Source organism: Schistocerca nitens, chromosome 1 (genome assembly GCF_023898315.1).
Source record: "Schistocerca nitens isolate TAMUIC-IGC-003100 chromosome 1, iqSchNite1.1, whole genome shotgun sequence".
NCBI classification, from domain to species: domain Eukaryota; kingdom Metazoa; phylum Arthropoda; class Insecta; order Orthoptera; family Acrididae; genus Schistocerca; species Schistocerca nitens.
The window spans coordinates 890136100-890280278 of record NC_064614.1 but is presented as its reverse complement, the minus strand read 5'-3'; the positions used below and the strand labels follow the sequence as shown (position 1 = coordinate 890280278).

General features: G+C 41.3%; 1 protein-coding gene across 3 annotated transcripts; it reads left to right on the top strand.

Moving 5' to 3' along the window:
* Positions 1-63966: 63966 nt before the first annotated feature.
* Positions 63967-136111, top strand: LOC126191784 (phosphoserine phosphatase). Of its 3 annotated transcripts, XM_049932551.1 has the most exons (7): positions 63967-64171; positions 64324-64438; positions 69844-69992; positions 85005-85139; positions 90435-90580; positions 112164-112325; positions 135864-136111. In XM_049932551.1, exons 2-7 carry the CDS (start codon positions 64376-64378, stop codon positions 135956-135958), a joined length of 750 nt encoding a protein of 249 aa, XP_049788508.1. In that variant the 5' UTR covers positions 63967-64171; positions 64324-64375; the 3' UTR covers positions 135959-136111. The 3 variants fall into 3 exon arrangements, with proteins under 3 accessions (XP_049788508.1, XP_049788509.1, XP_049788511.1); XM_049932552.1 differs by lacking the exon at positions 64324-64438 and having other exon boundaries at positions 63968-64171; XM_049932554.1 differs by lacking the exons at positions 63967-64171; positions 64324-64438 and adding an exon at positions 64741-64764.
* Positions 136112-144179: the final 8068 nt, after the last annotated feature.

The following is a 144179-nucleotide window of genomic DNA, read 5'->3' as shown; positions in this document are numbered from 1 at the left end:
TGATGTCTTGCATGGTGATGGGAGTGTTGATGTCGGAGGGGGGTAGCCGATCCAAGTACTGGAAGCTAGGGGCGAGCGGGGGGACCGAGGTGTCAGTGCGGTCAAGGACAGTGGGGAAGAGGGAGTAATCAAAATGGGGATCGTCAGGAATGGAGAAGACCTCGGATAGGTGGGAAGCAAAATGGTTAGCCTTACTGAGGTTGTCAGGAAAAGGGCGATCGTCATGGAGGATGGGGTAATGCGGGGTGGGATGGCTACCAGTAAGGCGGTGGAAGGCTGACCAGTACTTGGAGGAGTTGACAGGGAGGGTGGAGTTGAGGCGTGTGCATGTCTGACGCCAGTCCCGGCGTTTATTTGCTGTAAGGAGGTTCCGGATATGTCGCTGTAATTGCCGGTGGCGGGTGAGGGTATCCCGGTCACGAGTGCGGAGGAAGGAGCGGTAGAGCCTGCGGGATTCACGCAGAAGAAGGACGGCCTGCGGAGGAAGCGTAGGGCGGTGAGGGTGGATGAGTTTGGTAGGGACATGAGCCTCCACAGCGTCAGTGATGGTCTTCTGGAGGAAGGAAGAGGCATGGGTGATGTCATCAGGGTGGTGGAAAGTGAGGGGGTGGCTGTCGACCTGTAAGGCAATGGATTCCCGGTAGGCATCCCAATTGGCACGGTGGTAGTCATGGACAGACTTTGGAGGGGCAGGGGGGCGGGTGGCTGCAGTGGCAGGACGGGTAGAGGAGATGGTGAGAAGGACAGGGAGATGGTCACTACCGACGGGATCGAGGACATCAACGGCAATGCGACCAAGGAGGTTGGGGGAAGCGATGATAACATCGGGGGTGGAGTTACTTTCAGGACGGGTGTGCTGTGGGAGAGGAACAAGGTCACCATGGAGGGTGGCAAGGAACTGATGCCACCGCCGAAGGGGGGCAGGGTCACGGCTGTGGATGTTGAGGTCAGCGGCGATCACATAGGTGGAGAAGGTACGGTCAACATGGGAAATGAAGTCAAAGGGGAGAGGAGCGGCGGGGCGAATATAGATAGTGGCACAGGTGACGGTGAGGGAGGGAAAAAAGAGGCTGAGGAGAAGGTGTTCGGTTGGGTCATTGAGGAGGGGTTGTGGCCGGACAGGGAGATGCCGGAGGTGGCCGATAGCGACCCCGCCTCGAGCTAGGGGAAGGGGATTGTCAGTGCGGTGAAGGAGATAAGGGGAGATGCGGACCACATGGTGGGGTCGGAGGAAGGTTTCATTAAGGATGAAGGAGTCAACCTGGTGCTGGGAGAGGGTATGCATGAAGAGGTATTTGTTTGCAAGGAGGGAGCGAATGTTGAGGTAGAGGAGACGATACTGGTGACGAGCCATGAGAGTGGGTGCGGGAAGGGGAGAGGGGCTTAAACGAGGGTGTCTAGACGGGTGAAGGTAAAGTGGGCCTGGTTGTGGGAGTATGTGGCGTAGGTGTTTAAGTGGAAAACAGAGCGGGCAGCGAGGGAAATCTGCTGGAGTGTGTGGGGGCGCTGGAAGGGGTGGATGTTCTGCAGGACGACGGTGAGGAACCGGATGATGTCTTCTGCCGTAGGGGGAGGGCGGAGGGAATTGTTAGGGTGGATAGGTGGGTCAATGGGGCGAAGGGGGACAGTGAGTTCAGGGTTGGTGGGAGGGGGCTTGGCTTTGCATTTGGAGGAATAGGTGGGGTGAGGTTCATTGCAGGTGTTGCAGGATGGGGGGGAGGCGAGGTTGGGACACTGTTTGAGGAAGTGGGAGGCTTTACAATGGGGGCAGGTGGGTGGGTTCTTGCAGTTCTGGGTGAGGTGGTCATTGTACAGAAGACAACGCTGGCAGCGGTAAGATTGAGGAGGGGAACGGGACGGGTCAACAGGGTGGCGGCGGTTGAAAATCAGGGCTCCCTGCGTGAGGAGGTGGTCGATGGAGGAGGCGGACTCTGTAAAGATACGCATGAGGAAAGTAGGGCCAGAGGAGTTGTAAATACGGCGGGCAGAGCGGATTTCCAGGGAGGGGTGGGCATTCAGTTCTGCCAACACCTCAGCCTCCGTGACCACAGGGCTGAGTTTTGTGATGACGGCAGTGAGGGTCGGCGGACGACGAGGCGGTTGGGGTTGGCGAGGAGAGGAGGATGTAAGGAATGGGGTGAGGGATGCGTGGGGCCCAAAGGTGATGCGGGGAAGGCGCCGGAGGAGGTCAGTATGGAAGGATGGAGAGGGAGACTTGATGAGAACAGAGTCTCTGCGAGGGATAAGTTGGGTGATGGGTGCACTGGGGATGTACTTCCGGATTTCAAGGGTGAGGGTGCGGGCATCCAGGAATTTCGGATCAGGGTTTGCTAGGACAAAGGTATACAGGGAGGGGGCTGGAGAGGAGGGAGGTGGGGTGGTATCCATAGTGGGGTCAGTGGGAGGTGGGGGAGGCGGGGCGGGCAGTGGCCTTTTGGAGGAAGGAGTAGAGGAGAGGTCGCCACTGGGCCGTTTGGAAGATTTTTTGGCGGGTGTTGCCTGGGAGGAGGGATGAGGGACTGGATGGATGGGGAGGTGGTGGGAGGCAGGGCCCTCCTGTGAGGCAGGAGCACCGGATGAGAGGGTAGGGCGCTCTGTGGCGGCGACTGTGGCGCGGCGGGCGGAGACTCCGGTAGGGGAAGCAGCGGTAGTCGGAGGGGGTAGAGGGGGGAAGTCGTCTCGGCGGGCGACAGGAGTGGGAGGGGGGTTGGGAGCAGGGGCAGAGGCAGTAGCGGGAGAAGTAGCAGGGGCAGTAACAGGGGTAGGAGCAGGAGTGACGTACAGGTGGGGATACATCGATGGAGAGGAGATAGATGGGGAGGAGACTGTGAGTAGGGGAGGTGCATGAGACGGGTGAATCCCAGAGGAAGCACTCCATGACGTTACAGTGGGGGCAGGTGAAGGAGAGGTGTAGATGATGGTGGTAGTTGGGGCGTCCATGATCGCAGGCGGCAGCGAACACCGAGAGACGGCGGCAGAAGAAGCGGCGAGCACCAAGAGACGGCGGCAGAAGAAGCGGCGAGCACCAAGAGACGGCGACAGCGGCTGAAGAAGCGGCGACCAGGCGGCGGCGCGGCGACCAGGCGGCGGCGGCAGAAGAGGAAGCGGCGAGCACCGACAGACGGCGACCAAGCGGCGGCGGCGGCGGCGGCGGCAAGCACCGGGCGGCGGCGAACAGACGACGGCGGCGGCGGCGGCGAGCACCGACAGACGGCGACCAAGCGGCGGCGGCGGCGAGCACCGGGCGGCGGCGGCGGCGGCGGCGGCGGCGGCGGCGGCGGCGGCGGCGGCGGCGGGCAGCAGTGACGGCGTGCAGACGGGCAACAACGCGACAAGCACGAGTGGGGCTCTTCCACGTCGAAGGTACACCCTGAGAGTAGCCCAGGCAGTGCGAGTCCTCGATGAGGAAGTGAGGGAATCCAACCCTCGAATGCATAGTCAGCTGCTTGTTATCCCTTATATACAACGCCTCAGTCATAGTCGCTACGAGAACACGTATAATGGCCGCTATTTCAACTATCTCAACACATTGACGCACATGTTTTCAGTTTGTTTTAATAACATTACTAATTTCGCTTTTTAAAAGATGCTTCTTTCTTTTTTTGTTCTGTAATTTACAGAACTTATGGACGCCTACTGAACATAATTTTACGACAGTCGACATCTCGTAGGCGTTGACACAAAGTAATACAAACCGGTTATCACTTTACGTAATTATGTTTAATGTAGGTCAACAATTCTATTGCTATTTGAATAAGTGCTGGTTATCGTGCATAGTCTATGTTTAATTTCTCTAAAGTACGATGTACATTTTGGTATAAGTGACACTGTTACTTGTCCTTCCTCATGTTGGTTTCTCGATGATTGATGTATACTACTTGTTCGCACCTTACATTTGCACGGCATTTTAATTGTTAAGTAACGGCAGTTTCGTACTGTGATTATTTTTTTTTATATATTTGACTCCTTGGTATTAACGTTATTATTTTTTTATATATTGACTCCTTGGTATTAACGTTTGTTACATAAATTACGAACGTTGTACTTTTGACTTCCCACGCCAGATAGTGGGTGTTACGTTTTTTAAGTAAGACCTGTGTTGCGCCTCTTTTTATGTTGTTCATTTATTATTCTTTGGCATTATCTTTTGCTTTTTGCATGTTCTGCACTCTAACAACTTATCATCGATCTATTTTATGTTTTTATAGTTTATAAAAAACAATATGCCAATGTATTTTAGATATTTTCCTGCGTCTGCTATGTGTTGTACGTACATTTTAAATTTGAATTACTACACCATTCACAAAAGTACAAGAGTTATTTAGTGTTAATAATTCGCAAAACCAATAATACTATGTCTTCACGTGACACATGTCACATAGAGGGCGTGTCAAGCCCCGTCACACCGAGGTCTGCTGAACAAGTGCAGGTAAACAGCGACCTCAGTCTATGTGATCGCCGTAAGCTTAGTGACAACAGTGCATCCCAATTTAAGTTATACAATATAGGTTTGTTTCTAACAAGTGTTATGTTCATATGCAGATGTAATTGTGATTTTCTATGTTGTACGCTCTGATCGTAATGTGGAAAAAATTTTTTAACTTCTAGCACTGAAGATGGTCACTCAGTGACAGAAAATCGATTTTGCAATAGTAAAAAATATACGACCAATGCTGTCTCTTTTTTTCAAGTAAACATTTTAATGTAATATTACGCTCATTAGACGTATGGCACAGACACGGGTTGGGCAAGAATGGCATAAGAAATCAGGAAGTCGTTAGTTTTACGAACTTAAAAAAAAAAAAAAAATCTGAATAGGTACGTGACGATATGATGTGTCTCACATAAGACGATAGGTCGCCTCCTATTAACACCTCAGAGGCTGCGTTTCAATTTGCACATCTGTTTTGAGAGTTTCATGGTCGTAGATAAGGCAGGTAGAACCTCACTTCGTTGATGGGATTCTGGGAAAACGCAGTCTAAAAAGGATCCCATCTTATAGTGTTGCTCAAGTTTCTGGAACCCATACCAAATAGGACTAACAGCATGGGCGCCGACTTTCCAGATTTTCTGTGAGTACATATCGATGGCAAAACGAGGTATGTGTGTTCAGGGCAGTCTTTATGTTTTTTTACAATGATTGCCTTTTATTTGTTTGTTGCTAATATATTACGGGAACTGCCAGAACGCACATTCTCGGGTCCCTTATTTGTGGACTGAACATGGCTGTCAGTACGTCCAGTGTCAATAATATTCATGTGCGATGACGACGACAAAGATATCACAAATTTACTCATAGCTACTAGCAAATGTACAGTTCGAATTCGGAAGTACATTAAAGAAGCAATACTCAATATTGTGTTTAAGCTTTCCACACACGTCCAGTTATCGCGCCATGTTTGAAAATTGCGAAAATCTTTGCCCACGTTCGAGCTTTTGCTCCACGTATCCGGGCAGTAGACACTCTTCTTTGTCCTATTACCACGGTAACATCCCTTTTTCTGAAAATGGGAACTTCCTGGTCTACAGTCTACGCTCCTACGTTCTTCCAAGCTATTGTGTCTTGGAGGACAAGCAGAACGATAACAATACAGATTAGAAAACAACTTCGCTGAAATCATAAACCACAACGCTCATTTCTGATCGAAACAAAAGGCGAAAAAAATTATCTCCAGTGTTGAGGTAGTAGGTCACAGTCGCTTTCATTGTGTTTCTGTTTATTCTTTGTTAGTGCTCAACATCGGCAAGTAGTTATTTTGAAACAGTTGTTGACAAATGGAGTGGGCTTACTGTACTGTAGTATTTGCAGAAAAACATCAGAGCAAGCCGAAAAGATGTGATTCTGTTCACAATATATTGCACGGACTGATTTTCACCTGGCCAGAGACAGGCAAGGGAGTGGGAGTGTGTTGCATTGTTACCTCTGCACACTTTAGAAATTTTTAATTACGTTTTAAACGTTAGAAATTTTAACTTCCATCTCAGAGTTTTAAGTGCTTATTATTTGTTGATAATGGTACACGAGAAATGTTTATTTTATTTTATATTTATCAAACTAAAAATCTGGTGGATGCGCCGCACCCACATGATTATCTATGGGGGTGCTCGGGCCCATAAGCACTCACTTATTCGGTATGCATACTAACAGAGAATATTGAACATATACGCAGAAGGGCGAAACGAATTGACTCACGGCGAAGTGTCACGGAATTATTAAAAAACCCGAATTGTCACACGCTTGGAGATACTCGCCAAGTATTTCGCGAAAGCTTACGTACAAAGTTCCGAGAACAGGTATTAAGCAAAGAATCCAGAAATGTTCCTCAGTAATCTTTGTATCCCTCTGGAAGGGACCGCGTAGATTAATAACAGGGCGTTTCAGCAGCCATTCTTCCAGCGCTAAATGTGCGATTGGAATTCCAGTATGCGATGGTATGCGATGCCATGCTAAGTATCCTCTGCGCTGCACTGCGCACTGGTTTTGCAGAGTATGTGTGTAGGTGTGTATGTAGACGAACATCGAATTAATGCCTCACTGCCCGTATTAATCCAACTTGTCACCCAGAGACTTCTTTTTTTGCTCTTATATCAAACAAATACGCACACTCAGCGATTTCCATCACTTCAAGAAACTGTTGAATCCTTGTTTTTGAAGTACCAACATCAAAGTGAAAAAGATATTTCCAGACTTGGTTCGTCAAAAATGTTTCATTAATAAAGCAGAATATTTTTAGAATCAATAATACTATTTCTACAAAAAATGTTTTCTTTTCCTTTTAAGGATTGTTGATGGTGACCAACAGCAGCCAGTCACAAATTGGTTTTAGAGTACTTTGGTAAAAAAGTAGTGTTACCAGTTTCAAATTGATACAATTTATCATCAGATATCGACGCATGAAATGTTAATTTTGATGAAACCATGAAAGCCGTCTGATGAAGAATCACGTCTTTACTGACAAAATTGCATTTTTACATTGATTTTCTAAAATCTTAAAGCTGCTATGTCTGATCAGCTAGAAGCAGTACGCGAAATAAGTTTTCGAAACCCGAATTTAGGAGCCACCATGTAAGTGTAGATTCGGAAAGCCACTGTCTACTGGAGCAGAGATATCGACGGAGCGTAGGGTGCTGCTTGGCTCCCTGATATAAAACAAGGATTGTTATTTTTCGCACAATGCTGTTTTATGTATTTATTGCAGTTTGCACTAAGACTGTCACTTTGGTATTACGCGTAGTAATAGCACTGCTGCCACAGGTGCAAATCGAAATACGTACGTCAACGGAAGAACAGTTACTTTTCATAGTTAAGTACCATACATGCCTAATTTTGCTAGCATATTAGCAAGAAGCGAGCACTTCCTTTGTTTAAAAATTGTAGACCTAATTTATGTGACTGCAGGGTCATCTGTTCACGAGACAAGTAAGCTACTAGATTAATTTTGCAGTGTGCGTGTGTGTTGCCTGTTAGTGGCACAGTGTTCGCCTGCAGATGATATTTGTTTATGACATCTGAGTCTTCTCTCCGGACTATACAGATTTACAAGCCGTTGTACTTATTTTTAAAGCATTCACAATAGAAAATTAAGCCATTGTGCTTATTTTTAAAGAATTCACAATAGGAAATTGTACTGTAGTACTTAGGGCGTGTACAATGATTGTGTGAGATTGATATTTTAGTTTCCCTAAGGGTGAATGAAAATTAAAAATGATACCAGAAAGCAAAAAGGGAAGACTGTTGTTTCCAAAAATATCACAAAGTGTGAGAAATTGCTATTCTGCTGAAAGTCATAGGTCCAAATTCTGTTTTTTGGGGAACTTCCAACTTAACGTACTTACAAGGGGAGGCCGCCAATTGTGAAATTCAGATTCGATTCATACTGCGCATAATAAAAGCTCATGGCCAGAGGTGTAATGTGGCAAAGCACCAAGATGCACTTCTCAGCCGTTGTCGAGAAAATCGACAGTTAAAAGAAACCGTTGCGGTGAAATACTCTCAACGATAAATAATTATCTACAGTGTCGTGGCGCAGCGGTAAGCGCTCGGGTTTGTAATCCGAAGGTCGCCGGATCGAATCTCGCGCCATGCAACATTTTTTTTTATTATTAGTTTTTTGTAATTCAAATATATATATATATATATATTAATGAATTGCTTACGCCTGTTGGTGAAGGCGGATCGCTCTCCAATTGTACCGCCTCCATTTTTCCGTTTGTTTAACATGGTGTACCAAAGCTCTCACGTCCGCACTGATTTTCGACGATGTTATAAGTTGCGCTAGGGACCGCATCTACGTTCTTTCGAAGGTAGCAGGCAACTACGCTGTTATGCGGCGGCTCGTTTCGGCCCATTCAACATCTGTCCTTCAAGTGTAACGAGCGAGTAACGGAGTTTATATTTCATACCTGCCACAGCAAATTTGTGTTCGTGGGGTTTCTATTCTAATTCGAACGTTTGACTTACGCTATACATATTCGTTTCGGAATATCGTTTCTACGTCTTCCGTTGACTATACGTGGTTAACATTATGAAGACAATTAATAACATTTGTGAAATACAACTTTGTTTGCGGAAAACATAATGATGTTCGAAGTCGCTAGTTTTCCCACGACAAACGACTTTCAACAACTTATTATATGCATAATTGTTGCAACTGATTGCCGGGAATTATATATATATATATATATATATATATATATATATATATATATATATATATATATATATGTGTGTGTGTGTGTGTGTGTGTTTTTGTGTGTGTGTGTGTGTGTATACACACATTTTAATTACAAAAAACAAATACTAAAAAAAAGAAAGTTGTATGGGGCGAGACTCGATCCGGCGACCTTCGGATTACGAACCCGAGCGCTTACCGCTGCACCACGACGCTGTAGATAATTATTTATCGTTGAGAGTATTTCACCGCAACGGTTTATTTTAACTGTCGATTTTCTCGGCTGAGAAGTGCATCTTGGTGCTTTGCCACATTATACCTCTGGCCATGAGCTTTTATTATGCGCAGTATGAATTGAATCTGAATTTCACAGTTGGCGGCTTCCCCTTGTTAGTTATGTACCTGCCAATTCATGAGAAACGGTACTTTTAGTGCTATTTTAAGAACTGTGCAGTAACCTGTCTGTCGAGATCTGAAGATGATTACCGAAACAGACTATCGAGAATAAAAGTTGTTATTAGCTATTTGGCGAAGTTTATATACTGTATTTTATCATCACAGGTAGCCCCGTGCAGCTCAAAATGAGTAAACAAAGGATACCGTACCACGCAACGCACTAAGGGAAACACACAACTTTCTCACATTACGGAAGAAAATTTAAAAGATCCGCTCTCGCGTCCTCTTCAACAAGAAGTGTCTCAGCTAAACGATCAAGTTCCACTCACTGCTGAGAAAGAACGATCAAGATCCATTTTCTACGTAGAGCTTTTTCCTCCTCCTTTTATGTTACAACTTACAAAGCTATAACTTCATGTTGCTGCCTTTCCAGTAATACATCACAGTCGCACAGACATTGCAAATGGAATTGTTTAGTAAATAGGCTAATATTAAATTACGCCACGTTGTGCATCCGACATAAGCCGGAAAATGAGTTTTCTCGGTAAGATGAGCAGTAGCACTCATGTGCTAAGTTATCGAGATTGTCCATAAAGTTGTTTCTTACATGAAATGAAGGCATCACATATAGCGGAGAATGATGAAGAAACGTCCAGTCTCGTGCAGAATACAAGGAAAACAACATTGTTGGGGCGTTTTTCTGATTCTTCAAAAAGATTACAGGTCACGAGTCACGTTACGGGTAATGATAAGTCATTACACCTGTGATGTTTTCAGAATGTTCCATTTATGCGAAAGAATGGACTAATGAAGGAACTCAATCAGATGGCTTCCTATGATGCACAAATCTCACTGACTGGACTTATCCGTGTGAATCCTGTGATGCGCAGAAGACCAAAGAAAAGTCCAGATGAATCTGCATATCATGATGTTTCCTTTGCCTACAAGGTGTGTATTAATAAATCTGAACAAATATAAGATTTTCAATTATGTCAACCAGAATTCTTGGCATTGCATGGCAACACCAACAGTAGTCTTATTACTCTTAAAAAGTTATTGGCTACTACAGGGAAAGCACATGTGGAGACCAGAGGAAAACTTAGCACTAGACGATATGTATTTATAGAAGAAACCATATACAGTCCATACACAGTCATGGAAAGACTGCCAATGAAATTATAGCATTCATGATACCAAACGGTTATATTTATTAGAGGAACTCAGTGTTCGAAAGCTATACATGATATATTCAGAGAAAAATTCTTCACATTGTGTGTCATAAAAATAAATTGACTGATTTATGTAACTAACTACAAAGCAAGTTTTGGTACACAAGCAGTGACACATGTTCAGCCAGAGACAAATTTAGCCGCCTATTCTAAACGATTTACAGATGAACAACAAGGAATATGCAACACAGAGGAATCTTTGAATAAGCTGAAACAGCAACTAGTCACTTAAAGTGAACGATAGAAGAGGAAAAGAGACAAGCTTTACAATACTAAAAATATTTGAAGTCCAGAAGCTCTGTTATTAAGAAAGTAATCTGTCTGGGTTACCAGAAGAATCTCCTGCTTCCTAATAATTCAGAAAATGAAGCATTTCATAGCCCCAGCAAGAACAGTGACACATCTCAAAAATGAGCTGCTTGAGACAGGCTGACTTAAATAATTCTGTAAACTTATACTGAAATAGTACAAGCGTTCTTTAAATTTCAGTAAGTAATGTACCAGTAAATTCCATTATTATCTACACATCACTATCATTGTCACGTATTTCTGTTCTCATCAAATATGAGGTGTTATCTAGTAATTATGGATGAATTCTTTTAGTTGTGTCATTTTTCTTGATTTTCTAACAACTATTTTGCTTTTGTTATGACTCTTCAAGTGATAATTTTGCCACTTTTCCACCCCAAATAATGCATATTTCCTTATGTACTGTAATATGATATGAGATTCGATCCTCCATCAGACAAAATTAATATTTAAGTAAAATAAAAAATGTAAATGAAGCTGAAGTTGTTGTACTGAAAAAAATAAATAAAATGTAATTCGTGAAAATAAACACAACTTAATAAGAAACATCAATTTCAGGAACCTAGTTTGCGAAAACATAGAATCTTAAATCGTTTTATGTAATGTAGGAATGGTTTTCGATGAGAGAAGGTATTCAATATGAACTTCCTTTATACCAGAAATGTCTGTATTTTTTTCTTCTATCTTGTAGTGTATTACATTTTGTAATATTTACAACAGCAGTAATCGTCAATACAGTGTAATGTAAAATACAGACACTATATAAATGTTGATATTGTAATAATCAATTATGTTAACAATTACATTCAACATCCCTTCTGCATGAAAAGTTTCACAACTCAGAATATGCCACTATTTGTGAATGACGTGTACACACGTGTCAGTAGAAACACTGAAGTGACACTGTTATTGCCATGGTGCATCATGTAGTATTCATATTCATACAACTTTTATTTATCCTGTACATAATACATTGTCTGCAGAAAAGCAAGTCAAAAATGAAGATGAGACGATGCCTGGTAAAAATGATTATGACAGTGATATAAAGATACAAATGTTCATATAATACATACATGATGTCAAGAAATAGAAAAGTATATCAGTGGATATATTGTGAAAAATTTCCCAGTTCTCCAATATTTGTAGATAAGTTTACATTATTAAGGGAAAGAAACAAATAAACAAATAACAAGGCAATCCAAAAGTACCATACACATTTAAATATTCATTACCAAAGTAAAACAGTAAAGGTGAGACAGTTCTGTATTAAACTGTTCTGGTTAATATACAAAGTACAGAACATGGACAGAACAAGTAATGTGGAAATTCAAAAGTACACATTTAAAAAATCAACTAACATGGGAAGAGATAAATGTCATATGCATTCTTAAAATTCATTACTAAAGTAAGACAGTAAAGGAGACACACTTCTGTATTGAGATGTTCAGCCTTACAAACAAACTACAGAAAATGGATAGAACAAATGACATGGAAATTCAAAAATATACATTACAAAGGAGAAAACTCACTTCTGTATTACAAAGTTTAGGTTTGCACACAAATACGTAGAGCTTGGACAGAAAAAACAACAATTTAAACAGAGTTACATTGCATACAAGGCGATGAACTTTTAAGGAGAAATTAGAATTTTGTGTCAAGAAATGCAGTAATGTAACAAACGCAATGATTTAACAAAATTTGTTTTATTTTTGTTCTCATTTCCTTCAGGATATTAATTGTCTTGATCTCTGATGGGAGATGGCTATAAATTTTTATGCCCATATATTTAACACTATCAGCATATGATTTGGTAGTGTGTGCTGTAGGTTTTTTTTTTTTCTGCTGCCATGTATTTGGCAACCTAGATTACTGTGTACAGTTCCTAAATGTTGAGCTACAAAACAAAACAGTTCCATTATATAAAGGCATGGCATTGGCAGGATTTTTAATGTTTTAAACCATTGTTCACAGTGTTCAGTTCACTTTTATGATGCCATTATTCTGACCACTTGTTTTTGTAATTTGAATATAGTATTAGATTTAGAACTATTTCCCCAGAAAATTAGGCCATACCTCACAACGGATTCAAACAGAGCATATGTGCTTCAAAGTGTCAATGTTGGCTGAATCTTTGGTTGATCTGAGTAGGTAGCACATTTTGCTGAGCTTCTTTGCAACTATCTCTACATGCAGTTTTCAGTTTAATGTGTTAGTGACGGTTAGTCCATGGATTTTGGTGTCCTACACATTGACAATTTCATCTTTGCCAATATATGTGTCTGCTTTCAAAGGGGGAACATTCTGTGTTATGTAAAATTCATGCTTACAGTTTCGTGAGTGTTTATTATCAGTTTGTTTGCCTCAAACGAATAATTTTTGTGCCAGGTAGTTTCACTGACTGTTTCTTGAAGAACATCTTCTCTGTTGGAAATTAAAATATTTGTATACTCAGCATCCAAAAAAAAGCATTTTAGGGATGTTTCTGTGAGGTCAATGACGAACAATGTGAAAAGGACTAGGGCAATAACAGACCCTTATGGGACACCACAAGTTATATTTAGGCTATCTGACCTAAAATAGGTAGAATCCTTTGGGTTTTTGATTTTTACATATTGTCTCCTTTCACTTAGATAACTGTGACCCAGCTGTGGATCACCCCTGATTCTAAATTTCTCAAGTTTTGCGAGAAGCAGCTTATGGTTGACCATATCGAATGTTTTGGACTGGTCAAGGAATAGACTAACAACCTACAACAAAACTGAAACATCTACCGTGAAGTAGACAAATTGCGTGATAGACATGTAACGTTTCTGGTGCTCGCTGGGCCACTTCAAACGTATTTTTTAGTGACAAAAACTAAAAATTGCCATTTTTTGGCTTGTGTCAATTTTCTTGTCAGGGTGCAATATCACCGCAGGCTGCTACCATTTTATTCGTTTAATATTCATTTTCTTTCTTCTAAGAAATGCAACTTTTACCAGAGGAGATTGTAGTGATGTTGATGAACAAAAATCGGATACACAAATGTTGAGTACGAAAACCGACATCTCATAGGAATCGTTTGGCAATATCCAATGCACTAGTAAGGGAGTTATCTGCTGAGGACGAAATTTCGGTCGAAAATCATTTTTGAACGATTAAACTCAATTTTGAAATATTAGTATGTATGTAAGATGCCATTCCAGCTCGCCTCAAATAAAAGCAACACTGAAACATCTGGCAACCAGCGTCTGAAGAACAATGTTTTTCAATTCTTATGTTATTTATAGTAAACTGAAGGTACATATGAATGTAAGCTTTTGTTTCAACATTTCAGCTTTTTTTAATTTTCTGGGTTAGTCAAGATTCTGATAGGTCACTGGTGCTGTAAATATACGTTTGTTTTACCGGTGCAGTACCTATTAATTTTGGAAACAAACTTTGTACTGCTATATAGAACAGTCATTACTCAGTGATAACACCAATATGAGCAGTGTTATACTTGCATGGGATTTTAATGAAGGTCAAGAGCAGTTGTAAATCTCTGAAGTGGGATTGATAAAACAGCTTTCAACTTTCGTGACGTATGCTTAAGTTGGCATGGCAGTGTGCAAGTAGGGTGTTTCCACATGTAGGCCGACTTATGCAAGCAGTGGTGGTGATGTGATGTACATGTAACAAATTCATGCCTGTGGAATCTGGCTTTATACATATGATGAAACAGCTTTACACATTCAATATTAGCAAGAAGCAAGCACTTCATTTGTTTAAAAATTGTAGACCTAATTTATGTGACTGCAGGGTCATCTGTTCACGAGACAAGTAAGCTACTAGATTAATTTTCAACACTTTTCAACAAAGGACCTGATGAAATGTGTTCGTGTTGGGGACATTTCTGTTTGGAAATTTTGCTTGGCTGTGTGTGAACTCTGTGTATTCGGTTATTCTTGTTCTGGACAGGAAAAAACTCCTGAAGATAATGTTTTGGGACTGCTAAGATGGCGGACGTCGGCTTCAAGTTTTTGACGTCATGAAAACTCCCCTTATTTTTACTTCAGTGGATGTGTGAGTTCGTGTTATCTAGGCTTAGCAACGACAGCAATGTTTTCCAATCACTCTCGAAAATATTGGGAAATATAGACCAATTATTAACAGTTCGACTCTGTGTTGTCTGCCTTCACAATTGAGTGATCAGCATAGATAGTTGCCATGCTAAGGACCTGTGTTGGATTCCCAGTACTGACAAGAATTTTTCATTTGTGGGGAGCTGGTACTGAGAGTACTCAATCTCAAGATCCCAACCGAGAAGCTGCTTGAGTGAGAAGTAGCGGCTCCAAGATATGGCAAGTCGGCAATACGGTCGGGAGAGTGGGGTGTTGACTACATGCCCTTCCATATTAAATCCGCATGACGCCGCGTGGCAGAGGACGACAAGGTGGCTGGTCGATATATCTTCTGCCTCCAAGGCCTGGACGAGGAGCTCGCAAAGAAGTCTCTGTACTGTCTGACATGAAAAACGTCTTGGCAAAGCATCTAACGATACGTAAGTTCTGTGTGGGTGCAGGAGCTGTGCTCAGAGATCGGTTGTGCTGCACACAGCTGCTGGCATTGCTTTCACTGGGTGCTTCATGATGGGATTTTGCGTACCTATTATCAAGTGTTCTTATTGGATCTGCTGTAAATTTTCTGGGCATTTAAGTTCTGAATCTAACTTCCTTTTGATCGATCAGTCCGTGGTTGTACTGCTGATTCAGTTTCCAACAAACACAATATTTCGACGATCAGACATGTCGCCACTGACAAACTGAGCGAATGAGTGCGTGTGGTTGACTAATATCCCCTGCCTCCGTCCGTGGTCACGCAGACGCAAGCGTCGGCGTCTGTGATAGCGCTGATGTAAGTTCGCTGTCCGTCCTAGTTCCCTGATCGTTTCGTTTGTTGAGAGTCTTCTTAATTAAACTTGCTGCTGGTTCCCAAGCCTTGCAAAAATTATAGGCTCAATCTCGGTTGATGAGATCGTAAATTGTTTAGTTTGCATGCTTTGTCTCTCTGCAAGCAAGAATTCATAGAACTCAGCTGCCAGTGATTTCAGTATTTCCAATTTTGAGAATTTGGTGAATTAGTAAAGTTAATAGCGAACTGCCATAGTGGCCATTTCAAACTTAATAGGTTTGTTTATTACGCTGCTATGTGGGATTGTAAGTGACTGCTCTTTTTATTTTATCATCTGAGTCTTAACAGTAGGAATTTACAGTTTTTAGTCACTATTTGTTTTAACCAATATCTCAGGAAAACAATGTTGTTGTTGTGGTCTTCAGTCCTGAGACTGGTTTGATGCAGCTCTCCATGCTACTCTATCCTGTGCAAGCTTCTTCATCTCCCAGTACCTACTGCAACCTACATCCTTCTGAATCTGCTTAGTGTATTCATCTCTTGGTCTCCCTCTACGATTTTTACCCTCCACGCTGCCCTCCAATGCTAAATTTGTGATCCCTTGATGCCTCAAAACATGTCCTACCAACCGATCCCTTCTTCTAGTCAAGTTGTGCCACAAACTTCTCTTCTCCCCAATCCTATTCAATACCTCCTCATTAGTTACGTGATCTACCCACCTTAACTTCAGCATTCTTCTGCAGCACCACATTTCGAAAGCTTCTATTCTCTTCTTGTCCAAACTGGTTATCGTCCATGTTTCACTTCCATACATGGCTACACTCCATACAAATACTTTCAGAAACGACTTCCTGACACTTAAATCTATACTCGATGCTAACAAATTTCTCTTCTTCAGAAAGGATTTCCTTGCCATTGCCAGTCTACATTTTATGTCTTCTCTACTTCGACCATCATCAGTTATTTTACTCCCTAAATAGCAAAACTCCTTTACTACTTTAAGTGTCTCATTTCCTAATCTAATTCCCTCAGCATCACCCGATTTAATTTTACTACATTCCATTATCCTCGTTTTGCTTTTGTTGATGTTCATCTTATATCCTCCTTTCAAGACACTGTCCATTCCGTTCAACTGCTCTTCCAAGTCCTTTGCTGTCTCTGACAGAATTACAATGTCATCGGCGAACCTCAAATTTTTTACTTCTTCTCCATGAATTTTAATACCTACTCCGAATTTTTCTTTTGTTTCCTTTACTGCTTGCTCAAAATACAAATTGAATAACATCGGGGAGAGGCTACAACCCTGTCTCACTCCTTTCCCAACCACTGCTTCCCTTTCATATCCCTCGAATGTTATAACTGCCATCTGGTTTCTGTACAAATTGTAAATAGCCTTTCGCTCCCTGTATTTTAGCCCTACCACCTTCAGAATTTGAAAGAGAGTATTCCAGTTAACGTTGTCAAAAGCTTTCTCTAAGTCTACAAACGCTAGAAACGTAGGTTTGCCTTTTCTTAATCTTTCTTCTAAGATAAGTCGTAAGGTTAGTATTGCCTCACGTGTTCCAACATTTCTACGGAATCCAAACTGATCTTCCCCGAGGTCCGCAAGGAAATATATCTTCGCTGCCTCTGTGATCTACTTCTTTTCTGCACATTCATAATGGTTGGCTGCATTAACCATGATGTCTTCTCACAGTGCTGCTGCATCCATCATGCTCTTTTTTTCTTCTGATGTCTCTCTGGGTGGTCCTGAAGCTGAGGATAGGTATGCTGGACGTACTGGAAAAAATGCTTGGCATGTCTTGTACACGTAAAACATAGTAATGAGTAGTTTGTGACTGTAAATTCAGCCTTGGAAAGAGCCATTTCTGGCTCATGTATGAAGCAACAAACACAGTGTAATCAATTCGAATATAACAGGCGGAGACTCTATGATTCATCCACATATTAACTACATTTTTTTCTGAATTGACGTTAAAATGAAACACACAAATTCATACAATCTCTTACAACTGTCTTTTATCTTAGGATATCCTGAAGGCTTGCTTTGTCTGAACATGATCACAGTGACTTTACCATTAGAATGGAGATTTCGTCACTACTGAGTCAACTTTGAGTGAACAACCCCCACCCCCCTCCCACCTCCATCCACCACTGCTCTACCAACCTTGCTTCCCACTTCACAGGCCCTAAGCGGCTATCAATAACACTGGACAATAATGCTGTGCAACACATTGATGGTAGGCTCCAGACAGAGAATCGATATTGTGCAATATTACTGTCAAATATCAAATGTGCAAACTTGGTGGACAGAGATGCCAGCTGTTATTTGGCTCTTGATCTGGTTTTGCCCTCATGTAAGGAAAAGTGAAAGTGTAAATGGAAGGAGTTGTACAAGAAGAGAAAGATGGATGCACAGAAATTTACGAAGAGACTTGAGGATACTGTAAGCGAGCCAAATGAACATCGGAACTATCCATGAATAGATGCTTGCTCATTTGATGTAATTTTGAAATTATACCTATTGTCATTATATCTTTGTAATTTTTATTTATTTGGATCCAGTCTTTAAAATAAGAAGTTACATATTTTTGTTTAAATTACACTTAAACATTTCTTGTACTCACAAGAAGTTCATGTCATCGAAGTATCAAAATGCTGCGTTTAGTAGACCATCAGCACCAGCTCTGCTTTTTGATGCACTCATAGTTCTTTCTTATAATTTTTTCATGATCAGTTTAATTTCTGTACTAACTGAAACATATCTGCTTGCATGTACATTTCCTGATATTTCCACAACAAGCGATCATATTAATCTGTTTTCTTTTGTTGATTACTATAGTCGTTTCATTTAATATACTTAAGGCTGGGAAACCCCTACAGACTTCCAACCATTTCCAAATGAATTTGCATTCTGCTGATTTGAAAGCCATTTCTACTTCACAACACAACAAATAAGTCAAAATAAACAGTTTACCACATGATATACAGTATTAGCCACGGACTATGCAACCCAAGCAGTTTGCTCAATGAAAATTTAATTTCAGTTTATCCATCAATATATTGTACAACCTTCAATCTTATCTCCAGATGGTCAATAATACTGCACAGTTTGAAATACCACACAATGTTATTGACAGTCTAGGGGCTGCTTTATTCCCATAAAGCTCAATGCAAGCACGAAACTCAATAGCAGTCGACAAATGTGCTCGACAAGTATATGCCATTTTGATGTCATTTCCCCAGTAAGCCCACAGAAGGCAATGCAAGTATCTGATAACACGGGCTCAAAATATCAGTATTTAAACCGAAACAAGCTTGTTTTGCCCACCATCTAACAATTTTATGAATAGTGATTAACAATATCAAAGATTCCACAGTAATGGAGGCAGTCAATACACCACACGAAAGAGACACCTTTTGTGAACAAATGGAGTAATTTAAAAAGACTCAGGACCTCACACCATGATGGTAGAAGGTGGCTGTGATTGGAGCAGACACTACACAGTGATCACTTAGTGTTTATGAAGTCATAGGAACGTAATTCACCACAGAAACCTCCTCCAATGTCTCAAGTTGGGTTTGCAACTGAGTAGGTCCACACTTAATTGAATTCAAGCAGAGTCCATGGTAAAGGAAGTATATAAATAAAGCATCATACATGATGAGTGCTTTTCATAAGGATTTTTATAAGTCAATGAATAACTTATTTTCTGAAACTTAATGGAAAGTATTAGGAAACATCATGATATTAAATTAGTCAGTTGTTGTAAGGCTTTTCAGAGCAAGACAGTTGGCCACCAATGGGGTACTGTCTTCTGTCGTGAACTTGAGGCCATGGAGATGGTAAGGGCTCCAACACAGTTCACAAAAGAGGTCTGTTTTGGTAAGAGCATTTTGGAGTTATCAAACTCAACATGTGCCATCTTCATTATGAGTTCGCTGAAAGCAACTCTGAAGACCCAAAGCTGCTTTATATGGCTACTACCACCTTCATTTATTGGGTGAAGAGTTGTAATCCATGTTATTTGCTAAGACACTACCCCAATGAAGCCAATAACCCTTATGCTGCAAAGTCAGCAATCAGTGAGGTTATTGGCTTGATGAAAGGGTGAGGCAAACGGTTCCCAAACTGTGGAGTTTGGTCTACAACGGAAATGTATGCATAGAGTACAGTGACAGGTGCCATCCTAAGCTGGACTAAAGGTTTATGGCCTGTGGCGCCACATAGACTCTTATGGCTGAAAATTAACTGGCACGTATGTATGATGGTGCATATGATATCATGCTGCAGTTGAAGATTGGGCTGTTGCATCATACTGATAAGTGGGTCATTTGCAAGGACAGAATTGAAACCTTGCTGTACTTGCACCTGCACTATTCACTGATTCGATAGAGCGAATAAGATAGTGGATGTATCCATTGTTGTAAAGAGCGAATATATATATATATATATATATATATATATATATATATATATATATATATGTATATATGTGTGTGTGTGTATGTGTGTGTGTGTGTGTGTCTGTGTCTGTGTACATTGGAATAATGTGACTGCTGCATCATAGTGTAGATGCAGTTATTGCACATTTTTCTGTGCTTGAATTGCACACTACTTGTGTTTGAATTGTATACTGTGTATGTTATTAGATTTTTTGCACACTATGTGTGTTTGAATTGCATACAGTCCACACACAAATTATTATGGTTTTTTAAGCTAAGTGAATTATTAACTTAGTTTTTGCACACTATATGAGTGAATTGTTAACTAGTTTACCACACTGTGTGTGAATTAACTGCCTGATTCATTAACATTTTTATATATTAGTCGTTTTTCTGCTGATTTAGTGCAAAGTCTTACTGCCTAATTTCCAGTTTGGAGTCTCCATTCCAAACACCTGAACTTCTGAGTTTCATCTCATAGCAGTAAAATACATAAAACATATTGCAACTAGTAAAAATATTATTATATGTTTTAATAGAATGTGTTTCACTATGGTGTCATGATAGGTGCGACAATATTGTTTGTTATATCAGCTTTATCTAAGCACTAAGAACAAAATGTTGTTTATATACTTATGCTCCATACTATGTTTTTTTTAATTAATGCATTAACATGTGTCAGATCTTTCACGTCCCTTGTGCTTCATGCATCACTGTTCCCAAATAACAAATATGGAAAGCAAAAAATGGCATTGTAAACATCACATCTGCTGATCCAACTCTTTTCATACACTTTCATATTAAATTTCCTTATATATTCGCTTTTTTACCATTAGGTATAGCCTTTTGACTTACAAAACTAGTAATTGTATCAAAATTGTATGTATTAATTTTACTTATATAAATTAACTGTGTAAATATATTCACATTCCATAATTAACATTTTAACACTTTGAGGAATATAATAAAACGAAAAAAAAAGAGATGGTTGCATTGAGTACCGGACCTGAGGCAATGAACTGCCAGTCGATGGACCTGACCACTGCACCACAGAATCCATGTGTCATATGGTGCTCAAAAATTTCTCATACTCTACTTTAGACACTCATGCAAAAAACACGAAGTATTCTAAGAATTTGAAAGGGAAGCTACCTGTTTCTACTGACGCAGTTTGAGACAAGTTGGAGATCGTATCCCAAGCTCTTCTCTTATTAGATTCAAACTTGGAGGGGGTCTACTTAAAGATTTAACTCTCACTTGCTCCTCCAACTGTCAACTGTAAAACGTCCTCCTTAGCAGATCACCTACAGAATTCGACACATTGCTTCCACATTACTTTACATACACTTTCAAAGTAAAATACTGACCTTGTGCTATGAGCAACAGTGCTACGTCAGTGCATACACAATCGAAAACGAACAGCTACATCTCTTCTCTGAGTTGACCATAGTGCAGCTGCGGCTGACCATCATTTGAGCACTCAACGTTGCTTTCCAGTTATCGTGGAGAGAGCGCTGCAAATCACGTTTTTATCTGTTTTATTTGCGTACCAGCAGGCATTCGAAGAGAAATGGCGTAATTCTAGTGCGATTTCCGGCTCGCATTCGAAGATAATTGGCAAATTTTTTTAGCGTGATATCTACATGTGCTGTAGCATATTAGCAGACGACTACCAACCACCACTGCTGTATGCTGACGATCAACACATGTCGAAATACTTAGTAACGAATTATTCTGTTGGAAGAGAAGCATTCTGCCTGGCAACCTCTGTGAGGCTTCACCAAACATTTCCATAATTCCTATACATGTAAGAGCACAACTCAATGAGATCATTCAACACTCACTGGATGGTGTAGCTAGCATACATCAATTTTCTGTCTTTAGATTCCTGAAAACTAATACACTAAGTGTCATCAATCGTATTATTTGTTTTCATTATTCTTGGGAAGTTCCCATCACATATTCTGTGCTCATGCAGTAACACTGCTAGTGTCTGAGCAACATCGCCATTGGACACTGCGATTCTCTACCTTGAGTTCATGCATAACTGATGCAATTCATAGTATGATAACACAACTTTCGTGCCGCTAAACCACGGATTTTAAAAAATTAAAACTACGTTGAACTGCTGATCTGAAGACATTCGATCTGAAGACATGGCTTCAACAATGCATTTATGATCACTGGCATTCAGCTTTTCCATTGTACAGAATAAGAAAACATTTATTGGTTCACAATGAAAAATAGCAGCTTGACGACTGGTGCATACATTGACGATAGTGGAAACACAAAGTCTGAAAACAGTTCAGCATGCTTCTTTCCTGTTTGGACCACACTTGATTTCTCCTCTACTGTATCACGAGTTATGTCCGTTATATCAACGTATAAAACTGGTGTGCTGAGGGAGAATCAAAAGAAAACTGTAAGTATTTGTGAAAACAGATATACACAATGAATAAACATTGTGAGAAATAGCTAAAACTTACATTCAACTGTGCATCTGATTGGATGAACTTCAGATGCACTGTGACAATGATGATCAACGTTTTACTGGAATGCACAGAGCAAGTTTGGTAGCTTTTGGTGGATGAACAGCTGAGTCTTATAGACACCAGCTGCTTAAACATTATGCATAGTGACCAATGATAGGAGTACTTCACAAAAGTGAGCGTGATATCAGAGGGATAGTTGAAGTAGGTCATAGGAAAGAGCCTGACTATCTTAAATTTCAAGCCATGTGTACCCACGTATCTTACTCCATTCTGTACTACTGTCATCTTTTTGAGCTCTTTGTAGGGGTTCATTTTGTCCTAGTGTGAAAGATCTCAGTTATAGATCTGTGCCTGTAAATAAATCGCTGCAAATCTGATGTATCCACGTGACACAGTTTCAGACTATTGCTGAGCTACCATCTCTCGGTCTAGGAAAGAACCTCTAACTGTAAGCAGCTACTGTCCCACAAAGGATACTTCAGTTCAGGACACTAACTCACAGTGCAGGTAATTTTGCTGTAGTTCGTGCTCGCTTTTAGCCATAACAAGGGCTAACAAAGTGTAAGAATTAGAAAGAAAGATCCAACTGGTCTAGACAATGGCTCTTTAAGCGAAAGAAGTTTTCACATAGCGTATTCATTTAGTTTGTGAGAAACATACTAACCCAAAGACTGGTGATCTCATTTGAAAAAGGACGTGGAGATATAGATATCTATTGACGATCGTAATTCTTTATGTAACATGTAAAATATTTATAAAGGGACTATTTGCACATGAACAGACGATAGCGACATTGCGATTCCTGACAACAGGAAGAGGTTACAAGGATTTAGAATTTTCGACAGCAGTGTCCAAACAAGTAACGACTGACACAGTACCTAATACATGTGAAGCTATATACAGTCTCCTGAAGAAGGATATGATGAAGTCAAGTTAAGTATCTCAGTTATGTAAGATATCACATTGACAACCTACAGATAACAATGTCACATTTTAGACATGGGGTTTCTTTTACTTTCCTTCAGAGTATCTGGGGATTTTCAATTCCCTGCCTGAAGTCTACCAGCAACCTGCAAACTGTAGACAGAAAATTAAATCCATGCTATGTGCTAAAAATTAAGAAGTTGTGTTTAATGTCAAAATGTGGGCTAAGTGGCTAACATTAATCAGGGCTAAAAATAGGGCTACCTTGTGGTCACTTTGGAAGTAGTGCAAATAATCGCCACAAAAAAGTGAATCTTTGTGCCATCAGTTCTGAAGTAAAGTCTGGGATAAGTGCCAGAAGCCCAAAGCTGCCATATGAGCATGGCTGTGAGTTTGAGTTTATGATTCCATGGCATAGCAAGCAGGAACTGTTCATTTATTAACAAACTGTGTGTTTAGTGCTGCATAATACTGTTTTATTTAACTCAGGTGGTAAAAAAACACTGTAAAAGAGTAGAAGGGACTGTTTTTCAACTCAAGAAAAAGCTTAGAGCTGCAGGAAAACTGTAGAACAACAACTAGAACATGACAGTGCACGAAAAACAACCTCCACATGCTGAGGTAGGTTCAAATACTTCATTAACGTAAGTTGTTGTTTATTAGTAGCTTAAAGTAATATTCCTTCAACTTCTGTCTGGAGTTTTTTGGCTCATGTTTGTTTAATGCTTTTTCTGACATTTCGATAGAAAAAGTTGCTGGCTTTGTAAAAGCTTCAACTGTGAACTGGATACCACAGATCTGCTGAACCACCTAAGCAATTCTCCATTTGAGCAACTGCCTGTTGATTTCTGAATTAGTTTCTTTGGCTCAGGTTCGTTCCATGATTTTTTTGACACTTTGTCAGCACGAGTGTCTGGCACTGTCAAAGCTTCACCCTCCATTGCTGGTGCTGGACTGGAGTCGAGATCACGACCCCATATTGTATGTGTGTGGTGCACAGATGTCTAAGCTCTTCTCCGGCGTCATTACCACTGCGGTTCTTCTCTTGCTACCTGCAACAGGAGTTCTCTGCATCATGGGAATCCAGCATATTTTTTTTCTTGTTGATGCTATTGTCTTTTTGTGTATTTCTATACCTTCTCTGAACAAGTGGGTGTGATAGCTCTCCATACAGCAAGAACTTCCATGTTGGTGAATTTTACTCTGTGGCCAGTCACTCAACAGCCAATTTTTTTACCTGTCCCAACGTGCAAAGTCGTTTATGATGGATGATCCTGGTGCTGATAGATCATTCATTACAACCTAGACTTTGCACATGTATATGATACGTAGTGTATTCCCAACATTGCACGTGGATCCCTTTTCTCCTTTGCCGATGTGATACACTCTTTGAATTTTTTTGTTGAGGAATAAAACCAAAGAGAGGAGACATAAGCTGATGATGTACAGCATATGTTTGAACACATTGAAAGTTTCCCCAAGACGAGTGTGAATGTGTTCAAAAAATTGAGTTAAAAGGGAAATAATAAAAGGATAGGCAGTGCCACTATTAGAACTGGAAGTGAGATACAAAAATGAGAAAAAGGAAGATTTAAAAAAGTTTATTCCATACCTGAAAGAAGAAAATAAACTTTTTATGAAGAGTTAGTTCAGTATCAGCATTTTATTTTTAAACAAATATTGTGCATTATTTCTCTTTTTTATATAGTGCCTCCAAGAAAACATTAACTCTGATTTTTAATTTCGATAAAACAAGTAATAAATACTCCTATTTTTTCCAAACTAAGCCTCAATCTGATTTGCTGACCACACTTTAAATGAAAAACATACACAAATTTGTATCATATTATTATAACATTGTAGACACCCTTAGCCTTTTTAGCCTTCTTTCTATTCATTTGAATTTTGAACATATAACAGTTTTGCAGAAGAGAGTGTGGCACACATATCTACTTCTATTTTTTTGAGGGAAAATATTATTTTCATTAAGGTAAAAGTTCAATGGTGAATAAAAACTTTGATAAGTCTTTACAGAATAATGTAAGACACCAGTTAACGTGAAAATTTTGGAAATAAGTTCAAATTATTGTTTTAAGAAGTTCTTTTTTTTGCTTTTTACTCAATATTTTCATTTTGGCACTTTAAGTGGATTTTATAGTCAATCTACCAGAATATAAAAGTCGATATTGAACTCTCCATAGGGATCCATAGTCCACATGGAAAGTTTTTATTTTAATACTCTAGTTGTCGCTTGTACAGTTTACTTCAACACACTGTTTTTATGGTGCCATTTTCACATATTCCATCAGGACGTAAAAGTGTTGACTCACCTGTGTAAGAGAACGAATCACCCTGAAGACATTGCTGCAAGATGTTTATTACCGATGGAACACAAAATGCTGACTGCATTCATATATAGAATACCTACTTTTTTAAATTGTAGCTATACTACACAAAAGATTATGACAAAGAACACTTTTAAATAAAAGTATACTGGCAATACCCGATGCTTGTCAACATGATGGGAGAGAGAACTTAACATTTTGTTTAAATATGCAATGACTTTTTTAAATTACAGTTTCTGTTTTTGCCACACTGTCAGTAGTTCTTATTTTCTGTATTAAGCAATTACAATCAGCTACCTTCTTATCTTGGTCACTGTACTCTTTATCCCAAATTTTCACAAACGAAAGTGACCCCTGTATATCCCAATGAGTTCAGCAGTGAATTCTGTAAAGCTCATATATATGTCAAGCATTTTCGAATTCACCACGTATGCAAAGGTGAAAAGCACTTCAGTTCTATAAACAGCTGATTCAAACACTTCTAGCACGCCAGATTTCCCTGATCTCCTGTCCACATGCTCTGCATTAACTGCAAAGAGATTATTTCAGCCCACAGATTTGAGCAGTTATGCTCAAAGTTCTAAATCCAGCAGGTTTGTGCATGTTTCATATCTGCAAATGTCCTGTTCAGACATTATGATCTGACAGCAGAGATCGATATATGCTAACTTTTGTGCAGACTTATCAATGTGTGTGGGCCTGATCTTATATTCATATTTTGTAATATTGGCGATGACAGAAGTAAGTAATGAATATGACTGAGAAGTAGCATTCGAAATACCATTTTTAAAAAGTATTTGCAGAATTTTTAGAGTTAAATCGAAATATAAGTATGCCTTATAATATAGACAAGAATAAGTTCCATATTTTCATATGCATATTTTATTTGTGCATCTCAAACATATTTCACATGTTCATGCAAACCAACTTAAATGGTGTATAATACACAAGAAAATTATTTCATTATACATATTTTTATAAGAGAACTGTAGTGATTTTAGGAGCTCATTTAAGAAACTATTAACAACAGCATGGTTGTCTTTTTTACACTTCCATTCATTTGTATCTACTTTTCATATATTGATAGGATATTCTCTATGTACTGTATGTACTAGATGTATGTGGCACTGTTTTTTCCTGTTAATAGGCTGCATTCAAATATTTCACTGTATGTAGCCTACACTGTTTCACTCTTCAGAAGTTCTTTTTCACATGGCTTAGGACCAACTGCAGAATCATGGGTGAGAGTAGAGTAGAGTGGGGTGTTAGGCTGTGGATGGAGGGAAAGTGGGTGGTGGGGACTGTGTGTGTGTTTCTAATATTTTATGTGGTAACCTGTGAATTACTTAGAATATTGTTCTTCTATTATTGCTTTTTTAATCACTGAGCATATTAACATTTTTATTTATGGCCTTCTGCATGAAGTACTCTTCCTGTAGAGTAAACATTCCCTTTCCTTTTTTATTATGATGTAGGTCTGCCATGACTCATTGTAGTCTGAGGTAGTGGAGATTTTCTTTTATTAGATGTTCTGCATATGAGGAGTGGGTAAATTCTCTCTTCAATACCATTAAATGTTCTTCGTACCTGATTTTAAAATTCCTTGCAGCCATCACAATATATTTTAGAGTTGCAGGCATTACATGTTAATTCATATAATTACTGGACTATTGTGCTTATCTTTCTCCTCTATCAACGTTTATAATTTGTTTTGTATTGTTCTGTTTCTCTTGTAGGATATATTTATTACATGTTTTTTGAAGATGTTACTAATCTTGTGCATAAGTTGGTTGTGCTATATAATGATGTGCCATTTTGTGTGCATGTTGAGGGATAAATTTTCAGGTGTGAATGTGTATTGTGTGTTACTGATATACATTAGTGTATCTGCATAGTTTTTCTTTTTTTGCTGTCTTATGTTTGAATTTACTTTTTAATGGTGATCATGTGCATTGTTTTGTACTATACTGACGATGATTTTTAGATTTTCTTGATAGTTTTTTCTGCTTAGAGGTTTTCTGCTCAATATGTATACCAAATGCCTAATGGTTGCAATTTTTCGAGAATGTGGGTGATTGGATCTCTTGTGTATTACCAGTATCATGCCTGTAGCTGTTTCCATTCTGGAAATGTTGAAGCTGTGTATATTGTTAGATTTTGGGATTTTTAAGTCATGGTAGTGTATTGTTTCTTCTGTTTATACTGCCATAGAGCCAGTTGTACAAACTCCAGTTAAAGCTGGTTAAGCACTATTCTCGAAATAGAGTGTGAAACTTGTTGTACCAATTCAGAACAATGCCTAAACACAGTATAAACTTGGGACAACTTAACCAGCGCTTTCAGGAGGGTTTAATGAGTTTATTTGGAGAATACGTTTTGACGCAGGCAGGAATAATTATAGAATCAGACAGTGATGATGAGATTTTGGTGGAATTGTTTGTTTGGATGAAAAAGGAGAAGAAAGTTAGACACTGTACTAATTATTTTGAAGAATATCATGTTTCCAAATTTATACTTAGCTGTCATCTGCCAAAGGTAGCCATACTTCATCTTTAAGATCTTGTAATCAAGGAACAGGAGCATATGACTGACAGGTGAGACCATCTCTGTGTTTCCTAACAATTTTGTAGTAACATGCTGTTGATATCAGTACCTTGTGTATGACATAATGTGGTGTTATTTAAATAAACTAGGTGCATAAAATGAATATTCGTGCCAGAATAGTCTCTTTTACATGGTGTTTGTTACATTAGCTGCATTACAAGAAAGTACTATTTGTTTTCCTTACCAGATAGTGTCAAAATATACTTAATCAACCCAAATAACCACACCAATCTTGAGCGCTATTTGTATAACACTTTTTGCCATGTTACATAACAACATTACGAAATTTCAAGTAGGAAGAAGTTTTACATAACACTGGTATCCTGAATTCACCCGGCCACATTACACCCATAGCAGAAAATAATGTTCAGAGAATCTGCCATGGGAAGCATCATGTTTGTCAGCACCATAGCAGTGTCAGAACAGCTTTACATCTTTTAGTAAAAATATTAGGACCACATACCGCATAAATATGTAACATGTATACTAGTCCTGCTAACTCAAGCTAAGATAGTAACATTAATGAATATGTCAATATCTTTCCTTTTCTTTTCTTTCTTTTTCAAACGAAGTAATGATGCTTCCTATGCTGTAGAATACATCTGTTGTGTTTCTAAATTCATTGTATTGTCTACATAAGCACATCCATATTTTTCATAAAATAATTATCTGCATGTTGTAAGAGTTTATTACTTGTCATTCAGAAAACAGGAATATTTAGTTATTGAAACTACATCATTTTAAAATTTGAAAATACTGACTGACAAGCTATGACTTTAATTTTCTCTTGATGTGCCACACAAATTATCACATGTAATCCTTTTCTTTTTTCGCAAATGACACTGTTCAACCAATTAACTATCTTCTTCTGACACTCAGATATTTTGCCTCTGTCAATTTCCTTCCCTGCATTGGACACATTATTGGAAGTGACAACAGGACAGAAAACGGGATTATTGAAACGATCTATATGAAAATGGGCAACAATTTGCAAGAGACATTTTTGTTAATTATTTTAGTTCTCTTTTCCAATTAAGTCAAAATAAAATAAACAAAAGTATTTGGAATAATATATTTTTATTCTGAAAAGATTTGTTTCAGTTTTCTTTTCTAATCCTAATTTTAAAATACTGCTCTTGTTCTACGTATCTCTGGTTCTCATCATGCAATTTCTATGTAGCACCATGTGCAACTCTGCTAATTCTTGCACATCTGAGAATAGGTATTTTTATTCTGAAAACAAAATTGACAGTTTTAAGCTAAGATAATTGTGCAAAACAAGGAAAAACACAGCTTAGGTGTTACATTTCCAGTCATTTCCTCTCCTTCCCACACTACATATAGCTGCTATAGATAATTGTATACATGCAGTAGTTACTGTTCTTCAAACATTTAGGTGAGTTACAAAAACATAGGTCTATTTCCACAATGGCGAAGCAGAAAGGATAACGGTTATTCATTGTTAATGTTGTCAATTTATTCTACATACATCCCTACAGTATAATTTTTAATTACCATTACACAGAAATGTGATTCGTATATGACAAAGAAGTGCTAAAGTTGATGCACAAATAACGTCCAATAATTCTGCAAATGGACCTACTGTAGAAAACCCAGTGGTGTTGTAATGAATTGATCATTGTAAGACAAAAGTACACTAGAAAGGTCTATTACGTGCTTACTTAAAGTTCATCATTTACCATACAGATACATTTGATAAAATGTTATCCTACCTAGAAATGTTCCATCTGCTTCTAACGGACTGTGGCATTCTGTTGTTGATAAATTGTGTTTTTAGTGACCAAAACATGGAACTCATATTCCATGTATGGGCCACAACCAGTGTGTAGCCTCTGCTACCTTATCTGTGCATAATACACACATCAAAAAAAGTTTTGCATCACCTTGGTTATGAGAGTTCCAGAACCTGTACAGAAAATTGGAATACAGATCAACATAAACATCATTTCCTCTCTTTTTATTGCTCATGAAAACCACACATTGGCCTGCCGGAATGGCCGTGCAGTTCTAGGCGCTACAGTCTGGAACCGCGCGACCGCTATGTCGCAGGTTCGAATCCTGCCTCGGGCATGAGTGTGTGTGATGTCCTTAGGTTAGTTAGGTTTAAGTAGTTCAACGTTATAGGGGACTGATGACATCAGAAGTTAAGTCCCATAGTGCTCAGAGCCAAAACCACACATTGCATGTTGTACCACCATACAACAAGACCTTCAGAGGTGGTGGTCCAGACTGCTGTACGCACTGGTACCTCTAATACCCAGTAGCACATCTTCTTGCATTGATGCATGCCTGTATTTGTGTGCAGCATACTATCCACAAGTTCATCAAAGATTGTCCCACTTCTCAACGGCGATTCAGCGTAGATCCCTCAGAGTGGTTGGTGGATCACGTCATCCATAAACAGCCCTTTTCAATCTATCCCAGGCATGTTCGATAAGGTTCATGTCTGGCGGATATGTTGGCCACTCTATTCGAGCGATGTCGTTATCCTGAAGGAAGTCATTCACAAGATGTGCACAATGGGGGCATCAATTGTCGCCCGTGAAGATGAATGCCTCGCCAATGTGCTGCCGATATGCTTGCACTATCAGTCGGAGTATGGCATTCACTTATCGTACAGCCTTTACGGCGCCTTCCATGACCACCAGCGGCGTACGTCGGTCCCAGAACACCAGGGAACCTCCACCTTGCTGCACTCGCTGGACAGTGTGTCTAAGGCGTTAAGCCTGACCAGGTAGCCTCCAAACACGTCTACCATTGTCTGGTTGAAGGCATATGCGACACTCATTGGTGAAGAAAATGTGATGCCATTCCTGAGCGGTCCATTCGGGATGTTGTTGTACCCATCTGTACCGCGCTGCATGGTGTCGTGGTTGCGAAGATGGACCTCGTCATGGACGTTAGGAGTGAAGATGCGCATCATGCAACCTATTGCGCACAGGTTGAGTCGTAACACGACGTCCTGTGGTTGCACGAAAAGCATTATTCAACGTGGTGGCGTTGTTGTCAGGGTTCGTCCGAGCCATAATCCGTGGGTAGCGGTCATCCAGTGCAGTAGTAGCCCTTGGTCGGCCTGAGCGGGACATGCCATCGACAGTTCCTGTCTCTCTGTATCTCCTCCATGTCCGAACTACATCGCTTTGGTTCACTCCGAGACACCTGGATACTTCCCTTGTCGTGAGCCCTTCCTGACACAAAGTAACGATGCGGACGCGATCGTACAGCGGTATTGACCGTCTAGGCATGGTTTAACTACAAACAACACGAGCCGTGTACCTCTTTCATGGTGGAATAACTGAAAATGATCGGCTGTCGGACCCCCTCTGTTTAACAGGCGCTGCTCATGCATGGTTGTTTACATCTTTGGGCGGGTTTAGTGGCATCTCTTAACAGTCAGAGGGACTGTGACTGTGATACAATATCCACAGTCAATGTCTTTCTTCAGGAGTTCTCGAAACCGGGTGAAGCAAAACTTTTTTTTGATGTGTGTATCTGTGTGTTTGCTTCTTTAATTGATGTAAATACTTTAGAATTAATGGAGATCACTCACTGAAAAACAGAAGCGTTGAGTTGTCAATAGGCGCACACAAAAGAAAGAAAGCATGCTAACTTTCGCATTTTATCCTTTGTAGGTAAGAGTAAAATAAATTACAGACATTGACGCAAGCGTATGTCTATACATGGTGCAAGCTAGACTGACAGTTCCAATCCTCTTTTGTGGCTGGTGAACTGGTTGTGGTGGGGGTAATGTTGAGTGTGGTGTATTCTGTCTCTCCTTTTGTTTGATTTTAATTTTACAGAATTATACAGAATTAATTACAGTAGAGTCCGGTTACTCCGAACTAATTGGGACCCGATCTTGTTCGGAATACCAATTTGTTCGGATTAGCCGGAATTAGAGTTTCTAGAATGAAGTATACCAAGCAGAGAAGTATGTACACCATGGTAACAAATGGCTCACTCTCACTCCCCGCCGTTGTTGTGCATTGTTAAGACCTTTATAGTGTCTGAGCTCTATAGACTGCCAGTTGGCTCGGAAAGTGCTCGGTTACGTTAGTTATCAATCGCTGGCACGCGTAACAGTTGTATTCGTTCAGTTGTAGTGGTGTACTGAATGCTTTGAAGTAGATAGACAATGGTGAGAATGTATCTAAACTGGCAACGCGACTGGGTGTTGGCAAAGCAACCATTTGTGATTGGAAGAAGAACCGAGTGAAGCTTCAACGCCGGCCGGGGTGGCCGAGCGGTTCTAGGAGCTACATCTGGAATAGCGTGACTGCTACGGTCGCAGATTTGATTCCTGCCTCGGGCATGGATGTGTGTGATGTCCTTATGTTAGTTAGGTTTAAGTAGTTCTAAGTTCTAGGACTGATGACCTCAAAAGTTAAGTCCCATAGTGCTCATAGCCATTTGAACCATTTTAGAAGCTTCAACAGTCCTGTGCAACGTCTTCGGGAAAAACACTCGAAATTCGGCAGGCTGTGAAACAGTCCCAATACGGTAAAGTGGCGGAAGCTCTGTTCCTCTGGTTTACGCGGGAAAGAGAAAGGAGAACTCCTCTGAGTGGAGAACTGGTTCAGGCGAACGCTGTTTACATGAAAAAGTTAATGAATGGTGAAGAGTCTTTTAGTGCCAGTACAGTTTGGTTGGACAGATTCAAAAAACGTCATGGAATCCGTCAGCTAACAATTACTGGAGGGAAGCTTTCTTCTGACCGTGATGCAGCGAAGGAATACTTGGGTGAGGTTGAAAAAAATGATAAGAGGGGGAAAGTATTCTCCCCAACAAGTTTATAACGCTGACGAGACTGGCCTTAATTTTAGGGCATTGGCAACAAAAAGCCTGGCATCAAAAGAAGAAGATCACGCTCCTGTTTTTAAAATGTGCAAATATCGTGACTTTACTAGCATGCAGCAACGCTGCTGGAAATCACAAACTGCCTTTTATGCTGTCAGCATATCTGCTAGGCCCAGAGCTTTTCAAAATTGCAACATGAAGTTGCTGCCCATATATTATCGCATCCATAAAAAAAAGCATGGATGGATGGTAAACTGTTCAAAGAATGGTTTCACGGCCAGTTTGTTCCCTCTATTTGACGATTTTCTAGGGAAAATAATTTGTCTTCCCGTGCAATCATTTTGACTGATAACGTCCCATCTGACCTCAGCACTGAGGAATTATGTGATGGAGAAATTGTGGTGAAGTTATTGCCACCGAATGTTACACCGCTGCTACAGCTGATGGTTCAGGGTGTACTGCAAAGATTAAAACTGATTTACAGAAAACAATTTTTAAGAATGCTGATCCAAGATGATAGGATTCCTTTAGTGGACAAAATAAAAAACACCAATGTGAAGGATTTTGTTTATTGTGCCGCTGAGGCATGGCAGAATATTTCAGAAAATACTCTAAGAAAATCGTGGAAAACTGTGGACATCTCTTGAATTTCAGGGCATCCTAGTTGAAAATGAAGAGGAAAATCTACTGCAAATGATACAGACAATCCTTGGATGTGAATAAGCTAGTGAAGATGACGTAGATGAGTGGATGGCAGCGGATGAGGCATTTGTGGAGAACCTTACTGACGCTGATTTAGTTGCTGCTGTGACTCAAGACCAGGAAGAAGTGGATTGCTGTGACGGAAGTGACAATGAGCCTGCAAGCGACAAAAGAGAGCTGGTGACACACAGTGACGCAGCAGAAGCCCTTGTCCTCGCGCTTCGTTATTTGGAGTAACAGCCCACTGTTACACCTGCTGATTTGATGTTTATGAGACGATGGTGCAAATATGTGTCATATAACAGACTGTCTTTATTACGCCAAAAAACAATGAGTTTTTATCATCTAAAAAGTAGAGATAAAATATCCACTGTATTTTATTAAGTTTGATAGCTTTTCTCTCATTGTTATGCATTGTTTAAACCTACTGTTTTCTTGCCAATTTTTCAAATATATGTTTACTGTACTGTGTAAATTAAAATAGTGTGTATGTACAGCAGTTTATCGCACTATTTTCCATTCTTAGTCTAACATTTTTCATATTCGGATTAACCGAACGTTCGGATTACCGCGGTTCGGATTAGTGGGACTGCTGTATTTGCATTCTCTGGTCTGACTAAGTAAATAAATGGTAAATTAATTTGTAACTGTTCACTATTCTTTGCTACATTATATCACATGATTATGGTTATTAAAACATTTGTCAACAGTTTCAAACTCCTTATATATTATATCGCTACACCTGAAAAATATGCAGTGGATTTCTTTGGCACAATAAAATGTTTTTTGCCAAGCTGCTCTTAGAACATGAGACATAAAAGGTAATTATTTAAATTTTTTATAGTCAGATCAGACCCAATCCTCCAGGAAGCTTACCAAAATTAATTATTTGCTTTGAAATTTTACATGAAATTCAGAGTACAGTCTTTGTTCACCTTTGCCAATGTCTAGCTAAAAATTCACAATGAAATGAAATATTGTCCTCCGTGTCTGCTAATTTTGCTGAAAACAAAATGGATTAATGTAATTTCCTGTTTTTACTTTTCTTTTTCAAGCGCTGTAGCCGGGCTACTGGAATATTTAATTTTTATGCTCGTAGCGGCGGCAGCTTCCGCCAACCGTCGTTCTGCTCTATGTCAAGAAAAAGCTAAATTTGCTGAAAAAGTAGGTATTATTTCTGGAAAAGCTATCTACAAAATAAATGGCACACTTTGTCATATATGATTATATTCTAAAACATAAGTTTCTTACAATACACATCTTTTTACAGAATCTTGCTCCTAATGGCAGCTATACATTTCAACAGACAAAACATGACTACTATAGGCAAAGACACAGCGCTACGTGCGTTTGCACTCGTCGGCAAGTCAGGAAGAACAGATAGATTATTGCCTTAATTCGGTTATATACATAAAACACAATGAAGTTTTATCATCTTAGCTTCAACGCCCAATTAATTGCATGTGGCAGTCTCTTTTTCTGCTGGCCGCCCGATCACTTTTACGTCTTTGCCTATACATTTAACAAAGAAAAAAATGTACATGATGTTAAGTTCAATTTATCATCATTTCATGTATTGTTTATCCAGGAGACATTTTAACGCCCTCTGGCTTTGTAGTAAGACACATGTAAATGTTTGTTACTATGAAGCCACTAACAATCTATGTAACGTTGTCTGTGAATGGAAACTGTTGCATACTTTGTCCCATGCTTTATTCTGAAATGTACAAACATCTCTCACTGCTCAGACAACAAATACTTGACACTGTAACAAATTTCATAACTAGATCGTTATGTTATTCATACAAGTAATTTACAAGTTCAGTTAAATGTTTTGTTCTAATCTTTTCATATCATGCAACTGCTTTCAGTTTTCACGTTTTCTTCTACACTCTGGAACTCATTTAAAGCATTGAATAATCTCAGACTATTCGGTAAAGTTAATAATTTTGAGATTTGGAACGCTTATTACTCGCATTAAACAAGGCATTTCTATAGACAACGATTAAATAAATATTAATGACATTCGCAAAAATACTCACTATGCTCTACTGTTATTGAAAACTTAACTAGATGGGATCTCTATCCCAGTAGTGATTAAACAGGGAATAAAATGGAGTTGTACAATATGTACTCTAAATAAAATCATTCACAGCTCATTCCTTGGTTAGCTATCCTTGGATTTATTCCGAGGCTGTACTACTTGCCCATAGTTTACTGCATGCTGTGGTATAAGTTAATTATCTGCCTGTGTGAAATGTTTATACATTCTTGTGGTTTGGATAAGGGGCATGTGATATTGTCTCAATGTCATAGTGTGCTTCATTACGATATTTGTTAATTTTTTAGAGACAGGGCTTTCCATAGGAAGGTCTCTGTTTATAAATAGAACGAATTATTAAAGTAAAAGTAATATTGCTTTGCGAGTAATTTTTCCTGTCTATTTAATAAAAAATTAGAAACTTTAAACTCATCAAAACATGCAGTGAGACACACATCAAATACATCAGCAAGAAGCTTAACACAATATGCTGTTGGACAAAGATGCTTGCTAGAAGTACAATAAAAGAAATATTAACAAGTGTGTATTATACCCTAGTGGAATCACTGCTGTATTTTTAGGGGAAATTCACCAACAAGCAAAAGCTGCAAATCCCTTTTTAAAGCACTCCAGATACTACCACAACCATGCCTGTACATTCTTGAGATAATTACATACACAAAGAAAATTTCTGAAACTAAAAACCACTTAGTATGTACAAATCAAGCAGTCCACACACATGACACCAGGTAGAAGTCAGATTTCCACACCAAACATACAGGCACAACTGTCATGCAAAATGGACCACAGCAAACTGGTAAAAAAATGTATAATAAACTTCCCCACCAAATCAAGGAAATAAAATAAATACAAAAATTCAAAGTGGCTTTGAAAACATATTTGCAAGACGGGTGCTATTAAATTGTAAATGAATAACTATTAACCTAAATTTAATTTTTTTTCTTTTGATAAATGAATATCTATTCACATAAATCTGAATTATTTCCATTTGTGTGTTACATATCTGAAAATGTTTTTGTTATCTAATGTTCTACAAATTAGGTTGTACTATTATATTAATGTACTGTATTTAAACGATTTACTATGCTGTAACATGTTCTTAAATTATTTATATCATTGAATCAATTTTACTGTTATGTAACATGTATTTAAAATTGTGTACTAATGTACAAAGTAATCTGGCTTCTGGTTGCTTAACATATAAAAAAATGAAAAAGTAGGATTGAAATGTACATATCTCTCAAATAAAGGATAACAGTTTTGTAGTTGATAGGGTATGAGTGACTTTTATTTTTTTGTTTTAATTCTAAGGAATTTCTTATACTTCTATAGTTCTCTGATTTGAAATGTTCAGTTAAGTTTTTGTGAGGGAGCTTTGCAATGTGATATGTTGGAGAAATTTTTAAACTGATAACTGATCTCATCAGTATATTGTCTGTATGTGTTTTGGGCTGGCTTCTGAACATGGGTGCAGCTGGAATTTATTGCACCAAGTTTTGTTTCTGTGTCTTTATGACTTCGTTTCTGATGTCTCATAATGCATTTCTCAGTTTCATTTGGAATCTTTTAATTGGGTCAGCTTTTAGTTCCCCAAAATTGGTGAACTGTAATAGTTCTTTTGTTTTATTCATATATTATTATTTATTTATGAGCACTGCTGCTATTTTTGTCTGCTTTTGTAGCTGTCACCCTGCATTCATGAAGCATTTTTTATTGACTTTATTGTATGTGATTTTCTGTTGTGTTTCTTCGTGTGCTATTAATTGTCTTGTTTTCGATGAATCAATTTTCTTGTTTTGCTGTCAGTTCCCCAATTAATGCTCCATTTACACCATTGTTTCAGATTTTCCAACTTGTGCCACAATCCACTCTGCATTATGATGTCCTTAACATCTGCATTTGTTAATGAATTCGTATTAATATTATATTTAAGACCTTAGCAATAGAAGTTTTACATGACTGTTATGTGGCTTATGTATCTGTGCAAGGGTGCCAGCTGTTAGATTTCATGGCAGTCAAGTAGTTAGTGTTCGAGCTTCAGAAGACGAATGTCTATAAGGCGACAGTTCGAATATGGCTCAAACTTAATTATTAATGGATTTTTTCATCACTGATCATATTAGTTAATTTATATGACATATGAGAGATAATACAACGAAAAAACACATGTATTTGCACAAGTTTCCCCATTAAATTTCAATTTATGTTTTCCATATCTGTAGACAAATACTGTCTTGATGTGATGTCGACAGCACATCCAACCAGTAATAGTACATTAATCTAGTGGATTAGAACATTGTGACTTACTATAGTACCAATTGTGAATAACATCATTCTCATCGTTATTTATCGAGGTTTGACTTGGGCTTTCCAAGCCTGTCCCTCATCCTTGATAATTTAGTTACAAATAGTAAATAGTCAAATACATGTCGGTTTTTCTCTTACATTACCTCTCGAATGTCATATAAATTAAATAAAATGACTAGCAATGAAAAAAATGTAGATGAAAAGATAACTCTTGCCAGGAATAGAACTGTCGTCTCGTCCACAAACCTTCTGTGAAGTGTAAATGCTGACCATTTGACTATAGTGACTGCTTGTAGCTGGCACCTTCACATAGATACATCATTTGCATAAAGATGAGTAAAACTTCTCTTGCGATTTTCTCTGAATACTGCTCACACATTATATTTTTTTAATGGCATAGCAAAGGTGTACAAAGTTTGAAGTAAATCTGAGATCTCAACGTTGTGACCTCCCCTTTTTACTTGTATGCCAGTCACATTCATTATTCTTGGATATATTGTGTGGTCCGAATATCTTGATTATGTGGATGTGTTTGTGAGTTCCCTTGTACTTGTTTTTTCATGAGTACATTTAAATTCCTCTTTGGTATATTCTGCTGTTCTGTTGATACTTTTGTAGCTATATGCTCTATTTCATCTGTCAGGTGTACAGGATTATAGGACTGTTTACGTAAATTGCTATCTGCAGTTGCAAGCTGTACAGTTTTTCGTTTAGTTCATTTTTGTGTACCAAACATGTTTCACCTGCCACTTTCAGTTTCATAATTTATTCTGTTTTCAAAAGGAAGGTATCCCAAATGGAACGTCCAGTCGCATGTACGTAACAAATATTCCTATACATCACAATAAAAACAGAATTTTTACAGAAATAATAGAAATAAAAAATATGAAGTATTATTTTGGCAAATATATGTAAACGATGTCATATACCTCATACATAAACCACAAGAGCATATAAAAGTTTACGCAGGCGACTATATCACATACGCCACAATATTTACTTCATATGGAAGTAACAATACACCACCTCGACATCAAAATAACTAAATCTAACAACAGTCACAGCTTTGATATTTTCAGAAGGCAAACAACAACAGACAGGGTACTGCTAATACCTGAAAGATCAAATGTCAAAAAATGCCAACCATCAGTCATATGATGTACAGTCTATGCAGAACATTTCTAAGCAGAAAGAACTATCACGAAGAGCTAAACATGATCACCAAAGTAGTACAAAATAGTGGATACAACTGCAGAACAGTACATAAACTACACACTACCGTTAAAAGGAAAATACAAACATAAGACAGCAAAATTTAAAAAATTCCAGATACACCAACATCAGTAATACAGAATATGTACTCCCACCAGAAAACGTAGGCCTCAACACAAACACAAAATGGCATACCATAAAATGCTACAACCAACTCACACACAAAGTTACTAACATGCTCAGAAAACATAAAATAAATATATCTTTCAAGACAAATAGAACAGTGCAAAACGAATTGTTAACTCGACAGAAGTGAAAGGGAAGACAACAGTTAAGGAATATATGAATTAAATTTAATAGCTACAACTGTAAACATGTTGAATGGCTGCAATAAATTTTAAAATCAGATACAAAGAACATATTATGGCCCTAAAGAATGACTTCACCCTCTCCACATAGGCAGAACGTCTATTAAAAGGAAGTTATCACAACACTAGGCTACAAACAAACATGGCAGTCTAACACCATAACAACAAAACAAACGGAATATTCACTCTACAGGAAGAATATTTCATGCAGAAGGTGATAAATGAAAATGGTAATACACTCGGTGACCAAAAGAGCAATAGAAGAAGAGTATTCTAAGTAATTCACAGTCTACCATATAAAATTTCACACACACACACACATACACACTCACACACATACATGCACACACACACACACACACAAACCCACACACATACCCCCCTCCCCACCCACCACACACACACACACACACATACACACACACACACACACACACACACACACACGCACACACCGGTGGCCCGCCACCCACCGTCTCTCCATCCCCACCCTAATATCCCATTCTACTCTCATCTTCTATATCTACGTGGCTACTCTGCAAATCACATATAAATGTCTGGGAGGGTGGTTCATTGAACCATCTTCACACTAATTCTCTATTATTCCACTTAAAACAGTGTGCAAGTGACACGAATACTTAAATTCTTCTGTGCGAGCTTGATGTCCCTTATTTTAATATGATGATCGTTTCCAGTTATGAAGGTCGGCGACAACTAAATATTTTCGCATTCGGAGGAGAAAGTTGGTAATTGAAATTTCATGAGAAGATCCCTTCACAACAAGAAACGCCTTTGATTTATTGATTTACACCCCAATCCTGTATCAAGTCAATAGTAGAGCAACCAGGACGTCGCCCCATAGTAGGTCGCCCCAAGAGCGGAGTCACTCCAAGTACCATTATCCAATATGGCGGCCGTGACGCAAGTACGTGACATCAGGTGATGACGCGATTGACGTCAACTCATTATGTGAGTACCATTATCCAAGATGGCGAGCTTTTGGTGGGAAGTTAGCTCAATTGCGCTACCTCTATTAAACTAAGAAAATGGCGGGAAAGAAAGAGCTACCTCCATTAACCTAAGTCACTTCTTCCTAGGAACTGCACATGAGTCTTTATTTAAACAATTAGAGGCAATACCACCATCAAGTATGTTCACCATCCTCTTCGAATTTTGCTATAAGAGCTTACTCCTGTAGCTGAGGCAAGTTAGAATGGTATTGCAATTCAATTCGAATAAAATTTGTTTAAATATATTATTACATCATTAGTTTCGTGTTACCGCCACAAGAGGCTGAGATATCAGTTGTCAGTATTACATGCACTCATTAATGTTTGAACATATGAAGAGTACGGTCATGATTTCCACAAGAGGCAAGTGACCTAGTTCACTGCTGCTACAGCGCTTCACGATATGCCACATTGTCGTCCGACGGTATGTGTGTGTAGCGCTGATAATAACGAACGACAGTCAACTAGCCTACTTTCACACCTGCTGACATCTGCTGAACACGAACATTCTCACTTTCTCTAAGAACACTCTCGCCTGCTAGCCACACACGCCTGCATCATCTGAAGTCAAGCAGGGCCATCATGCGCCGAACGTCCCCAAAACAGGAACCAAACAGGTGTTCTTAACAGCTCCTTCAATCGATACGCTTAATAACATTGAGAAAACATTTCCAAGCATTGAAAGACTATTAAACACGTACTACAACTCTCAAGAGTTCCAAACATGTAACACTTCACTACAAAAGTGGCTGAGATATCGATAGCTGTATTACATGCACTGGACATAAGTCTTTATTTAAACAATTAGACCCACTACCGCCATCAAATGTGTTTGCCATCCTCTTGGAAAATGTGCATGAATTTTCCTGAGGGAGGTTAGTGTCGGCCCCCACGAGAGGTTGCTCATTCATATAGGCAAAAAAAGGTGTTCACTGCACTTCCAAATACCTACTTTCAGCTACTTTTCAAGGTCATCGAACCACATTTCCTAAATACATCGAATTACGGATCTAACCTAGTTTATTACGCTGATACAAAACACTCACCATGCCAGCGGTCTGGAGGGGAGGAAAATTGGTAAGAAAAACGGAATCAGCCAGTTCTGGGCTGCTGGAGAGAGGGGGAAGTGTACTTTATTTATTTTTTTTTTGAACAATTTATGTAGCTACGCATTTCACCTAATTTATTTATTACGCCGATGCAAAACACTCACCCTAACGTGCTGAGTCACTCTATATAGTTGACCGACCTAGAAACTACTCCTAGACCATAATACATTACACTGATGTGTAGAGATGCAAACATCTCGTAAATTACGAGGTCGCGCAATGGCTAACACACTGGACTCGCATTCGAGAGGATGACGGTTCAATACGGAGTCCGGCCGTCCTGATGTAGGTTTTCAGTGATTTCCCTAAATCGCTCCAGCCAAATGCTGGGATGGTTCCTTTGAAAGGGCACCGCCGACTTCCTTCCTCGTCCTTCCCTAGTCCGATGAGACCGATGACCTCGGTTTCTGGTCTCCTCCCTCAAACAACCCAACTCCTAAACTATCGATATAATCCAGTACATTCCATGCAGACGTGCAAATTACTCGTAGGTCACCGAAATAATGGATGCAAACACGCTCACAACGCTTAATCACCCGAAAATAATTCAACGCACAAACAGTCAAATGGTTCAAATGGTTCTGAGCACTACGGGGTTCACATCTTAGGTCATCAGTCCCCTAGAACTTATAACTACTTAAATCTAACTAACCTAAGGACATCACACACATCCATGCCCGAGGCAGGATTCGAACCTGCGACCGTAGCGGTCGCGCGGTTCCAGACTGAAGCGTCTAGGACCGCAGGCCGGCCAGCCCCACAAACAATCACTGCAAGTAAAAAGCCCAGCTTATCAACCAATCTTACCCTGATTCGACCGGATGGAAAGGTTAAGTGCACCACCTAACACAGTTAAACTCTCCACATGCGCCAGACTAACCCAAACATCCATCCTAATTACATAATTAATCACAAAGATCGATCCTATTTACACAACTATATGCATAGCATTGCATAAGGACGACTTAAAATCGCAAAAACTAACTATACCATTCACCTTATCCTGCTTTAATTACACAACTATATGCATAGCACTGCACAAGGACGGCAATACTCGGCAAAAACTGACAAATCTTGTTATCCTGTTTGAGAAAAAAATTATACCACTAGATACCAGCGACAGAAACTCTCAAACTCTACCCTACACCTACAAGCTGGGGGATAAACGTTCAACCCACTAGATCCTGCTGTTGGACAGAGATGAGTTTAAAAAAGTCTTTTAGCTCTAAGCATATACCATCTATCCCTGTTTGATGTCAGAGTTCACTACACACGCCTACTAAAAAATCACCCAAACTGAAGCCAGTGGGAGATCCTCGTCCTAACAGACTGCCTTCTCATCCATATACAATGACAAACTACGAGACCGAGCTACTATGCTAACAGTCTCGCAGCACCTGCCTCACCGAAATGCCTCGCCGCTGAAGTCCCGCTTTCCCTCCAAATGCATCCTGTTCCTCTAAAAGTGTACTGACCCTAATGGCTACGAATCATTGCTGTCACAGCCTCACAACGCCTCGCGTTCACAGACTTTTGTTTTTACGTCACGTAGTACGCTCGAGCAGGGCCGGACGAGAGCCACCGTTCAGCATTCGATTATTATTTATTTAACATCAACTTCGCTCCTATAATAAGCAAAACATTTCCGATCACAATAAATGTCCTATTTCTCACGAAAATAGACAAAGTCCAGTTTTATGAGCAAAAATCTATATAGTTTATCACCTTCGATTTAGGAACTTATCACCTCTGTGAACAAATTTACGTCTTAACCGATGTTTCCACTCACGAATACAGATTTCTGTCATTTAGCAGATTACAAATCACGCCCTCTAATTTACAAAGTCAAATAATGTCTTTCTCTTATCTACACAACTGACAAACGTGTCTTCCACCTGCTAGATGCACACACCACCACCGATCTCCTCTCAACTAAATAAAGAAGTCAAATAAGAAGAAGCACTCCAACGAAGAATTTACGTGATAACGGAATAATGACCCGGCACAAACATACATCCATATTCATTCTTGTCAAATTCCCTCTTGATCTCGAAAGCTGTCCAATACATGCTAAGTATTAGTTCGCCGTTCCGTCGTCTATACGACTACACGGTTAAGTCACATACATTCCCACATTGCAACAGCCCTCTCCATTCGGATGACCTCTCACTGTTAGCAGGAAACTCGAATCATTCCCACCACAGGCCCCGCATAGACAGAATCATCCTACCAAATCGAACACATATACAGGGTGTTACAAAAAGGTGCGGCCAAACTTTCAGGAAACATTCCTCACACACAAAGAAAGAAAATATGTTATGTGGACATGTGTCCGGAAACGCTTACTTTCCATGTTAGAGCTCATTTTATTACTTCTCTTCAAATCACATTAATCATGGAATGGAAACACACAGCAACAGAACGTACCAGCGTGACTTCAAACACTTTGTTACAGGAAATGTTCAAAATGTCCTCCGTTAGCGAGGATACATGCATCCACCCTCTGTCACATGGAATCCCTGACGCGCTGATGCAGCCCTGGAGAATGGCGTATTGTATCACAGCCGTCCACAATATGAGCACGAAGAGTCTCTACATTTGGTACCGGGGTTGCGTAGACAAGAGCTTTCAAATGCCCCCATAAATGGAAGTCAAGAGGGTTGAGGTCAGGAGAGCGTGGAGGCCATGGAATTGGTCCGCCTCTACCAATCCATCGGTCACCGAAACTGTTGTTGAGAAGCATACAAACACTTCGACTGAAATGTGCAGGAGCTCCATCGTGCATGAACCACATGTTGTGTCGTACTTGTAAAGGGTTATGTTCTAGCAGCTCGGGTAGAGTATCCCGTATGAAATCATGATAACGTGCTCCATTGAGCGTAGGTGGAAGAACATGGGGCTCAATCAAGACATCACCAACAATGCCTGCCCAAACGTTCACAGAAAATCTGTGTTGATGACGTGATTGCACAATTGCGTGCGGATTCTCGTCATCCCACACATGTTGATTGTGAAAATTTACAATTTGATCACGTTGGAATGAAGCCTCATCCGTAAAGAGAACATTTGCACTGAAATGAGGATTGACACATTGTTGGATGAACCATTCGCAGAAGTGTACCCGTGGAGGCCAATCAGCTGCTGATAGTGCCTGCACACGCTGTACATGGTACGGAAACAACTGGTTCTCCCGTAGCACTCTCCATACAGTGACGTGGTCAACGTTACCTTGTACAGCAGTAACTCTGACGCTGACATTAGGGTTATCGTCAACTGCACGAAGACTTGCCTCGTCCATTGTAGGTGTCCTCGTCGATCTAGGTCTTCCCCAGTCGCGAGTCATAGGCTGGAATGTTCTGTGCTCTCTAAGACGCCGATCAATTACTTCGATCGTCTTCCTGTCGGGACACCTTCGTTCTGGAAATCTGTCTCGATACAAACGTACCGTACCACGGCTATTGCCCCGTGCTAATCCATATATCAAATGGGCATCTGCCAACTCCGCATTTGAAAACATTGCACTGACTGCAAAACCACGTTCGTGATGAACACTAACCTGTTGACGCTACGTACTGATGGGCTTGATGCTAGTACTGTAGAGCAATGAGTCGCATGTCAACACAAGCACCGAAGTCAACATTGTTGTTGTTGTGGTTTTCAGTCCTGAGACTGGTTTGATGCAGCTCTCCATGCTACTCTATCCTGTGCAAGCTTCTTCATCTCCCAGTACCTACTGCAACCTACATCCTTCTGAATCTGCTTAGTGTATTCATCTCTTGGTCTCCCTCTACGATTTTTACCCTCCACGCTGCCCTCCAATGCTAAATTTGTGATCCCTTGATGCCTCAAAACATGTCCTACCAACCGATCCCTTCTTCTAGTCAAGTTGTGCCACAAACTTCTCTTCTCCCCAATCCTATTCAATACCTCCTCATTAGTTACGTGATCTACCCACCTTATCTTCAGCATTCTTCTGTAGCACCACATTTCGAAAGCTTCTATTCTCTTCTTCTCCAAACTGGTTATCGTCCATGTTTCACTTCCATACATGGCTACACTCCATACAAATACTTTCAGAAACGACTTCCTGACACTTAAATCTATACTCGATGTTAACAAATTTCTCTTCTTCAGAAACGATTTCCTTGCCATTGCCAGTCTACATTTTATATTCTCTCTACTTCGACCATCATCAGTTATTTTACTCCCTAAATAGCAAAACTCCTTTACTACTTTAAGTGTCTCATTTCCTAATCTAATCCCCTCAGCATCACCCAATTTAATTTGACTACATTCCATTATCCTCGTTTTGCTTTTGTTGATGTTCATCTTATATCCTCCTTTCAAGACACTGTCCATTCCGTTCAACTGCTCTTCCAAGTCCTTTGCTGTCTCTGACAGAATTACAATGTCATCGGAGAACCTCAAAGTTTTTACTTCTTCTCCATGAATTTTAATACCTACTCCAAATTTTTCTTTTGTTTCCTTTACTGCTTGCTCAATATACAGATTGAATAACATCGGGGTGAGGCTACAACCCTGTCTCACTCCTTTCCCAACCACTACTTCCCTTTCATGCCCTCGACTCTTATAACTGCCATCTGGTTTCTGTACAAATTGTAAATAGCCTTTCGCTCCCTGTATTCTACCCCTGCCACCTTTAGAATTTGAAAGAGAGTATTCCAGTTAACGTTGTCAAAAGCTTTCTCTAAGTCTACAAATGCTAGAAACGTAGGTTTGCCTTTTCTTAATCTTTCTTCTAAGATAAGTCGTAAGGTTAGTATTGCCTCACGTGTTCCAACATTTCTACAGAATCCAAACTGATCTTCCCCGAGGTCCGCTTCTACCAGTTTTTCCATTCGTCTGTAAAAAATTCGCGTTAGGATTTTGCAGCTGTGACTTATTAAACTGACAGTTCGGTAATTTTCACATCTGTCAACACCTGCTTTCTTTGGTATTGGAATTATTATATTCTTCTTGAAGTCTGTGGGTATTTCGCCTGTCTCATACATCTTGCTCACCAGATGGTAGAGTTTTGTCATGACTGGCTCTCCCAAGGCCATCAGTAGTTCTAATGGAATGTTGTCTACTCCCGGGGCCTTGTTTCGACTCAGGTCTTTCAGTGCTCTGTCAAACTCTTCACGCAGTATCTTATCTCCCATTTCATCTTCATCTACATCCTGTTCCATTTCCATAATATTGTCCTCAAGTACATCGCCCTTGTATAAACCCTCTATATACTCCTTCCACCTTTCTGCCTTCCCTTCTTTGCTTAGAACTGGGTTTCCATCTGAGCTCTTGATATTCATACAAGTGGTTTTCTTCTCTCCAAAGGTCTCTTTAATTTTCCTGTAGGCAGTATCTATCTTACCCCTAGTGAGACAAGCCTCTACATCCTTACATTTGTCCTCTAGCCATCCCTGCTTAGCCATTTTGCACTTCCTGTCGATCTCATTTTTGAGACGTTTGTATTCCCTTTTGCCTGCTTCATTTAATGCATTTTTATATTTTCTCCTTTCATCAATTAAATTCAATATTTCTTCTGTTACCCAAGGATTTCTATTAGCCCTCGTCTTTTTACCTACTTGATCCTCTGCTGCCTTCACTACTTCATCCCTCAGAGCTACCCATTCTTCTTCTACTGTATTTCTTTCCCCCATTCCTGTCAATTGTTCCCTTATGCTCTCCCTGAAACTCTCTACAACCTCTGGTTTTTTCAGTTTATCCAGGTCCCATCTCCTTAAGTTCCCACCTTTTTGCAGTTTCTTCAGTTTCAATCTGCAGTTCATAACCAATAGATTGTGGTCAGAATCCACATCTGCCCCTGGAAATGTCTTACAATTTAAAACCTGGTTCCTAAATCTCTGTCTTACCATTATATAATCTATCTGAAACCTGTCAGTATCTCCAGGATTCTTCCAGGTATACAACCTTCTTTTATGATTCTTGAACCAAGTGTTAGCTATGATTAAGTTATGCTCTGTGCAAAATTTTACAAGGCGGCTTCCTCTTTCATTTCTTCCCCCCAATCCATATTCACCTACTATGTTTCCTTCTCTCCCTTTTCTTACTGACGAATTCCAGTCACCCATGACTATTAAATTTTCGTCTCCCTTCACTACCTGAATAATTTCTTTTATCTCGTCATACATTTCATCTATTTCTTCATCATCTGCAGAGCTAGTTGGCATATAAACTTGTACTACTGTAGTAGGCATTGGCTTTGTGTCTATCTTGGCCACAATAATGCGTTCACTATGCTGTTTGTAGTAGCTAACCCGCACTCCTATTTTTTTATTCATTATTGAACCTACTCCTGCATTACCCCTATTTGATTTTGTATTTATAACCCTGTAATCACCTGACCAAAAGTCTTGTTCCTCCTGCCACCGAACTTCACTAATTCCCACTATATCTAACTTTAACCTATTCATTTCCCTTTTTAAATTTTCTAACCTACCTGCCCGATTAAGGGATCTGACATTCCACGCTCCGATCCGTAGAATGACAGTTTTCTTTCTCCTGATAACGACGTCCTCTTGAGTAGTCCCTGCCCGGAGACCCGAATGGGGGACTATTTTACCTCCGGAATATTTTACCCAAGAGGACGCCATCATCATTTAATCATACAGTAAAGCTGCATTTCCTCGGGAAAAATTACGGCTGTAGTTTCCCCTTGCTTTCAGCCGTTCGCAGTACCAGCACAGCAAGGCCGTATTGGTTAATGTCACAAGGCCAGATCAGTCAATCATCCAGACTGTTGCCCCTGCAACTACTGAAAAGGCTGCTGCCCCTCTTCAGGAACCACATGTTTGTCTGGCCTCTCAACAGATACCCCTCCGTTGTGGTAGCACCTACGGTACGGCCATCTGTATCGCTGAGGCACGCAAGCCTCCCCACCAACGGCAAGGTCCATGGTTCATTGGGGAATTCCTTCAATTGGGCCAACTGGCGGTGAACCGAGGAAGTACAGTACATACTGACGAAACTGAAATGTGCTCTAACATGGAAATTAAGCGTTTCCGGACACATGTCCACATAACATCTTTTCTTTATTTGTGTGTGAGGAATGTTTCCTGAAAGTTTGGCAGTACCTTTTTGTAACACCCTGTATATTTGATCGCTATACTTACAATTGAATGACATTCAACAATGAGCGAAGTATTCGAAATACGCCCTGCTTAAGGCTCTGGAAATAGAAATATCTGTACCATTTTTATCACTTGACATACTCTTCCCTTTGATATCACAGTATTCCATGTCAAATCCAAGCCTTCCTTACCACTCAACATAGTCATCTCCTTTACACATCTCAGAACACAAACACATACTTTATAAACCAGATGCTCCCAATTTATAAAATTGTTCTGTTAAGGAAAGTGTTATGAAACTGGTATTTTCAGCCCCCTTTTATGCCAGTTCTATCCATCTTGGCAGGGTTCTTGGGTAGTGGTACTCGTGTCATCAGCTGATGTGAATCCCGTCACCGTGCGAGATCTAGTTTTCTGTGAGAGGCCATGTTAATGTCAATTTAGAACCTGACACAGACCTTGAAGTCGTGCTGGGTAAAAATAAGTAAAATTTTTGACAGTGTGCAAAATGTGTTAGAGCAGAAAAATTAATGTTTCAAACGACAAGACAGGGTCACAGGGCGCGTCTCTTGCGACTTATAGTAAAGTCCTTGGGATATGATCACTGTCCTTCGGTACAGGTGATGAAACTTTAAACTGAGGTGTGCAGTTGCCCAAAATGTGTATTTTTTATAGGATCGTCACATGTGTTCGATGCCTACAAGCATGCAGTATTTTGTTTTCGATATATGGTAGGAGAGAGATGTGGTGAAAATCTTATCGAGTTGTCTATCGGATGAAGTTAGTGGAGCTTTTATAGTTAGTAATATGTCTCTGTTGGTCGGTACAGAATAACGAAGATAGATGTGAATGGACACGGATCTGTAGTAGTTGTATGTAGTTTCGGGGCACACAGCATTATGGTAGAAAAAAATCATTGTCCTTCTAGCAGTTCCAGTTTCCATCGAATGGTCAAAACACAATCCTGTTGAAGTAACGCAGCTTAGCCTGTTTATACATGGGTTGCAGAAGGTGGTAGATATATATTCCCCCGACTCCTACTCAGTTGCGATTTGAATTGGAACGATCAGATTCGTAAAGCGGGAGAAATGGAAGCAGTTGCATGGGGACTAACTAAAATGAGGTTGGAATTTTACTGTAGCAGATCGGCTCGAAAAAGGTGAGTCGTTTCGAGGTATGAGAGTGCTAGAAATATGATTCATTAGTGGCTGTAGTAAAGGACTTCTCCATAGGATCCTACGCAGGTATGTGCTTGAATGCGAGGACTTGATTCAAAATCGGATACTGCATTTTTAGCGGTTAGTGTAGCACTAGAGATCTGAAAAGCTAGTGTAGATATCTTACGACATCATCCACTGGTGATCCTTCTCAATCAATCATCGCCTATAGCCCAGTCGATATATCACGGAACCTCTGACATGGCATAGAGAGAGAAAGCTATCTAGCCAAGGTGGCTTGAGGAGGTTGAAAACACAGGTTTCGTAACACGTTCCTTAGCCGAATAATTTTCTAAATTGGGAGCATCAGGTTTATGAAGTATGTGTTCGTGTTCCGAAATGTGTAAAGGAGATGACTATGTCGAGTGGTAAGGAAGGCTTGGATTTGACGTGGAATACTGTGATAGCAAAGGGAAGAGTATGTCAAGTCATAAGAATGGTGCAGATATTTCTGTTTCCAGAGCCTTCAGCAGGGTGTATTTCGGTGTAAATTGTTCGGTCGAGTGCTTCTTCGCATTTGACTTCTTTATTTAGTTGAGAGGAGATCGATTGTGGTGTGTGCATCTAGCAGATGGAAGACACGTTTGCTGGTAGTCTAGATATGAGAAAGACGTTATTTGACTTTGTAAATTATAGGGCGTGATTTGGAATGTGCTAAATCACAGAAATATGTATTCGTGAGCGGAAATATCAGTGTAGACGTAAATTTGTTCACAGGGGTGATAAGTTCCTAAGTCGAAGGTGATAAACTGGACTTTGTCTTATTTCGTGAGAAATAGGACATTTATTGTGATCGGAAACGTTTTGCTTTATTATAGGAGCGAAGTTGATGTTACATAAATAATAATCGAATGCTGAACGGTGGCTCTCGTCCGGCCCTGCCCGAGCGTACTACGTGACGTAAAAACAAAAGTCTGTGAACGCGAGGCATTGTGGGGCTGTGACAGCAATGCTTCGTAGCCGTTAGGGTCAGTACACTTTTAGAGGAACAGGATGCATTTGGAGGGAAAGCGGGACTTCAGCGGCGAGGCATTTCGGTGAGGCAGGTGCTGCGAGACTGTTAGCATAGTAGCTCGGTCTCGTAGTTTGTCATTGTATATGGATGAGAAGGCAGTCTGTTAGGACGAGGATCTCCCACTGGCTTCAGTTTGGGTGATTTTTTAGTAGGCGTGTGTAGTGAACTCTGACATCAAACAGGGATAGATGGTATATGCTTAGAGCTAAAAGACTTTTTTAGACTCATCTCTGTCCAACAGCAGGATCTAGTGGGTTGAACGTAGGTGTAGGGTAGAGTTTGAGAGTTTCTGTCGCTGGTATCGAGTGGTATAATTTTTTTCTCAAACAGGATAACACGAGTTGTCAGTTTTTGCCGAGTATTGCCATTCTTGTGCAGTGCTATGCATATAGTTGTGTAATTAAAGCAGGATAAGGTGAATGGTGTAGTTAGTTTTTGCGATTTTAAGTCGTCCTTATGCAATGCTATGCATATAGTTGTGTAAATAGGATCGATCTTTGTGATTAATTATGTAATTAGGATGGATGTTTGGGTTAGAGAGTTTAAATGTGTTAGGTGGTGCACTTAACCTTTCCATCCAGTCGAATCAGGGTAAGTTGGGTTTTTTACTTGCACTGACTATTTGTGCGTTGAATTATTTTCGGGTGATTAAGCGTTGTGAGTGTGTTTGCATGTATTATTTCGGTGATCCACGAGTAATTTGCACGTCTGCGTGGAATGTACTGGATTATTTCGGTAATTTAGGAGCTGGGTTGTTTGAGGGGGATGAGACCAGAAAGCGAGCCATCGGTCTCATTGGATTAGCGAAGAACGGGGTCGGCGGTGCCCTTCCAAGGAACCATCCAAGCATTTGCCTAGAGCGATTTAGGGAAATCACGGAAAACCTAAATCAGGATGTGGCCGAACTTGGGATTGAACCGTCGTCCTCCCGAATGCGAGTCCAGTGTCCTAGCCGCTGCACGACTTTGTAATTTACAAGTTGTTTGTGGCTCTGCGTGTTATTATTATTTAGGAGTAGTTTCGAGGTCTGTAAACTGTATATTGTAACTCTAAGCACGTTAGGGTGAATGTTTTGTATCAGCGTAATAAATAAACTAGGTGAAATCCATAACTAAATAAATTGTTCAAAAAAATAAATAAAGTACACTACCTCAGCAGCCCATAATAAGCTGATTCCTTTTTTCACACCAATTTTACTCCCTCCAGACCGCAGGCAGAGTTAATGTTTTGTATCAGCGTAATAAATAAACTAGATGACATACGTCCCTTGATGTACGTAGGAAATGTGGACGTGAGTGGTTGGATGACCTTGAAAAATAGTTGAAACTAGGTAGTTGAAAGCGTAGCGTGCCCCTTTTCTTACCTATATAAAGCTTTGTGGGATTTCAGCCTCGCATGAGGTTTGCATAGGTGGTTCTGAGTGTTAGAGAAAAGGGGATGTTTGTGTGTCCGGCATACGACGGCGGGTCTGAAAGTAATTACTCGGATGTCGTTCTTATTATCAACGAACGACATACACATACAGCCGGACGACAACGTTACATATCACGAATCGTTGTAGTAGCGGTGAAGTAGGTTAATTCTTCGGACGGATGCATTTTGCTTCTTGTGTAAAGCATTTATTTGCAGGACCATATTATTCCTCTTCAAATGTTGGAGCATTAATGCTCGGTTGAATGAGTGTATTAATAGAACTATTGATATCTCAGTCTCTTGTGATGGTAACTCGAAACTAATGATGCATATAATAAATTTAAACAAATTATATTCGAATTGAATGAGCAGCGTGTAGTGGAGTCAACACAATACTAACTCGCCTCAGCTGCAGGAGTAAGCTCTTAGAGCAAAATTAACGTCCATTTTACAAGAGGATGACGAACACGCTTGATGGTGGTAATGCCTCTAATTGTTTAAATAAAGACTTATGTCCAGAGCTGAATGAGTTCATATAATACACCGACAACCGATATCTCACGTTTTGTGGTGCTAACACGACACTAACACTGTAGGTAGATAATAAATTTAAACAAATTTATGCAAATTTGAAGAAATTTAACAAATTTAAACAAATTTATAAAGATTACATTCGAATTGAATGAGCAGTCTCTAGTGTGGGCAACACCATACTTGTTCACCTCAGCTGCAGGTGTAAGCTCTTAGAGCAAAATTAATGCCCGATTTTTGTAAGAGGATGGCGTACACACTTGATGGTGGTACTGCCTGTAATTGTTTAAAGACAGACTTACGTTTAGTTCCTAGGATGAGGTGAGTTAGGTTAGTGGAGGTAGCCCAAGTGCTTTTCTTTTCCGCCATTTTCTTAGGTTAGTAGATGTAGACCAAGTGCCCTTCCTCTTTCCCTGGCAAAATTCAAACTTCCAGCCAGTTCATAGGAAGAGGTGACTAAGGTTAGTGGAGGTAGTTCAAGTGCCCTTTCTTTCCTGCCATTTTCTTGGGTTAGTAGAGTAAGCCTTAGAGCAAAATGCGTGAACATTTTCCAAGAGGATGGCGAACACACTTCATGGTGGTACTGCCTCTAATTGTTAAAATAAAGACTTATGTCCAGAGCTGAATGAGTGCACGTAATACAGCTATCGAATCTCAGTGTCTCGTGGCAGTAACGCGACACTAATGCTGTAGGTAGATAATAAATTTAAACAAATTTAAGCAAATTTAAAGAAATTTATAAAAATTATATTCGAATTGAACAATACCATACTAACTTGCCTCAGCTGGAGGAGTAAGCTCTTAGAGCAAAATTCGAAGAGGATTTCGAACACACTTGGTGGTGGTACTGCCTCTAATTGTTTAAACAAAGACTTATATCCAGTTCCTAGGAAGAGGTGACTTAGGTTAGTTCTTCCCTGCCATTTTCTTAGGTTAGCAGAGGTAGTGCAATTGAGCTAACTTCCCTCCAAAATTCAAACTTGCCACCAGGGGGGCGTGGCACTTTCTAGGTTAGTAGAGGTAGTGCAATTGAGCTATCTTCCCTCCTCCAAAAGCCGCCATCTTGGATAATGGTACTCGCGTCATCAGCTGACGCCAGTCGCGGTATCAGCTGACTTCATGTGATGTCACTTACTTGCGTCACGGCCGCCATCTTGGATAACGGTACTTTGGAGTGAGGGCGGCCCTTATGGTGACCTACTTTTGGGCCATACATATTCTGCTCCATTATTCATGCCCACGACACTCTCTCCCCTATGTCTCGATTATACAAAATGTGCTGCCCTTCTTTGAACTTTCTTATTGTACTCAGTTAATTCTGTCTGGAAAGGATTCCACACCACATAGCAGTACTTCGTAAGAGATGCGCAATTGTGGTGCAGGCAATCTCTTTACCAAGTCTGTTGCACATCAGAAAAATCATGAAACAAACGTTGCCCGAAGAACCCTAGACAGAAGACAAAGGAAGTTTGTCAAAAAGTGGCTACGAAAGTCATAATAATTTTGTATTACGCCTTTATGGGGAGGAGATTTGCAGACCAATCATGGAAGAAGAGAGGCGCTATTGATGTCCTCTCCCGCCTTACTATTGCGGTGCTGGGATGAAGGTGCTACACTCAAGTTCTTGAAATGTAAGCGCCTATTCACCACCGCCCAAGCACATCATATCTACGACAGAATGGAATGGGCTGTTCTTCTTGAGCAAATTCATACAACACAGAGAGACTTGGCAAGAACAGATGGGGAACAACTGGACATTTTCTATCAATTACGTAGCAGAATGCATCGAGACAACTAGGACAAGATCGACAGTATCACCCACGGTAGCATGCAGAACGAACTCGAGCGTTGCACTGAGCGACAGAAGTAATCCAGGACCTATTAGATCCGACGACATACCGAAAAATAAGGGCAGCTCCGACGCAGCGTATCACACGGAATACGAATCAGTTAATCAGGGCGTCTTTTCTGCTGACGGACTTACAGAGGAACCTGCGCAACGCAGAAGCCTTGCTACCTCAGCTGTATGGCTTACCTAAGATCCATAAGAATAACGTTCCACTAAGACCGACTGTTAGCGCTCCTGGCTCACCGACGCATAAACTGGCAAACCATTTAGCCTCTCTGCTTCAACCTCACGTGGGGAAGACTGACACATACGCAAAGGAGTCAAGACATTTCATTGGGAAGCTGAAGAACCTAAAACTTGCACCAAACGACATCCTGGTCAGCTTTGAAGTTGTTTCTTTCTCTTCAAAAGTGCCACTCACGGACTGTCTGGAGCACATCGGTTCCATCTTCCCGCAAGACATCACAAAGCTCTTTCATGCATGTCTCGCCACAAGCTATTAACGTGGAATGGCAACTTCTACAAACAGCTGGAAGGCGTCGGCCAGTGGTGGCCGATTTATCCATGGAACACTTCGAATCACAAGAATTGGACTTGGCACTTTGTAAACCTAAGGTGTGGTACAGATACGTCGATGATACCTTCGTTGTGTGGAGCCATGGTGAAGAACAGCTCAGTGACTTCCTAAGACTCTTGAATCATGGAAGTAGAAAAGGACAAAAAACTACTATTTCTGGATATGCTGATCACAACTGATGGTGAAAACTTGGGACACAGCGTGTATCGAAAACCGACACACACGGACCGATACCTGCACAACCTATCAAATCACCACCCGAGCCAGAAAAAAGGCATGATTAATACGCTCGTAACGCAGGCAAAACGAATATGTGAGCCACAGCATCTCAGACGGTAAATACAACACTTGGAAAGTCTTCTGAGGAGCAATGGATACTTCACAAGTGATATTAGAGGTACAACAGAGCCAAACACTCGGTGAAGTGACTAACAAGAAAAAGAAATGTCGGGTATGGTCTTTCTGCCATACAGTCCCAGAGCGATGGACAGCATCGGCCGTGCATTGCGCAAACACGACGTAAAGAGTATTTACAAACCGACAAAGAAGGTCAAAGAGTTTCTCAGATCGGCAAAGGAGAACAGGAACCCACTTGCAATGCTGGGAATATACCGTATGTCATGTCATGCAGAAAAGTTTATGTTGGAAAGACTCGATGATCAGTCAACTCTAGGATCACAGAACATAAACGACATTGCAGGTTGGGCCAGGTGGAGAAATCGGCTATGGAAGAGCACGCATTGTGTGAGACCGACCGTGCAGTAAAATTCTGGCTGTAGAGGAGACTATCACACCAGCTTGTTCAGAGAAGCTTTAGAAATGCAGAAAACACAAGAATAGTTTCAACAAGAAAGAGGAAATCCTCAAGATAAACGGATCCTGGCTTCTTGTGCTGCAGCGAACGACTGTCGCACCAGAAATGATCGCGAAGAAGCCCATGGACGTTGGGACAGCAGGTACATATAGTCTGCTCCGAGAGCTCGGCTCCAGTCCACCACCAGCAATGGAGGGTGAAACTTTCGCAATGACAGCCACTCATTCTGGCCAAACGTCAGAAAAATCATCAAACGAGAGTCGGATGAAGAATGAAGACAGAAGCCAACAGGCAGTTTGTCAACAAGTGGCCACGAAAACATTAACAATTTTGTAATGGTTTCGTGTAATGAAAGAACAAAAAAGTAATTAGGATTATCTCTGAAATTTAATTATGGAAATAAAAGAAAGACAGTCTTTCAAAAGTTCATTTGTCAAATATTTGATGTTAACCCAAAACCCATTAGACTTTGGGTTAATAGAAGTGATAGTAATATTAGCGACAGCAACAGAATTGGATGAATTGGATGATCAACAAAATTCACACTAAATACAAACCAGACATACGGGAAAGAAAAAAATTTGTGTCAGTACTCGGACAGTTGCCAAATGCCTGAATTTCTCAGATGACTGCCAACAAAGATTGCAGACCACTGTCAAGACAACTGTCAAAGACTTCATTCGTACACAGTTCTTGGGAAAAAATACTTATATTTAACGAAAAAAAAAAACCATACTGTGAGGAAAAAATCTAGTTGATTGGCTGGCATTTTGAGAAAGATGGTTTCTGCGATGCCAATCCTGAAGAATTTTTTATTTGTAGACGAGTCTTCATGAGAGCTTTATCCAAAGCACAAGAAAAACTGTCTAAATTCAAACAGATGAACCACAGAAAATTTCCCGAGTCCACAGGCAAACGCAAGGATTTAAGATAATGGTTACTCGTGGTATCTAAGGTTATGGAAAATCAGAATTGCACATTTTATACTCAAAAAGGACCATCAATTGTGATTATCATTGGCAAAGGATTATTGCTGTCCGCACTCAAATTCAGACAATGCTGCTCTTGCAGAAGATGGGGCAACAGCTCACACAACTAAACAAACTACAGCATTTCTGAAGAGAATGCTCCCTGTAGTTTGCAATGAACGACCTGGAATCAGTCCAGACCTAAACTCTACAGACGACCTGATTGCAGGATGCAGTCTTCAGATAACCTTGTCCATACAACAGAGAGCAGATTATGTCACGTATTCAGGAAGAATGTAACTCTGTCACCCCTGAAAAAATAGCAGCACTGGTGGAGAGTTTTGGCAGATGACTTGAAGAATGCCTTCTTAACCAGTGATGCAATGCATATTACTGAAAGAGAGAACATTCTTTCAAATGTAGGAAACTGTTCTTGCAAAAGAAAATTGTATGTGATAAGGATATTTTTAAAGAACTTAATGGAGAAACTTTCTGTCCTCCCTGTATACACATCTAGTACATACAGAAGATCACATCAATACATGAAAAGGGCATACAAAGACTGTAAATGTAGAAAACACATCTGTGTAGTTGTAAATAGCTAGACAATTAAATGAGCTGCTAAGAATCGCTACATATCTCTTATCAAAATATGTATGTAATTAAATAATGTTCTTGTGTATTATACACCAACGAAGAGCCCTAGTGTTAATAAGCAAAACCTGTTTGAGGTGATCAAATAGAACATTCAATTGCAAAAAATGGAATTTTTTCTTATCTATATGATAAGGCTTAGTTACATTTGGATTTAATTCTAGAAAATCCAACAGATATTTTTTAAAATGATATTTCGAATGCTAACTCATCATGCAGAAATTCGTGAATGATATTTGTTAATTACTTTTGCTGTTGCAAATAATCCTCCTGTGTTTGAAAATTTTAAAAAACAGGAATATAAACTCCAGTCAACATGTAACAATCAATCTGTGCAAATGTCAAAATGTCAGTGCACATCACATCTGTGCAGTTAGATCATCATGTGTAGAGAAGAGAATTGCAGAATTTAAGTAACAACTGATGAGAAAGATCTGCAAATATTAACAGTACCAAAAACAGTTGTTGCAACATGTTTCTGTATTATAAAAATGAGTTCTTATATGATGTGTTTCCTACAAAATGGTTCTATAAATCTTTGGAATATACTAAATTCTCCATTTTTAAATACCTATAGCAGTAAATATGTGTACTGCAAATATAGTTGAACTAAGGTGCTTCATTAATTCTAAGCAGTGAATATTCCAATTAAGTTTGTGTAATATCTGTAGTCTCAAAACTTAGTACTTGTACTTTCTACTGCTTGAATCCTGTTGTTTGTTAACACCATTTTACACCATGTGAAGTACTATGAGAAGTTCTCAATTGTGTGTACTAAATCGCATCAAAATTGATTGACAGTCTATTTGTCTTGAATCAACTTTAATGTTGTTGATTTATTTATCAGCTGCCTTTTCAGTGAGGGACTTCATACATAGATCTACAAAGAGACAAAATTTTTATCTCATTAAACCTCCAATGAAATATTATTTATGTACATCACAAATAACAGAGGCCACAAAATAGAATTTGTGGTATACCATTACTGTTTGCCTCAAATTCTGAGTGACTGTTATTATGTAATCGTTATGAGATTGATACACTCTGCTGTCTGTCATTCAGGTAACATAAAAACCATAAACCTGTTGTTAATTTCGTAATACTGTACCTTTTCATGGATTTTTCACACTTTACAAAATTGGATGTCTTAGCCATTCACAAAATATTCCATGTGGTTGATTTAGAGTATCATCTGTCAAGACTGTTAATTGATAACTTTTTTTATATCCATACAGTTTGCTAATGAGTATGCTTTTGGTACCATGTGTTTATAAATTCTAGTGTACCTGAGTACGTGATGTACACTGAGGTGACAAAAGCCATGGGATAGCAATATGCACATTTACAGATGACCCTAGTATCACATACAAAAGGTGTAAAAGGGTAGGTATCGCCTTCATGGAGCTGTTATATATACTCAGGTAATTCATGTGAAAAGATTTCCAAGGTGATTATGGCCACACAATGGGAATTAACAGACTTCAAACGCGGAAAGGTAGTTGGAGCTAGACAGATGGGGCATTCCATTTCGGCAGTCGTTAGGGAATTCAATATTCCGAAATCCACAGTATCAAATGTGTGCCAAGAATATCAAATTTCAGGCATTACCTCTCCCACCACAGACAACACAATGGCCAGCAGCCTTCACTTAACGACTGAGAGCAGTGGCGTCTGCATGGAGAGGTCAGTACAAACAGACAAGCAACACTGCTTGAAATAGCTACATAAATTAATGTTGAACGTAAGATGAACGTAACCGCTGGGATAGTGCAGTGAAATTAGTCCTTATAGTCAACGGTACCAAGTACCTTTGCTAACAGTAAGGTATCGTCCGCAGTGCCTCACCTAGGCTTGTGATCACATCAGTTGGAACTTAGATGACTGTAAAACTGTGACCTGGTCAGATGAATCCCAATTTCAGTTGGTAAGAGCCGATTTCAGTCGCAGACACCACAAATCCATGGGACTAAGTTATCAACAAGGCACTGAGCAAAATGGTGTCACCTGTGTTTACATGGAATGGACTGGGTCCTCTGGTCCAGCTGAACGGATCAGTGACTGTAAATGGTTATTTTCGGCTAGCTGGAGACTGTTTGCAGCCATTTGTGGACTACATGTTCCCAAATGAACATGGAACTTTTATTTATGGCAATACACCATGTCACGTGGTGTATTGCCATAAATGAAAGCCAATAGTTCACAGTTTGTTTGAAGAACGTTCTGGATAATTCGAGTGGATGATTTGGCCACTCAGATCAGCTTAACATACATAGGACGTAATTGAGAGGTCAGTTTGCGCACAAAATACTATACTGCAACAGTATCGGAATTTTGGACAGCTATAGAGGTACCATGGCTTAGAATTTCTGCACGGGACTTCCAACAACTTGTTGAGTCCATAACATGTCAAATTGGTGCACTATGCTGGCAAAAGGAGATCAACACGGTATTAGGAGACTTGCCATGACTTTTGCCCCCTCAGAGTATACTGGTAATAACGAAAAGGGTTGGTGATTCCGTTTTGTCTCTTTTTTTGCGAATTGACTTAACAACATGTTTAAGTCTGTTTGGTAACGCCACAATCGAAAGATTCATAATGTTCATAACTCAGTACATTACTAAATTCTGATGACAGACATTTCATTACTTTATTAGTGATTTATTTCATCATAATCATTTGTACATCTATTTTTGAGAGAATTGATTAGACTGAAAACGTTTGCAGGATACAAAAGACTCAGTTGAATTTTATCAAATTTGTTTTGGAAGGCTCTTCATAAAGAACTGTAGGCAATGTACTAATGAAGTGTTCCTACCTAAATTTTCTGATACTAAAAGAAAAAATATTATTAACAATGTCAGGAATTTTGCTGCCCTATTTTATCAATTCATTATGAACTTTAAACAAATGTGTTCTTTTTTCTGGCACATTTTTAGTACATTCAAAATAATTCTTATCTTTGTTCTGGAACAGTTTATCTATTCTTAAAAATTCATTTATTTTTATGCTCTAATGGATTTGTTTCGGAATTTACAGAACAGTTTTTAGCGGCATATGTGTCTGTTGATGCTACGTACAGACTTCTGTAAGTGTTTCACGATAATATGATTCCATTTTTTATAGTTTAGATTATTTAACCTGCTTCTACCATTTAATTTCTTACAAAAACAAAGTTCAATCTATGACCATGTTACAGAATAAATTTTATTTTTCATCAACACAAAAGATGCTGTGTACATCTTTCCACACTGTATTTCACATGTTCTTAAATGCCTAAGTTTCTTTTGGATTTATTTTTCTTGTAGTTTTCCACTTCTTTTTATATACACTCCTGGAAATTGAAATAAGAACACCGTGAATTCATTGTCCCAGGAAGGGGAAACTTTATTGACACATTCCTGGGGTCAGATACATCACATGATCACACTGACAGAACCACAGGCACATAGACACAGGCAACAGAGCATGCACAATGTTGGCACTAGTACAGTGTATATCCACCTTTCGCAGCAATGCAGGCTGCTATTCTCCCATGGAGACGATCGTAGAGATGCTGGATGTAGTCCTGTGGAACGGCTTGCCATGCCATTTCCACCTGGCGCCTCAGTTGGACCAGCGTTCGTGCTGGACGTGCAGACCGCGTGAGACGACGCTTCATCCAGTCCCAAACATGCTCAATGGGGGACAGATCCGGAGATCTTGCTGGCCAGGGTAGTTGACTTACACCTTCTAGAGCACGTTGGGAGGCACGGGATACATGCGGACGTGCATTGTCCTGTTGGAACAGCAAGTTCCCTTGCCGGTCTAGGAATGGTAGAACGATGGGTTCGATGACGGTTTGGATGTACCGTGCACTATTCAGTGTCCCCTCGACGATCACCAGTGGTGTACGGCCAGTGTAGGAGATCGCTCCCCACACCATGATGCCGGATGTTGGCCCTGTGTGCCTCGGTCGTATGCAGTCCTGATTGTGGCGCTCACCTGCACGGCGCCAAACACGCATACGACCATCATTGGCACCAAGGCAGAAGCGACTCTCATCGCTGAAGACGACACGTCTCCATTTGTCCCTCCATTCACGCCTGTCGCGACACCACTGGAGGCGGGCTGCACGATGTTGGGGCGTGAGCGGAAGACGGCCTAACGGTGTGCGGGACCGTAGCCCAGCTTCATGGAGACGGTTGCGAATGGTCCTCGCCGATACCCCAGGAGCAACAATGTCCCTAATTTGCTGGGAAGTGGCGGTGCGGTCCCCTACGGCACTGCGTAGGATCCTACGGTCTTGGCGTGCATCCGTGCGTCGCTGCGGTCCGGTCCCAGGTCGACGGGCACGTGCACCTTCCGCCGACCACTGGCGACAACATCGATGTACTGTGGAGACCTCACGCCCCACGTGTTGAGCAATTCGGCGGTACGTCCACCCGGCCTCCCGCATGCCCACTATACGCCCTCGCTCAAAGTCCGTCAACTGCACATACGGTTCACGTCCACGCTGTCGCGGCATGCTACCAGTGTTAAAGACTGCGATGTAGCTCCGTATGCCACGGCAAACTGGCTGACACTGACGGCGGCGGTGCACAAATGCTGCGCAGCTAGCGCCATTCGACGGCCAACACCGCGGTTCCTGGTGTGTCCGCTGTGCCGTGCGTGTGATCATTGCTTGTACAGGCCTCTCGCAGTGTCCGGAGCAAGTATGGTGGGTCTGACACACCGGTGTCAATGTGTTCTTTTTTCCATTTCCAGGAGTGTATATTATGCACTAGACATTAAATGTCTGAGCGACCGTGAACTATGGCAATTTCACTATTGCTTTGCTGCCTCGATACATCTGTAAAATTGTTGTCAATGGCAGTGTTGCAGGACCCCATAACTGTTGTTGCAAATTGTGTGAGGGGAGCGAGATTGCATGAAATGCCAAGGATCTATGGAACAGAAAGTATGTCTAATCCATACATTTAAAGTAAAGTCTCCACTTAATGTTACAGTGTTCTGCTTGGAAGCTACAAATTGCTTCAAAAGGATTTCAAAATTACCAGATAGAGCCCTGTTACTGAACATTTCTTCACTATCTCGAAAATATTTTAGATTTTTCGATATTCAGCACAATTTTTATGACTTTTGGAAGCAATAGGATAATTAACACAGCCTAGTTATGGCCACAAGTTTGAAGATTACGGTCATTATAGATTGGAATAACTTTTGTATGCATATTTACTGCATGTGTGAACATCTACGCTAAAAAAAGGGATCAATATTTTAACTTTTTCCTTATTTAATCCTTAAAAAACTGTACTGAATTGTATCACAGTTTTGGTTTCTGAAGCATTTCACAAAAAGTATTTGGCCCACAATTATGTTGTGAAAGTGCTCGTTCTAATGTCTAGCTCATTTTAAGGCCTGACTGAATCCCTTACTATCAAAGTGATGAACAAGAATAATGAGTTTATAAAGTGGAAATTATTAAGAGTTTCATATCTGCCACCATGTCCACCGCTGCTGTGCGTTTTCAATTCATCACTGCTGGTCATTTTCGCCGTGAAAGACGAATTTTGATTACTAGCACATGTGTATTACTCTGGACAGGAAAGCTGGAAATGGCCCCAGAGAAAATATTTCTACTCTATGAATTGTACCATACAATCCGACTGTGGGCAGAGTATGTGAAGCTTTCGTGAAGTTTATCATTACGACGAAGCCCTAATACCATGATATATTTGAGGAGTCAGGAGAGGAATCGTGCTTTCGGTGTAAGGTGTCTGAATAGTGAATAATTCAAAAGTCAAATAACATATTTTTACATAGAAGCTTGTTGACGCCTTGCATCAAGTTTACACAATTTTCGTGTATCTCGATTTTCATAGCAAATGTCGATCTCTTCACGTCGTCTGTCGGTTGGCAGCGCTTGTTGTTTTGTTGCTGTTTTGTCCCTGTTTGCGAGGTTGGTATATCTGTTGGCAGCACTGTATTTAAGTTGCGGCATGAATGCGGACCAGCTGGAAAATGCTAAGCCTGTTATCAGGTTATTGGGAAATACACAGTTTAGTTGATGTTCGTTAAGGGGGGTGCCGTAGCCCATGCGGGGTCAAGGCATTCAGTTTCGTCCTTGCAGCAACAGCAGCTGACACTTCGAAAAAGCACGTAGATCAAAGAGAAGTAATTTAAAGGTACAAAGAATTAATAGAATATACAGTAAAAAGTTTGTGACAGTTGTGTATAGATAGTCGAAAAGTACGTTCAAATAGTTATGAACACTTTCGCAGACGAACGGTAGTTTATGAGCTTACGCAATGTGTTCCAAAATCTTGTCATGTTATAGTCTCAGCGTCTTCACACCTAAACATAGATTTAACTTTGCGTGCCTCAGAGCAATGGGGAGCTACAGTGACCGGACTGAGCGCAAGCCGAGACCACCCGGAGCCGAAGACTTTTTGGTAGGGCATATTACTTGCATGTGATGTTGCGGGGGAAAAAATAGTATCTTCTATCAAACATACAATGACACTGTTGGAAATAGTGTAATGGAATTTCTGGTAATTAATCGTGAGAACTGATAATCGTGTGACAAAATCTGCTGTCATTCAAATATTCCAAGACATAAGTAGAAACTTTGTTGCATTTAGTTTCTTGTGAACTCTGTGTTATTTCAAGGAATTGTCATCTTGCAATTCACAATGTGTGTGATAAAAGCATCAGTCATTTCACTGCTCAAGATCATAAGGAATGGCCATTTCCTCTGATCACATCATTGCAGCCGAAAGTATGTTTATGTTTAGTAATAATTTTTTTTTCCACCTGTTGTCTGCTCAGCACTAATTTATATGCCCATGAGGTTCCAACAACTTTTATATTCTTATGGAGTTGGTAATGTAAATAAGTGAAGACAGTGTTTCCTATAGGCTATTTGTACCTGTTACAAATATTGTTCCATAGTATATCAATCAGGGTAATAGTTACTTTCCAAACATAACATTAAGAGAACAAATCTTGCTCTTTTCATGTAACTTTTTTATGTTGGTTCAAGGAAAGTAAAAATATTTATGTTAATATTTCACATTGACACAAGTGTTGTACTTTAGTCGATGTGTTTTTACTACCTGATAGCTTGTAATGTCTTGGCTACATAGCTTGTGCTTGCATGGTGTGTGGAACAATGCACAGCCTTGTACCGCCACATGTATTTGGTTTCAGGCTGATGGGAATGTCTCATCCCACCATGCTTGACAATGGCAGAGTATTGAATCTGCAATTGCAGTAAATATTTTTGACAGCCATAAGTCGAATGACTTTATTCAGTAACATCAACAGCTTTCCCATTTTTCATAGGCCAAACATCTAGTAAAAATGTGAAAATTGTAATCAGAGAAATAAAAAATGCAGCACAACCTGAGAAGAAACAAACATACCTGTGAAAAATGTAATCACCAGTGCTGTATCTCGCATGTGTAAGATACAGAAGGAACATTTGTGGTTAGTTCATAAACACACAAATCTATTCTAAATTAAAATGTGGAATTATGCTTGTAAACAGAGTAGTTTAACGATCCAATAATATGAGTTAAAATCAAGAGATGGTAACAAATGCATGTATTAAAAGTAATAAAATATATCTGATAATGATTAAATAGGTATCTACTGATTAAGGATATGGTTTCTGTGGTGCAATAATCTTTCTGTCTTCATTCCCTATCAGGCTGGATCAGCTGTGTTGGTTGTTCCAAAAGATTATGGTCTTCCATTTGTTTTAATATTATCATCATTTTGCTGTTTTATATTTATACGGCGGGTGTATTGGTTGCTTTGTTGATTGATAGAGTAGTAATTTAGTCCATTTCAGCTTTTGTAAATTTTTGTTGTTGTGAAAAGTGCATTAGGATTGAGATTCTGTGTCAAACTGTAATATGTTAAAGGTTTTTTTTTTTTAACTGCACAAAGACCGAGGGTGCAGGGGAGGTAGCATTTATACTCTATTTTCAAATAAAAATTTTTATGTCCTACATAATCAAAATTGTGGTGAAGTTTTGGAAAATATCAACAGGATAATATTTCTTGTATAACTGTGTAAATTTGGTAAATGCGCCTCTTCCTGTATACAAGCTAAACTCCAGCAGTGATAGTTACTAATTATTGAACCTATATTCTGCTTAAAGCTATTTTCTGAAGAATGGGGAAAATGAAAGCAGACTGCAAAGGGGAGGATTAGAAGTAGTGAGATGAGTTTGTAATTAGATCTCATTTGCTTAATTTTTATTCATGGAAAAAAAATGTACAATTCAATGTCACGAATTGCAGCCTATGCCTTGAACCACTGATAATTGCCCAGTTTAATGGGGGAGTTCAAAAATAAAATCTGTATGGGATTTAGAAACTTTGATGTATGCAAATTCATAGCCAAAAGACTTAAAAATATATCACTAAAAGGTATTTACATATTTTTGTTGATTTTTCATAAATCAGATGATTCTTACAGGTGCTTACAGGTGCAGGGCTCTCTGCACATAAGGCACATTTACTTGATTGTATGATTTCTCTCTTTGCAAGCAAGAATTCATTCAACTTGGTTGCCAATCATTTCAGTATTTCTTGTTTTGAGGATTTTGTGAATTAGTTAATAGGTGTCGTAGTGCCCAGCTCAACCTTAATTGGTTTGTTTCTTATGCTGCTATGTAGGGTTGTAAGTGACTGCTCTTTTCAGTTTATCGTGTTACACTTCATCTGAGTCTTGACACTACAAACTTGCAGTACTTGGGCATTGTTTGTTTCAACCCATACCTTAGGAAAGAAAATACAGCTTTGTTGCCTCTGTCTGTCAACTTTTTGTATACTTTTCCACTTTTTATGATTTTTTTGTAGTATTGGCACAGTATGTTTTACTTTAGTAGTGCCTCCATTCTATTGTCATTTGTGTCCAATTACTATGGAAGAAGAGAAGGATGCCAGACTATGTGAAAAACAGCCAAAAATTCAGGAATGAAGTCGACAACAGAAAGCTTTTCAAATTACAGAAAACCAAGAATTAATACTGGAAAGCTGCCTTACAATGACAGCCTGCACAAAAAAAAAAAAATGCATTGGTATTTTCTGGAAAACATTGAAGGCAAGATAAAGAAAATGCATGGTCTTGTCTAACCAAAGGAACACTAAATAAGGAAACTGACGGATTGGTTTTTAGTTGAACATAAACATACCATCAGAAGTAACACCATCAAAGCCAGAATCAAGATATCAACAGGAGACCCAATGTGCTGACTTTGCAAAGAAGTTGAAACAATTGACTGTCTTGAGTGGTCGCAGAAAGATCACTTGGACTGATTACAAGTGGAAAAACAAAGCAGTGGTGTGACTAATCCATTGTAACTTATGTCATAGTTATCATTTGCTGGTGGGACCATAAGCCAGAAAAGTTATCGACAACGAACTTCCCAAATTTTTCTGGGCCTCGAGAAAGATCAAATGGTGGAACGCAATACACCAGGCATCATAACTGTGCAGTAAAAGAAAGTGTGTATCATTGACGTTCCCATCCCAGGGGATAGTACAATCGAAATGAAACAACTTAAAGAAAACTTGCCAGGTACAAGGACTTGAAAACTGAACTATAGCAACTCTGGTGTAAACCAGTGAAAGTGGTTCTCAGTACACTGAGAGCAGTGCCAAAAGATCTTAGCACTAGAGAACCATTTGCATTGATAAAATATCAATCTGACAACTACAAAAAGCCACTTTATTGGGTTTCCATGAATTATCCCCCAGAACATCACACAGTCCCAGGCATTGTCTAGCATAGTGATCTCATTTGCTGTGTTTGCAGTTAAAGATAATAATAGCAGTACTAATAATTATAATTAAGTCTTACTTGCAGATATACCAATGACACTAAATCAGTTGTACACGATAAGTATATGCAGACTATAAACTTTATATGAATTGAGTAGTTATCAAAATGTTAACATTGGTGTCTTTATTTGAAAATTGTCACTTTTATCTGCTTTCAAAACTAAGGTGAACCACTAGCATGACCATCAATGTCAAAAACAAAACAAAAATGTAGATAAACTTACAGTCTTGCAGAAGCCTTCTTAAATATCAATTCCCAATATATTTACTTCTTAACAGTTTTTGCTGCTGATAATAAAAATCAGTTTCACCTGAGATGTCATTTACCCATACACAATACAAGACGCAAAATGTAGTTTTCATGTATAAACTCTTCTACAGTTCATAATAGTTATGTACTTTGTTGGGAAGCACTACTAAATTAAAAGAAAATTAAACACTTATGTCATTAGCTACTGTGTGTACAAATTATCTGCGATTGAAATGTTGTTAGCTAAATGGGAAGTAGCAGTGTTCATTCTATAGATACATGGCAAGTGGTAATGTACTATAAATAGGACTCAGAATTTGTAGTTGTAAGTACACATTTTCTCTGAAAAATGGCGCTAATGAAATAAATATTAAGCTACTAATAGCAGATAAACAGCAACTGTGTTGTAAAACTGAGGAGGCACCAGCTTTTTCCAAAGTAGCAGCGCTCTTTCTAATTTACTCTGTCAAATTTAGATGGTATAATCTTCAATAGCACAAAGCAATACAGCATATTGTTAATTCAATATAAATATTAAGTTCCCTGTCTGTTGTTAATGTATACATAGACACATTCCACATCCTTTAAGGTCCTCCTTTTTGACAAGATGCAGGGAACATGACGAACCACTAAATAAAGTGTATTGCTGCCTAAGGGCTTATGTGTATCCTGAAACCTTTCTCTTGGACTGGTCCTCAACAACCTGTCTCTACTACCTCCCCTCCCCTACACACACACACACACACACACACACACACACACACACACACACACACACGGCTAAAATTGGGGATATGTCATGAATTTTATTTGAGCATACATTTTAAGAGTAGATAATAAACAAGAATTCAATGCAAATGATTTTCTAACATCCCCCATGTTTGCAGACGACATGGTGCACAAATTTAGACCTGTGGCTGATTTTGGTTGGTCACCACAGAACACACATAATATAACATAAAAGGTAAAGTTAAATAACAAAATCATGTGTAATGTATTTCCTAACCTAAACATAATATAGGTATGTATTTCAATAAAATGAAAGAAAAACTCATTGAGGATGCCACAGCTAATGTGAATCATGTTTGAGTGTTAAAAAACATTATTTTGTGTACTTGCAAAAAGGCGGACCTATCCTCAGTTCATTATTACAGTCGTGGATGCTACAGATATTCTTCATAACCATCCAAGATTCCAAACCTATCACTTGGTTACAATTCGTTGATAACATATTTGATCTAATTTCAAGGCCACTCGTTGTGCCCCCACCCCTTCAGAACTTCTCTTGGGCTTTATTAGTAGGAACCTTCCTACGTCATGTGATTACCCCATGGAAACAACTTTCCATATTAAACCTGTCTAAATCATCAGTACTTCCACTTTAACAGCTGCCACCTGTTCACAGCTACATTACCTTGGTCCCAATCATAGTTCTTAGCTGCTGCTGAAATGTCAAATATTTTTAAACATTGTACAAAATTTTGCTTGAAGACAGATGATTTGGGTCACAATCTCATGTTCTGATCTGTCGGGGGCTGTGTTTGTGATACGAGATAAGCTACAGCTTGTTAGAATATTATAGATAGGCCTAAATTCTTTGAAAACAATAGCTCACCTAAAACTGTGTACCTCTTCACTTTATTTCTTGCCTTTTAGGAAGTGGCATCTGATAATTTAATTTGAAAAGTGTTTGCTTATGAAGGTCCCTGGAGACCAGAGTGGGTTTAAAAGCAGTTTTGTCCCCCCTTCCAGGTGAAGAACATGGCAACTAAAGATGAGGTGATTAATATGTGGAAAGTGGCAGATGCAGTTTGTTTCGATGTTGACTCAACAGTGATTAGAGAAGAAGCCATAGATGAACTAGCTACATTTTGTGGGAAAGGTGAAGAAGTTGCAAAATTGTAAGTTGTACCTACAATTTTCATCATAGCTGTTGAATCAATTTAAGTAAACATAGTGTACATTTTGTCTTCCAATGTTTAATTTCTAACATATATTTCATTACTTGAATAAATTAAGCCTTTCACAGTTTGTGAACAGTGTCATCAAATGTTGTTTTGTGTTGCAGCATTTGCTGTAGTTTGTTTCTTACCTATTACCATGAATTTTACTTTTTGTGGTTTTACAGCAAAGCAAATTATGATCTAGTAGCTATAATGAATATGAGTGTATTGTAATGACCATTGCTGATTACGCTGAATATTGTTGGCTGGGGTGTGAATAAAAGTGATAAAAGCAAAAAAAAATGTGACCCTTGGAATTAACATTAGTTATCCTTCTCAGTTTTGTTCGTTGTAAACTTGACAGCACAAAAGGCGGCAATGGAAAATCACATTAAGAGTCGGTCCTGCACTGACAAGAATGCCTTTTTCCGATTTATGTTGACAACATGCAGAAGAAGAATTATTACTTGAAATATTACACAAAAAAGTGCTGTCTACGTTCTAGATCTATTCTGACAAGACACAGTTATTTTCTGCAAAAAGATGTCGTAGGCTTCCCATGTACAGGGGTAACAGTTCAGATCCATGTTAACATGCAAAAGCTATAAATCAGTTAGGCGAATTTGATAAAAGTAATGGTAACATTTGCTGTTAGCTCAAATTCCACCATAATCTAGAAGAAATTATCTAGAAGAATTATATTTACCAATGACGATGTTTTGGGTTAAAATCTTACATATACTCTTTATTTTCATGTGGATAATTAAAATTAATTAATAAAACTGAGGATCAACTGTACTTTGTGCAATAATTACAGAATAACATCACACTATAGGTAAGAATAATAAATATGTAAGTATATATAATCATAATCTACATTATTTCTTACTATAAATTCTTCTAGATAAGGATGTTGCCGGGAGGAAAATTTGGTGAAGTGGAGCCTCTTAGTAAGATGCGGTTGGGCTCCCTGTTGATCAAAGCTTCTTCTGCCACCCAATCCACAGCTCTTCATGCCTGTGATCGTCTCGGCAACGTCCCAGTGTCTCTCACTCCTCACCAATCTCTGAATATGATCCAGGGCATCATTTTTCATAGGGACCTCATCCTGCAAACTGATGAGGAACTCCGAGCTAATTTGGAGAGGCATGGCATTCTTTTTTTTTTTTTACGTGTGCCGAAGGGTTGTAAAGACAACCACACCGATACTGGCGTCTTCATTCTGGCTTTCAAGGGGGATAACCTCCAAGAGAAGGTCTGTATGGTGACTGTGGCCACCCAGTCCATGAGGGATGCCCTTGTGTTCCGCCACCTGTGTGTGTGTGTCAACTGTGCTGACCGCCACTCAGTCACTGGATTGCCCGGCTTACAAGAGACAAAAGAAGATACAAGAATTAAAGTCCCTGGACCGCATGTCTTACCCTGAGGTTTGCCAAAAGTATGAGAGACTCCATCTGGTGTCACTATCTTCAACTTCTGCCACTGATACTTCCTTTCCTCCTCCTCTTCCCTCGTCCTTACTCCAGCCCCACCCCACTCTCCCTTCCACCTCCTCTGCAGTTCCCACGACCTCCCGTCAGGGAGTCGCTCCCTAGAAGAAGTGCCCCCCTTCTTCGGCATCTGCCGGTAATCAGGCTCCCTCCCAGGAACCCTCTCCCCGACGTTGCTCAGGCCAGAAGACTCTCGCCACCACTCGGCCATGTTGCGCACCATCTGTGCGCCCCAAGGTCGCCCACTCTCTTTCGGTCCCCGATCTTGCAGACACCTGTACTCCCCGTGTGTCCTGTCCTCCCTCACCTCAGAAAGAGGAGGAGAAGAAGAAACATAAATCCCACTACAAGGCGTCCCCGGTGCCCTCAGAGGTGCCAACTCCCCTCTCACGACCTGAGTCTGACATCTTATTTATGGATGTCACCCCATCCTTGTCAGTGACAACTACTGACAAAGTGACCTGACCTCCTCCTCGGCTCCTTCGGCCTACCTTGTACTCATGCCAAACAATCATCCTGTGGAACTGCAAAGGGTACTATCGTCACCTACTGGAAATGCAACGTCTTGTCTCCTCTCATTCTGCCTTTTGTCTTGTTCTCCAAGAAACGCATTTCCGTGATGACCACTCTCCAACTTTCTGTGGTTATCGGGCATTCTGCCGGAACCATGCTGGCCCTGGGATAGCTTCTGGTGGGGTCAGCACTTTGATTCGCTTCGATGTCCTTAGTGACTGGATCCCCCTATGTACCACCTTGGAAGTGATAGCGGTTAGAGTGCAAAGGATTCCGGCAATCATCCTTTGCAATGTCTACCTCCCTCCAGGTCGATCACTTGCTTATGTTGCACTGTCTACCTTAATCCAGCAACTACCACCCCTGTTTCTCCTCCTTGGGGATTTCAATGCCCACCATCTACTCTGGGGGAGTGTCACTTCAATGGGTCGGGGTATCCTAATCGACAAACTTATCACACACTTTGATTTGTCTCCCCTCAACGATGGGTCTCCTAACCACTTCAGTGCCACTCATGGCACCTTCCCTGCTATTGATCTCACGATCTCCTCCCCTGCCCTCGTGGCTTCCCTACCTTGGTCATCCCATGATGACCTTTGTGTCAGTGACCACTTTCCAGTGACATTGTCGTTCCCCTGCTGTTGCCAGGCAGACAGGCCTCCACGTTGAGCATTCCGTAGGGCCAGTTGGCCTTTATACTTGTCTGCTGTCCGCTTTGACACCTGCCTCTCGAATTCCATTGATGTAATTATGCAAGGCATCTCTGCCGCTCTTCTTCATGCTGCTGGCTCTTCTGTCCCCCTATCCACAGGGCTCCCTCATTGGCCGGTACAGTGGTGGACCAAGGACATCACAGTTGTAGTCGCCGTCCAGGACCGCCAACGGGTACGGCAGTGATTTAAGCGACACCCCTTCCAGATCAACCTCCTCCTTTTTAAGCGTCTCCGAGCTAAGGGTTCTTGCCTTATTAAGAGGAGTAAAAAGGAATGCTGGGAGCGCTATGTTTCCTCCCTGGGGACATATGCCTCTTTATCGCAGGTTTGGTCAAAGCTCCGTAGCATTCTGGGCTGCCAGCAACAGTGAACTGTCCAGGGTCTGAACCTCCAAGGAGCTCTGTGCACTGATCCATTTGTCCTTGTGGAACACCTTGTGACACACTTTGTGATGGCATTGTCGTCCGCTTCCTACCCTCCTACCTTTCTCCAGCAGAAACACAGAGTTGAACAGACCCCCCTCCATTTCATCCCGCACAACGTTGAGCCCCATAATGCACCTTTCGCTGAATGGGAATTGGTGCAAGCTCTTCATGAGACACAGCCACAGGGCCAGATTCCATTCACAATCATATGATTCAACACCTGAACATTTGCCAGAGGCAACAGCTCCTCAGGGTCTTCAATCACATCTGGCTCATGGGTGCTTTTCTGTCACAATAGCGAGACATTATAGTTATCCCCGTCCTTAAGCCCTCTAAAAACCCAATGTTTCTAGACAGCTACTGCCCCATTAGCCTTATGACTGTGCTTTGTAAACTGCTCAAAAGGATGGTCAACTCCAGATTATGTTGGGTGCTGAAATCTTGGGGCCTTTTGTCACCTTATCAGTGCGGCTTCCAGGCAGGGCAATCTCCAACTGACCATTTATTTCAATTGGAATCAGCCATTCGACAGGTTTTTACTCACCGCCAGCACCTTGTCGTAGTTATATGACATGGCTTGGCACCATTACATTTTAGTGACCCTCCATGACCAAGGCTTCCGTGGTCCGCTGCCGATTTTCATCCATGAGTTTTTATCTTACCGGCTCTTCCGGGTTTGAGTTGGCACTTCACTCAGCACCCCTCAGATTCAGGGGAATGGTATCCCACAGGGTTGTGTGCTAAGTGTCACACTCTTCCTCATTGCCATAAATGGGCTTGTGACCTCTGCTGGGCCTCTGGTTACCCCAACGTTGTACACGCAGCTCCCACTTGGCAGCATCTGCTGAGCGCCAGCTCCAATGTGCCATCCAACGGGCTTCTGCATGGGTCACCGCCCATGGCTTCCAGTTTTCCCCCTCAAAAATGTGGGTTATGCATTTTTGTCGTTGACCCACAGTACACCCTGATCTGGCTATTGGTGCCTTTTGCACTAGCCCTATTGATAGTCTCCTCACAGATGCGGGCATTCCCCTCTACACATCCGACGGAGCCAACTCCTTGTTTTTTATGCAGTCACCATTCGCCAATTCCTTGACCATTCCATGTACCCTGTGCTCTTTGCCAATGAGGGATGCCCTTGGGTGGGATTGCCGGTTGGCGTGTATCTCACTGCCCTCTGCCAAGATCTCCATCTGCACTCACTGGCATTCGGGAGGACGACAGTTCAATTCCGCGTCTGGCCATCCTGATTAGGTTTACCGTGATTTCCCTAAATCACTCCAGGCATTTGCCGGGATGGTTCCTTTGAAAGGGCACGGCCGACTTCCTTCCCTAATCCGATGAGACCGATGACCTTGCTGTCTGGTCTCCTTCCCCAAACAACCCAACCTCCTGCACTCACTGGACTGCACCCTGTGTCTTTCCTCCCATACCCCCCCCCCCCCCTTGGATAGTGCCTAGATCACGGATTAGGACCGATCTTTTCCAGGGTCCTAAGGTCTCTGTTGCTCCTATGGTTTACCGGCATCTTGTATGTGCCATCCTCGCAGAGTTCCGCGGTGCCACCATCTTTTACACTGATGGTTCTAAGACTACTGATAAGGTGGATACGCTTTCACATCTCCTATCGGCTTTGAGCACCATTTGTTGCCAGGATCATGTAGTGTATTTACAACAGAGCTTCTAGCCATTCACACGGCCCTACTTTTTGTTTCTCAGGCCTCCCTCCATAATGTTTTAATTTGTTCAGACTCCACGAGCAGCCTGCGGGCAATCAATTGATGCTACTCTCATCACCCCTGGTCTCCCCAGGGGATCCACAACTCTTTTGTGGATACGTGCGTAGCGAGCACGGGACCCCGAGCTGATGTGGCCTTCCTTCCTTTCCGGGCTGCATACCTTCCCTTTCCGCATCCTTCCCCATTCCCCATCTTCGCCACCCCCCCCCCCCCTTCACCTCTGGCTCTTTCTTTCCCTTTCTCTGGGGTTATGGTTTGTGCCTCCGTCCGGAGACGGACGCTTGTACATATACTACATTCTTCGCCTTCATTCCTTGCTTGTAAGTCTTCATCCTTCCTTTGTCCTTCTCTTTTCCTTCCCTCTTCCCTCTACCTTCTCCGCTGCGGCGTTTGAGACCTCTCTTCTTTCCTTTCCCTTTCTCTTTCTTCCTCCCTGTGCGTGTCTGAAGGCCAACCCACGCACTTCCATGCGTAGCCGGTGACGGGGTAACGCGTAATTCCCCGCCCCGGGTAGACAGGTAGGACACGTACGTACCCCCTGGTAACGGCCAGGCCCAGGGAGGGGTGATTACCCGAGCTGATACCTTCCGAAAGTGCCGATTGGTCCCTCCGTCCGTTTGTCGGGAGGTGTGACCTGAGGTGTGAACAATCACCTAAGGCGGGAGTGCCCTCAGAGAGGGCCCCCACAAGGGAGGAGCGCGCCATCGGAGACGCCGGTAATCATGGGGGATTCTTCCGCAATGGTTTCCTCACCTTCCGCTATGTCTGCTCACAAACGTAAGTTCACTGAGTCTCAACCACAGTCAGTTCTTCCATCGTTGCCACAGTTCCTTGTTGTTTCTCGGTCTGACGAAGGTCACGACTTCTCCACGGTCAACCCTTTCATTATTCAGAAAGGTGTCGACGCAATTGCAGGTCCTGTAAAGTCTTGTTCCAGATTACGGAATGGCACCCTGTTGTTAGAAACAGTCAGTGCCCTCCAGGCACAAAAATTGCTGCGTACCTCACTACTACACACCTTCCCTGTCCGGGTGGAACCGCACCGTACCTTAAATTCCTCGCGTGGAGTCGTTTATACGCGCTCCCTCGATGGACTGTCTGACGAAGAAATTCAGAACTACCTGTCTGACCAGGGCGTAACGGCTGTTCATAGGGTTATGAAAAGGGTTGACATGAACATCATTCCAACCCGCACTGTCTTCTTGACATTTGACAAAGTTCAACTACCATCGAAAATCAAAGCCGGCTATGAGATAATTTCCGTTCGCCCTTACGTCCCGAACCCTACGCGTTGCTATCGGTGCCAGCGGTTCAATCACACCAGCCAGTCCTGTTCCAATCCGGCCAAATGTGTTACGTGTGGCAGGGATGCCCATGAGGGTGCTTGTCCACCTCCATCCCCTCGCTGCATCAACTGTATGGGTGACCACGCCGCTTCCTCTCGAGATTGTCCCATTTTTAAGGACGAAAAGCTCATCCAGGAAATTTGAGTAAAGGAAAAGGTGTCGACCTTTGCTGCTCGAAAATTATTCGCCAGTCGACAGCCCACCGTGCCTCAGAAAGGAAAATACAGCACTGTCCTTGCTTCTCCTCGGCCAACGAAGGAGGCGGCCACGCAGACTTGCGACCTCACCTTTAGTGCCACGGTCGTCAGATCGGCCAGCGCAAAGATCGCCCGTTCAACCTCACCACTTTCGCCTGCCCACTCTCTGGTTCACCCTTCGTCGAGTTCTGCTAAATCTTGAGCCCAAAAGTCAGACACCAAGACTTCGAAAAAAGAGCATACTCGTGAAGAGTTTTTACGTACGGCAACTTCCCAACCATCGGTTCCTCCTTCCTCTAAACATCATACTTCCAAGAAGGCTACAAAGAAACCCAGTTCCTCTCCTTCTCCGCCAAGGCGTGTCCCATCTACAGCACCACCTGGCGGAAGTCGCCCTCGGCCGTCTTCTGTGTCGCCGAGGCGCACTGCTGGCGGCCGATCAACCAGCCGGTCGCTGGTGGCAGGAGCTGCTCCTGACCAACCTATGGATCAGGATCTTCTGCCTTCGGCTGAATGCCATTCCGTGCTGTCGGTCGCAAGCTCAGAGCAGTCGTTGAGTTGACAGCGACCTTGGTCACATTCCTCCATTTCCAGTTCACCCTATGTCCATTATCCACTGGAATATCCGCGGTATTCGAGCCAATCGGGATGAATTGTCGATCCTCTTAAAATACTACTCGCCGGTCATCTTTTGTCTTCAGGAAACAAAGCTGCGTCCCCATGACCGCTTTGTTCTCCCTCATTTTCAGTCCGTCCGATATGATCTCCCCTCTGTTGAAGGCACTCCAGCACATGGAGGACTCATGATTCTTCTCCATGAAACTGTCCATTATCACCCAATCCATTTAAACACTTCCTTCCAAGCTGTCGCCGTCCGTCTTTCCCTTTCCGGATACACGTTCTCTCTTTGTACTGTATACATTCCATCGTCCACACCAATGGCACGAGCTGATCTCCTTCATCTTCTTGGTCAGCTTCCACCCCCATATTTGCTGGTTGGGGACTTCAATGCCCACCACCCGCTTTGGGGATCTCCACATCCTTGTCCACGTGGCTCACTATTGCTAGACGTCTTCCACCAAGCAGATCTAGTTTGCCTCAACTCTGGGGTCCCTACATTTTTGTCTGCCTCCACGGCAAATTTATCTCATTTGGACCTTGCGGTCGGTACTGTTCCACTAGCTCGGCGCTTCGAATGGTTCGCCCTTGATGATACACACTCGAGTGACCACTTTCCATGTGTCCTTCGACTGCAGCCTCAACAGCCATATATGCGCCCGCGACGCTGGAAGTTTGCTCAAGCCGATTGGACACTTTTTTCGTCTCTAGCGACATTCGATGACCGTCACTTTCCCAGCGTCGACGATGAGGTCACACATATTACCGACGTTATTCTTACAGCTGCGGAGCATTCAATACCACGCACCTCCGAATTGCCCCGGCGCCCCCCAGTTCCTTGGTGGAACGAGGCATGCCGTGATGCACTACGTGAGCGGCGACGTGCTCTTCGCGTTTTCCGCCACCATCCTACTTTGGCCAACTGTATCAGCTATAAGCAGCTCCGAGCGCGATGCCGTCGTGTCATCCGCGATAGCAAGAAGGCAAGCTGGAAATTCTTTATTAGCTCATTTAACACCTTCACTCCCTCCTCGGAAGTTTGGAGTCGGCTTCGACGGTTCTCAGGCGCGCCTGGTTTCTCCCCGGTCTCTGGGCTCACTGTCGCGCATGACACATTAGTGGACCCCGTCGCAATTTCTAACTCGTTGGGTCAGCACTTTGCCGAGATTTCGAGCTCTTCAAATTACCCGCCAGCGTTTCTCCCGAAGAAACGTGCAGCGGAAGTGCGACCTCTTGCTTTCTCCTCTCAAAATCGCGAAAGCTACAATACTGTTTTCTCCTTGCGGGAACTCCAACATGCACTCTCTCCTTCTCGCTCCTCCGCCCCAGGACCAGATGGTATCCACGTCCAAATGTTGCTACATTTATCAACCCATAGTCTGCGCTACCTCCTTCGCCTTTATAATCGAATTTGGACCGACAGTACTTTTCCCAGACGATGGCGGGAAGCTATCGTCGTTCCTGTTCCGAAACCTGGAAAGGACAAACATCTCCCCTCTAGCTATCGCCCCATTTCTCTCACGAGTAGTGTCTGTAAGGTTTTGGAGCGTATGGTGAATTACCGTTTAGCGTGGTGGCTGGAATCCCGCAGTCTTTTAACACCTGCCCAATGCGGATTCCGAAAGCATCGTTCTGCAGTTGACCATCTTGTTGCTCTCTCCACTTATATCATGAACAATTTTCTCCGGAAACGCCAAACAGTAGCAATATTTTTTGATCTGGAGAGAGCATACGATACCTGTTGGAGGACAGGCATCCTCCGCACACTGTTCTCATGGGGCTTTCGAGGCCGGCTGCCCCTTTTTCTTCGCGAATTTATGGCAGAGCGCACATTTAGGGTGCGGGTGAACACTACTCTCTCCCGCACTTTCTCCCAAGAAAACGGGGTACCCCAGGGCTCCGTGCTGAGTGTTGTACTGTTTGCCATGGCTATAAATCCAATTATGGATTGTCTCCTTCCCGATGTCTCGGGCTCCCTCTTTGTGGATGATTTTGCGATCTACTACAGCTCTCAACGGACCAGCCTTCTTGAACGACGTCTTCAAGGATGTCTCGATCGCCTCCACTCTTGGAGCATCGAAACCGGCTTCCGTTTCTCTCCCAGTAAGACTGTTTGTGTTAATTTTTGGCGACGTAAGGAGTTTCTTCCGCCCTCCTTACATCTAGGACCTGTCAACCTTCCGTTTTCAGACGTCGCTAAATTCTTGGGTCTTATGTTTGACAGAAAACTGTGCTGGTCCTCCCACGTTTCCTATCTTTCGGCTCGCTGTCTGCGATCGCTTAACACCCTCCGTGTCCTGAATGGTACCTCCTGGGGAGCGGACTGAGTGGTCCTTCTCCGCCTCTATCGCGCCTTAGTGCGCTCGAAATTGGATTATGGAAGCATAGTCTACTCCTCTGCTCGGCCGTCTATTCTTCGGCGTCTCGACTCTATCCACCACCGTGGATTACGTTTAGTGTCTGGAGCTTTTTACACTAGCCCTGTGGAGAGCCTTTATGCTGAGACTGCTGAACCTCCGTTGTCCAATCGGCGAGCAGTCCTTCTGAGTCGTTATGCTAGCCATCTGTCTTCCATGCCTGCTAATCCCGCCCATGCCCTTTTTTTCGACGCCTCATTTGATGTAGGGTATGCAGGCCGCTCCTCCTCCCTACTACCCCCGGGAGTCCGCTTCCGTCAACTGCTCCATTCTCTTTCCTTCCGCTTTCCTAAAACCTTCTTGACAACTTGGGGTACAGCACCGCCTTGGCTCCGTCCCCGGATCTGCCTGCTCCGTGACCTTTGTCGATTTCCCAAGGATGGTACCCCTACACTTGCTTATCGTCGGGCATTTGCTGCGCTACGTGCACAAATGACGGACGCCACATTTATTTACACCGACGGCTCGAAAACATCGTTAGGTGTAGGGAGTGCCTATATTGTTGGCGACACCCCAAATCAATTTCGGCTTCCCGACCAGTGTTCGGTGTATACTGCGGAGCTTTACGCTGTTCTCCAGGCTGTCCACTACATCCGCCGCCATCGGCGGATACAGTACGTTATCTGCTCAGATTCTCTCAGCTCTCTCCTCAGTCTCCAAGCTCTTTACCCTGTGCACCCTCTGGTCCACCGGATTCAGGACTGTCTGCGCTTGCTCCACCTGGGGGGCGTCTCGGTGGCGTTCCTCTGGCTCCCGGGACACGCTGGTATCTGTGGGAATGAGGCGGCCGATATAGCGGCCAAGGCTGCAGTCTCTCTTCCTCGGCCAGCTATTCAGTCGCTTCCCTTCACCGATCTACGGAGCGGTTTATGTCGAAAAGTTGCTCATTTATGGCATGCGCATTGGTCCACACTTCCCCATAATAAATTGCGGGAAGTGAAAGCCCTTCCTTGCGCTTGGACCTCTTCCTCCCGAACGCGTCGTCGGGAGGAGGTAATTTTAACTAGACCCCGGATAGGGCACTGTCTTTTTAGCCATCGACATCTTTTAAGCGGCGATCCCCCCCCAATCTGTCCCCACTGCTCTCAGCTGTGGACGGTAAGACACCTTTCAATTGAATGCCCCTAGTTTAATCCGTTACGCGCCCGTCTACAGCTATCGCCTGATCTATCGTCGATTTTAGCCGATGACACGCGCTCAGCCGACCGCGTTCTCCAGTTTATTAGTGACAGTGAAATGACGTCAGTTATTTGAAGCTTTTTTTGGGGATAACAAACCCCTTTCTGTAGTGGATTTTTAAGCCTTCCTTCTGCTTTTAGTTTCTCCAATTTTATGACTTTGTTCCCATTGCTGCTTGTTTTCAATTTCGGTTTTTTTACTGTTTCCTAAGTTACGGGCTGGGCGCTAATGACCATAGCAGTTTTGCGCCCTAAAACCAAACAAAAAAAAAAAAAAAAAAAAAAAATCACCCCTGGTCTCTGCTATCCATGACCTTTGAGGCTTAGTGCCGTATACTGATCCTGCCTTGGAGGCGGTTAATTGGGAGAGGTGTCTCAGAGCTGGATAGCGACAGATGGTGACGCGAGACAGGACGCGCATGTAGTTTATGTATCAGCCAATAGAGGACAGTATTGGATAGGGGACTGTGATTTAGTTTTGATTGTGCCCACTAGAGTACACTAAAATAATAGAATGTTTTTAATAAACTGTTCTAGTATTTTCATAAAAGTGGTATTATGTCTTTTTGTGTATGTAAAATGTTATAAATATGTTTTAGCAGTATGAATGATTCTTGAGTGTGGTTTGAGGTTAATATGAAGATAATTGTTTGAGTTATGTAGTGGGATTTAGTGTGGGAACATTTCGAAGAAGTATGGATGTGGACAAATGGGATTCTTGTAGAATAAATTTGTAAAGTAAGTTTATGGTAAAGGGAAAGTTAATTCAGGTATAAATAACAATAGTAAATAACTTTATGCATAAACAAAATTTCAGGATATTAGATAATTACGTCGGTAAAAAGTGGAGTCGTTAGGTTTACTATTTTGCGATTGGTTATTCATGAAAAGCACGGACTGACATGGGAGAATGTTGTTTTGCTATTGGCTGTTGAGTAAACTGACCAATGGTAAAGCAATATTCTTCGCGCACCTTTCTCTGCTGGTAGAGAAAACTTAGAGTATTCTAGAGAGGAGTCGGAGCCTAGCCATGAAACAGTTCGGACGTGTGTAGTAGTAGTTCTGATGGAAATAAGTTGCCGGATGTAGCAGTGTTTCATACATCAAAAGTGTTGTAAAGTGAGGGCATAATTATTCTGATGGGTGTGTAGAAATTTTGGAATTTTTAAGTGAATTTTGTGACGAGAAAAGAAATAAATTCCGCGTGACGTATTGAGCAGGTCAATGGCTAAAAACTGTGACTGCATTAGGTACCAACAGACTTAATATTTGGCAAGCATTCTCAAACAAAAACAATCCGTATTTTGGTAGCTGTTACGTTTTCGGGAAATGCAACACCATAAACTTGCTAACGTGAGTGAAAATTGTGAGTGACTGTATCAAGACAAGCACGGGCTAGGCAGTGATATTTGTTCACCTAAGTTTCAGAATATATTAATTAAGGACAAAATTTCCAACCTTTCATTTCGTGTGGAAACTTTCTCCTGAAATGTAGATTAGTGACTTTCAGCCTGGTTCATGTCGAAGTACAGTAGGTTTTGCTCGGCTTCCCTACTGATGATCTGCTGAGACAATGTTCACAGGTAGGTGCAGGTATGACGTAAAAGGGATGGAAGGAACCACACCGCCACCTTCTCTCTGCCCTTGAGCATGCCGCCTGTTCAGTTGTCTTTCTCTGGGTCCCAAGTCATTTGGGAATCCCAGGGAGTGAATTGGCTGACTGTATGGCTAGAGAAGCAGATACTTACCACCGCCCCCCCCCCCCCCCATTTCCTTTCACAATTCCAGATGCGAATATGTGGATCTACGTCAAATCTCTGTTTGCCCAACAGTGGAATGCCATCTGAAGCGCTACTGCTCATAGTAATAAACTCCACACAATCAAGGAGTCTACTGCAGTTTGTGGCACTTCTTTCTGCCCTTCTCGGAAGGAGTCCACTGTTTGTGCCGTTCACGCATTGGCCATACCCGGCTCTTTTATAATTTGCCTTCTCTGACTGAATCCGTTCACTTTTAGCAGACCCTCAGGCCCTCTTTATTATGTAACCCACTTTGGAAGTTCATCAAGGCACTGTTGATCCAGATTGCCCCACTCCTCAATGGCAATTTGACGTAGATCCTTCAGAGTGGTTGGTGGGTCACGTCAACCATAAACAGCCCTTTTCAATCTATCCCAGACATTTTTGTTAGGGTTCATGTCTGGAGGACATGCTGGCACTCTATTAGAGTTATCCTGAAGGAAGTCATTCACAAGACATGCACCATGGGGGCACAAATTGTCATTTGTGAAGACAAATGCCTCGCCAATGTGCTGCCGATATGGTTGCACTAGCGGTCGGAGGATAGCATTCGCATATCTTACGGCCATTATGGCATCTTACATGACCACCAGTGGTGTATGTAGGTCCCACATAATGCCATACCAAAACAGCAGGGAACCTCCACCTTGCTGCACTCGCTGGACAATGTGTCTAAGGCATTCAGCCTGACAGAGTTGCCTCCAAACATGTCTCGGACGATTGTCTGGTTGAAGGCATATGCGACACTCATCGGTGAAGAGAACATGATGCCAATCCCGAGCGGTCCTCAGCATGTTGTTGGGCCCATCTGTACTGCGTTGCATGGTGTCGTGGTTGCAATGATGGACCTCGCCATGGACGTTGGGAGTGAAGTTGCACATCATGCAGCCTATTGCTCACAGTTTGAATCATAACATGATGTCCTGTGGCTACACCAAAAGCATTATTCAATATGGTGGCTTTGTTGTCAGGGTTCCTCTGAGCCATAATCCATAAGTGGCAGTCATCCCCTGCAGTAGCAGCCCTTGGGCGGCCTGAGTGAGGTATGTCACTAACAGTTTCCGTCTCTTTGTATCTCCTCCATGCCCGAACAACGTCACTTTGGTTCACTCCAAGACGCTTAGACATTTTCCTTGTTGAGAGTCCTTCCTGGCACAAAGTAACAATGCGGATGCAATCGAAGCCCAGTATTAACCGTCTAGGCATGATTGAACTACAGACGACATGAGCCATGTACCTCCTTCCTGGTGGAATGACTGGAACTGATCGGTTGTTGGACCCCCTCCATCTAATAGGCGCTGTTCATGCATGGTTGTTTACATCTTTGGGCGGGTTTAGTTACATCTCTTTAACATTTAACAGTCAAAGGGACTGTGTCTGTGAAATGATATCCATAGTTAACATCTATCCTCAGGAGTTCTGGGAACTGGGGTGATGCAAAACTTTTTTTGATGTGTGTACAAGTAGATTTATTTTATTTGGTATTTACTCTTTGAGTGCAAAATATTTAGTGTAAAATCACCTTTTCATGGGATCAGACAGGCCTTATCTTTTAATGTTGATTGGCTGTGCTGCTGCCGAGGTAATGTTCTTTTATTTATTATATGGTACAAGATTTATTTTACAATAGGAGTCAGATATTTGCCAACTGAGCACCATGGGGATCCAAATCCTTGTGAGACTTGGGCACCCCATAAAGCTGGAGCATTGGGGATTTTGCCCCCTCTCCCCCCTCTGCTTCTCATTCCATTAGCTCTTCAGTTGGCCTAATGAGGCTGAGTGCAATTTGTTCTACTCCTCAAGCAAAAGAGCCCTGGCAGTACTGGGAACTGAAAAATGACTGTCATGCACTAGTAAATCACTGTGCCATTATCTATAAGGGTGTAATTTTTGGTGTAGAAAGCAGTATACTAAAAGGGAAAAGCATCACTTTTTCCTTTGTTTACTCTGTTCGCATCTCATTTGTCTTGGGAAGCTCACATACAAGAAAGAAATAAGCATTGCTGTAGTGCCAAGGATTCAATAGAAGAGTTCTTTGTTGTTGGCAGCAAACTGTTATTTGATGTTTCATAGATGTGATGCCTCACCAGCGCATTCAATTTGTTAATTAGTGACTGGTATTAATACTTTTTTTTACTGATCTGAACTCTATATCTAAAATCTCCCTACATTATTCAAATAAGAAATTTATCAGACTGTTAAAAATTTGTGATTTGAATTTTGTGTGTTATAGGTTGTGTATTGATTTTGATGAAAGCTTTACTAATATTTGTGTTGTGAGTTACTTGCATCACTCTTTTTTGCTACACACATTTGAGATCTCTCTCAGCCACGTATCTTGACAATTTTTAAATGCTGATGATCTTAAAACTACAATGAAACTGTCTGTATGAAACAGGTGAAGTTATTTCAGTATATGGAGACAGTGAACATAGTTTTACAACCCCTCTAGAGAGATTCTCCAAGAAGAGCAAAATAATCCCAAGTTCAACTTGTTACAGGTGATATAATTTTATACTTATTTTTGAATTACAGGACAGAGGAAGCAATGAAAGGAAGTATGAATTTCCGTGATGCTTTTGCGCGGAGACTTGACATTATAAAGCCTCAGATGTCACAGTTAAGAGATTTTATAAGTGCTCGTCCTCATAAGTTGACACCAGGTATAAAGTAAGTATTATTGTACTTATCTCCTACTATGATTTCTTGAAGTATTTGTGTCTCAATGAGTGTAATCAGGACAAATGAATCAAATTTCTGGTAATGTAAGTTACATAGGGTTTAAGAGTGTATATTTTATTTCAACATATATTGGGAGCAATTTTCTATAAAAAGCTTCCTTTTCCTATGCTACTCAAATTCCTATTATGTTGTCATTTTTTATGATACTTCTTATTGTCAGTCTTGAGTTACAGAGAGAAGAGTTGTTGGAAGTGGCAGTAAGTTGCAGTCAATGCAATTGTTATCTTTGTCATGCACGTGAGGTTGTGTGTCAGAGAGCTCTGTTAATGTTCTTGGCGTACTGAACGTTAGTTCTCTGGAAATGTGTAATTGTAATGTAATGCCAACAAATTGTGGAGGGGGGGGGGGGGGGGGAGAGGGAGAGAGAGAGAGAGAGAGAGAGAGAGAGAGAGAGAGAGAGAGAACACAGTTGTATGCAGTCACAACATTGGTAATAAAACTGTAGAGTCTTTCAAATCTTACAAGTACTTAGATATAATAACACATATTGTGAAGCAATATGAAGTAGGTCTAACGCTCGAAATCAGCAGAAGGAAGGAAGGAGGATGGAAGACTTAAATTTTTGGTAATTTGTGTTGTATCTGTTAATGAGACTGCTTACTGAACATGGGGGAAACCTGGTCCAGCATTTGGGATCTTAATCAAGTAGGATCATAATATATCAAAGTTGGGCCAATTGAAGATGTTTGTAGCAGTCGGTGGCTATGTTACCAATTCTACTACACAGATGTTTGTTTGTATGCTGTGTCGGTCACCTGACTACGAATATCATGCCAGAAAACTGTAGAACCATTGTTGTGCCATACAACTGATGCACAAAAAAATGCTAATAATCTTGGGGAATCAAAAAAGTACTGTCTTCATAATTCAAAGGAGTAGGTTTGGAAATATATGTCAAGATAAATATTAAGACGTTTTAGTATTTTAATGCATAAATGCACCTCTCATCTTAACTTTTGGAAGTGGATAGACTCCACAGTCTTAAGCGGGTGTCGTCATTATCCACATCCCTGTCGCTGTCAGTCTTTGCTGCTGCTGCTGCTGCTGCTGCTGCTGCTATCATCCCCTGATCTTATTATTAACTCTTTCACTCATTGTTCCAGTGCTCCTTCTCGTTACCATGCCTTTTCCAAGATGTGCCGTGTACGTGCAACAATATTTTTCTGTTTTGTGGGAGAAATACTGCCTAATGCCTCATACACTAAAAATTCAGTGTCTTTCAGATTAAAGCTTTTATTTCTGTCTGCGATGTATGATTTCACCTGAGGGCACACAAGTTCTATTACAATGAAATGACAGTGATATGATGGAAGGTGCAACATTCTATGACCATTTTCTTCTGCGACATTGTCAGTGTCCTAAACGATATTACATGATTTATGCTGTTTCATGTTTTCAAACAGTTCTTCCTTTTTTCATTTACCTGTCAAATGAATCTATGCTGTTTTTCGCTTGCCAGTCCACTATGTCGCACTTCTTGCTGCTGCGTGTAGAGATTTTGTATAAGTGAATGGAGGGGTACGGTGCAGTATCAAATATTGTAGTAGAGTTCTTTTCTGTATTTGGAAGCAAAGAATGTATGAATCATTCTTTTCATTTCGTTGCAATCATTCTGCTTGGTAGTCCCCAGATTCCTTTATTTAAACGGAACAACAAAGCATTTGGAACAAGCCCACCTATCTTTGCAGCATGTAAAGAATGAGCAGACTGCCTTTTCGAACAGAAATTTTCAGTGTTCCTCACGCAGTGTCGTCAGTATGTACAGTTGGTGTCAGATGACCAGTATTTACCCACACTTTATCCAACCAAATATTTTGTGAGGTTTCCACTTAGCTACTTCCCTCATAAAATGAAATCTCTAGGCAAATGGTATCTTTATATTCAAGCAGCACTCTTCTGCTAGACGATGCTTTCCATCAGAACTCTGTCTTCTTTAATATCCTTCAGAGGCTGGTTTTTCCTTTGGAAAAACAACTCGCTGTCTGTTAGTGAGATAAGCAACTTCCTTCGGGTGTGATATTCCTTCTGCATATAACGCTGACATATATGTTGCCAAATTGCATCCTCTTGAAAGTTATCCAGTTTTGCCATTTTAGCAGCACTCATTCAGGTTTTTCCTAGAGTCAAAAGAGCAGCAGTTGGTTCTTGTAGATCTCCGCCACACTACTTCTTCATTATTTTCTTCAGAGGTCATTCTAATTTTCAGAGCTGTAGCTACTCATTAGAGGACTTTTGACCACAGTATAAGAGGCCTGCCATTATCCCTTTCTTCCTCAAAATATCATCATACATTGTTGACAAGCTCATGGGGTTTGCTCTTTAAAGTAGTGCCCTTCTGACTTTCATATTGTTTAAGGATTAGGCTATTTCACATACCTTGAAATTATCAGTGTTTTACAGTGCATCATTAACATTAACTGAATTGGAAACTCACGATCCGTGACTAACTATGAGCATACAACAGCCAGCCACTGAAAAAATATACCACCATGTCTGATTTTGAGTTGTAGCAGTGGCAACATAGGTTCTATCCCCATGGGAACTTTTACGAATACCACATATCAAATCAAAGCGCTCCATGTGGGTGAAGTATCTGGGATGTTCTTCCAATGGCCTGAATGTAGTTTAGCTCATACAAAACTTAAACTTTAATTTGAATCATTGGATGAAAGACAATGTTCTGCAGGACTCTCATGGGAAAATGTTGAGAACCACTATAGGCTGTGGATCACTTATGATGCATTGTATATCTCGTGTAAAGTTCATAACTGTAAGATAGAGAGAGTGGGGTGTATAAGAAGACACAGGGTGTTTCCCTTTGTTCACATGTGAATGGGATAGGAGAGGAATGGCAGATATAACTGCAAAAGTACCTTGTCAGACATTACATACAGTGGAGTGCGTAGTATTCATTTAGATGCAGACTTTAAGCATAGCTTCTTATTTTGGCTGTGCATTATGTGATGTGTAGGCATTTCAGAATGCCATATGTTATGAGCACTTTGTTTTCTAATAAGAGGACAGCTCCAAGTGTTAGTGTGTCAATGTCATGTACAGGGTGTACATTAAGTCTGGGAACACTTTCAATTATTTATTGTACAGATGTCATACACATTGCATTTTGAAGAGAAACTCTGAAAGTTGTTTTACAAACATTCGATATGCGAACCATGAATGACCCGGCAGACATCAATATGGTAATCGAATTCTTGCCCTACCCATCCCAGCATAGCATTGTTGACTGTGGTAGTCACTTCCCATATTCTCTCCCAGAGCTCTGCTACATCACATGGTAGAGGCAGTACATGCAACAGATCTTTAATGTGTCCCCACAGAAAAAAGTCACAATGGAGTGAGATCTGATGATCGGGGAGACCATTTCTTGAAACAGCTGTCCCCTTCTTGTCTTTGCCGCCGTCATTGAGTTTCTGCAGTATAGCAATATCACACTCTGACCGCAAGTTTACATATAGTATCTTATTTTCAGTTCATAATCAACTACTAAACAATGCCAAAAGCTAAATGCACAATAAGATCTATATGTAGCACAGTTATCTGCCAATAGCACATTTCCCGATTCTTTATCCCACCAAAAATTGTACTAAAAGATGTGTTTTGGAGAGAGATCTTTAATGTAGTGTATGTTTGCTTTGCTGCATACATGGTTTTCATGTTTTCAAATCTAAACTTGAGGAAAGTTTAATTGTTTTGTGTTGTGGATTGGCAGGAGGGCCAACCCACTAATGTAAGAGGGAGCCGAAAGGCACGCGTTTTAGCTCACGCAGGCTGGCGTGAGGTCTGGAACAGGACAAGGAAGTTAGACTAGAAAAAAAGGATGTAGCTGGTGGAATACTTAACTTTAATCCATTAATGTTGAACGTAGCTCTTGTCTGTACATTCTTTACAATATGAATAGCAACTGATAATGGCGCCTTGCTAGGTCGTAGCAAATGACATAGCTGAAGGCTATGCTAACTATCGTCTCGGCAAATGAGAATGTATTTTGTCAGTGAACCATCACTAGCAAAGTCGGCTGTACAACTGGGGCAAGTGCTAGGAAGTCTCTCTAGACCTGCCGTGTGGTGGCGCTCAGTCTGCAATCACTGATAGTGGCGGCACGCGGGTCCGACGTATACTAACGGACCGCGGCCGATTTAAAGGCTACCACCTAACAAGTGTGGTGTCTGGCGGTGACACCACATTTTGTTTTCTGTTGAATCCACTGTGTTTAATAATGACATTTCCACGATGTCACAGGTCTTGAGCTGTGATTAGCTTATAAAAACAAACTGAACAGCTCCAATGTTTATTTTTCTGTAAACCTAGCACCCCATATTTGTTGGTTTTCATATTTATACTTGCGTGTGATGAAAATATGTAATTTATGTGCCAAAACACATCAAAGATCTCTTCAAAATGTGGTGTTTTTAGTATGGTTTGTTGTTCTAAAGTATCAGAATATGTGATGTCGCTGTATGAACCAGATATTGCCCATTTTAAGTATTTCATTTAGTAGGCAGAATAGGGTATTACAAGAAATTGATTGCTTATTGTCTGTTAATGCACACTTCGCTTACCTTAACCCTTTGGTTTACATATGAAATCAGCTCGTCTACCTTCTGCGCTGCAAAATGTTGCATGAGCATTTCGTAAATATTTGGAAGTTTCAGTACCATAGTTCTTTTTCAAGGTCATATTCCAAATTTTTGCCTTATAAATTGCACACACTGCATTCATGTTGTTCTGTTTTCAGACTCTGTATTCTTCAGTTATTCATAAGAAAGTAAAACTCACTAGAACTCGTGCACAATACATTCACAAAAAGAAACGTGCTAATAATGGTAATGGGACATTTTTTTACACGCAAATTTCCTCTATTCATTCGTGAAACTCCTATTAGTGCAGCCTGATGGTTATCTACTACCTTTTCAAAAAACCATCAATCTGTATCAAAACATTCAAACTGTTGACTGTCACTATTAATGTGGGAATTATTTGAAATGTGTCTGATAATTTGAACTCTGTAATCAATCATTGACAAATTGATTAAAATACATCTTATGGACAGCTCCACTTCAGAGCCTTAAAAATAGATATGAGCTGCATCTGGTCAAAGGTTAATGTGGTGGGTCCAGTATTTAAGAATTTCTTTTACAGTTAAGTGTTAAGAGAATACTGAAACTGTACCAGTATAATATTATGTTTGACTTTCCTTCTTTCCAGAGAGTTAGTTGAAGCTCTTCATCAGAGAAGTACACCTGTTTACCTAGTCTCTGGAGGAATGAGAGGTCTGGTCACTCCCGTTGCATTAGAATTAAATATACCACTGGAGAATGTATTTGCAAATAGATTAAAATTCTTCTTCAATGGTGAGTAATAAACATAAAAACCAACTATTTCCAGTTATAATCATGTGTGTATGCATGGATGTTCAGTAGATAAATATTAGTGTGTAGATATTTTAACATAATTTAAAGAGGACTTTTATGTACATATATTGATGCAGAATTACCATCTGAACAAAAAGACTGCTAGAAATTAAAAAGATATTCATTATTTGGAATGGATCATCTTTTCAGCAATGAACCAACAGTGTGTTGACTTTGCTTAATCATTTGACAAAGTCAATTCATAATTATGTACAGTCGGTATACTATTTTTGGATAAATTGAATGCCATAAACCCGAATAAAGACTAAGTTTCAGAAAGTAAAGAATCTGTTTATTTAATTCCAGTTGATGATCACAGAAAAGTTACCAGATTGTAAATTTCTTGTTTATGTCACAAACATCTAAACTTTTTTCCCCCCACCCCTACACCCTAGTTTGCTGTGAACAAAAGCACAATTCACATTGGTTCTCCCAGTACTGTGGCTGGGTTTGCCCTATTATTATATCCGTTACATCATGCCACTTTGACATAGTTGCATTGCTGTAATATAAGGCTTCGTCTGTTTTAACTAGATCTGAAGACGGTCATTGTGGACTGAAGTAGATAGTCTGATGATAGTTTCCTGTGGTCATTAACCAGAATTTTGATCGTTAATATCACTTTCAGAATTTTTTCAAGTCAGTATCACACAGAGCCATAACTATTAATTATACACTCCTGGAAATGGAAAAAAGAACACATTGACACCGGTGTGTCAGACCCACCATACTTGCTCCGGACACTGCGAGAGGGCTGTACAAGCAATGATCACACGCACGGCACAGCGGACACACCAGGAACCGCGGTGTTGGCCGTCGAATGGCACTAGCTGCGCAGCATTTGTGCACCGCCGCCGTCAGTGTCAGCCAGTTTGCCGTGGCATACGGAGCTCCATCCCAGTCTTTAACACTGGTAGCATGCTGCGACAGCATGGACGTGAACCGTATGTGCAGTTGACGGACTTTGAGCGAGGGCGTATAGTGGGCATGCGGGAGGCCGGGTGGACGTACCGCCGAATTGCTCAACACGTGGGGCGTGAGGTCTCCACAGTACATCGATGTTGTCGCCAGTGGTCGGCGGAAGGTGCACGTGCCAGTCGACCTGGGACCGGACCGCAGCGACGCACGGATGCACGCCAAGACCGTAGGATCCTACGCAGTGCCGTAGGGGACCGCACCGCCACTTCCCAGCAAATTAGGGACACTGTTGCTCCTGGGGTATCGGCGAGGACCATTCGCAACCGTCTCCATGAAGCTGGGCTACGGTCCCGCACACCGTTAGGCCGTCTTCCGCTCATGCCCCAACATCGTGCAGCCCGCCTCCAGTGGTGTCGCGACAGGCGTGAATGGAGGGACAAATGAAGACGTGTCGTCTTCAGCGATGAGAGTCGCTTCTGCCTTGGTGCCAATGATGGTCGTATGCGTGTTTGGCGCCGTGCAGGTGAGCGCCACAATCAGGACTGCATACGACCGAGGCACACAGGGCCAACATCCGGCATCATGGTGTGGGGAGCGATCTCCTACACTGGCCGTACACCACTGGTGATCGTCGAGGGGACACTGAATAGTGCACGGTACATCCAAACCGTCATCGAACCCATCGTTCTACCATTCCTAGACCGGCAAGGGAACTTGCTGTTCCAACAGGACAATGCACGTCCGCATGTATCCCGTGCCTCCCAACGTGCTCTAGAAGGTGTAAGTCAACTACCCTGGCCAGCAAGATCTCCGGATCTGTCCCCCATTGAGCATGTTTGGGACTGGATGAAGCGTCGTCTCACGCGGTCTGCACGTCCAGCACGAACGCTGGTCCAACTGAGGCGCCAGGTGGAAATGGCATGGCAAGCCGTTCCACAGGACTACATCCAGCATCTCTACGATCGTCTCCATGGGAGAATAGCAGCCTGCATTGCTGCGAAAGGTGGATATACACTGTACTAGTGCCGACATTGTGCATGCTCTGTTGCCTGTGTCTATGTGCCTGTGGTTCTGTCAGTGTGATCATGTGATGTATCTGACCCCAGGAATGTGTCAATAAAGTTTCCCCTTCCTGGGACAATGAATTCACGGTGTTCTTATTTCAATTTCCAGGAGTGTACTTGTGCAGAATATATTCTATTGTACTATTGTTAAGTTTTTGCCTGAATAAGTGCAGCCCCTAACAGATTGGGCTCATTTATGTTTTGATGGATCCAATGATACTGATCTCGGAACTTGTTGTTCATGCCCAACAGTCCTCACTCGTCAGGAGTAGTAAGCTCTGGGCACACTTTGGTGATCATGTTGTCTGTGCTAGAAAAAATATGTTATGTGTACTAATTGAGAAACACACTGAGGCACCAAATGGATGGTTCAACAAAGTGTGCAGCCCATGGACCATTTAGTGCATTCCTGTTGTATTAGGCTTATCAGCTAGCTGGTGTGTGTGTAGACTGATTCCCAACTGTTCACATGGACAAATTGCTTCTCAAGAATTGAACTAGTAACATCCCTAGCAGAATAATGGCATCATTGGAGACTAATAAAATCGGTAGGAGATGTGAGAGGGATCCTGTCAAGTGTGAAACCTCTGAAGTGAGCAATAAACTGTGTCAGAGCACTGCTTCTGAGAATTTTTTTTGTGATTACAAGAAGAGAAAATGGAAATTTTGATGAGATATTGTAAGGCTGTAAATGCACATTGTTGTTGGTAGGAATTAGTGATGTGTATCCTTGCTTCTGATTTGTGTTGCAAGATCGTATGTGTTTGCTTATTGAAATAAGTAGAAGGCTGAGAACTGAATTGCAAAAGACTAGGTTTAATAGTGATAGTTTTAAATAAAAGGAAATTAAGTTCTGTTTGGATTGATGTGGTTATTTATGTTGGAGATATTCTGTGGGCGCCAGACAGCTGCTTGTGAGGTCAGGGCAGGTGTGGCTCAGAGTCTGCAGAGCAGTGCAGTGTGGTATGGAGTTGTCCATGGTGAAGTTCTGTGACTGTTGGAATTGGTAACTAGGGAGACCTATAGATAACACAGAACCAAATTTGACTCAGAACCATTATGGGAGTATGTTTTTGTTATTGCTTGTAAGAAATTGTCAATCGGAAGTTACAGATTTCTAATTGGGTTAATAAACACAGTTTGTGGACCTACCAGTACCTGTTACCATGTACGTAATAGCAGTCATTTCACAGAAAAGGTCTGGTAGAAGGCATGATCCCTCCAAAATGAGTAAGAAGGTTGCATCAAGGAGGAGAGAACCCTCACAGTATCACAAATTCAGTTCTAGAAAGATTGGCAGTGTATGACAAAAGACCTGAAATGAACATGACCACTAGTAAATGGGATGTATTTGTAAAAGCATTTACTTCCCCTCAAGCTATACAACCGAAAAATGCTTAATTGCCAGTAAGTCGTGTGTGTAACTCTAAAAGGATATATTTTGATTCAGTGTGTGTTTATGGAAAAGGATGGCTATGTTGTTGAGTCGTATATTTTTACCCCCATTGTTCACTGAAAAGTAACTGCTGTTTCAAAACTAACATTCAGTGAACAATATATTACTCTTAGTAAACTATTAATTATGTAGATGCCACAAATCTGTCACAAATTTCTGCAATTTCTTTATTTCTTACTGGGTTCTCATTCTGCATTAGAAGTTGTGTAGCATGCTGCCCTGAGACATCATGCTTCCATTTATATTCTTGAGATGGCATCTGTGACATATTTTGGCACTAGATCTTTGTTGCCCTGTCATTGTTGTACAGGTCAGTGGTCTAATTTTCCATCATACTCTATTAACACATTCATGTGTGGTTTAAACTAGCAGCAGTTAAGATACCAGTCAGATATGAATGGGTGATAAAGTCATAAATGTGCAGGTATACTTGTACAAAATTATTGCTCATAAAGTTAGAAATATTTTGCATTTCAGTTTCATATGTATATTTTGCAGTCTCTCTCCACATACCATTCGTGTAGATTCAGAATGATGTTTTGACATCCAGCCTACACTTTAGTAAGCATGGACGGAAATAATTCTTTTTGCATTTCTGTGCAGTTGCACTTTTATTTTGTCCGTTATAGGGAACTGTGCATTTTTTAATGAGTACCGGTACCACCTCTTCTCAGTTGCTTGCATGTACATCAAAAATTGATCCCAGTCTTTTACCTGTAAATGCACTAGTGTAGAATCTAATGCAAGACTTCCTCTTGTTTCATAGTTTGGAAGACATTACATAACTGTTCTTCAGTATTTGCACAAGTATGTGAACGTTTTCTTTTTCTGACCATTGAGATTGTGGTGCACAATATAAGCATCAAATATGCGTATGTCTGAAATATATATTGAGAGAAATTCCGCCCTTCATGGTTCTCCACCTCACTGGAAACGTAGCCGTTGTACAGTTTTTCACATCTGCACCTCCCATTCCCTTACAATATTTCAGAAATTAGATAACTTTTGGGTCTACTTCTCTTGGGTCTTTACTCTCTTTGCTTCCCTTTTGGCAGTGTTGTTCTTGGGAGTATGTAAATAAATGCCTTATTGTCTTTCCTCTAAAGCACAAAATTTTATTTACTGATTAAGTTTCAAATTATGTTCTTGTGAGTTTCATCAAAATGTCAAAGTATATCTATCCTATTAGGTCATACAGTGCATTACATAAGTCACTGTTTTCATTACTAGATCTTGGAATCACTAACTAAAAAACCACCTGAAAAATTTATTCCACTTTAGAAGGCATTTTCCAACTGGAGACACAAACTTTCTAACAACTATATCACTACCCAGAGAGAACAGGCAACGAAAACAAACAGCTTACCAAACGGCAATGTACTTCTTATATATGCTGATGTGGAGAAAAGTCATCATTGGCTGTACGCTTATGTTATGTTGTGTTACACAGATTGCTCTCATGGTGCTAGCTGTGACAATGCAAGGTAGCAGAATGATGAGCTAGGTTCATTAAATGATATGAATGGCTTAACTATAAATATTGTGTAAAGTAATAAAGGTATTTGCTCAGCAGTATAGTGTACAGGATCACCGGAGCAGAAGGCGGGGGACGGGAATAAACTATTAGGGCAGTTTTAGGTAAGAGGCCTTTAATTGGCAGAAAATGCATTCAAATGGGTCATGTAAGTCAGGCCTAGGGAGGTGAGGGTGAGCCAGAGCGTAGTGGTAGGCGATGCATAGTTTGCATCAAACGTGGGTGAAGTTAATGAATAGTGGCGTCTTGCCATTCGGACAAGTCTAAATGATGTGGTGGCCACAGAGACAAAGTCCACGGCGCCGCAGCACCGGAAGAGCTAAGTGGTGTTCACGGCTACAGGGCGCGCGGCAGAGAAAGAGCCTCACCGACCAGTGACGGGGTACATCCTGCATGGCCATGCGGCTTCCTCCACTCTGATTGATCAGAAGCCAAGAAACCCGCAGGGGTGGCATGAAAAGTTCAGAAGCATGGCCTGGTCAGCATCGCCTAGATGGCATTACCTCATCAGCACACGAGGGAGGCGGTGTGATCGAGATTGCCCACCCTGGTGCTGACTTTTGTTGCCAGACCATGGGACGAGAAAATTACAGGCAGTCGAAGTTGCCAGCTAATGCTGGACCATAACGAGAGAATGAAATTAACCTTTAGAAATAAGTTAACAGTAGAATCCCCTACTATCTGGCTCAACCTTACACTCCTATCTCTTTCGTGGGAGCTGATAACACATGTGAATTCGCTCAATGTAATTGTTATTTAAATGTAGACAATTTTAGTTTGCAAAACAAGGCAGATATGGTTTGACTGTTAAAGGTTCCCACAGAAGATGGCAGGGGCCTTAAACTAGGGGTGGGTGTAGAGACTTTAAAGACCTCCTAGGGGTCACAAAGGGGTTTACACACTTCAACAATATTATGTTTATACAAGAACAAGGAATAAATAGTATAAAACTACATGAATTAGCAAGTGTGAATAAAACATCTGAGAAAGTAATAATTTGTATCAGGCATACATGCCAAGTTTTTTTTTTTACGAGTATACATATTGCCACACAGGTCCGAGTGGTGTGTTGTGTTGGTGGACAGCGTCCAGGCTGCCGGCTGGAAGGGGGCGTGGCGGTGGCCTGGTCTGTTCACTGGAACTCAGTGCAGTGGAGTATGAGGGGAGGTTTACACATTTCACACACATTTTAAAAAGGGGTTAACACAGGGGGAGCACTTCACTATGCTGCACAAGTTTTCACACTGGTAGATCTGTTGAACTCTTAAAACTAAAGGAGGGCACATTCCTTGATAGGTTTTTTTTCTCTCGTATCGTGGGCAATATTCTCCATGAGGCTGAGGTTCTGGGACTATTGGAGGGGACGGTCGTATCCGTTTGCAAAACCCATTTTTATACAAGATCCATATCAGTACAATAATAAGAATAGCAGTGGCTGGGGTTACCGTGGCACTGGGTATAATGGTGGTATGTAGTGTAGTGGCTGTCTGCCATTCACTTAAGTGTGCTGACAGGCGATCGTAAGAAATTTGTCCTTTCTCATGTTCTAAGAGGTCATAAATTGACATTAAGAGGTGATCATTTGATATATTGGACAAAGCAGGCAAATCAGTTGACAGGGGTACCACAAGTGAGCTTTCAGGCAGAAAAAAAGTAGGTAGATGGGCGTGAATACTAACAGAGTAAGTCATGCTGGCATTGAAAGGTTACAAATGGCGTGATAACATCACAGTAGGAACTGTTTCCTCTATCTCATATGTCTGCAACTGGAAATTGTGTTCATAGCAACAAAGTGTTAATGTTGTAGGTTGGTTTACGGCGTATAGGTGGTTTGTGCTAACGGTCCTGAACTAGGGTTCTGTTAGCGAATGACCTTTCGTGAGCAGGGTGACGTTTGGCGTTTCCCCAGGAAAAGACGAATCTCACATCCCGTAGGATGGTTTCAAAGGGTGATTTTGCGGCACATGAAATTATGAGCATGTATGCATTAATTCAACCGATTCTGGGACATCGTGGTATGCCTTTGGTGATCCGGGCTAATGATGAGGATGTCTGCTGTATTCCAGCATACATACCGTCTGGTTGCTGACCACGCAACAGGGAACACATGTATCTTGTAACACTCAAATTGACAATATAAACATGCAAGGGATATAAGTATATGGAATTCTAGGGTGTTGGCGTGTTTTAATAACTTGTTTCTAGCCTTAGTGTAATAGTCGGATAACATAGCTTCTTGTACGGGCAACACTGAATGCGTTGATGGTGGCAAATCTGTGGTTACATTTTGCAGTACTTCAATAAATTGTTTGGTTGGTACAAGTTTGGAACTCAGAATTCCTCATAATCCTAGTTGTATGGTGACACGTAAATTGACAAGTAGCAGTTGGATGGTCTGTGTGTTATATAATAAGGTTTGAATTTAGTGTAAGGTTGGATATCTCGGCTTGTATAGTCGCCAAGTCCCATTGTACCGAGTTCTTAAAAGATTCATACTGGTGAAGTATCGTAGCCGCAACACTGTGTATTTGCCTGGTGGCTGATAACAGATTGTCTTCAATGTGCATTAATCGCACTTGCTGGCGTAACAACGTCTCATGGTTCTGTTGAGCAAATGTGCTGATTTGCCTGATTTCTTTATTCCAATGTTGGGCATCTTTATGATCAGGAACTCCAAACACAGTTTTAAGTATGGCGTCTTCAGCATCGAACCAGGCTAATTTTACGCGCGGGACAGGTATGGTTGAAACTATACTACGCAGCTCGCATTGAAAGTGATCAATATTTTGCCTAAGGTCACATAATACCAGTAGAGCTTTCTTTTGACCTGTTTGTACAAGCAATGATTCGTATCTTAACAGTTGATCAGCAGTTTGTTGCAATGCTAACTCTTCCTTTATGAGGGGCATAGTATCAACTACTGTGTTAATCACTAAATGTGCGGGATATACCATAGACTTTAGAATTTTTCAAACATGATGCCTGGCAGTGGTGGGTGGTTCGTGAATGGTAGGGCACTGGAAACCATACAAATGGCTGACAGCAGAAGTGTCCTCTTCATGATGTGGCGATAGTTGAATACAATGAAGTGGCAAACGTAATAGGCCAGGTAGCAGAGCACTTGCATCCACGTAATTCCAAAAGTCCAAAATCTGGAAATAAACGATGGTCTGAGATCCTTCTGGTAGTCCAGGATGGTGAAAATACGTTGCATGAATGACAGAAAAAATGATAATCATTTGTTTCATTACCTTGAGTGTGGAGTAGTGAACGAAGATAGACTGTGCACACCAATAGCACTTGCAGACACGGTGCGAAATAGATGACTAAGATTACAAAGAAAGTTGAGCTCCCTTTATATGAAATGGAGGCAAAATATTTGCTGAGCAACGAATTGGGTCAGCAATTTCTTAAGTCAGTGGCTGTTGAACTGCAGACTAAACAGTATGCGAGGCGCTCGACATCGAAGTTGGTGGCAGTAGCACAAGATGTGAGATGGTAAAGCTAATGTTGTGCAATAGGCGGAAGCATTACTTAGAAGGAAATAATGCATGGCTACGAACATGTGTGTGTGATTCATGTTTAATTTTCAGTTCTGAAAAATGCATTGTTACCCTGTGTTCTGTTTAAAGTCATCAATTGCAAAAGAAAATTGTACATTCCTTCATAACACTATTGAGAGAAGACTTGGTAGATTAGTTGCCACACTGCATCAGAGCGGCGCGCGGCAGCTACGCGCGTGAGGCGCGCGGCAGCTACGTCAGTGCGCTGTGCAGGAAGTAAGCATCAGGTTTAAGAGCGAGAGGGAAATAAGTCATACTGACGCAGTTCACTGGGCTGACTGTACTTGTAGCAAGGAAACTTCACACGTTTATGGGTTCATGCACCCGATGAACATATGTAGGTAGCCGGCCGCGGTGGTCTAGTGGTTCTGGCGCTGCAGTCCGGAACCGCGGGACTGCTACGGTCGCAGGTTCGAATCCTGCCTCGGGCATGGGTGTGTGTGATGTCCTTAGGTTAGTTAGGTTTAAGTAGTTCTAAGTTCTAGGGGACTTATGACCTAAGATGTTGAGTCCCATAGTGCTCAGAGCCAACATATTTAGGTGATTCAGAGTGAGAAGTGACAAATATAACTGTCACAAAAGGGGTATAATATTAATCAACAAAAGGGATAGGTAAGTGTAACCAACATGGTTTATTCAACAATGATCAGCAAAATAATAATTATAAGGCATATAGTTATGGGCTCTTGTACTCATTGAACAGATAAGTTCGTCAATTTCAAAAGAGAGCATTGTACATTGTCCAAGCAGCTGGCCTTGAATGCAAGTATCTGAAGGCAATAGTAAGTATAATCTAAGGACAGAAAGAAGAAGGAAACAAACATCTTAATACTGAAATAACAGTGAGTGTTGATGTATAGTATAGTTGAAAATTAGTCTGAATAGATACTTTCAATACTCAATTACTAGCGCTTATTGGAAAGTTGTCTCAAAAAAACAACTTTTTTAAAAACACTGGTAGATAATCTGTCATTTTTGTTCTGCTACGTGATATTGTATTACAAAAGTTTAGTTTAGTTTTTGACATTTTCTTCCAATTTACAGCTGTTGTTGGAAGAGTTAAAAGCTATGTAACAGATGAAAATCTTTGCAAGAACCTGAAGAGGTATCCAACAAGAACAGCATTTTCATAGATTTGCTGTCATTAAGTTGTGCCAATATTACAAGTAATGTGGTATAATGGTACAGTGTCACGTTAACACTTCCTCTAGCAAGGTTCTAGTTTAAGGTAGTTTCACATCTCCTTTGGTTTTCAGATCAGTAATTGCCTTTACCCACCTTGATATTATTAAACATTTTGTATGATATTTCCTGCATTATTTTGTACTCCTTGTCTTGTAACTACATAATGTGGGTTGTTGGCAGCCTCCTAACCAATTATGCTGACGTGACATACTGGACTTACCTGTCTCAGTCAGAGTGGTTTTTATTGACATAGTAAGAAAGCATGCACATAACTGTGTGGCGGACTCGCTCTAGGCATCTGTTCACTTTTGGGTGAAACGGTGTCGTTCTCCACTTTTTGATTCACAACAATTGACAGACTTCTCTAAACAATGCTGACATAAAATTTGTGCCTTGATCTGTAAGTACAGCTTCAGGACTTCCATATGGTTACACCAATTGGGTGACGAACGCATGAGCTTCATTTTCTGCAGACATGCCTGGTATGGGAACAAGAATTAAGAATCTGGAAAAATGGTCTATTGTGGACTCAAAGGGAAAGGACCAACAATATCTGCTGCTACTAAAGCCCAAGGACAAGTGGCTTCTGGCACTTGCTGTAAAGGCACCTTCGTTTGAGGTGGCAATGACCTCTTAATGCAGGGCAAACAATTTTGAATATACTTTTGCTCGTCTCACCGTCTGCCTTCTCAGAAATAGCGGGCGGCTATTCGACAATTGGTGGCGTGAAGACCATCATGACATGCTTGCGGGCTATCGTGACATCGTGCTATTATCCTTGGACATAATTCTTTTGGGATTACTACTTGTTTACCCAGTGGGGTTTTTCAATACAAAATCCCATGTTCGACAGAAAATTCAGGCAAAGTTTCGTACTTGTGACATTCAACATCCCTTTGCTGTGCTTCCCTCAATTCTTCAATAGAAACATCATTGGTAACAATCACTCTATCTTTCCGGCTTAATGCATCGGAATTTTGATGCAACTTGCCCAGTTTGTGTTTTACCTCATATTCAAATTTGCTCAATTTTAAAGCCCAACAAGTTAATCTGCTACACTACTGGCCATTAAAATTGCTACACCATGAAGATGACTTGCTACAGACGCGAAATTTAACTGACAAGAAGATGATGCTGTGATAGGCAAAGGATTAGCTTTTCAGAGCGTTCGCACAAGGTTGGCACTGGTGGCGACACCGACAACATGCTGACATGAGGAAAGTTTCCAACCGATTTCTCATACACAAACAGCAGTGGACTGGCGTTGACTGATGAAACGTTGTTATGATGCCTCGTGTAAGGAGGAGAAATGCGTACCATCACGTTTCCGACTTTGATAAAGGTTGGATTGTAGCCTATCGCGATTGTGGTTTATTGTATCACAACTTTGGTGCTCGTGTTGGTCGAGATCCAATGGCTGTTAGCAGAATATGGAATCGGTGTGTTCAGGAGGGTAATACGGAACACCGTGCTGGATCCCAACGGCCTCGTATCATTAGCAGTCGAGATAACAGGCATCTTATCCGCATGGCTGTAACGGATCATGCAACAACGTCTCGATCCCTGAGTCAACAGATGAGGATGTTTGCAAGACGACAACCATATGCACGAACAGTTCGATGATGTTTGCAGCAGCGTGGACTACCAGCTCGGAGACCATAGCTGCTGTTACCCTTGACGCTGCATCACAGACAGGAGCACCTGCGATGGTGTACTCAACGAAGAACCTGGGTGCACAAATGGCAAAACGTCATTTTTTCGGATGAGTCCAGGTTCTTTTTACAGTACACGTCTCGGTCACCTCTTGTTCGCATTGACGGCACTTTGAGCTGTGGATGTTACATTTGTGTTACGACATGTGGCTCTACCCTTCATTCGATTCCTGCGAAACCCTACATTTCAGCAGGATAATGCACGACCGCATGTTGCAGGTCCTGTCCATGCCTTTCTGGATACAGAAAATGTTCGACTGCTGCCCTGGCCAGCACATTCTCCAGATCTCTCACCAATTGAAAACATCTGGTCAATGGTGGCCGAGCAACTGGGTTGTCACAATACACCAGTCACTACTCTTGATGAACTGTGGTATCGTGTTGAAGCTGCATGGGCAGCTGTACCTGTACACGCCATCCAAGCTCTGTTTGACTCAATGCCCAGGCGTATTACGGCCAGAGGTGGTTGTTCTGGGTACTGATTTCTCAGGATCTATCCACCCAAATTGCGTGAAAATATAATCACATGTCAGTTCTGGTATAATATATTTGTCCAATGAATACCCATTTATGATCTGCATTTCTTCTAGGTGTAGCAATTTGAATGGCCAGTAGTGTACTAGGATCTTTCAGGCTCAACATCCACTGTAATGTGACGTGATCCGTAGTGACAGTAAACTTCCTCCTGTACAAATAGCATAGAAAGTAGGTCACGCCAAACATGAGTGCTACAAGTTCCTTCTCAGTTGTACTGTAATTCAATTCTGCTTTGTTAAGCCGTCGAGATGCATAACCGATTGGTCTTTCTTCTCCGTTGATTTCCTGTGACAGAATAGCTCCTGCAGCATAATCTGAGGCATCTACCAACAGAAGAAATGGTTTTTGAAAACTTGGGTATGCTAGTACAGGGGCTCTAGTTAAAACATGTTGAATTTGTTGCATGGCTTCATCAGATTCCTTGGTCCATGTAAAACTAACTCCTTTCTTCAGTAATTTAGTCAGGGGCTTAGCAGTGGTAGAATAATTGTTCACAAAATGTCTGTAATAATTTGCAAGGCCTAAAAATGACTGTAATTCTTTGATATTTGTTGGTGTTAGAAATTCCTTTACTGCTGTGGCCAAACAGGGATCCGGTTTGACATCTTCTTCGCTTGTTATATGTCCTAAATATTGTATCTGCGATTGGGCAAAGGCACACTTTTCCAGTTTCACACTCAAGTGAGCTCCTTTCAACCTTTCCAATACATCCCTCGGTCTCTCTGCATGTTCCTTCATAGTTTTAGAAAAAATGATAATGTCATCTAAGTATACTTAACATGTTGTTGCTTTCAGTCTGCGCAGCAACAAATCTGTAAATCTTTGAAAAGTGGCGGGTGCATTCCTCAAACCAAATGGCATTCTTAAAAATTCATATAACCCCGTAGGTACAACAAAAGCAGTTTTATAGTGATCTGGGCGTGCAACAGGGATTTGATAATATCCAGAGCGCATATCAAGGATGGTAAAAAACTTAAAGTTGCCTAGTCGGTCTAATGTTTCATCAATACGCGGTGTGTGCGGATTAGTTATTCGGTTCATCGCCCCCATATCGACACATAGATGATAGGCTTTCTCACCATTTACTGACTTTTTTGGCCCAATGACCAAGGGGCTGAATGATTCCTGCTGCTAATTGCTGCTGAATCGTATCTTCGACTACAGATTGCAAATGATACGGCTTTTGCGCAATTGGCTTGGCTTCACTGGTCGGAATTTTGTGCTGAACCAAATCCGTGGCCGGTAGGAACTGCCTCTCTTCAAATGACCAAGAAAATTCCTCTAACACTGGCTGCAACATCCTTTTCTCTTTAATACTTAAAGGACTCAACTTTTCTATCAACTGATTCCTTCATGACGACGCGACATGATGCACTTGTCTGCTGGACACTTATTTCTCCTCCGTCCCTTCTCATCTTTACTTTGTGGTATTTCAGCTCCTCCTCCTTCTTCCAAGATCTCCTGTCCACTAGCTAAAATAGTACCTTTAGGTATTACAACATCTTACACACTAAAGTTGTCTATACTCACTGGTATTGCAAAACCTTTCTGTTTTCTTTCTGGTCGGCAAATACTTCTCTTAATATGAACTGATTGATGATCTAATACATCATTCTGGGTGAGCGGATCCTTCAGAATTTCTGTCTTCGGCTGCTTCCGTTTCTTGACATCTATCCAAAGAATTTTTCCACTTCCGCCTCTTGTCCTTACAGGGTCAGTGGTTTTTATCGCCCACATCGGCGGTTTTCACAGCTTCCTCGCGTCTAATTGGTTGGTACACTGCCGAAACAATGAATTGCTTCACCGAACTGGACAGTTCGCATTCGATAATTCTCTATTCCCTGATAATGGTGCAAGAAGTCATTCCTTAATACGATGTCAAAATCACCTTTATTTAATCTTACTACTTCCATCTCCTGACTGTAATTATTCTCATCTATTTGCAGATTCACCACACATGAACCTGCAGGGACTATTATTTCTTCACCAAAGTCACTGATATGGAATCAGGGTGGCTGCAGCACCCTTCGATCATTTTTATCTACAAATAATACACTAATTTGTGCACCAGTGTCAAATAAAATCGTAACTACTTTGTTCCCGAGTATGCCACTTACACTAACATGTTCCACCTCTTTACTTTCTCCGGTCCTCACCGGGTGTATTATTCTGCTCTGGGGCACGGGTGGGTGGTGGAGCCTGCCCCCCACTCGTTTTCCACGTTTGACCCCGCGTTGTGGCGGTGGCCACGCATCTGGTTAGAAAATTGGGACTTTGTTGGACGAACATTATTAAGATGGCCTACCGTCTGGCAAATAGTGGAGAAGGGTGCGTGACAGTGCATTTCCATGTGTTTGGGTCTCCCACAATGCTGACAAAATACTTCTTTTGCTAATACCGGTACTGTATCCGGCAGATGCAGTGCAGCAGTGCAGAAGCGCAATACATCTTCACGTACTACTGCCAAATGAACAGCTTCAAACAAAGAGGGGGGAGGCTGCTTTAACTTCTCCTCCGATGCAGAAGTCAATACCGTGAACAAACACATCAAATGCACACGCTTCTGCTTCCAAGCGCAAAATATTTTCACTGGCTTTTTCACCTAGCTTGTAAGTACGACAAGATACGGCTCATAGGCGATCTGCGAAAGCATCAAAATCCTCATTAGGCTTCTGCCTAAGATTTGATAATTGATCTCTGTAATATCCGGTACTTCTGGTGTTGGAATAACGCGTAGTTAATCTGTGGGCCAAAACTTCAAACTCTTGCGTATCGCACAATTCGTCCACTGTCTGTATAAACATTCTGGCTTCCCCTGTCAACTTCAATCTGACTATGTTGACCAATAGATCAGCCGGCCAGGCACAAGTATGACCCACATCACGAATATTCTGTATGAACATAACCACATTTTCATGGGACTTTCCAGGAAAGGTGGGAATGAAGTCAGCCACCAGAAAATTACTTACAGTTGCCATCTTAGCTGAAATTGTGGTAGTTGTATTAGTGACAGAATTAGTATTACTTGTCACGGGTTGTACATTTGTTACAGACATGAAGCTAGCCACAGGTATAGAAGTGCGCACACTGGCTTCCAGCATCTGTTTCAAGATGCGGTTTTGCTCAATTAACTCTTGACTTTGTATGAACAATTGGTTCATTCAAGTATTAATAACTTCGAGTGGGTCTTGTGAGGCAGCTGCCTCTTGGGGAGTATCCCATTCCATCACTCTCATTCCCATCGGCACGTTTACAAAATTAGGGGGTTTTAGTGACCCAAAAAAATGACTATTACAGAAAAGAAAAGTCACAAAATAACCTAATCCAGCAGCAACGGCTCATGATGTTAATGTTTGAAGCGACACTATGACTTACAAGAAGGTTGGGTCGGCTCAATGCATTGGCGGCAGCGACAGCGCGATGGAGTGACAGCGGTGGGCACGGTGGTTCGGCCAGCAGCTGACGTAGGTGCGGGTGGGCGGCTGCTGGACCCTCGGGCAGCAGCGGATGTGTCGGTGGTGGACGACGGGGGCGGACCCCTCGTGTGGTGCCAGATGTGTTGGCAGCGGACGGCGACGGCTCGGCCGGTACTCAGCGGCAGGCCCTTGGCGCAATAGTGGATGATGCGACAGCGGATGATGCGACAGCGTCCAGCTCGCGTGGCCGGTTCCAGCAGACTCAAACGGCCACATCGCTGCAGCGCGCGCCCTGTGCGTTTCTACTAACACAGCCGCGGCCTGTGCGAGGCGAGCATGGCGGCCTGCTAGTGCATTCTACACGCGCAAACTGCTCGACGATAGAAGAGCATGACGAAGTGCAAGATACTGTGACATCGGGCTATTGGCAAGTTACATTTGCCGAAAGAATTTAGATTAGTGAGAAAGTCGCTATGGGAACGTATCCCGTTTCTGACACCAGTTTTGTACAGGATCACAGGAGTGGAAGGCGGTGGGTGGAAATAAACTATTAGGGCAATTTTAGTTAAGAGGCCATTTATTGGCAGAAAGTGCATTCAAATGGGCCACATCCGAAGCGTGGCCTGGTCAGTTTTGCCTAGATGGCGTTACCTCGTCAACACACGAGGGGGGGCACGTGATTGAGATTGCCCACCCCATTGCTGACTTGCTATTGCCAGACCGTGGGATGAGAAAATTACAGGCAGCCGAAGCCACCGGCTAATGCTGGACCGTAACAAGAGAATGAAATTAACCTTTCAAAATAAATTAACGGTAGAATCGTCTACTATCTGGCTCAACCTTCCATAGCCCTGTTTGATTGCTAAGGAAAATAAAGGAAAGACAACCATTCACCTATTTTACTTAATTTTATCCATTGTGGTTTGATGCCATGACTGAGTTTGTATGTAAAACATGGTAGGAAAAACCTCCATTTAAAATCACAAAAGCCAAATTTTTGACTGAAGGTGATATTTCTGTATTCATATTTTGCAAATTAAAGTATTGCCCATAAATAGTTAATTATAGTTTACTTGTGTACAAAAATAGTTCTTTTGGAGAATAAGAATGAGTCGTTTTGTTACTATTCTGTGGGGTACAATAATTTGGAGAAAAGGAAAGTAGAAAAAGTTTAACTGTTTGTTGTTTTTGAGCTTTTGTCATGAATACTGAAGATCATATGTCAGGAACAGTCTTGGCACATAAATTATGTTGGTTAATCAGATCTTCAGGGTTTCAATCTTGAGTGTATCAAATGTTGCTGAAGCGGAATTCGTATGAATGTGACAGTGGAGCATATGGGAAGAAGTTACAAGAAATATATTCCAGTTTCCTTAGTTTTACTCGAGCAATATACTTGGTGTAGCGAGTGGAAAGATCATTCTACGGTATTAAAACAGTTTTAACGTTCAAATCCACAGCGTGTAATGAAATAGAAGATTCAACAATGAGTTAGGTTTGTTGGGAAGGGATAAGTAGCATTCTTGCCCAAATATTAAATTACTTACTTATAACACCGTCACTGGGAGAAGAAGTGGCTGGGAGTGACAAACCACATGTTGTTGTTAATAAAACCAATAATGCACCTGTGGCAATCGGTATAATTGGACAATAGCATTTTCATGATTTCTGGTTATAATCATTATAGCTTAACTGGCTGCATCTTGTTTTGGTGACAGTGACCTTCTCTCCCTCCCCATATAAATTAGGTTTAGCCTAGCCTCAAAGATGTATACATACTAGTGACCTGCTCCAGCTTCACTTCATATCTATGACAAGATCACATATATGGCAAAGAGGCAATAAATTATATACATAAACCTTCCTCGTTAATAATTATATCTGTTAGTGAAAGCCATATTAAAATTCCTTTATTTATAATACGAATAAATGTTCAATTGAGGAACTCTTAGTATGCAATATACTGCTGTAACTAAAATTTGTCTGTATCAGCTTACATTTCTTTGTAAACAATTCTCTCATAAATGTAAAGCTTACCATTTAAACACTGTCCTTAGGTTCCCAATTGTCACATGCCAAGTCACTTGTGACACACAGTGAGAATCATACCATTCAGTAATCATGTTGCAACATTCTTATCTGTCTTTTTATGATTGTGACAGAGTACTACATGTCAGATAAAATTGACAGTCTCTTTGATAACTGTAGTAGCATATTTTCAGTAACTTAAAATTAACCAAAGTCGATACATAGAAAGTTTGCCACTTGTGTTATTTGTAATTGATTATTTTATTCCTTGCCCCATACATTACATTTAAGGTTCATATTTAACCATTTTTTAGTGGTTAGCCTTGAATAAGTATTTAGGAAGGATAGAAATAATTAGCATTTAGGTTAATTCAGATACCAGCAGTGTCTCATCTGGTAAAAAAGGAGCCTAGCAGTATTCTTGGTTTCTTGTACTGGTGAAAACGTACACACTAATTACCACAAAATGCCATGCCATGTAGTATGAATGCCAAGGCTCACAGAGAGACACATTAATAAAATCTGTTTGGGCTTCCAGTTTGGCAGGTGGTTAAAATCCTAAGTGCTTTCAGCTGGATTCTTTTCTGGCATTGTCAAATGGAAACTTACTGTATGTCAACTCATTGCTATTGTTGTGCTACCAGCTGTGATGTCTGTTGTGCCCAGTCAATCACCAAATAAGTCAATATTTGTCCCATGTCCACTTCAATCTCAAGAGTGCTGGAGCCCACATTGCACTGAGTTACGGGCTACTGTCTTTATTGAGTGTGTTTTCTGGGATTTTAATGTCAATTGCTAATTTTGCTATCATGTAACAGAAGAGGAAGAGGACTGCAGAGAAACGGAAAAGAAAAATTCATCTGTCTCTTGCAATGACAAGATTGTGACAAACAGAAATAAAAAATGTTCCATTATAAACATTACAAAAAGATACTGAAGCAGTTGCCATCTCTACACTTTAAGAAAATAAGGTCGTACTAATGCCACGGAGTATCCCCATCTGTGAAATAAAAATAGGTGTACTCATAATGATCAGTCAGAGTGTGAACAAAATTCATCGTGAAAGTAGGCAGGTCCTTCAAAATACTATAGCAAGATCTTCTGACACTGAAATGTAATATCAACACCAAATGTAGTGGGAAGTGGTAGACAGCACCGTATTAAGACTCTTCCGAGCTTTCCAAGTGATACATTGTTTCCAGCTACAGTGCCGCGTTCCCCTCAGTCTGCGTCACTGGGTCACTTCGCTGTCTGCGAAATGGCTTGGCATGGAATGGCTGCCTCAGTGACCCGTGCAGTGCACTGCTGTGTGGCGGCCTTGTATGGCTGTGACGTCAGGATGCACCAACAGCTGACTCGGTGGACTTCCTCCCTGCCGACTCAGTGCCGGTCACCGGGAGCCGCAGGTGGCCCGCTGCACGCTTCTTCGCAGTCGTGATTCAGATCACGGGGACAACAAGCGTCTGTGATCCTATGTCAGAATCTGCGGCCCTCGCCTCGGGATGTCTCCGGTGCTTGTTGGAAGCCAAGACGACTGCCTGTGGTAGTGAGCCGTGATGTGGCCCACTGCTGGCTGGCTACAGACCCTGCGTTGGCCTCAGAGGTTCGAACCAGCGACCTACCGTGAACTGGAATGCTGGCGCCCATCTGCTGCTGCGTGTAGCCAGTGGTGTGACATGCCCCGCCGTCCAGGAGAGCTGCCCAACTTGAATGCCTTGTTAGAAAATCGGCACCTATTTATACGCAGCTGTGCGCCTCTGTTTTGCTTATGCGCCGTTCTGCGTCACATACTCAATAACACTTAGGTTAGCCAGTGGGCCCCTTCTGCCTGTGACTTGTGCCATATGAACCGCTACGTGTACTTTTCTGGCGGTTCTACGCCCCTGTGGCCTCTATTTTACTTCGCAACTGCTGGTGAGTGTAACTCACTGTAAACAGGCCCACACCTGGCTGTAACTTGCGTGCTCAGAAATATTGTACCAAAACTGAATTTTCCTATCCCAAACGGTAGTGCCGCTGCAATACAAACAACTGATATTTTGCATGACTAGGGCAGAAAGCAGTTGACTTTGTTGTAGTATCTGCTCATTGTAGTTCTGTCAATTGAAAGGAGGGACTGCAGCTGCTACCATGTACAGGCAGTCTAAGGCACAAAAAACTGGCTGAAGTATGAAGAGGAGGCCTATCAACAATTGCCATTGGTCTAGCATTAAAAATAATGAGAAAGACACCAAAGTTTGTGATGTATAATGTCAAGAAAGCAGATGGTTCCACCAGCTGAATTATTTGTCAGCAAGTTTGAGAGAGTGATGTAATTGTCAGTTTTGATGAGGTGTCATTATTAATGCATGTTTCCATCAAAGACTGTACAGACTTGCTGTCTCATTTCTTTGACTGTTTTTCTACTGTTTAAATACAGCCAGATGGACAGCATTTTGATGGGGAGTTCCTTAGCTCTATTCATCGTGAACTTTTTCTTATGAGGAAATTACCTTGGGCACACCTCCAATAAAGCCTAGTTGACTTTATTGCTATGTCAACATATCATCTGGCTCCATGGAGATGGAAAAACTCTTGGGAGTTCTGGAAGCACCTGAGGGGCCATTCATTACGATCACATGTACATGACGGAGGTTGAGACTGACAGTACCTTGACATCATGATCCACTGATAAACCTGTTTGACTCAGCATAGTGTTTATAGGAAACCCACCCATATGACTGATATTGCACTCTTTCAGCTACCTCAATTGGACACAAAAGTGCAGTTTTGTGAAGACTGTAGTGTATTGTGCAGTATCAGTTTCAGAGGTACAAAACTTTGCCGGAAACTAAGCCACCTTTATAATCATTATAATGGTACATTTTTCGATCATCATCAGATTTCACAGGCCATTTCTGGACATGCATGAACAAAACACTGCTGAAGAACAGAACAAGAAGATTGCATTGTTGGAATGTTGCGGTTCAGTGAAGAGACATGCCATCAAATCAGTTTTCAGGGCCCCAGCAAAAATGACAGCTCATGAGGCCTTTGAAGGACAGTGTAGCCTTTGAACAACTGGCATACATAAAATACCATGTTTGTGCGATTGCTAATGCGTGGGATAAACTATGTACAATGTGGAGTAATAAAGAGGAGAACATGGGATGTGTATGCCCATGCTATCCATAAAAATCAGCTGTGCAAAACATGCTTCACAAAATGGACAATGAATTGGATCCGGTGACATTAGTCATTAAAAGGACAGATGAGTTCTGGGATATTATTAAAATAAACTGATTTACACTAAAATCTGAGAACTTACTCTTAACAAAGATGGCAGCCTGTGACTTACTAGAGCATAAGGTTGGAGCATCATGTGGTTGAAGGGCATGGCAGATTTGGGGACACTGCATTTGGCACTAGTAGGACAATAGCTATATAAGAACAATTCATTGTTAAACCAGTTGCTTATTGCCATCCCAGTTTCATTTTTAATCAGCTGATAAGCCGTCATAAATGCATTTCACCCAATTACGGACACTGGAGAAAGTTCCTGATAACTGATTTGCAATTTACAAGAGTCAGCAAGAATACTACTGCTGCTGCTGTTGGTGCTGCTGACAAATTTGCTTTACTTAATGTAAATGTCACTCTCAGAGTAAGTCTTAGGCCTGTTCCAACCAGCTGACTGCTGCTTACAAGGCAGCTTGAGGCATGATCAAAATGTTGCCAGACAATACAGCCATCATTGCCAGTTGATGTATCCTGATTGTTCCACTGCTTCTTTTTTTTTAATCAAAACAACTCCTCATTTGGCTTTGTGATGTAGAGTTGACCCTGTCCCAGACTACCTTATGTCAGACAAATTCTGAGGAGATACTCTGAATTGAACCCACACCAAAAGCAGCAACACTAACCATTTGGATACGGAGGGGGTCCTTTGCTGTATTTTGTAGATAAAATTATCTGTGGGTGAAGGTGATGCTAAAGCCTGTCCCAGACACTGATATTGTAATTCTAATGTTGGAAAATATCTAATTTCATCTGTTACCTATTCCCTACCTATCCGTTAGTTTACAAAGTGCTATTCTGTTTCTTACATGTAATCCCAATTTGTGTTAATAGGTGATTATGCAGGATTTGATGAAAATGAACCTACCTCAAAAACTGGTGGAAAAGGTGAAGTGATCAGAAAGCTGAAAGACAAATATGGGTATTCAACTTTAGTATTAATAGGTGATGGAGCTACAGATTTAGAAGCATGTCCACCAGCAGATGCATTTATTGGTAAGTCAAACTTTGGCTCCTACTATACATTGGTGGTCTGAATGTGCTGTGAAACATGGAATTTAAAACCCATGTTAGTTGTAGATGTTAATTTTGAAAACATTTACCTGTTTATACATTTGTCATTTCCCATGATAGATGTATATACTTTTTATGACAGTATACAGCCTCAACATTGTAACTGTGGGCAGACTAAATATGGTGAAAGGTAAGCTAAAAATGGAAAGGATGAAATATGTAAAGCTTTAGAACTTACTACAGTGGATTGCGAGTAGTGCAGTGCTTGATTTTAGTGGGAGAATAGGAACTGAGGTAAATTATCTATGAAATAGCGCATTAGATTATTTTGAAGCTTGGGAAGACAAGCAGGCAACATGTTACCAGAAGGCACACTATTTAACATTTGTGATCAAACAAGGTGGCTAATCATTAACCCATTAGTGCCTAGAATTATTAAGTTTGCATTTCCTACTTAAAAATAGCTGTAGTTTTGTTACAGATTCATAGTTAGAACTTAAATTTAATTTTTACTTATACAGTCCTGAAAATTGATAGTAACTTAAGTTTCCATTGGGCACTTAAGGTAACAAATGAAACACATTTCCAGATTTATTACAGATTATTAGTTTTTTAATAATGTTGCTGTTACACATTCTTACTTACTTTTAAAAAATAGTTTGGAACACTGAAATCAGTTTAGAGTCGTAAGAAATTCTCACCTGGACCATATTTTCTCTCACTCTTCTTAGCTTAGTCGCTCAAAACAATCTGAACAAACTAGTCTTTGCAGTTCACACGCATATACACAGTTCGATTCTGACATACCTTACATCTACAATGCTTAGATTGTCCTTTGACAATGAGATGATCTTTTCCATCTTGTGTTATATCATCTAGTGGAAGAAATCATGACGATAGATCAGGTTTTGCCCTACAGGTGCCATGTGTTTTCAAAATTTGAAGCACAACTTGCCTTTGAAACTGAAGATATGGGAAATCATTTGCCAACGTCCTATATAACAACTTTCCCTTTACACAATGTGTCAATACCCCAAGCAAGCAGGACCGCCATTTTTTAATCCTCGTTTCTGTCCTGTATAGGGCTGTGAAGTGATCATCCATATCAACCTCTCCCATATGCAGATTATATTGTTTCACAGCATGTGGCTTCTTTGCAGTTACTTTTTCTATCTGTTCTTCTGAATCTTTTTGCATTTTGTGAAGGTTCCACATTATCGAGTTAGAAAGAACTGTCATTAGTGCATTGTCATTTCATCTTATTGTTGTCAACTGGCCATTAGATACTGAACACATTTTCCTCTCTCTCTCTCTCTTTTTTTTGTTTCCAGATGTGTTCTGTGATGGCATGTTCAATTATTTTCCAACTGTGTTGTCTCACATTCACTGTGCCACCCTGGTTTCTTCTGCACAGCTCTTCCAGCAATGGAACCAAAGTAAACTAATTGTCAGAGTAGATTTGTGTTACACCTGGAATATTTCTGTTCTGAATTAAACCAGTCACAACATTCCCACCATGAGAAAGACCAGTTTTTAGGTATATTCATGTGTGTGCACCACAGTAAGGTTCTGTATGTATATTCTAGCCATAAGGATTTGCCAAAACCCACAACATGAAAGCAGAGCTGATTGGTTTGCCTTTGATAAACTGTTTAGTGCCGTGCTTCCCATAATAGGGTACAGTACTCTCATTAATAGACACTTCACTGTCAGAGGAAACTTGTTCAAAAGTGTCACTGAGAAACTTCAACAGTGGCCTCACTTTATAAAGCCCATCTTCATTTATGTTTGTGTTGTCATTTGAGTTCATATATTGCAAGATTTCTTTTGTCTCATAGATACTGAAACTAAAACTAGTTTGCAACCAGATTTGTTTCTTTTCTTCTTTCTTTTTGTGCAGTCTGTGGTAACCTGTGAGAACCAGTATTCCCAGGACAGTACAGAGCTCATCATAGGAAACATTCAAATTATGTGCAGTGCATAAATTTCTTGTATTTGAAATAAAATGTAATAAATGTGGACCATAAGACTTGTATTCTTCTTTTAGTTTCCAGCTTGACTTCTCCATCTGCCCTATATTGAGACAGTCAATTTCTTCTATTGCGTCTGGCCGTTGACTTTTCTCCTCACTGCAATATTTTGACTTAGCTTTGCCTTCTTCTTTCCTTTCATACCTACAACAGGTGATGTGGTAGGAGTCTCCATGGAATCCTCAGCTTCTACTTCTTCTTGTTGACGTTTTCCACTTACTGCAAAACTTTAACTTGACATACCCTCCTTCAATACTTACAATGGGATACCTGCAGAGTCTTCTTAAGGGCAGCCATACAACAGTTAGTAATGGGTGGGGGTCCAAGACTGGGGGTTTGGAGTATTTTTAATATTTTGGAAGGTAAATGGCAACTTGTCAGAAGCCATAAAAAATTCCCATCTTTGTCCCTGTTAAATACCTGTGCAATATCAACTTTTAAATAATTTTCTTGAAAGAAAAACACCTGATTACACAATATCTTTTCCTTTCTCTGATTTGGTGTCGTCCTCTCCCCCCAGGTATGGGTGCCCTTGCTTCTTCTCCTTGACTGCACTGCAAAATTTTGCCTTGATGTGCCTTTCTTCTTTCCCTTTTGTATTTACAACATATTTAATTTCCTCCAACTGAACTTGTGCCTGTGCGCTTAGCATACATGCAGGGAGATGACATGGGTTTCCTTAAACTTCATCAAATAAATTGGAATCTTCATCAGTATCTAGTAAGGAGGGGCGACACCAACTGCTTGTGTTGTTCCGTTTCCATCATTCTCAAAAAATTTATTATTGCATCTACTGTTCATAAATTATCATCAAAACTGAAAAAACCACAACTGCTCAATGACAACTAAAGATGCCAGACATATTTTCCCAAACATAAATCATACTAAAAATTCCAAAAAAATCCTACATATAATTTAGACTGTTTATTACAAGACAGCAAAGAAAATTTACTTCCAATACTCAACTATTATCGTGTACTTACATTTTTCATGGACGTTGTTCTTAACACTCATACATACCAACAGATTAACATTTATATGCAGCAACAAAGAACTGTAAACTAATACTCCAGAATTTCAACAACACAGTAATATGTCTATAACAGCTGCCATCATTTAAATTGTGTACATTACCACTGCAGCCAAAGTTAATTTTTAAATTCCTTGGCAACTTTGTGTCTTTGGGCGCGTTTAGCATAACTCTGGACCAGTTGGTGCAATTTTGACCAAACTTGGTACACTAACTAGGGTTTGGGGTAGGAGTGACAAAGAGGTGCAGTGTAAAAATATCAAAGAAACTGGTATTAGTGACAGATCCAGTAGCAAGACTGGTCGGTGACAGTCCTGATGACATTTAAGCCCTGTTCAAATACGAAGGATGTTCTGTAAGTAATGCAACAATTTTTTTTTCTGTGTAAATTGCAGGTGAAAAAATGTTTGTTATGGAACATTGTGGAATATTCTCACTTCAGCTCCTGTAGTTTCACGAAGTTGAGATAGGTGGTGGAACTATAAGTAACTTTTAAAATGGCATCTGTAATGGAGGTGCATTCCAAATAGAGCTTTTCTTCAGTTTCTTTAGAGCTTTGCAAATATTCATAGGCACATGCAGAAGGTGTACAGAGACCTGGCAGTGAATGAAAGCACAGTGAGTCACGTGGTGAGGCATCTGTCATTGTTGTAACACGATTGCATAAAACAGCAATCCATGAAAGTGACTTCAGTGCATTTGTTGCCACAAAAGTGCAAATGAACTTCTCCTCGGTGATTGTGCAAGGCCTCACACAAGTCTGCGCACCTGAGAGAAAGTTGCAAATCTTCATTGGACTGGTCTTCCTCATCCACCCTAAGACCTAGATCTCGCGCCTTCCAACTTCCATCTGTTTGGCCCAATGTAGGGTGGATGCCGCAGTTAGCAGTATGTGGATAAGAGGGAGGTTAAGGATGCAGCAAGACGTTAGCTCTGATGTCGACCAGTAGAGTGATACAATACAGGCGTACAAGCCCTCCCAGTAACGTAGCATAAGGCCATTGCATTGAACAGAGATTATGTTGAAAAATAGGATTTTGTAGCCAAAAGAGTGAGGAATAATAGGATGTATTGAAATCCTAAATAAAACCAATGTACTTTCAGAAGGAAAAAAAGTGTTGCATTATTTAAAAGTTCTGTTAAGTTTTATAATCATATTCCTGTGACTTGATGTGGGAAATAATTATCTTATTGTAAATGTATTTGTATATTCTGGTTGGAGTGGGTGAAAGACTTACCTAGTTACTACTACTACTGCTACCACACACACACACACACACACACACACACACACACACATTTTTATTTGTCAACAAAAGTGCTTAAGCTAAAAGAGGACAGGTCACAAATAATTTTCTTAGAGGTGCTTAGGTGAATCAAAGCTCACCAGGATGTGTGTGTGTCACACAGTAAATGATTTGTCAGAAATTTGACTTGAAAACCTGCCGTCCTTTCAGGTGTCCTCTGTACCTTGTCACTTCGGTAAAGTCTACGGAGATGGACAAAGCTATGGAGAAAGAGGCAGCCACAGTATTTGTACCATATACCAGAAAGCTCCCAGGGAAAATCGGACACAGTCTCAGAAAGCACCAAGTAAAAAATGTCTTCTGCCTGCCCAATAAAACAGGGCATTATTGCAAAATGTCAAAGATAGCTTCAGTTTACTGAAGGCCAGGGTACACTAAATTCCATGACAATGTGGCAATACATATATTGGACAAACTTTACACCATCAAAGATCGCTGACGAGAACACCAGTAGCACACTTGACTAATATATCCTAACAAGATGGCGATTGCAGAGCACTGTTTATCTGAGAGTCATGTGATGGAATATGAATGTACCAGGATATTAGCACAAATGTCATCATACTTGGGACAGTGTAGTTAGAGAGATGACTGAAATATGGGAAGAGACAGTCTTGTCAACTGGGGCTGGAGCTGTAGCCTCAGCAATGCTTAGGAAACAGCACTGAATCTAATTCAGAAGGAGACACTCAGCAAATGCAACAAGCTGACGGCTGGGGCAGTCGGAATGCATGTACTGTCACTGCTCCAGTTGTGTGTCACCAACCTCAGTCACCAGTGCAGTTGTCTCTTCAGTCACTGATTGACACCTTCGGGTGCGGACAATGTACAGAGTGCCTCATACGGAGAAGGAATAATAAGTCAGTCGTGCCCCCAGGAGGTCAGTTTGTGTGTGCACTTAATGTGTTTTATCAACCAACTGTTTCGTCCTTAACACTATGAACCATCGGTAACATGAGGACTGTTCAGTCAACTAATACACGAGGAGAAACTGAAGAATCATGTATTTTCTGTTAGCTGTTGCACCTAACAAATTTCTTATTGTATACTGCTGAAATTTTTACAGTCATTGATTTTCCACAACTCATCCTTTTGGTGTTCCTCAACATTCTGACAAAAAGAGGAGATGTAATGGTCTCCACATTTTATCTGATTAATTATGCTAATTATATCTTTGTGCATAAACAGTGAGACTTCTTACCACTGTAGGTTATGCTAATAACTATTATGTTCTTCCTTATTTTCACAGACATACAAACACTTTGCTTCACTGCCCTAAACTATAGTTCTCTGCAAGAACTAAATATATTTTCCCTGTACTGCATCACATAAGACGAAGCGTTGATACGTTGGAGGTGGAAATGGCAATCTGGTTCAAATACTTGTATCTGGTGGCCAGCTCTATATTTTGGTACAATTTAAACCTACTAAACAACAGTATATGTAGTTCCCATATATTGTATGAGAAACACTTCCTCCTACACAGCCTCAGCATCCATAGTAAATATTTTTTCAGATGCTGAGAAATACACCAGACAGCCTACTTCACAAGTAAAATTCCCGTGTCATCATTATGTCCGAAACAAATCAATCATCTTGACAGCAAATGAGTTAATGTATCTTGTAACACTCCTGCTTCCTATATATTTATGAAAATTTGATTCAAAAAGTTTTTTAAGTCCTTAACTGCAATTCTCACAGGTAATTAAATGTGATTATTGCAATATCTTAATAGTTTTGAAGCAAGAAGTATGGGATGATCTGTGTAGTTTGAAAAAAATCAGTGCTGCCAGTGATTGTTGACTGTGATAATTCATCCTGTTTCCCAATGTATGTTGTGGATTTTCCATCTGTTAATTATATAAGAGATGTGGAATAGATTTTATAGTTTCCAAATAAGTTTTGACACCCATGAAAAATAAACTCTTTTTTTTATTACAATTTTGAGTTCTAACAACATACTGGTCACAACTGCACTGACTGACTTTGGCGTAACACTGGCCCTTATACAGGATGGTCCATTGATTGTGACCGGGCCGAATATCTCGCGAAATAAGCGTCAAACGAAAAAACTACAAAGAACGAAACTTGTCTAGCTTGAAGGGAGAAACCAGATGGCGCTATGGTTGGCCCACTAGATGGCGCTGCCATAGGTCAATGGATATCAACTGCATTTTTTTAAAGTAGGAACCCCCATTTTTATTACATATTCATGTAGTTCATAAAGAAATACGAATGTTTTAGTTGGACCACTTTTTTTGCTTTGCAATAGATGGTGCTGTAATAGTGAGAAACTATGGCTCACAATTTTAGACGAACAAGTGGTAACAGGTAGGTTTTTTAAATTTAAATACAGAACGTAGGTATGTTCGAACATTTTATTTCGGTTATTCCAATGTGATACATGTACTTTTGTGAACTTATAATTTCTGAGAACGCATGCTGTTACAACGTGATTACCTGTAAATACCACATTAATGCAATAAATGCTCAAATAGATGTCCATCAACCTCAATGCATTTGGCAATCTGTGTAACGACATTCCTCTCAACAGTGAGTAGTTCGCCTTCTGCAATGTTCGCACATGCATTGACAATGCGCTGACGCATGTTGTCAGGTGTTGTCAGTGGATCACGATAGCAAATATCCTTCAACTTTCCCCACAGAAAGAAATCTGGGGACATCAGATCCGGTGAACGTGTGGGCCATGGTATGGTGCTTCGACGACCAATCCACCTGTCATGAAATATGCTATTCAATACTGCTTCAACCGTACACAAGCTATGTACCGGACATCCATCGTGTTGGCAGTACATCACGTAGTTAACATCTGTAGAACATTACGTAGGAAGTCGGCATACATTGCACCATTTAGATTGCCATCGATAAAATAGGGGCCAATTATTCTTCCTCCCATAATGCTGCACCATACATTAACCCGCCAAGGTTGCTGATGTTCCACTTGTTGCAGCCATTGTGGATTTTCTGTTGCCCAATAGTGCATATTATGCCGGTTTATGTTACCGCTGTTGGTGAATGATGCTTCGCCGCTAAATAGAACGCATGCAAAAAATCTGTCATCGTTCCGTAATTTCTCTTGTGCCCAGTGGCAGAACTGTACACAATGTTCAAAGTCGACACCATGCAATTCCTGGATTCTTAGTGGATAGAAATATGGTACGGGTGCAGTCAATGTTGATGTAGCATTCTCAATACCGACGTTTTTGAGATTCCCGATTCTCGCGCAGTTCGTCCGCTACTGATGTGCGGATTAGCCGCGACAGCAGCTAAAACACCTACTTGGGCATCATCATTTGTTTCAGGTCGTGGTTGACGTTTCACATGCGACTGATCGACCTTTTCCACAATTGGTAAACGGTCCATTTTAACACGGGTAATGTATCATGAAGTAAATACCGTCCGCACTGGCGGAATGTTATGTGATACCACATACTTATACGTTTGTGACTATTACAGCGCCATCTATCACAAAGCGAAAAAAGTGGTCCAACTAAAACATTCATATTTCTTTACGTACTACACGAATACGTAATAAAAAATGAGGGTTCCTATTTAAAAAAAACGCAGTTGATATCTGTTTGACCTATGGCAGCTAGTGGGCCAACCATAGTGCCATCTGGTTTCCCCCTTCAAGCTAGACGAGTTAGTTCTTTGTAGTTTTTTTGTGAGATATTTGGTCCAGTCACTATCAATGGACCACCCTGTATACATGGATGACAATGCATAGTTATTTTTATATTGTTATAATTCAAATTTTTCATATTTTACATTCAACACTATTAAATGAGATTTTAAATAAATTGACTTGTAATACAAAAAGTTTCCTAGGATAAATTTCATAAAATAAATCCCTCGAACAAGTAATATCCAACTATGTAAGATTTCATCAAAAACAAATTGGCATTCTGATAATATTCCTACTCAATTTTCTACTAGGTTATTTAAAATTAACCTGTCTCAACTGTAATGTTTAACTCGGATTACACTACTTGAGTTACATATATTAAGAGACGCATTTACTGTAAGGTCACAAAACTCGCGAGATAGTGATACGCACATACACGCATGGCGATAGTCTCGTGTACACAAGGTATAAAAGGGCAAAGCACTGGTGTAGAAGTATTCATACCCTGGTGATTAATGTGAAAAGTTTTCCCACTGTGATTATGGCCACACAACAGGAATCGACAGACTCTGAATGCGGAATCGTAGTTGGGGTTAGATGCATGGGACATCCAATTTCAGAGATTTTTAAGGAATTTATTGTTCTGAGGTCCACAAGGGTGAGCCAAGAACACCAAATTTTTAGCATTAGCACTCACAACGGACAACCCAGCAACCGACAGCCTTCACTTAATGACAGAGAGCAGTGGCATTTGCGTGGAGTTCTTGGTGTTAACAGATAAGCCCGACATAAATGCTTTTTCTAAGCCTGGTATTACACTATCAAATTTCTTTATCAAAGATTTGATCAAAGATGTGATCAAATATTGGTCAAATATAGTTGACTAAGATCTTTGACGTGGCACTAAAGAGGTATTACACTGTCATCATATTTTTCGGCAAAGTTCAAGATGGCTGACAACAACTACTTGTTATTAACCGCAGCAGTTGCATGTACCACAATTGCACTGTGTGCACATGCGGAATAGAAAGGGGGGGGGGGGGGGGGGGAAGGAAACGTACCTGGGTGAAGCCTTGGGTTTTAAGATGACACAATAAAAGCATTCAACAAAACTTGCTACGTGAGCTTATAGTGGAGGATGTCGAGTCGTACATCAATTACTTAAGAATGGATGAGCATAAATTTCTGTATGTGCTCAATGAAGTGTATCCTCATATCACAAAGCACAATACTTACTTAAGAACTGCTATATCTGCAGAAGATTCCTTGCTATAGGAGAGGGTTGGATTAGGTCAGGTCTCCAATCTTGGTATTCAGGGCACCTCACTTTGTAAAGTGCATCATCAGCTTCATAGATCTCTATTAATTTTGTAGTTGTTGGTACACACTAATTGTATTTACCAGCAATGTTTATAAAAACACTACAGATGACAGAACACTGCAGCGATGCTAGCATTCCACATGCTAACATGTCACATTGCAGTGAACAGAAGACAAGTGACTTCTTTGATCAAATCTACAGCGAGGCTCTAGATTTGATCAAATATTTGATGACATTTGACAAAGTTCCCTATTACACCATCAAATTTCTTTGATAAAGATACTGGACAAAGAAATTTGATAGTGTAATACTGGCCTAACCAGTCTGACATTGCCTGCAGCCACTCTCCTGGGCCCCCCCAGGGGATTCACAACTCTTTTGTGGATACGTGCGTAGCGAGCACGGGACCCCGAGCTGATGTGGCCTTCCTTCCTTTCCGGGCTGCATACCTTCCCTTTCCGCATCCTTCCCCATTCCCCATCTTCGCCACCCCCCCCCCCCCCTTCACCTCTGGCTCTTTCTTTCCCTTTCTCTGGGGTTATGGTTTGTGCCTCCGTCCGGAGACGGACGCTTGTACATATACTACATTCTTCGCCTTCATTCCTTGCTTGTAAGTCTTCATCCTTCCTTTGTCCTTCTCTTTTCCTTCCCTCTTCCCTCTACCTTCTCCGCTGCGGCGTTTGAGACCTCTCTTCTTTCCTTTCCCTTTCTCTTTCTTCCTCCCTGTGCGTGTCTGAAGGCCAACCCACGCACTTCCATGCGTAGCCGGTGACGGGGTAACGCGTAATTCCCCGCCCCGGGTAGACAGGTAGGACACGTACGTACCCCCTGGTAACGGCCAGGCCCAGGGAGGGGTGATTACCCGAGCTGATACCTTCCGAAAGTGCCGATTGGTCCCTCCGTCCGTTGGTCGGGAGGTGTGACCTGAGGTGTGAACAATCACCTAAGGCGGGAGTGCCCTCAGAGAGGGCCCCCACAAGGGAGGAGCGCGCCATCGGGGACGCCGGTAATCATGGGGGATTCTTCCGCAATGGTTTCCTCACCTTCCACTATGTCTGCTCATAAACGTAAGTTCACTGAGTCTCAACCACAGTCAGTTCTTCCATCGTTGCCACAGTTCCTTGTTGTTTCTCGGTCTGACGAAGGTCACGACTTCTCCACGGTCAACCCTTTCATTATTCAGAAAGGTGTCGACGCAATTGCAGGTCCTGTAAAGTCTTGTTCCAGATTACGGAATGGCACCCTGTTGTTAGAAACGGTCAGTGCCCTCCAGGCACAAAAATTGCTGCGTACCTCACTACTACACACCTTCCCTGTCCGGGTGGAACCGCACCGTACCTTAAATTCCTCGCGTGGAGTCGTTTATACGCGCTCCCTCGATGGACTGTCTGACGAAGAAATTCAGAACTACCTGTCTGACCAGGGCGTAACGGCTGTTCATAGGGTTATGAAAAGGGTTGACATGAACATCATTCCAACCCGCACTGTCTTCTTGACATTTGACAAAGTTCAACTACCATCGAAAATCAAAGCCGGCTATGAGATAATTTCCGTTCGCCCTTACGTCCCGAACCCTACGCGTTGCTATCGGTGCCAGCGGTTCAATCACACCAGCCAGTCCTGTTCCAATCCGGCCAAATGTGTTACGTGTGGCAGGGATGCCCATGAGGGTGCTTGTCCACCTCCATCCCCTTGCTGCATCAACTGTATGGGTGACCACGCCGCTTCCTCTCGAGATTGCCCCGTTTTTAAGGACGAAAAACTCATCCAGGAAATTAGGGTGGAGGAAAAGGTGTCGACCTTTGCTGCTCGAAAATTATTCGCCAGTCGACAGCCCACCGTGCCTCAGAAAGGAAACTACAGCACTGTCCTTGCTTCTCCTCGGCCAACAAAGGAGGCGGCCATGCAGACTTGCGACCTCACCTTTAGTGCCACGGTCGTCAGATCGGCCAGCGCAAAGATCGCCCGTTCAACCTCACCACTTTCGCCTGCCCACTCTCTGCCTCACCCTTCGTCGAGTTCTGCTAAATCTCGAGCCCAAAAGTCAGACACCAAGTCTTCGAAAAAAGAGCATACTCGTGTAGATTTTTTACGTACGGCAACGTCCCAACCATCGGTTCCTCCTTCCTCTAAACATCATACTTCCAAGAAGGCTACGAAGAAACCCAGTTCCTCTCCTTCTCCGCCAAGGCGTGTCCCATCTACAGCACCACCTGGCGGAAGTCGCCCTCGGCCGTCTTCTGTGTCGCCGAGGCGCACTGCTGGCGGCCGATCAACCGGCCGGTCGCTGGTGGCAGGAGCTGCTCCTGACCAACCTATGGATCAGGATCTTCTGCCTTCGGCTGAATGCCATTCCATGCTGTCGGTCGCAAGCTCAGAGCAGTCGTTGAGTTGACAGCGACCTTGGTCGCATTCCTCCATTTTCTGTTCACCCTATGTCCATTATCCAGTGGAATATCCGCGGTATTCGAGCCAATCGGGATGAATTGTCGATCCTCTTACAATCCTACTCGCCGGTCATCTTCTGTCTTCAGGAAACAAAGCTGCGTCCCCATGACCGCTTTGTTCTCCCTCATTTTCAGTCCGTCCGATTTGATCTCCCCTCTGTTGAAGGCACTCCAGCACACGGAGGACTCGTGATGCTTCTCCATGAAACTGTCCATTATCACCCAATCCATTTAAACACTTCCTTCCAAGCTGTCGCCGTCCGTCTTTCCCTTTCCGGATACACGTTCTCTCTTTGTACTGTATACATTCCATCGTCCACACCAATGGCACGAGCTGATCTCCTTCATCTTCTTGGTCAGCTTCCACCCCCATATTTGCTGGTTGGGGACTTCAATGCCCACCACCCGCTTTGGGGATCTCCACATCCTTGTCCACGTGGCTCACTATTGCTAGACGTCTTCCACCAAGCAGATCTAGTTTGCCTCAACACTGGGGTCCCTACGTTTTTGTCTGCCTCCACGGCAAATTTATCTCATTTGGACCTTGCGGTCAGTACTGTTCCGCTAGCTTGGCGCTTCGAATGGTTCGCCCTTGATGATACACACTCCAGTGACCACTTTCCATGTGTCCTTAGACTGCAGCCTCAACGGCCATATATGCGCCCGCGACGCTGGAAGTTTGCTCAAGCCGATTGGACACTTTTTTCGTCCCTAGCGACATTCGATGACCGTCACTTTCCCAGCGTCGACGATGAGGTCACACATATTACCGACGTTATTCTTACAGCTGCGGAACATTCAATACCACGCACCTCCGAATTGCCCCGGCGCCCCCCAGTTCCTTGGTGGAACGAGGCATGCCGTGATGCACTACGTGAGCGGCGACGTGCTCTCCGCGTTTTCCGCCACCATCCTACTTTGGCCAACTGTATCCGCTATAAGCAGCTACGAGCGCGATGCCGTCGTGTCATCCGCGATAGCAAGAAGGCAAGCTGGAAATTCTTTATTAGCTCATTTAACACCTTCACTCCCGCCTCGGAAGTTTGGAGTAGGCTTCGACGGTTCTCAGGCGCGCCTAGTTTCTCCCCGGTCTCTGGGCTCACTGTCGCGCATGATACATTAGTGGACCCCGTCGCAATTTCTAACTCGTTGGGTCAGCACTTTGCCGAGATTTCGAGCTCTTCAAATTACCCGCCAGCGTTTCTCCCGAAGAAACGTGCAGCGGAAGTGCGACCTCTTGCTTTCTCCTCTCAAAATCGCGAAAGCTACAATACTGTTTTCTCCTTGCGGGAACTCCAACATGCACTCTCTTCTTCTCGCTCCTCCGCCCCAGGACCAGATGGTATCCACGTCCAAATGTTGCTGCATTTATCAGCCCATAGTCTGCGTTACCTCCTTCGCCTTTATAATCGAATTTGGACCGACAGTACTTTTCCCAGACGATGGCGGGAAGCTATCGTCGTTCCTGTTCCGAAACCTGGAAAGGACAAACATCTCCCCTCTAGCTATCGCCCCATTTCTCTCACGAGTAGTGTCTGTAAGGTTTTGGAGCGTATGGTGAATTACCGTTTAGCGTGGTGGCTGGAATCCCGCAGTCTTTTAACACCTGCCCAATGCGGATTCCGAAAGCATCGTTCTGCAGTTGACCATCTTGTTGCTCTCTCCACTTATATCATGAACAATTTTCTACGGAAACGCCAAATGGTAGCAATATTTTTTGATCTGGAGCGAGCATACGATACCTGTTGGAGGACAGGCATCCTCCGCACACTGTTCTCTTGGGGCTTTCGAGGCCGGCTGCCCCTTTTTCTTTGTGAATTTATGGCAGAGCGCACATTTAGGGTGCGGGTGAACACTACTCTCTCCCGTACTTTCTCCCAAGAAAACGGGGTACCCCAGGGCTCCGTGCTGAGTGTTGTACTGTTTGCCATCGCTATAAATCCAATTATGGATTGTCTCCTTCCCGATGTCTCGGGCTCCCTCTTTGTGAATGATTTTGCGATCTACTACAGCTCTCAACGGACCAGCCTTCTTGAACGACGTCTTCAAAGATGTCTCGATCGCCTCCACTCTTGGAGTATCGAAACAGGCTTCCGTTTCTCTCCCAGTAAGACCGTTTGTGTTAATTTTTGGCGACGTAAGGAGTTTCTTCCGCCCTCCTTACATCTAGGACCTGTCCACCTTCCGTTTTCAGACGTCGCTAAATTCTTGGGTCTTACGTTTGACAGAAAACTGTGCTGGTCCTCCCACGTTTCCTATCTTTCGGCTCGCTGTCTGCGATCGCTTAACACCCTCCGTGTCCTGAATGGTACCTCCTGGGGAGCGGACCGAGTGGTCCTTCTCCGCCTCTATCGCGCCTTAGTGCGCTCGAAATTGGATTATGGAAGCATAGTCTACTCCTCTGCTCGGCCGTCTATTCTTCGGCGTCTCGACTCTATCCACCACCGTGGATTACGTTTAGTGTCTGGAGCTTTTTACACTAGCCCTGTGGAAAGCCTTTATGGTGAGACTGCTGAACCTCCGTTGTCCAATCGGCGAGCGGTCCTTCTAAGTCGTTATGCTAGCCATCTATCTTCCATGCCTGCTAATCCAGCCCATGCCCTTTTTCTCGACGCCTCATTTGATGTAGGGTATGCTGGCCGCTCCTCCTCCCTACTACCCCCGGGAGTCCGCTTTCGTCAACTGCTCCATTCTCTTTCCTTCCGCTTTCCTAAAACCTTTTTGACAACTTCGGGTACAGCACCGCCTTGGCTCCGTCCCCGGATCTGCCTGCTCCGTGACCTTTGTCGATTTCCCAAGGATGGTACCCCTACACTTGTTTATTGTCGTGCATTTGCTGCTCTATGTGCACAAATGCCGGACGCCACATTTATTTACACCGACGGCTCGAAAACATCGTTAGGTGTAGGGAGTGCCTATATTGTTGGCGACACCCCAAATCAATTTCGGCTTCCCGACCAGTGTTCGGTGTATACTGCGGAGCTTTACGCTGTTCTCCAGGCTGTCCACTACATCCGCCGCCATCGGCGGATACAGTACGTTATCTGCTCAGATTCTCTCAGCTCTCTCCTCAGTCTCCAAGCTCTTTACCCTGTGCACCCTCTGGTCCACCGGATTCAGGACTGTCTGCGCTTGCTCCACCTGGGGGGCGTCTCGGTGGCGTTCCTCTGGCTCCCGGGACACGCTGGTATCTGTGGGAATGAGGCGGCCGATATAGCGGCCAAGGCTGCAGTCTCTCTTCCTCGGCCAGCTATTCAATCGCTTCCCTTCACCGATCTACGGAGCAGTTTATGTCGCAAAGTTGCTCATTTATGGCATGCGCATTGGTTAACACTTCCCAATAATAAATTGCGGGAAGTGAAAGCTCTTCCTTGCGCTTGGACTTCTTCCTCCCGAACACGTCGTCGGGAGGAGGTAATTTTAACTAGACTCCGGATAGGGCACTGTCTTTTTAGCCATCGACATCTTTTAAGCGGCAATCCTCCTCCACTCTGTCCCCACTGCTCTCAGCTGTGGACGGTAAGACACCTTTTAATTGAATGCCCCTATTTTAATCCGTTACGCGCCCGTCTACAGCTATCGCCTGATCTATCGTCGATTTTAGCAGATGACACGCGCTCAGCCGACCGCGTTCTCCAGTTTATTAGTGCCAGTGAATTGACGTCAGTCATTTGAAGCTTTTTTTGGGGACAACAAACCCCTTTCTGTAGTGGATTTTTACGCCTTCCTTCTGCTTTTAGTTTCTCCAATTTTATGACTGTTCCCATTGCTGCTTGTTTTCAATTTCGGTTTTTTTACTGTTTCCTAAGTTACGGGCTGGGCGCTAATGACCATAGCAGTTTTGCGCCCTAAAACCAAACAAAAAAAAAAAACACTCTCCTGGGCTCATATCAGTTGGACCCTAGATGACTGGAAAACTGTGGCCTAGTCAGATGAGTCTCAGTTTTAGTTGGTAGGAGCTGATGGTAGGGTTTAAGTGTGGCACAGACCCCACAAAGCCATGGACCAAGTTGTCAACAAGGCATTGTGCAATCTGGTGGTGGTTCCATAATGGTGTGGGTTGTGCTTACATGGAAGGGACTGGGTTGTCTGGTTTGACTGAACCAATAATTGACTGGAAACAGTTATGGTAGGCTACTTGGTGTACATTAGCAGCCATTCATGGACTTTAAGTTCCCAAACAATAATTTCATATCACCAGACCACAATTTTTTGCTGTTGGTTTTGAAGAACATTTTGCACAATTCAAGCAAATGATTGGGCCAACCAGACTGCCTGACATAAATCCCATCAAGCATTTATGGGGCATAATGGAGAGGTCCATTCATGCACAAAGTACTGCACCAGCAACACTTTGATGGTTATGGGCAGCTGTAGAGCTATATGGTTCAAAATTTCTGGGTGGGCCTTCCGATGACTTCTTGTGCATGCCACATCAAGTTGCTTCTCCATGACGAGCAAAAGATGGTTGACACAATATTTGGAGATAGCTCATGACTTTTGTCACCTCAGTGAATAAATCAATACATAATTTCAGGTAACTATTCATATACAAATTTAATAGATTGGCTAAAATTAACAGACGCGCGAAATTTGGCACGGACTTCAATGCGAGATGCCTTTAATAGGTTCCACAATGAAACGTTGTCTCGAAATTTGGTAGAAAATCCGAAGAAATTCTGGTCGTATGTAAAGTACACAAGCGGCAAGACGCAGTCAATACCTTCGCTGCGCAGTGCCGATGGTACTGTTACCGACGACTGTGCCGCTAAGGCGGAGTTATTGAACGCAGTTTTCCAAAATTCCTTCACCAGGGAAGACGAATGGAATATTCCAGAATTTGAAACACGAACAGCTGCTAGCATGAGTTTCTTAGAAGTAGATACCTTAGGGGTTGCGAAGCAACTCAAATCGCTTGATACGGGCAAGTCTTCAGGTACAGATTGTATACCGATTAGGTTCCTTTCAGATTACGCTGATACAATAGCTCCCTACTTAGCAATCCTATACAACCGCTCGCTCACCGATAGATCTGTACCTACAGATTGGAAAATTGCGCAGGTCGCACCATTGTTCAAGAAGGGCAATAGGAGTAATCCATCGAACTAAGGACCTATATCATTGACGTCGGTTTGCAGTAGGGTTTTGGAGCATATACTGTATTCAAACATTATGAATCACCTCGAAGGGAATGATCTATTGATACGGAATCAGCATGGTTTCAGAAAACATCGTTCTTGTGCAACGCGGCTAGCTCTTTATTCGCACGAAGTAATGGCCGCTATCAACAGGGGATCTCAAGTTGATTCCGTATTTCTAGATTTCCGGAAAGCTTTTGACACCGTTCCTCACAAGCGACTTCTAATCAAGCTGCGGGCCTACGGGATATCGTCTCAGTTGTGCAACTGGATTCATGATTTCCTGTCAGGAAGGTCGCAGTTCGTAGTAATAGACGGCAAATCATTGAGTAAAACTGAAGTGATATCAGGTGTTCCCCAGGGAAGCGTTCTGGGACATCTGCTGTTCCTGATCTATATAAATGACCTGGGTGACAATCTGAGCAGTTCTCTTAGGTTGTTCGCAGATGATGCTGTAATTTACCGTCTAGTAAGGTCATCCAAAGACCAGTATCAGTTGCAAAGCGATTTAGAAAAAGATTGCTGTATGGTGTGGCAGGTGGCAGTTGACGCCAATTAACTAAAAGTGTGAGGTGATCCACATGAGTTCCAAAAGAAATCCATTGGAATTCGATTACTCGATAAATAGTTCCATTCTCAAGGCTGTCAATTCAACTAAGTACCTGGGTGTTAAAATTACGAACAGCTTCAGTTGGAAAGACCACATAGATTATATTGTGGGGAAGGCGAGCCAAAGGTTGCGTTTCATTGGCAGGACACTTAGAAGATGCAACAAGTCCACTAAAGAGACAGCTTACACTACACCTGTTCGTCCTCTGTAGAATATTGTTGCGCGGTGTGGGATCCTTACCAGGTGGGATTGACGGAGGACATCGAAAGGGTGCAAAAAAGGGCAGCTCGTTTTGTATTATCACGTAATAGGGGAGAGTGTGTGGCAGATACGATACGCGAGTTGGGATGGAAGTCATTAAAGCAAAGACTTTTTTCGACGCGGCGAGATCTATTCACGAAATTTCAGTCACCAACTTTTTCTTCCGCCGTCCACCTAATCTTCGTAACCTCTTAGTTCATCCCTATGAAATCCCCAAACCACCTTCCCTACCCTCTGGCTCCTACCCTTGTAACCGCCCCCGGTGTAAAACCTGTCCCATGCACCCTCCCACCACCACCTACTCCAGTCCTGTAACCCGGAAGGTGTACACGATCAAAGGCAGAGCCACGTGTGAAAGCACCCACGTGATCTACCAACTGACCTGCCTACACTGTGACGCATTCTATGTGGGAATGACCAGCAACAAACTGTCCATTCGCATGAATGGACACAGGCAGACAGTGTTTGTTGGTAATGAGGATCACCCTGTGGCTAAACATGCCTTGGTGCACGGCCAGCACATCTTGGCACAGTGTTACACCGTCCGGGTTATCTGGATACTTCCCACTAACACCAACCTATCTATCCGAACTCCGGAGATGGGAACTTGCTCTTCAATATATCCTCTCTTCCAGTTATCCACCAGGCCTCAATCTCCGCTAATTCAGGTTGCCGCCACTCATACCTCACCTGTCATTCAACAACATCTTTGCCTCTGCACTTCTGCCTCGACTGACATCTCTGCCCAAACTCTCTGTCTTTAAATATGTCTGCTTGTGTCTATATATGTGTGGATGGATATGTGTGTGTGTGTGTGTGTGTGTGTGTGTTTGCGCGCGAGTGTATACCCGTCCTTTTTTCCCCCTAAGGTAAGTCTTTCCGCTCCCGGGATTGGAATGACTCCTTACCCTCTCCCTTAAAACCCACATCCTTTCGTCTTTCCCTCTCCTTCCCTCTGTCCTGATGAGGCAACAGTTTGTTGCGAAAGCTTGAATTTTGTGTGTATGTTTGTGTTTGTTTGTGTGTCTGTCGACCTGCCAGCACTTTCATTTGGTAAGTCACATCATTTATATAAGGAAACATTCCACGTGGGAAAAATATATCTAAAAACAAAGATGATGTGACTTACCAAACGAAAGCGCTGGCACGTCAATAGACACACAAACAAACATACACACAAACATAAAATTTTTTGTGTGTATGTTTGTGTTTGTTTGTGTGTCTATCGACGTGCCAGCGCTTTCGTTTGGTAAGTCACATCATCTTTGTTAAATTTTGCGCTGGTTGGTAGACTTTACCAGTGAATTGTTGGAAAGTGAAGGATATGTGATCTATAATGGTATTGTCATTAAAACAAAACTTGGTGTACAGGATCTGGGCTCAGTGACTTCGTGGGACACGTATTTGATGAAATTAATTTTGTAAATTTAGAAAATATTGTCAACAGGAGAACAGCAATTTAGCGCTAGAATTTGGTTAAAATAAGTGTAGATCGCCAAGTGATCTAGACTGTTATTTTAACGAAATTAATTTAGTATGCTGTTTGTTTGTTCAGTCACTGAATGAAGGCATCATTTATCTGACTACACATTAATTTTACTTGTTGTGTTTGGTAATCCATTAATTTACGGAAACCAGTTGCCAAAACTTCTGAATGAAGATGATCAGTGAACAGCTGCATCTGACTTGTCACTAATGTTGTACATCCGCAGCTCATGGTCTAGTGGCTGGTGTTGCTGCCTCTGGATCTGGGGTCCTGAGTTCAATTCCCAGCCAGGTTGGGGATCTTCTCTCCTTGGGGACTGACTGGGTGTTTGTGTTGTCATCGTTCATCATTCGTGATCAGGGGTGCTGACTTATAAAAAAAATATTGGGCGGCCCATACTGGAGGTCATGCCCCATCAAATTTCCTAAATTTTAGATGAAAAAAAGTGAGTTTTAAAGTTTTTTTAAGCATTGTAGTCATATGATCAACATTAGAACCCTGAAAACTGGACTCTCAACACTCCGCGAAACTCGACAAGCCTGACACATTTTTTTGGCTTTGAGAAAAAAAAAAAAAATACACACACTCAATATTTTCATAAAAAGCTAATTTAATTTACAGTAATAATTATGCTTATAGACTATTACAGAGCAGTGAATATATAGCTCTGAAAAGACTGAAATTATATTTAAATAAATCCTAAACTATCATTAAAAGAATAAAATGTAAAATATTGCTGTCACACAGTGATAGCACTTTAATTAGTAAGTGAAATAGCTAATTTAAACTTACTTTCAATAATACTCAGGGTTCATTAAATAAAAACAACACCTCAAAGTTAATGCTTTAATACAGTTAACAAAGTTAGTACAGTATGCCTAATACTTCCAGTCAAAAAGTATGTAAATAGTGGGTCTTAATTGAGTCTTACATCTTAAAAATGTGTAAGTATTTGAAAATAACTAATACAATACTATAGTAATACAGTACTAAACTAGTACTAACATTTTGAAACTGAAAATTTAACATTACATGTGTATTTAATTCTCTATTGTATAAAGATTTTTAATATTGCTCTAAATGTCATTATTAGGGCTAGTGTGTCTTTAAAAGGTGCAAATGTCAACTGTCTGACTGGATTACTGAATATGAAGTCGTTGATGACTGGTCGGATATCCAATTCATCGAAAACATCTTGGCGAGCATGAAGAACAGCCAAGTTGTTCAATTGCTTCTGTCCCATTGTTGATCGGAAATATGACATCAGACGTCTGAGGGCGCTAAATGACCATTCTGATGTTGCTGTCATGATTGGAACTACTTGGAGAAGCTTAATGCACTTCAGTACTCCAAATAACATTTCTCAAACTGCAGGCTCTTGTGTAATGTACTTTCTTACATCACGCATGTTTTTTAAGACCAGTTGTTTTTATTAGCGATATCGCCAAACATATTCAAATGTAAGTGCAGTCTCTCAATGTCTGGGTCATTTTTTAAAAACTCGGTTGATTTTTTTCCAAATTTGTTTCACCTCTTTTTACTAAAAGCAAGCACTCTTGTTCAACTGCAATGACCTGTGTGAGTCCAGTTGAAGCAAATTGCACCGTTTCTCAAATGTCAATGCAAATAGCTTTGTAGTATTCCTTTGGGGTTTTGAAAGTGTGCGGTGAGCTGGCTTCGTTGGTTTCATTCTTCTTTGGTATACTAAGATTCCGAGGAAGCGAAGGATCCCAAAAGTGTTCAAAACTATCACACCTTCCATTCAATATACAAATCAAGCCCTCACACATTTTTTCCAGATCAGCATGAAGGCATTGAATTTTTTCATTGATGTCCTCTACTGGGTTCATTGCATGGCAATAAAGACATAAAAAGAAAGGTCTTGAATTGTAACATTGACTCAAGGTAGCCTGCAAATTTGTAACCTGCCTCTGTTTTGTCCTCTGCAGAAAGTTTTTCAATATTCTCAAGATACTGGAAGCTCTCGTAGTCCATCAAGTCAGACAAATGGGTCGCAGACCAGCTTAGTTGGTGGTGCTCTCGCAGCGTATGCTTCTGAAAAGTCCCATCCTTTGCTTGGATTCCCTTGCAGTGTTTATTAAGTCCTTGGATAAAGCCATAATATCCATCATAGAAGTAAGATGGCGGAGACTGTCTACAACTGCCAAGTCTAAACTGTGAGCAGTGCAGTGCACAAAACTGTGAGCAGTGCAGTGCAGTGCACATAACGTGCTTTTGGTTGTATATCAAAAACTAACTTTTGTAGTCCTTTCAACTTACCTCTCATATTCGAGGCACCATCATAGCACTGTTCTCTTAAGTTATCCATTGACAAATGAAGATGATCAAAAACATGTGATTCAGGGCTGGTGGTCTTGTATAACCCAATAAAGTCTTTGTTGATGATTAAGGAATCATCAACAGCACGAATACAAAATGAAACTTGTTCATGAATCAAAAAATCACTTGTTTTGTCAACCATAATAGAAAAATGTTGTCTTCTTGATTGAAGCCAATACCTTTCTCAACACAGACTTTCCTAGTAGATCAAAAATTTCATTTTGAATATTGTGGGATGTCCACTTATACCCCAAATGCCCTAACCAATCTTTAAACTCAGGTATGTCATTCTGTCGGAGTTCCAACAAATGAAAAACAAATTTAGTTTACATCTTCATGCCCTCTAATTGCTAGTCCTTGTCAGCTTAGAAACTGCGCTGTAGTAAAAATTGTCTCAAGAGCTAAACAGCCTTTCATCATATCACTATCTAACTGTTCATTCGATTGGGAGGACACACTATAATATATTTTTAGCATCTTCCTCTTTGCAGGTGTTGCAAAAAAACTTTTTCAGTAGATGCTTCATATTCTAGCCATGTATATTTGATTAACCAAGACTTCTGAAATGATCTTGCATTACTGGATTGTCCAGGTTTCGGCTGTGAACATTTCTCACCTGAAGATGACAAAGCAATTGATGACACACTAATTGTTGGAGGTTGACTTGCAGTATCATCAACTTCCAAGTGCGCCTTTTTGGTAACAAATTAATCCATTGCAAACTTAATTCACAATACACTAAGAGACTAAAGTAAACGAATAAAACATAGTCATATAAAATAGTCCACTAGACACTGAAGTGTGAACACTAAACACATCTGCAGCATGCACTGAAATAAACTATCCACACTGAATGACTGCAACAGCAGGGTGGGCTTTACATAGCCGCGGCATCGTAATGTCTCGAAGCATCAAGGCAACACGAGGTGGAGGGTCTCAGGCGCTTCTGCTCCAGTCCTTTTGATGTCTCCACGGCCACAGTGCTGGCCTGCCGGCGCCAGACTTTACCTGAAGGTTCGCGCACCGGGACAAATTCTAAGTGTATTACTACCGTAATAATTATTTGTTTTTTTTAAAAGGGAACTATTGTCAAAAAAGGAAAATAAAAAATTCCAACTTAATTTTGTGATTTTACAAAGCATAATATAACTACCCCCCAAACGAATTTCTGAGAGGGCTCGGGCCCCATGGAGTCGGCGCCTGTGTTAGTTATGTTGGCTAGATGATTGGACTGTGTAAAAATTGGGGATTAGTTGGGTCAATGTAATGGTGTAATGAAATACCATGTTGAAGCCTCAAGGTACCATTTTACTGACTCTTTGAATCTCAAAAAATATTGTGTGCAAGATTCTGACAAAGCATACAGTTTTATTAGACATGCTTATCTAGAGTATTCTGCAAAATCATAGTAATTTGTTAAACACTTGACAAACTTTTCCTTTATTACTGTAGATAACATATTTTACTCATTGCCCTGCAATACTTCTATTCTTTTGGGCATCTTCTATTTTCAAAAATAAAATTTCAGTTGTTACAGAGGCAATTAACTCACCTTTCACACTTGTAATTATTACTTAATTCACTTGGTATCCTTTTTTCAAGTCTGACAGATTATCTTTTAACCAAGGATGTCATGTAAATATTTTTTCAATGTTTTCAAATACAGCCACCAGATGATGGAGGAATAATCCTCCGAAACATGTTGTGGAGGATCAGTAAGTGTGATTGATTAAAGCAGTTTGTATTTCCAATTGAATATACATACATTGTATTCCAGAAATGTGATGTGAAGTTGACATTTGAAATTTAAATTACTAGGGATTTCTTTTGAAACTACTGAAAAGTGTCCAGTAGCAGTAATTTGTATTTCATAAATGACCAGTGATTCATATTTTCTGTTTCAGGTTTTGGAGGAAATGTGGTTAGAGAGGCAGTTAAGGCTAAAGCTCAGTGGTATGTTACCGACTTCAAGGAATTGCTGGATGCCCTCCAAGAATAATAAATCGAAATTTGAAACATGTTGTTGGTACAGAAGCAAATATTTTGGCTGTGATAAATGTGGAACGAATACTAACATGTCTGTTGTGATTTATTCTTTGTTATAATTTGTCATTGTGTTCTGTATTATGAATTAAATTTTCTTAAATGTAAATTGTTAGTTACTTTTTTTATAATAACTATTAGCCATCCATAACACATAAATGAAAAAAGGGGCAAGTCCCTGCAATATATATAGTATTTATGGAATGAAAATTAACTTCCTCACTGAGTAGTAGACAGTGAGCTGTCGAAAGTCGCATAAAAAAAGAATTGAAATGTAGGATGAATTTTGTTTTGAACTAGAGTATGTGCAACCCCCCCCCCTCCCCCACACACACACCTGAAGCAGCTAGTATACGAGATAAATGCAAGAGGGACAGGCACAAGGTGCATAGAATGTGAATGCAACATGGCAGCTAGCTTTATTGCATCTGTGCAGTGCACTGTGACATATAATGGATTGGGAGGGGATGACACACCAGAGGAAGGGAAGAGAAGAGGGTATATGTGTAGGATGTGTGAAGTTAGGATCCAAGGGCAGAGGTTTCTTTGCTTCTGATGGAGACAGAGAGCACGAAGATCGCAGATTTTCTACTACTCTGTAAATTTAATGCAACCAGTTAAAAGTTTAAGAAAACAGAATGTCGTTATACATGTAGTAACTAAATTCCATATGTTTACTTAGGTGTTAAATTAGAATTTTTGAACATGATGCCTTTCATTAAGTTTGACTGCCCACTGGAAGTCTGGAATGCATTCATGGAGATTATCTCAATCATAATGATTATTATAAAACTATAACAAGATAGATCTAGCCACTGCTTTCTTCAGGAGGTTAAATATCAGTACAGCCGATAGGCATAAATGAAAATAGACAACACTATCCTATCTATTGGAACAAATAATTCCGTCCTCCAGGAGGTGAGAGGGATGGGTTGGAGGAGGGTTATAACGGAAGAGTTGGCCACTCAGACCTCACGATGAAAGGAACCCAACTTTTTTTTAAGAATGAGCAGGCAAGGATGAATACTATGTATTTTCAGACATTCCTGGCCATGTTCTTCACTAGCTTCTATCCTACACCCACCATCAGCACCCCCCCCCCCCCTCACCCGAACTTCACACTATTAATGTGCACTCATAATTTTCTCTGCAGTCTCCTCCTTCATATACGAGGTGCGGCTAGAAAAAAACCAGACTGATGCTGGAAAAAACATTTATTTACAATTTCATGTTATCTCCTTCAATGTACTTTCCTCCTCGGTCTCTACACCGCTCCACACGAATTTTCCACTGTTCATAGCAATGCTGCAAATCATTTTCGGTAAGTCCATACATTACTTCCGTTGCTTTTTCTTTTACTGCTTCAACAGTCTCAAATCTAGTTCCTTTCAAAGCTGACTTGACTTTAGGGAAAAGAAAAAAGTCACAGGGGGCCAAATCAGGTGAGTAGGGTGGATGATCTAAGATGGGAATGTTGTGTTTTGCCAAAAACGTCTTCACTGACAACGCACTGTGAGCTGGGGCATTGTCTTGGTGAAGGATCCATGACTTTTTTCTCCACAAATCGTTCCGTTTTCTCCGTACTCGCTCACGTAGGGTAGCCAGGACGCTAATGTAGTAATGCTGATTCACTGTTTGTCCCTCTGGTACCCAATCAATGTGCACAATCCCTTTGATGTCAAAAAAAAACAATCATCATTGCCTTGAATTTCGATTTTGACATTCGTGCTTTTTTTTGTCGTGGAGAACCAGGAGTGTTCCAATGCGATAAACAATCATCGCCGTACACTTGTTGTAACATTACAAACGTTTCACTTGCAGATTTTCCTAGTTTGAAACAAAATTTGATGTTGACACGCTGTTCTTTCTGTGCACTCAACATTTTCCAATGCACAGACAAAATGTCAACTACTTAAAACAGACGCCACGGGCAGACTGAGTGCAGGAGGCAGATGAAACTCGAGCAGTAGGCGGAGCGAGAGTCATGTGACAGGCCACGCGACTTTCAGCCTTATTGCATTCGTTTTATTGTTTCACCAGTACTAGTCCGGTTTTTTTCTAGCCACACCTCGTATAGCACCAGCTCTCTCCCGACCTTCACTACTCCACTTTTTGAGCCACACAATTTCGCCCATCTGCCAAGAATAAGTTCACAGATGCTGCATTTCTATCTTATTCCATTGCTGCTTTTACCTCTAAACTTCCCTGCCCTCCAATTTTTACTATTCTTTTCATTATTTAAAAAGTAAAGAGAGTTAGACGATGATGATGATGACGACGACGATGATGATGATGATGACGATGATGATGATGTAAACAATTACAAGCAGTACTTGTAGTAGGCTGGTGACTACATCAGTAACAAGTATAAAGAACAGTAACCCACTTGTGTTTTGCTGAATAGTCTGCATGTCAGATACTTTCTGCAGCTATTCCATTGATTGTGGACAGAGTACACTACATTATACTGACACTGTTGCCGCTATCCCCACATCAATGTACGGCAATATCAATTTTAGATCATTATCGTATCCCAACAATAACAGGTTTCTTTGCCTCAAATGATCTCAGTATGGATGGGAAGTTGAACTCCAATCTTCCTTCCTTTTATTCATTTTCTTGGTTTATCTCTAATTTGGGAGAAAAGAAAAAATGCAGAAAGGTACCCTAGTCTGTACACCACCACATGTGCATGGGGAGGAATTACTATGGCAGTTTCACAGAGTGAGATCCACTACTGCTTTTGCTGACGTTAATGATCTGTCATTTTATTTTAATCGGAAGGCAGAATTAGTCCTGTTGTAGATGATACAAGCATGTTGTGAAGCTGAACAACGAAGCTTCAACAGAGAAAACAGTAAATGATATTTTTGATAGTTTCACAGAGTTCTGTACAGTCGGAAATATCCCAGCTCCTATTAACCTAGTTTATCAACAAGAAGTAATTAACAGGCTAGAAGACAGAGTTCATATAGTGCATACTGATACAAACTTCAACTGGAAGAACTGTACAGCAGTTATGATTAGGTCCAGTTAATGTTGCCATAATTGCCGACTTTGAGGTATAGAGGTCAGTGAATTAACATATTTTCATTCATTGACATACTACACCATAGTATTCTGGGATAAATCCTTGCCTAGGCAAAAAGGTATTTGCACGAAAGAAAGTAATTAGAATTATGAGTGGACCTCAAAGACGTATACCTCGGATGTCTCTCTTTAACCCTTAACTCGTGAAGTGCGGTCTCTCAGACCGTGCAAAAATTTTCGACCTCTCTCCCCAAGGCCAGTTGTGGTGGAATGATTCTATACTCCCCCAACCCTCCTTAAATTGCCAAGCCTATGATGTTTTGTTGTAGGTTGTGTTATCGCCTTCAGTGTTTATTGTTGATATGTGATATCAATAGGTGTTGGAGTCTCCTAGACCGCACCTCGTGAGCTATGTACCTGTTTTCTTCAGTACAGTACCATATAGCTCAAAATATGGTTGCATGAATGTTTCAGTTTTAACTTTCCTGAGTTTCATGAAATTGTTAGTCTGTCTATGGAGGAAGCTGTCAGTGATATAGGCAAAGAAATAAACACAAAAAGACATTGATTTTACATTAGCCAGTTCTGCTTTCGAACAAGAGTATCATTCAGAGGAAGAACTTCAGGACAGTTGTGATGGGGATCTGTCTGTTTCTTCAATGAAATACGTAAAGTGTCTGTTAAAATCGAATGTGTTCCGAGTGGTGAGAAGAAAAATGTAGTTCCCAGCAACGGATGTCAAGTTGACAAACTGTTTTTTATACGTACAGGTGGAATTTTTATGTGCAAATTTAAACCCTGGAGTTTAGTTTTATTTGGAAATTTATTTGCTACAGAGATTTTACAATTTTTCAGAATGTAAAATTCAGTACTTTAAAAGTCTGTTTATGTGTACTATTTAAAAGAACCACACAAAATTATGTGCTTCTGTGTGATAAACAGTAAAATGCTGCAGGCTTTGTATAGTACAATAAAATAAACTAGACGGCATAATCTGTATCACTTCATAGTCTCGGGTGTTATTGAATTTAGCGTATGTTAAAATTCACGAGTAAGTAAGAAACATGTATTTTTTTAAACTTTCTGGCAGATTAAAACTGTGTGCCCAACCGAGACTCGAACTTAGGACCTTTGCCTTTTGCGGGCAAGAGCTCTACCATCTGAGCTACCGAAGCACGACTCACGCCCGATCCCCACAGTTTTACTTCTGCCAGTATCTCGTCTCCTACCTTCCAAACTTGACAGAAGCTCTTCTGCGAACCTTGCAGAACTAGCACTCCTGAAAGAAAGGATACTGCGGAGACATGGCTTAGCCACAGCCTGGGGTATGTTTCCAGAATGAGATTTTCACTCTGCAGCGGAGTGTGCGCTGATATGAAACTTCCTGACAGATTAAAACTGTGTGCCTGACCGAGACTCGAACTCGGGACCTTTGCCTTTTGCGGGCAAGTGCTCTACCATCTGAGCTACCGAAGCACGACTCACGCCCGGTCCCCACAGCTTTACTTCTGCACACAGTTTTAATCTGCCAGGAAGTTTCATATCAGCGCACACTCCGCTGCAAGTGAACATCTCATTCTGGAAACATCCCCCAGGCTGTGGCTAAGCCATGTCTCCGCAGTATCCTTTCTTTCAGGAGTGCTAGTTCTGCAAGGTTCGCAGGAGAGCTTCTGTAAAGTTTGGAAGGTAGGAGACGAGATACTGGCAGAAGTAATAAGAACATAAAGGTCCAGAGTTCGAGTCTGTCGGGCACACAGTTTTAATCTGCCAGGAAGTTTCATATTAGTGCACACTCTGCTGCAGAGTGAAAATCTCATTCTGGATGTATTTCTTGGTTTTCTCCAAAAATATCCCTGCCTCAAGATACAGGCCTCCAAGGATGACACCTAAAATCTCTGTAACGGTGATAGATATTGTATTAGAGTTTTTTTTTATTTGAAAGATAATTGCTTTATGATTACAATGCTTTCCTCCATTTGGGCATATCTGTCAAAGTTCTTTTACTGTCACCTTTTGAATTTTTTTTAATAATTTACAGAAAAAACATTTTTCAAAAATGCCAGTCCAGAAAAATTAGATTTCTTTCTGTTTATTAGTACCAAGTAGTACTATATTCTCTGTAAAAGAGAGCTTCCACTTTTAAGTTAGACAAGTTTTATTTTCAAAAATCATGTTTCTCACTTTCAAGGGTTATGTATGTCTTCACTGAAGATGTCCTGCGCAGCTCTGGACGAAACGTTAGGAGCTGAAGAGTTTCATGGACCACGACCTTACATCCCGGAAGGTTTACCAGAAGATATGTCAGCCGGTCGTGAAAGCCTTCATACTATGTTCACTTAAGTTGTTTCTTATCAATTTCTTTGTTAGTTATTTCTTTTCACTTTCACTGTTGCAGTTATTTCTTACATTTTGTTGTAGTTTGTCAGTTTCTTTGTTGTAGTTGTTCATTGCAGGATTCTGTATTGTAGTTGTTCAGTGCTAATTTGTTTACTGAAGGGGCTTCTAAGAAATCTTGAGACCATCCAGTGAGTTGTGTGTTTTTGTGAGAAATTTGCCAGTTGACACAGTTGCAGTGTGTTTTGTGAAAAGGTCTGTTTGCAATGTCTTCTGACTGGGGGAACAGAAGAGTGGAGTGTGCTGACTATTTGCATATCCATAAAAGAGTGATATATAAGACAAACACAAAATCAGACTTTGTTCAGGTTGGGAATAAGTGTTCTCATTTGAAGACTCTGTTTCAAAATGAAGATGTTTCCAGTGATGACTTTTTGTGTTCTAAATGTTTTGACAGAATAACAACGATGATAGTATCTGAACAAGGTGAAGCATCCCATGGAGCAGATTTTGCATCAATAGAGGAAGAATTAAATAGCCTGAATCAGTCAACTACAGAGGTAGGTGCTAGTCCTGTTAAGAAACCGTGGTCAGTGAAGTAGAGTCGCAAGCTCTATGCATCAACAAAGTGCAGAGAAATTACTAAAGCTATGGATGAATACACTACAGCAAAACTGACCACACTCTTCAAAGCAGAAATTCCATCTTCAGAAGAAAATGAACCAAAGCACTCTTCCACCTCTTCCCAGGAATTTTTCACAAATATCAATTCAGCTGTTGAATATTGTGCATCCTACAGTGAAAAGGTGCAAGTTTTAACTATTATTCCAGAGACATTTTCAAAGAAAACAGTTTTGAACCACGTTCCATCAGTATCAAAGTATATGGTAGACAAATAAGAAATGTGAGGTCCATAAAAGGAGTCTTTGGAAGACCAGCTGCCTATCATGGTCATCCTGTAGAAGCAACTGAAGTTCAAATAGTGCAGTCATTTTATTGGGAAGGTAAATGGGACTGTTCTCACCAGAGCGCCAACAAAAAAGGCACTATAACTGTAACAGTTGAAGGTCACAAAGTTGTGAAAGTGAAGTAGTACATGCTCACAGTATTAAAGAAACTTTTGCAATTTATAAGTGCAACTATACAACTTCACATATTGGAAGATCAAAATTTTATGCACTACAACCTAAGTGGGTAGTTCCACACCCACCTATGTGTGTACTGCGCAAATTTTGATCTTTGTGTGGTAAATTTGAAGAACTTACTCGAGTATTTGACATATGACACCTTGGTTGGGCGTGTGAAGTCATTAGTGGTCTGTGACGTAAAGCAAGAGACTTGTTTGTTTCAAGAATGTGGTGACTGCCCTGGAAAGGGAGGGCTGTCTTTACAGACACTTGGCCTGGAAGACATACCAGGTAACTCTGCAGGAATTACATATGCAACATGGGAGGAAAATAAATTAATTAAGAAAACTGTTGCCTTTGACAGTTTCATTGATGAATTTGGTAAACAGTCTGTGAAAGCAGTAACACACCAGCATCTGAAATAATTACAATAACAACACATTGCAGAAGTGAAAGGGTGTGTACAGGCTGAAGAACTATGTTTAGTGCTTCACTGTGATTTTGCTGAGAACTGGTCTGTAATTCTACCACAAGAAGTACCAAGGATATAATTGGAGTAATGACCAGATTTCAATTTTTACAGGAGTGACATATTTTCAAAACAAGACCACAAGTGTTGCAGTTATATGTGATGACACAGGACATGACTCAGCACATGCTTTGCTAGTAATGCACAAAATTATTTCTAATGGTGCTCCTAGTCATTTTAAGAAGTGTTACCAGCTGTTTGAATTGAGTAAGTCACTTGTGCCATCTGCTGGGTATACAGTGCTACTGGTCAAGGGAAGGGGCCATGTGATTGTGTAGGAGGCCTGCTGGAAGCCCCATGCTACAAAACAAAGCTTTTCCAGACCAAATACAGCTGCGATTCAGAATGCTGATGATTTTACAAGAGTCATGAAATCTTTCACATCCACAGCCCTCATTCTTTTGTCCAAAGAGGAAATCGAAGAACTCCATGAGCAGAAAAAAGAAGAATGGTCCAAACTAACTACTCCTGTGAAAGGAATTCAGAAGACACATTTTTGGACTCGAAGTGATGGCCGAACTCATTTTTCATGCACTTTAAAGAGCAAGAAAGAAGAAATTTTGTTCATTTGGCCAACACCTCAGAAACAGCAGGATAATATTCAGATTCATAACCTGAGAAGGGGGATATTTGTGGCGGTTGTGTATGACTGTGACTGGTGGATTGCAGAAATTATAGCTACCAGTTATGAGTTAAACGAAATTGTAGTAAACTTTATGCTACCACATGGACCAGCTGCTGGATATAGGTTTTGCAGCTGAAGGACAGCAATGCCTTCAGTGCTCACTACCTGTTCACAATGTTTTGAAGGTTGTTAGTGCCCCATTTGCTATTTGTTTCGACAGGAAGGCATCACTCTATATCAAAGGAAGATACTGAAGGAATGGAACACATTTTTAGTTCATTAACTGGCTAATTTCAGTGCAAAACAGAGTGCACAGAAGTTGTATACATTGAAACCTTTAAGTCTTTGGACCTTTCACGTATATTTTGGAACTACTTAAAATGCTTGAAAAATGAGTCTGTTACTCATCTTTCAAAACTAAAATAATGTCAAATAAGGCTAGGTTTAATTTTTACGAGCCTGTTATGTGATAATAAAAAGTGTTTTATGTATGGAAAAATTTAAATTGTTTATAAAACCTGTTCAACCTAAA

Coding starts and splice junctions, on each gene's coding strand:
- LOC126191784 (XM_049932551.1), top strand. CDS start 64,376: ATGGGGAGCTACAGTGACCGGACTGAGCGCAAGCCGAGACCACCCGGA. Junction 64,439..69,843: donor CCGGAGCCGAAGACTTTTTG/GTAGGGCATATT, acceptor CCCCCCTTCCAG/GTGAAGAACATGGCAACTAA. Junction 85,140..90,434: donor AAGTTGACACCAGGTATAAA/GTAAGTATTATT, acceptor CCTTCTTTCCAG/AGAGTTAGTTGAAGCTCTTC.